The sequence below is a fragment of the Acipenser ruthenus genome, chromosome 5 (genome assembly GCF_902713425.1).
Source record: "Acipenser ruthenus chromosome 5, fAciRut3.2 maternal haplotype, whole genome shotgun sequence".
Taxonomy (NCBI): Eukaryota; Metazoa; Chordata; class Actinopteri; order Acipenseriformes; family Acipenseridae; genus Acipenser; species Acipenser ruthenus.
Genome location: NC_081193.1, coordinates 83,951,353 through 84,095,531, shown reverse-complemented (window position 1 = coordinate 84,095,531; position 144,179 = coordinate 83,951,353). Strand labels below are relative to the sequence as shown.

At 38.8% G+C, this 144,179-nt stretch overlaps 5 protein-coding genes across 13 annotated transcripts in view; 3 read left to right on the top strand and 2 right to left on the bottom strand.

Annotated features, from left to right (window-relative positions):
• Positions 1–19,382, top strand: part of tarbp1 (TAR (HIV-1) RNA binding protein 1) — a 26,736-nt gene extending 7,354 nt beyond the window's left edge. Inside the window, exons 15-31 of one of the 2 annotated variants that reach the window (XR_009328756.1) lie at positions 206–399; positions 520–790; positions 899–1,087; positions 1,574–1,773; positions 2,059–2,130; positions 3,555–3,675; positions 4,003–4,113; positions 4,270–4,419; positions 5,019–5,105; positions 5,287–5,489; positions 6,659–6,740; positions 7,647–7,818; positions 9,485–9,664; positions 12,050–12,174; positions 13,022–13,158; positions 16,760–17,033; positions 19,093–19,226. Coding sequence is in view for 1 of the 2 variants with exons in the window: in XM_059024666.1 (XP_058880649.1) it covers positions 206–399; positions 520–790; positions 899–1,087; positions 1,574–1,773; positions 2,059–2,130; positions 3,555–3,675; positions 4,003–4,113; positions 4,270–4,419; positions 5,019–5,105; positions 5,287–5,489; positions 6,659–6,740; positions 7,647–7,818; positions 9,485–9,664; positions 12,050–12,174; positions 13,022–13,158; positions 19,093–19,258 (2,460 nt within the window). In the remaining variant the exon portion in view is untranslated. Of the gene's footprint in view, positions 1–205; positions 400–519; positions 791–898; positions 1,088–1,573; positions 1,774–2,058; positions 2,131–3,554; positions 3,676–4,002; positions 4,114–4,269; positions 4,420–5,018; positions 5,106–5,286; positions 5,490–6,658; positions 6,741–7,646; positions 7,819–9,484; positions 9,665–12,049; positions 12,175–13,021; positions 13,159–16,759; positions 17,034–19,092 lie in introns of both variants that reach the window. The other variant, XM_059024666.1, reaches the window with a different exon arrangement.
• A 149-nt stretch (positions 19,383–19,531) lies between these two features.
• On the top strand, positions 19,532–27,298 carry LOC117402860 (octopamine receptor 1). Its single transcript, XM_034004440.3, has 3 exons — positions 19,532–21,602; positions 22,970–23,130; positions 24,993–27,298. The coding sequence occupies exons 1-3, from the start codon at positions 21,404–21,406 to the stop codon at positions 26,241–26,243; spliced, it is 1,611 nt and encodes a 536-aa protein (XP_033860331.2). The 5' UTR covers positions 19,532–21,403; the 3' UTR covers positions 26,244–27,298.
• A 1,914-nt stretch (positions 27,299–29,212) lies between these two features.
• LOC117402586 (solute carrier family 35 member F3) lies at positions 29,213–86,362 on the bottom strand. 3 transcript variants are annotated; one of them, XM_034003895.3, is made up of 8 exons: positions 86,169–86,362; positions 85,662–85,891; positions 45,357–45,684; positions 40,239–40,458; positions 32,298–32,423; positions 31,714–31,906; positions 31,214–31,303; positions 29,213–30,344 (listed from the first exon to the last, which is right to left on the bottom strand). In XM_034003895.3, the coding sequence occupies exons 1-8, from the start codon at positions 86,213–86,215 to the stop codon at positions 30,103–30,105; spliced, it is 1,476 nt and encodes a 491-aa protein (XP_033859786.1). In that variant the 5' UTR covers positions 86,216–86,362; the 3' UTR covers positions 29,213–30,102. The 3 variants fall into 3 exon arrangements, with proteins under 3 accessions (XP_033859786.1, XP_033859790.1, XP_033859788.1); XM_034003899.3 differs by lacking the exon at positions 86,169–86,362 and having other exon boundaries at positions 85,637–85,821; XM_034003897.3 differs by lacking the exons at positions 85,662–85,891; positions 86,169–86,362 and adding an exon at positions 58,915–59,230.
• Positions 86,363–96,191: 9,829 nt separating this feature from the next.
• kcnk1b (potassium channel, subfamily K, member 1b) lies at positions 96,192–104,013 on the bottom strand. Its single transcript, XM_034004041.3, has 3 exons — positions 103,435–104,013; positions 98,032–98,427; positions 96,192–97,806 (listed from the first exon to the last, which is right to left on the bottom strand). Exons 1-3 carry the CDS (start codon positions 103,787–103,789, stop codon positions 97,541–97,543), a joined length of 1,017 nt encoding a protein of 338 aa, XP_033859932.3. The 5' UTR covers positions 103,790–104,013; the 3' UTR covers positions 96,192–97,540.
• A 16,414-nt stretch (positions 104,014–120,427) lies between these two features.
• Positions 120,428–144,179, top strand: part of LOC117402821 (mitogen-activated protein kinase kinase kinase 4) — a 48,991-nt gene continuing 25,239 nt past the window's right edge. For 2 of the 6 annotated variants that reach the window (XM_059024662.1, XM_059024660.1), the window contains exons 1-3: positions 120,428–120,645; positions 125,998–126,090; positions 135,758–135,939. In XM_059024662.1, coding sequence (XP_058880645.1) covers positions 120,623–120,645; positions 125,998–126,090; positions 135,758–135,939 — 298 coding nt within the window. In that variant the 5' untranslated portion in view covers positions 120,428–120,622. Of the gene's footprint in view, positions 120,646–120,735; positions 120,796–120,842; positions 121,043–125,997; positions 126,091–135,757; positions 135,952–144,179 lie in introns of those variants that run through there. The other 4 variants (XM_034004323.3, XM_059024663.1, XM_034004324.3 and 1 more) reach the window with 4 other exon arrangements.

Below are 144,179 nucleotides of genomic sequence, written 5' to 3'. Positions count from 1 at the left end.
CTTCAATCCCTACTGCCGACAGGGATAATAATTATGAAATGAATGAAGAGGTTTAAGGATCACGCAAGTGTTTTCCCTCAAGTGATTGTATAGGTTTTTATTTTGTTCTTTTAAAAAAAGACATTTGCAAAACAGGTTTAGGAGTTATAGGGTGGTCTACAACAATTTCATTTTAACTCGCAAGACATTGTTTTATATTCTTCAGGACCCACAGCTAGTGACACAAATTCAGAAAGTCGTCAGCATGTCCTCTTTGGCCTGGGTGTGTGAGGTCGCCAGTCATAACACAGACCTTCAGATTGTCTCGACTGATGCTGTCAAAGCACTAATAAACTACATCTCATCTGCAAAGCTAAACCAAACATTAATGAAGCCTGCAGCCTGCGAAGAGAGTCAGGGGTGAGTCCAGTAACCATATCCGCTGTGAAGCTACTTCAGCTCAAGGCTCTCAATATACAGTATGAGGTTCAGAGGAGTCCATCCTTGTTAAGCAGCATTTATTTTCATGTCCTTTTGCAGTCCACAAGATGGCGCTACATTACAAGGCTGGGGCAGAGTGGCAGCACAGTGTGTGCACGATCAGTGGGCCTGTTTGCATTTTGTATTGAACAAATTTGCCAAACTCCTGCCTTCATCTTCAGACATCCAGGCAAACGGAGATCTTCAGAATTCCATGCCTGCTGTTTCCTGCCCCTCTATGACTCTGCAGTGTGCAGTGGAAGCCCTGGCTATCTTACCCTCTGACCAGGTCCTGCCTGTGTTGTCTTGCATGAAGATACTTGTTCCAAAGGTGGGTCCAGAGAAAAATCTGATTTGTTTAAAAAAAAAAAAAACATTCAAGTGCTGGTTTTGATTCCTGTTTTAACTGTATATTGATTCCTTCTGCTTTGTCTTGCAGATTTGGCGTTCAGACGCATCACTGTGTGTTGAATCTATGAACCTGGCTTGGAAAGTTGTCAAAGACCTTAACAGCAATCCACAGGACTTTTGGACAACCCTTGAAGCCTTCATCCAATTTGTCTTTGATGCCAACCTCCTTCGTATCACTGTTGAAGATGGATGCCTTATTACTACAAAAGTGAAGGAGGTAAAATTGAATCTTTTTGTCTGGATTTTGAAAGCTGATCACATGCTATTCTTTTACAATGTGTTTTAGTGTAATTATGTGCATGAGTGCTCAACTTAAACCAATCTGGCTTCAACAGAGCTCTTAGACACATGTGTGGTACACCAGAGTGTAACCATTAACCCTGCCCCCTGTGGATGTAAGAAATACAACATTGGTTCCTTTGTGGTATTTCTTACGGATGTATTTCTGGCATCCACTTCCAGGGGGATAGGTGAATGGTCACACTATGGAGTACCAGATGTACTTGAGACATGCTGGGGGCGCTATTGAAGTCACAGGGGTGCTTTTCAATCCGCAGGTTGGGAAGACTGAAACAGAAAATCATATACAAAGCAAATCCAAACAAGAAGACGAAGAATACATCATTCAGCATGTTCTATTTCACAACGGTATCTCCTTTTGAGACACATTCAAAGAGCATTTCCCATCGATTTTGTTTTACAGATGGCTTCAAAATTAATCGACATGTCTCACACAAAGACAGGAGTCTTTAACACACTGATGAAACACTGCTGTCAGACGTGGATGCCCTCTGTTTGTGATGTAGACGGTCCTGTAGATGATTCGTTCACAAGCGCTCTAAATCATATCGAGCTTTTCGCCGAGGCTTGTGTTTATGGACCTGTTTTCAGGAGAGACCAACGGTACTGCAAAATGTTTTATAAGAGCCAATTGCTGCTTGACAAAAGTACAGCAGTAGCTTAATACTCAGTTCAATACTATGTAAACAACGTACTTATGTTTAATTTCAATGGAGTTTTAACAACCAATAACATGAAAATCTAAATGCATTTGGTTAACTAACTGCTATCATTACTATTTCACTGACATGTTGAACTGTTGGAAGTTCTTCATATTTGTTTAAAGAAAATGTCTCACCTATATATTTTTATTTATTTATTTATTTATTTATTTATTTTCTCATTCAGGTTAATTCAAGATGTGCATGCTTTCATCCAGCAGCTTGGAGAAGACTGTGCTGCAAATTTAGCCATAACAAGGTTGGATATCTAGATTTTCTGTATATTTAGGTAATGCAACAGTTAACTCCATAGGAAGGATACATATTCTATGTACTTCTTGCATGTATGTATTTATGGTAATGTGTGTTACATATCCTACATATGCATCTCTTAACCCATTAATTGCCATTTTCCTCATTTGAAGACTTATTTTTTGGAGCATTTTTAACTGTCATCTACCTGTTATTTAAAATGTCCCTTTAATTATATAGTTATAACTTAATCTAATTTTGTTTAAATGTAATGTATCAAATTACATAAATGCAGCTTGTGTTCAGATTTTTTCAAAGAAAGATTAGTTTGATACTTAATGGGTTAATTACACAGAAAAGAACAGAAAATAGGAGCCACTTTTTTTTTTACATAGAGAATTGTGAGGGTCTGGAACCAACCCCCCAGTAATGTTGTTGAAGCTGACACCCTGGGATCCTTCAAGAAGCTGCTTGATGAGATTCTGGGATCAATAAGCTACTAACAACCAAACAAGCAAGATGGGCTGAATGACCTCCTTGTTTGTAAACTTTCTTATATTCTTAATATTGCAAACACTTTAATGTAGCAAGCTATATACTTCATTTTTTTTTTAACATTTAGCAGTCGCCAATTGATTTTAACCTGTTTTTCTCACAATTTGAAATATCCAGTTGTATTTTTTTAGGCTCAGCTCACCGCTACCACCCCTGCGCTGACTTGGGAGTGGCAAAGACGAACACACGCTGTCCTCCGAAGCGTGTACCGTCAGCTGACCACTTCTTTTCACTCTGCAGGCCCGCCATGCAGCCAACCCAGAGCTACAGCGTCGGAGGACAACGCAGCTCTGGGCAGCTTACAGGCAAGCCCGCAGGCGCCGGGCATCTACATGGGTCGCTGGTGCGCAGTGAGCCGAGGACACCCTGGCCGACCTAACACTCAACCCCGGGCGGCGCTCGGCCAATTGTGTGCCACCCCCTGGGAACTCCCGTCCACGGTCATCAGTGGAATAGCCTGGACTCGAACCGTCGACCTCCAGTCTATAATGCGCATCCTGCACTCCATGCGGAGCGCCTTTTACCAGATGTGCCACTCGGGAGCTACTTTATTTCACTTTGTTTTTAATATATGTATTAGTTTGTCAGATTGCTTGTATTTGAACTATATGAGGCTGTGTGGTCCAGTGGTTAAAGAAACTGGCTTGTAAGCAAGAGGTCCCCAGTTCAAATCCCACCTCAGCCACTGACTCATTGTGTGACCCTGAGCAAGTCACTTAACCTCCTTGTGCTCCGTCTTTCGGGTGAGACGCACTTGTAAGTGACTCTGCAGCTGATGCATAGTTCTCACTCCCTAGTCTCTGTAAGTCGCCTTGGATAAAGGTGTCTGCTAAATAAACAAATAATAATAATAATAATAATAATAATGTATTCCAGTGATAACAGAGATGACCAGTATCCACGGGTCTGTGCCATTAACTTCTTGTGCCACTTGGATCCGTTAAACCAGCTGCATAAAGCATTCATGGAACAGCTTGCTCTCAGACTGCTTAAAAAGGTACTTATAAAAAAAAAACCAGAAAGCTTAATATTTTATGATTTCCAGTAATATTAAGGTAGAATGGAGTTTTATGTAGTGTTGAACTATATAAAACTAACACTAAAGAGACTCGCACTGTTAGAGATAATTGTTTTTGTGGTTTACCCTTCTTTTAATGGTTTAAACAATGACAGTATTTAAATCCCATTATCTTTACACAACTCCCATATACAGAGCAGTAGACATAGCATCTACAGCATCTTTTTTTGTTCTATAAGAAGGTAAACCTAAATAAATGCAATCTGAGTGGACTGTGTACTGTACTGTGTTCTATTTCTCCCCTAGGATGAAGAGGTGGCCAAATCTAAAGTGCGATACTATACAAACTCTCTTCAACACAGAGTCAAGAACAGACTGTGGCAAACGCTCCTTGTTCTTCTTCCAAAACTCGAAGAGGTGGAGTGTGCAAATGACCTTATTGCATTATTATATAATCCACTTATAGATGTTTGTAAATAAGACGTTGCAGTGAGTCAATAGCGTAACAGCAAGTGACAGTCCAAGGAATGACCTGAAGGTTTTGTAATTGTACTGAATTATTTTTCTCTTCAGACGTTTGTTGTGGGAATCCTTGACAAGGTGTACCAGGCTGGGTTCTGTAACAATCAGGCTTCTGTGAAATACCTGATCGAGTGGTTTCTCATGCTGACTCTCTACTGCTACCCCGAGCAGCTTCACACTTTCTGGGACTGCTTCCGTTACGTACGTAGTCACTTTTTTTGTTGTTGTATTGATTAGATATAGGAGGCTGTGTGGACCAGTGGTTAAAGAAAAGGGCTTGTAATCTGGAGGTCCCCGGTTCAAATCCCACCTCAGCCAGTGACTCATTGTGTGACCCTGAGCAAGTCACTTAACCTCCTTGTGCTCCGTCTTTCGGGTGAGACGTAATTGTAAGTGGCTCTGCAGCTGATGCATAGTTCACACACCCTAGTCTCTGTAAGTCGCCTTGGTTAAAGGCGTCTGCTAAATAAACAAATATTAATAAATAGATGTGATTTAATAAACAGTTAAAGGTTTCTTGAATAGATCGAAATGTGAAACACTCTTTATCTAAATTACCCAATATTAGAAACTGAACAAATACACAAGGCCCCTTGGCAGCCTGTGCAGTAAAGTATTGACATTCAATTACTGATGCTTTTAAGACTTGGCATGAGAAATAGATAAAGCAAAATATGTTTTGTGCCCAGCTCCCTTACTTCAGCTACATGAGAAATAGCTCACAGGCAAGTGTGTGTGTGTTTATTTATTTGTTCATGTTTTATCCTGTAGATTGACCATATTTCTCTTTTTAAACGCAGGATCAAGAGAAATCTAAAACCAGCATCTGCACATTTCTTTCTGTTTTAACGCACTTTGATATCCTTCTTGAGAATGTCATTGACAAGGTATGACATTCACATCTTTGAAAGTAGTCAAGGGCTTATGTATATCATTGACTATAATAAAGAACATTTTGACTTGCTGTCATGATGAGAATATAATCCTTACAGACATTTGCCTTTTTAGTAATGCAGATGTTTCCAATGTTACTCTGCACCAGTTTGATGCCTATGTTTGATTCTGTAGAGGACACACCTGAAGAAGGCTCTGGATGTCATTCTGCTCTGGTGTTTCAATCACAATTTCGCGGTTCGGCTGTACGCCTTGTTGGCCCTGAAAAAGGTCTGGAATGTGTGCAGATCAGCCTGCTCTGAAGATGTGGAGTTTAAAGTTCTGGCACCAGTTATTGAGGCTTGTCTGCAGCAAGTGGAATACATGCAGGGCTCTGGGTTTGTATTTAATCGCTTTATTTTTTAGGATATATTTAACCTGTGAATACTACATTGAAAGGCCTTGCTTGCTTGTTTGTTTGTTTGTTTGTTTGTTTGTTTGTTTGTTTGTTTGTTTTGTTAATAATCATTTTATATATATACAGCTATGGCCAAACGTTTTGCATCGCCCTGTAGAATTAACTAATTTTGCATCATTAAGTCGAATGAAACCTGCTGAATAATGTTACATTAGCATATTGAATTACATACTGCTTTGTAGTTTTCCATATACTTAACGAAAAACTGACAAATTGAAAAATGCAACATTTTGGCTTCCAGCAGACTTTTGCGATATCATTTTCTAGTTTCTTTGATTACATGATGTTAAATCAGTATCTAAATTACTGTATTCCTTCGAATTTAAGATGCAGTTTTTGAACCATCTTTTGCTTCTCCAAAATAACCTACTGTTTATATTCAAGTACAGTAGTGATGCGTGTATTAAAATCACTAACAAAAGACATGACTAACAGAGTACACAAACAGCAATGTGACTGACTGCCGAGAAAAGACGAACCAAAACGTTACTGCCCGATCTCGAATCATCCATGACATACAGGCAGCCATTTTCAATGAAGCGTCATTAGCTTCCAGGGGAATTCCAAGAGAAGCTTTTACAGTTTCAGCGTTTCTAACAAAGAGTACCAGCTTGAACAGGTCGGAAATGCTGATCAGACCCCCGTAAGTTCACAAATTAGGAGAAAAACAGGTGTGAGTAATCACGACTGGAAATGAGAAGCAGCACATAACTAATGCTCTGTGTGACAGCAGATGGCTGCAAACTTCCTCCATATGTGTAATTGAGGTATCTTTGTAAATGCATATTTATTTTACACTTTATTTTTTCCACAAATTGAGAGTGTGAAATTTGGGCTGCATCTTAAATTCAGAGGAATACAGTAAGTTCATATAGTTTTCTATTTTTTATTTATTTTTTATTATGTCTCAGTCCTAAAATTCTAGGTGATGCAAAACTTTTGGCCATAGCGGTATATATAATGAAGAAAAGTAATTGATAAACTGAAAACTCACTATTTTAATAATTAGCTTCAATGCCGCCTTCAGGTAGCATGGTAGAAATACCTTGGTAGACTGATTATATATATTTTATGTATTTATCATTATAGAAATGCTATGAAGAATTGGCAGAGAATTCAAGAACATTTCTTTTTTGGGACATTTCATCCACTTAAGGACTACAGTATAGAGGTAAGTTTTTAAAGAGCAACTGGCTTTAAATTATTTTTTATTAAACTTTCCTTAGCACCTCTTGACGTTGTCGATTTATTTTGATTTCTGTTGGTCCAACACTGTATGTTTAACAACTGAGATCTAGCTGTAAAGAAGATGATTACCTCAGTAACAACCCAGCAACATTAAAATGACATTTAAACTATTAACTTGTTTTCCAGCTAAAATAATAACACGTCACTTTTACAGCGATATTCTGTTATAAATTTTAATGTCTGCTCAGTTTTTAAAATATGTATTATTTGTTGTGATTCCTCATGTGTAAAGTAAATATAATTCAAAATCATCGGTGCCAAATCAGATCGGATGTCACAAATACTTGATCGGAGATTCAGCCCAAAAAAACTCGACCTTTTGATTGTTTGTAAAAATCAATGAACAGATGGTTAAACTAGTGATTACAGAGAGGTTGTTTTTTTTAAGAGAACTCTGGATTGTTTCTCAATAAGGTTCCAATAATCCCGTTTTAAAAAGAACGCTGGTACGTTGTCTGCATCTCTCTTGACCAGAGTCCCACGCAGAAAGTACAGTACTGTTTTGACAGAAATCACTGCGATGCACAAGACACTTGCCTGCCATTCTTTCCTATTGTTTTCACACTGTACCCCTCTAAATCTTATACCAATCTTTATTAATGAGGTATCATTTGAAAGCAGGTACGATAATTAGCCGTAATCAAGATGTGCTGGTATTTCTAATGCTATAGAGAGAAACATGTAGTGTAATTGCATCTGGTATTTTGCTACAGATTTTTGTACTGGCAGGTTGCATCAGGTCAAGATATGCTAGTCCCTTCCACCATTATTATTTCTGCTGGAAACGTTGTTCACCTGCTTGAAATAATATCTTGCTGTTCAATTCCAGTCGATATTCTACACCTTTCCCAGCCTGTCGGATCTTGCGGACGATGAATGGATTCCATTGTGGAAGTTTTCAGAACTAGTGGAATTTCCCACTAATTCATCAGTTTCATTGAATAATCCTCGGAAAGAGCTTGGCGACCTGGAAACAGGAGATTGGGTTCAGCAGGACAAAGGTACACCTTGCTTGGTGACATTGAGAGCAGGTGGTGATTGGTTAAATAAGTACACTGCCAGAAATGAATACAAGTTCTCTAGATTCTTTTCTTAATGGAAAAACATGAAGAATTGTGGAGGGGGAAACGTACAGGGGTGGGAGTGTTCCGTCCTGTAGACGGTTTTCCGTCTTAAAAATATTTTGGGCACTGTGAAAAATGAGTGTGTGTTTGGAGTGTGTACTATAGCAATGGTGGACGTTGGCGAGCCAAGAGCTGATTTCGTAAACAAAAATGAAAAGTTGTTTTCAGCTTCTTTGCAATTTACCGTGAAAACTATGCATTTTATTTTCCTTACAGCATTTTACACTGTAAAGTCATACTTTTATCAGAGCCGTGCATTTGGTTACTGTGGCAACGGGGTCAAATAAATACCGACTTCATGATTGGTGTTTGACTTACACTTGTACTAGTCTGTACATTGACCTAGCGAGTCAGTGGCATATATGATGTTACAATTTACAATTTACTAAGTTTTAAAACTTCATAATTATTTCTACTTAGTATTAGAAATGTAAAGATAAACACAAAAACTTTGTCATTTAAGGTTTGCCTGCCATGTATATGATTTATTGATTTAAAGGCAGCAAAATATTAAAAAGTAACATGCAATTTCCATAGTATGTCAACATAATTTTAAAAGGTTTACAAAACTTGAAAATGTCGCTGAATTTGTCACACAAGGTTGTTTTAAAAAAATCTTTTTTTGTCTGCTTTATATGTTTTTTTGCAGCCAACACATTTATAGAACATTGATGCATTTTTAAAGATTATTTCAATAGCAACTCGAGTTTCAATGTTTGAATGCCGTTTGACCTTTGACGTAGCGCAAATACTTCCAAGGTTAGCTCAAAGATATTCTATTTAATAGAATAGAAATAAAAGAATATCTTTGGTTAGCTGTACCTGAGAAAATGCAGTGAAAACAAGCAGCCATATTTAGCTGGAAACGAGGTATTCTCAGCACAGTAATAAGCTTTTAGTTTTGGTTTGAAGGCAGCAGGACCATAGCCTGTGTTTTTTGGGTTTTATTTTTTGTATTTGCTTGACAGACGCCCTTATGCACGCAACTTAGAGTTTTTTTTAGTTTCTGTTTGCACTTTGTTTTGTAAAATGAAACAGTTTGTGCAATTGTTGTGCACAGTGTGTTTGTTTGTTTCTGTAAGTTGTATATGCATATTTGCTTTATATTTGTAGTGTATGACTACATGCAACGTGTTAAAATATAAAGTGCTAAAAATATTCGCCTTGCTTCACTCGGCACCACACCTGTTCCGTCTTGGCTACTTTGCTCTGCTCCCATCCCTGAATGTAACATAATACATAGGTACGTGTTTTGTGTATTTGATTCAATAAACTTGTAACACCCAAGTGTAAAGCTAAACTGTATACCCCCAGTGGTAGAATGGCTCTCGGTTTGAAGTTATGAAAGTTTAAATAAATTTGCTTTCTTTTAGCATTTCTAAATTCTTCTTCCTATATGTAAAGAGACAATTGGCTTGGTCATAGGATCTGTGGCTGCCCACTGACTGTTGCTGGGACTTTCTGCGTTGTAGGACTACATTATAAAGCTGGAGAGAACACACAGGGTTAATATCACTGAGAGGTTGTTTGTATCCTGACACAGGGGAGTGTGAGAATGATGCCCAGTGGATAGACGTGCAGAAGAAGATAATCCCCTGGAAGAACAGCATCCCTGATCAGGACCTGGAGCTCCTGTACCAGGAACGAGCTGCCAGGCTGGGGAAGTTCAGCAACGCTCTCATTGTAGTGGCTTCACTGATCGACAAACCAACTAACCTGGGAGGTAGGATCAAATACAAACACAAATAGGGCAGCAGTGTGGAGTAGTGGTTAGGGCTCTGGACTCTTGACCGGAGGGTTGTGGGTTCAATCCCAGGTGGGGGACACTGCTGCTGTACCCTTGAGCAAGGTACTTTACCTAGATTGTTCCATTAAAAAACCAAATGTATAAATGGGTAATTATATGTAAAAATAATGTGATATCTTGTAACAATTGTAAGTCACCCTGGATAAGGGTGTCTGCTAAGAAATAAATAATAATAATAACACTATGTAACACAATTTTTGTTCCTGGGTAGTAAGTGTTATTTCCTAATTGCTTATGCCTCAAAAGTATAGAAAATGGCTATTATTCCCCACAAACTTTGCTTTTGTGACCAGGACAGTGATATTTTGAAATTTACCTATTTCCAATGAGAAAACAGGCGAATTTGTGTCTCTTTGTTCACATAGTCAGAAAAAAACAACACATGAATCCAAATTAACATGTATTTATACTAAAGTAATACAAAAATGACTACAAAAGATTTAGAAGTGAGTAGTTTTTCGAGATTTACGATTATACTGTAAATCACTTTCACGAATCAGCCCCTAAATGTAGTCTCCCATCATGTTCTCGTTATACTGTCCTTGGTAGCGGCGTTCAAAGTCCAGTATATCCTGGTGGAAGCGCTTGCCTTGCTCCTCCCATGTTCTCCTTGAATTTATCAAGATGAGCATCAAGGATATGGACTTTGAGGGACATCCTACAGCCCATTGTGCCGTAGTTCTTCACCAGATTCTCAACCAGCTCCACATAGTTTTCGGCCTTGTGATTGCCCAGGAAGCCCCGAACTACTGCGACAAAGCTGTTCCAAGCCGCTTTCTTCTTACTAGTGAGCTTCTTGGGGAATTCATTGCACTCCAGGATCTTCTTTATCTGTGGTCCGACGAAGACACCGGCTTTGACCTTTTCCTCAGACAGCTTAGGGGAGAAGTCTTGAAGGTACTTGAAGGCTGCCGACTCCTTATCTAGAGCTCTGACAAATTGTTTCATAAGGCCCAATTTGATGTGCAGTGGTGGCATCAGCACCTTCCGGGGGTCCACCAGTGGCTCCCACTTGACGTTGTTCCTCCCCACAGAGAACTCGTCCGTTGTGGCCAGTCCCGCTGTGCTAGTGCGCCTTGGTGTCCCTGCTGTCCCAAAGGCAAAGATAGCAGGGAAACTTGGTAAAACCGCCTTGGAGACCCATCAGGAATGCCACCATTTTGAAGTCTCCTATGACCTTGATGCCATCTCAGAAAAATGCAGATATGTATCCACTTAGGCAGCTGGAACTAAACTGAACTGGTGTGCTTAAGGCCCCTGTATTTATACTACTATTTATATTACTGGAAAGTTCTAGAAAGTTCTAGAAGTTACTCCAAGTTTACTCAGCACTGAATCTATCTGGAATGTTCTGGAAAATAGGTAAATTTCAAAATATCACTGTCCTGGTCACAAAAGCAAAGTTTGTGGGGAATAATAGCCATTTTCTATACTTTTGAGGCATAAGCAATTAGGAAATAACACTTCATACCCAGGAACCCAAAAAAAAAAAAAAAAATTGTTACACGGTGTAATAATACTAATAATATTGGAAAAGTAGCCATGCCCAGACTAAATGTTCTCTTTCTTTCGAATACAGTTTAAAAAAAATCCTGGTGTGATTTGAGATCAAAAGCGCCTAATATATTATTCACAGTGAATTATTGAAGGGCCCTTGGACAATACTGTCAGCATGGCCTAACTGTGAATTACTGAATTGGGAAATTACAAGGGACCACTGTGTAAAACATTTGCCTATTTGTTTCCCCTCGCTTTATGTGCACTCTATGTGAAGGGAATGGGTAAATATATGTTTGCAAAAACGATGCTCTGTGTTTAAATGTTTACAATTGCTTAGCAGCAGAGTCACTGTAACCTGTCTTGTTTTATATATAATATATATACGTGTGTATGTGTTATTGGTTGCTAGCGACGTCGAGAGTGGCAGATAAGGTGAAAAGGGGTTATATTGTCGTGCTTTATCTGCACAAACGCACTTCCATTGATAAGAAAGTGTTCTCAGAATGAACCTGCAGTTGAACCAGCTAGGAGATGTTTTTGGGAACAATAGCGAGTGCCTCTGGATTATTATAGAACAGATTTATATTTATGAACAGATGCTGTGAGAATGTAAAATGGCAGGGAAAACAAGTGTAAAATAAAGACATTGAGAGTTTCTTTTAGTGTTACTACCGTAGTTATGAATTTGATTTATAGCATTCTTTGATTAGGTTGTTCCTTATCACAGTGCAGTGGGAAACAGAACCCAATGAATCCTGTTTGAAGTGCAAGAATAACTTTTATTGTGTAATTTATCATCAGGTTTATGTCGAACATGTGAAATCTTCGGGGCTTCTGCTTTGGTTGTCAGTGGCCTGCATTATATAAATGATAAGCAGTTCCAGTCTCTCAGTGTTTCGTCTGAACATTGGCTTCCCCTTGTGGAGGTGAGTGCTACAGCCGTTGTGCCTGCAGTTTGTACCAGTAATTAAATGTGGTAGGTGTCTTACTCACCTGACCTCTTCACACCAACGCTGAGACACTTTAAAACCCAATAGGACACCACCTGTATGTATAGCGTTTTTAAGTGAATTGGTGGTTAGAAATCCTGGCCTGTGATTGGTTCAAACCTCATTATCGGAACTATTGCCCTGACATCCTTACACCACCGGGCAATAGTCTCTGTCTGTCATGTGATTGGTTTACATCACTGTCAGTCCCGCCCCTTTCCCCTGCACAACAATGGCTGAACACCGATTCTGTGATTTAGCAGAAAATGAATTACAAAACATACTTCAAAAGAAAGATGCTCTATAAACTAAAATGGTGGTTAAAACGTTACTGTCACTGTTTTCTGACTCGACGATGTAAACAAGTATGATGGCCGGGATTTAAACTGGATTATGCAGCAGTCAGCAAGCGACACGGAGAGCTGGACACCAAAAAAACTTTTATAGCTACTGTACATTTTCTTTTACTTATTTGTTATTTTATTTATTATGCTGTATCAGCTATATTTAAACAAAATATATGTCAATATTTATTTACTTATGCTGTATCAGCTGTATTTAAACAAAATATATGAAGTCGTATTTACTATCCAACCTTGCCTCACTTATTTTCTTGACTGATTCATATATTAAATATGTACTGCAGACTCAGCCATAGTGGAAAATGAAATGCCTCTCTGGAAGACTATTGTTACCTTCAGGGTGCCTGCGGCTTCGGGCATCATAGACCCCTGTCGGCAACCATAGTCTTCCCTCTGGTCAGTGTGTGCTTTTGTCTTCACAGGTAAAACCACCTCAGCTGATTAACTATCTACAGCAGAAGACAGCAGAAGGCTACACTATCGTAGGTGTGGAACAGACAGCTAAGAGCCAGAGTCTCACGGAGTACACCTTTCCTGAGAAAACCTTACTGTTGCTCGGGTGAGTGTTAGAGGCTTGTATTAATTAACCACTAAATCAAGAACTCCTGTACGGAAGCTCACATGAAGCACACTTTATGATCATCAGTGTGCATTATGTGAATGCTTCTTTTTTTGTTTGTTTAGTTATTCATACACAGTATTAGAGATTGGGTAAAATAGGACTGGAAGTTACAATTTTAATACAGTAAATTTATTTAGAAACAGATAGGTTTAGGTACACCTAATTGATTCCCCCTTTTCTAATTGACTGAGAAATGAAAAGCACCATATGAAGATGAAAATTAAAATAATTTAATTGATCAAAAGATATGCCTCCTGGGCCAGCTACCGTAAAAAACGTTGTACGAGTCAATTTTCTAGGCATAGGTGTGACATATGCGCTGGTGTGTCTAATATTAAACTACTGTACCAGTGCCACAATGGGATTACTACAGCCACGGTTATTATGACTCACACAAGCTTAACTGTCAACAACCAGATTATTTTTTCAGGATCTACGGCATTCAGGTCATGTTGCTAGGTAGAAACACAAAACCACTGTTCTAATTAAGTTTTAATTTGTTACTCTTGAATGTTAAACGTAAGCTTTAGACTTGACTGACCTCTTCTCGACCCAGACTCGTACGTGGAGATAAAAATAAAGGTGAAAGTTACCTATCTTCGGAATATGAAAACCTCACAGTTAACACAATAGCTCTGAATGTTCTTATTTCCACGCTCCCGAGCCATTGACTTGTCAACATTCAGATTGAACCCGCCCCTGGGATCCGTAGCAAACAGCTGTTGGTTAGAAAGCTGAGTAAACTTCTCAAGTCTTCAGTTCGTTGTAACTGCAATGCTATAATATTGCAGGTGTCTGTCTTTGAGACTGGATAAAGTAGGACAGTCGGACAAAAAACGAAAATGCTATACAACAGGTTTGAAATTGAGCGTTGTTGAATTTGCCGAAATGCACGACAATCACAATGCTAAAAAAAACAGTAAGTGACTGGAGACGAAACAAACACAAACTTAAGGCCTGAGATAGAAAACATTTTGTTTGAATAGAGTACTTCAATACATACTGTAACTTGTTCTACATGTCAGTGCAATGCAGTGGTGCACTTGTAAAGTATGAATGTATTTGTATAGCTGGAAATTTAATGCGATTGTACTGCACCTTATGCAACACTAAAATGTTTTGTTTACTGATTATTAGATGGTGCACTGTTTAATTTGTTTTTTTGCTTTAATTGATTAAAGCAGTGCTGTTTAATACTTTTCTTTTTAAATTTGAATTAATACAATGGATTTGTAAAAGCCAATGCAGCGGGAACTATTGTCCTAAGTATGGTTTGGAAAGAAATGTTCAGAAAAGCAAAGAAGATATGATCTTGAAGTGTTTGGTACTTGATAAGCTAAAATAAAATAGGTTAATACAGATGTGATGTGATATGTATAACTTGACTTTACACTCTGTTAATTATTCCCTTTTAAATCCATTCAAGTACCATTGGTCAGTGGTTTACACTGTTACTACTGGAATTTACAGTACTGCAGTAGTATTATAACTATTTTGATGTATTTCGACATTGCATTTAAATTTACTTGAACCAATTATTTAGAAATTTTGAAAAACAGAATAGTTTGTAGCAGTTTAAAAATGAAAAACAACACTGTAAAATGATTAATGGAATACAATGTTGCAAATAAGGGTTATTTTGAAACTAAAACTGTGTATCTTTCTCTGTTTATCGGTGTTGAGCATGGAAGAAAAAAAAAAATTGTAAAAAAAAAAAAAAAAAAGTATTTTAAACCCCAAAAAAGGTGTTTTCCTAAAATTGATTTGTACGATAATTCACGGGGCGGCTGCCTGGACTAGTGTAGTACAGAGAAGGCAAAAAGGAGGTGTTAGTGCGACAGTAACGGGCGAAGGAACCCGACTTTAGAGAAGTGGACTGCGGCCCAAACTTCTGAACAGACTGCGGTCTGGATAGAAAAGAGATCCCCCACTAGAGAGCCGTCCTCTGCGGAGGAGAGGGCTTGGTCTTGAAGGCTGCGGCCCCGGGGATCTGAAAACATGAGAAAAAACTCTGCTGCGACAGAGCCGTCTCGCGAGGCGAGAATAGGTCTTGCGGAGACCTGAAAGGATGTAATAGTAAAAGGAGTTCCCTGATGTGGTGCTGCCCTCGGATGAGGCGAGACTACGGTCTCCGAAGCCGGGAGCGGAGGAGCGTCCCACAGGGAACCTGTAAAGAACAAGAATAGGTAGGTTAGTTGGGACTCGAGCACTGAGAGATTAAAGCGGGCCACGTCCCGAAATGTTAAATATAGGATAGAGCCTCACTGCGATAAGGTAAGAAAAGCGCATGAGCTGCGAAAGGATAGTGTGGCCGGGGGTCCCCTTTGACTCATGCGGTGAGAACCTCCCTTAAATAAGGTTGAGGAAGCACAGCTTGCCTAAGGTCCGGGAAGTGCGGCTCACTTACCCCCCAAAGAATGGACCCCTGGCTCACCGCAGAACCTCACCATGAAACACAACAGAGCACGTGCCAATGCATTACATAAATCCGAGGATAAAAAGACATACAAGACAAACAGAGAGGGGTTAGAAGGGTTAGTGTTTAATGGTTTATGTGTTCACCTGCCGCTCAGTGGAGAGGAAAACAACCCCTTCTAAAAGGGGAAAAACCTCTGGTAGCCCCGGTGGTCAGGTAGCCCCTACTCTGGGCATGCTAACAATTTTCTGATGAGCCATGGCAATGTCGGTGGGAGATGGCGAATGTATGTATCCACTGCTGATGAAGTCCAGCGCCCCATACTCTTGATTAGGTGGACATTGATGTTCACGCAGGCTGCTGAGGTTGCTGCTCCTATCTACAATGATGAGCCGATCTGAAAAGGGAGCCAAGATCTGCTGTAGTGAGAAGCAATTAACAGTAGAGGACAGGATCTGCAGAACGGTGCAGAGATCTGAGGAAGTAAGTGATGGAGTGCTGTCAGAGTGTGCAGTGGCCTGCTGTAGAGAGCCGAGATCTTCTGAAGTGGTGATCTGTAGTAGTGAACGGAGGACTGCCGTAGAGAGCAGAGATCTGCTGTATGTGGAGGATATTGGTCTTTAAGTGTTAAGGCGGTTTAGCTGGAGCCAGGGATGGGGCTGGCTTTGGGCAGAGATGAAGAATGCGTAGATCTGAGCAAGAAGCCAGAAGATTGCAGTACTGAGGCTCAGGTTCGCAGTGCCTGTTGAAGCTGCCTGGTCGCCATGGCAACTTACCACTCCCAGTAGTCACTCGATGAGGTGTTGCCGTGGTAACTATGGTGTGTGAGGCACCGGTGGAAAAGAGTTGCAGTAAGGCAGTGTCGTTGGAGCATGTTAAATGACCTGTCGCAATCACGAGCTGCCGCTTGTCGAAATAGAGTTTGTAATGGGCTGGATAGGTCTTTAAAACGTTGGACATACCTGATGGAGGTCCATGACAGAATATTCTGGTGGAACGGTAAATTGTGCTGGCTCTGTGGGAGCGGTGCTGAGCGGGGGAGGGGCGCCTGGTTGCAGACGAGGAGTGAAGACGAATTCAGCGGGCAGTCTGTTTTTAACAACCCGTTCCTTTCTAATACAGCCATACTGCTGCAGAACACTGGACACAGCTTCGTGGTAGATATGAATAGAGCGAAGGCCAGGCAATCGCTGACGACGGGGATGTCAATGTCTTGTTGACGGAGCTGTAAAAGTTTTAACGGAGGTCCAGTCTGTTTAATGGAGACGCGAATAAAGTTAATGGAGCTACGCTTTGAACAGTGCTGTTGCTGGGCTGGATACTGGACAGAGCAGGAAAGACTAACGTTGGAGCTCCTGCAGCAAAATAGAGAAACTGAATGATAAGCATCACCTGAGTAAGTAGGAAAATAGTTGATAATATTTTAGCAGCGCTGTGCGGAGAAGTGACATGCAGAGAAAGGAGCGAGAGTTTAGATATTAGCGAAAATGTTAAGCTGAAGCATGAATGACAGGGTCTGAGCGTTTGCTACAAAACAAAAAACGCTAGACAGGGAAGGTGTGTGTTATTAGGGTTTAAATATATTATTTTTTAGCCCTGGCTTCAGTAAACATTGTGTCAAGCTTTTATTTTTAAGCTGCCTCCAAACCATTGATTCCATTTTTAATTGAATCCACTTAATTGTCTAAACATTTTCCATTTAACAGTTGGTTTGTGGAAACCTGTCTAGGCTTGCTTGTTCTTTTAATATATGTTTGCCATCTGCCGCATTGGCACACACCAGTGCAGCAGCTAATCAACAGGATAACAAATGCCACAGTAGACACTTAGCACCTGGGCCTGTATGGTGTTACTCCAGGGTGCAATTTGAATCAATATATTTTTAAAGGCAAATACACTAGTAATTATTTTTTTTAAATACAAATTCCACAACATTTTGTGATTTTTAAATATGGTTTGACACCATGATTGTACCAAAAAAAAACTCAGCTCATCCAATTTGGGTTAAAATAAAAAAATAAATAATATGTAGTCTTCCGAGGATCTGCGGGTAGTGGGTGGTACCTCAATTATAATATGCAGAGGTGCACTATATAGTATTTGCAGAGATCAAACAAAGTGATCTTGTTATAATTGTATTACTAATTGTTATGTATTTGGTGACCATAATTAATATGTTTGTTCAACTACAATCAAAAGGAAATTGAAAAATGACAACCACTAGCAAATTTAAGGGAGTATTTGCAACTAATATATAATTATCTGGATGGGGCTCTTCGCATGTATTGGTAATCAATACATAATGTGTGTGGGTGTGTATCGTTCATACAATCTTCAGTAAAAACAGAAATCCTCTGCCAACTGGTGTGTGTAATTATACAAAAAGTAAGGAGGCAAGCTCGACTTTGTTATACCGGAGTTCTGTAAAAGTAAAAGCTAACAACTATGGTATGAATCCGCAGACTAGACATTAAAAGCTGGTGAGATAGAAACATATGGTGGCAAGAACAAATTGTCTGCTACAGTGCATTGAATAAATGGCACATTTGATTGTAGGACCATTTAAAGCAAATATTATTTCAGCTTGGCTTTACTGCCAGGGCCAGAATGGAACAATTATCTTGAAAATGTACGTCCCCTATCATTTCCCCTCTATTATACATTGCTATAAAGAGTGGCAGATAGCCTAAGTCATATGTGGTTTGGAAGTGATTGAGCTGCTCAACAATCATTTGGGAGTGGTTTACAGTGTTTCCTGCACAACAGTTAACCACTGTTATTATTTGATATGATACTAAGCAAAACAAAGCAGATAAAGTACACAGATAGCGTGCTGTGCCTGAGATGTACATGATAAAACTGCAAGTCCTCATGTACATATGCTTTTTAAAAACATATAAAACATAGTAACAGACATTTCAGCTATCCATTTAATTAAGCTAATTTTGTGTTTTATACAGTAGATTTTTTTCCCCTCTAACTTAATTGTCTGTTGCACACCATAAAAAAACAATACATTAAAAAACAGTTAGTCAATTAAAAAGATGATAAATTGTTTTTTTATAGCAGAAACTGAATATTTTGGATTCTACATTTTAAAGTATATAGATTTTTTGAGAAGCTTGCTGTTTGTTGGTGGTGTACAGCATATGATATCATGATCAAGTCAGGAGTCATGGAAACAGATCTCTGTCTTCTATGTTCTGTCCATAAGTGGCAGTTGGTGTGGGTAAGTTAGTAAACCTGAAACAGTTGTTATTTCTGCAAATGAGAAATGCTCTTTTAAATATTTGAATAAATTAAAAAAAAAAAAAAAAAAAAAAAAAACATTTCAAAGTAGCTGCATCCTGTACATATCTGCAGTGAAGCTGTATACCCTTAGCATTTCAGAACCAGTGTTTGATCTTTCATTTCTGAAACTGCAACAGAACAGATTTTTGTTTTTCTTTCCCCAGTAATGAGCGTGAAGGGATCCCGGCGAACCTGCTGCAGCACCTGGCCGTGTGCGTGGAAATCCCTCAGCACGGCGTCACGCGATCTCTCAACGTGCACGTGAGCGGCGCTCTGCTCATCTGGGAGTACACGCACCAGCAAATGAACAGGCGCAGGAAAACCATGTGATCCACGCAGTCCTGTGCCAAAGACATGTTGACTTTTAATTGTTTTTATACTGAAACATTTAAATAAAGGATGCATTCTATTTTCCATATTTATCTGAAATAAACAATGTTGCAAGTTTTGTGTACAGGTGCTTCTCTCAATATCCGAACCCTTCTGTCTTTTATTGGGTATGTTTGCATTGCTTTTGTGTAGCTAGAGATGCTATTGCAACTGAACATATAAACTTAAAACTTCGTATACAGGACAGTGAGAGCAGATTTAGTAAGGTTTGTTGCAAATGATGCAAATTGCATTTGGGTATAACTGCTTTGCTGTAGCTCTGTGCCTCCTATCGACATCGTACGTTCTACAGTATTTGTCCATCAATTGCAGTAGTATTTAAAACTGGGATACACACTTTTGGTTGAAATTGCAAGAGACAGTCCAATTTTTACAGTTTAATGCAACATTATATTCTTTATAAGAACATTAGGATCAGTAAGAACATGTGGTGTTATGATTCCACCTTCAAGATCATCTGTTTACTTCTGGAATAGTTATGCCTCCACAAGTGTTTAGCTATGAATGTTCTTGTGGTTATACTAAGAAATGCACAAACGCATTCTAGTTCAGGTGGACCTGCATCTGTGATCTTTTTATAATATTGCCTTGTAGTATATAGAGCTTTAAGGTTTACAGATATATTTATCCAACTAATTCAAATGCCAAGCCAGCCAATTCAGTGATTTGTAGACTAGGACACGTGAGTAGGCATGGTGTTGAGTCCACAAGATGTTAGGAGGTCTAGAAAGTCTTGACAGCTCTTATATCTGCTCAGTGGCATTCTGGTGGGCACTAGGATGGACAACTGGTGTACCGGACAACGTAAAAGCTGTTGGCATCTATCAGTAAATGTCAAACGGAACTTTACATTGATATCATTCTATTTATATCAACATGGTACTGTGGCACCGTTATTTGGTCAAATTTTAGCCATTGAGTTGGAATGGTGTGACATGTTTTTCATCACAATGATAAACATGTCTGCCTTGGAAATTGAACCTCAAAGAGCTGTAATTGGGCAGGTAATGGCATAACCAATGGCTTGAATTACATTGAATAACATCTCTACTAAACTACAAGGCACATTGATTTAAATTGAAATGATTGATAAACTGATCTGGTTTTAATCATGCTCAGATTCATCTTGCACACTCAAAGCATGGTGACACTGAAGCTAATTGTACAATGTCATGTGCTCTTAAGAGACAATGGGTCTGTTTGCATATGGGAGCAGACATCAGCAAAAAAAATAATTAAGCAAATTGTAGAGAAAATCCCAGGGGGATACTAAACAAATGGAGCATGAGATGAGATTTTGTATTTTATGTATTGTACTTACAAATAATAAATGATGCAGGCGCAATGCGTCGTTTTCCTGGTATAATGTCTTGGTTTATTTTCTGAGCAAATAAATACAATAAGATATATAATAAATGTCTATATAATTATTAGATAAGAAAGTTGTTAAAATCGTATTCATATTTGAGGTCAAATTTGTATTTTTAATAACGTTTTTTTTAAAATAAATGTTATACTGACAAAATAATCAAAATTCGTGTAAATGATTAATAAATATTAAACATGGTTAAGTTTCAACAAATAAGAATTCATAGCCATTTCTTTAGAACTCCAGATATTTTTATTATGAACGGTTTGCGACACAACATTTGAAAGCTGGGCGACCCCAACGTTTTCTTTCAAATGTAATGTGGATTTTGTCTTCACGGTACGGCGTGTCTTTCCGTTTCAGAAGGTGGTCCCTCCTTCTCAATCAGCCGCACTTGCATGAGAGTGGTGAGCGCGTGGACGGCAGGTGAGAGCTGCTTATGAAAGTGGACACACTGCACCAAGAAAAATTCCACCCCGGGGTGAAACTGGAAAGGACACGTCACTGGACTATTTAAAACTTGGGAATAATACTTTTTGCTGTTAGGCTTGATAAGTAACAGTTAACAAGAATGGTAAATAGAAATGTTATCCTATTAATGAGAAACAAGGGCGCATAACGTGATCTGTCAACTATCTGAGCACAAGTTAAAAATTAAGACGTCCTTGCGTTGCGGTAAATTTGTGCTATAGCCGGATAATAAAACATCAGTTAAGATGAACAGCACATTGGTGTCGCCACTCGTGGATTCATGTTATTCGTGGGACAACACCAGTAATAACAGTGAGCCTGTCGGATGCAATTCGATTACCATCTTCAATATCAATGGATCGTATACAGAGCTGAACATTTCCACCTGTGGTCGACTCCTATTAGAAATTCTTATTATCCTAATGTGTCTAGGAGCCGTAACAGGTATGTTATTTTCCTTTTCCGTGGTGGATTTTAAATAATATTATTGTTTTTATATATATAAAAAAAACATACTATTAATAATTAAATGGCATTAATTGAAAGTAGCTTTCTGTACATTTGTGTAACCATATATTTCTGAGACTAACAACATAATTTCTACAGTATTCATACGTACATCTATGCCCAGATTATTTAAAAACAAAATTATATATATATATATATATATAGAGAGAGAGAGAGAGAGAGAGAGAGAGAGAGAGAGAGAGAGAGAGAGAGAGAGAGAGAGAATCAAAAGAAACATTTGAGCATCAAAAGAAACTTATCACTTATATTTGGATAAAATTTACTAGGCTACATGTGATCGAAAGGTGCAGTGACTTTGTATTGTGCTGATTAACAATTGACATCACGAAGATGCTGCAAAATGATCTGCCGATCTTGGGCAGGTGTTGTGACTCTTGCTCTCCCAGTTCGTGGCCCACCGTTGACAGAGTGTATCTGGTTATACCGTCTCGCCAGGTTTGAAATTGCTGGCTGTGAGCACCCAAGACGACGAGCCACAGCACGTGTGGATCTGGGTCCATTCATTAATTTAATATGGGGGGGTTTCACATGGACCACGTGATGTATTTTATTTTTATTTATTTCATTTCATTTATATAGCATCTTATGTCATGGACCCCAAGGTGCTTTACAGAAAACACAATGCACACAGCATAATAAAACATACAGGACATGTTACTGGTAGATATACAGGGGCTGCTGGACATATCATTGCTGTAGCTATGAATAGTGTGTAAGATCACTATGGGGAGCCAGGAAGGCTTTGATTCGATGAGACTCGGAGTCTGGAATGTGTTTAAATCGCTCCGGGCGCTTACCGTACTGACCATTGGTCTGTGATTATTCTCCAGTTCCTTCAGGAAGCCGAGCTAATCACCACTGTTTACCGTTCATTGTAAAAACAGCTGTAGATTGTGCAGTCTATGACGCAGCCGGTCTGTCTAGGTCTGCTGTCTTACCCATCGCGACTGAAACTGAATTTCAACAGGGAGATGAAGCATGTATGTTGTATTCTGACTTAATCCTGATATCGTCCACAGCTTATCAAGTTTACTGCACTGTTTACTTTTCCTTTTACACAGCAGAAGGGATTTTGTCTGAAACGACCTGCAATAAATCATTTTTGTGTACATGCAAAAAAAAAAAAAAAGTTTTATATCAAGTATATCAGAACACTTAATCAGCCATGGGAGAGAAACAACTTCATGAAGTTCACAGGTGTTTCCATGTGAAGTTTAAGAACTTTTCTAGAGCGGTATTGTAGTTTCAATAATACTAATGCTGTGCGGGTCTTTGATCTACAGGTAATATTTTGGTGATTATCATTGTTGCAGTTACGAAGAATTTCCACTCGGTGAGCTCCGTGTTAATCATTAACCTGGCTGTAAGTGACTGCCTCATCGGGATCGGGGTCATGCCCTTTGTTGCTTTGACAGTGATGTACGACGGATGGGTCCATTCTACCGTAAGTATATATACATTTATAGATATATTTATTTTCCTCTTGGAGTTTCCCAAAACGATTGTCTCCTTCCGAAAACTAGAACAAATATACCCTCTGCGTGTAAAGTGGAGAGGATGATTAGGCACAGAGCAGTGCACATACAACAATGCGTTTGCTAGCACAGATTAAACTGACAGCAGGAAGTTACCAATCATATTATTAATCAAGTGTTTTGGCTTCGTGACGTACGACAGGTCTATTTTATTTTGCGTCCCCTGGCAACCAGGAAGAGCACGGCACAGAGAAGCGCCAAGGGAAGAGCGCAGGTGCGCGCATTAGACCCCCGTGCTCATATTGAGAACGCTGGGAAAGCATTTGCTAGATTTCTGTCTTCTAAAAGGCATTAGCATTTTTAACAGAGCGGTAGTTTAAAAATAATAATCCTAAAACACTGTAAAGGAGAGAAATGTCAAACTTTCACAGAATGGAAACATCTATAATGCCATATGTATTACAGCTGGAGAGTCTCTAAACAGGGAAATGTAATCAATTCCTTAAAATGTGGAACAAAAATACATATGATAGATATTACTGTCTTTACTACAGTGACTTTAAAAAAAATGTAACATACTATTCCTAATTTGTATGAGTTTAGATTTAGACATGTATGAATGTTAAGGTTATATATTTGAGACTATGTTTGTGTTAAAAATGTAATACAAGTATTTATTTAAAATAAAATGAACATATTAGGTTGTAAAATAAAACCTGTGTGTTTGTTACTGTGGATACAAACAAGCATATCATTCACTGGCTTGCATGTGCTGATGCCTCTCAGTTCTTGAGGTATAATTGGTTTGCTGGTATCAGCTTGGTCATTCATCCACCTCAGAAACAGCCACACGCTGAATTTAGACTTGAACAAGAGAAGTGTGGTGGTGGGGCTTGACTGAAGTCTTGATTAAAATCTATAAAGGAGTTGACAAAGTTAAAACACAACCAATACTTTATTAAGTGCAGCACAGAAACCAGGAGCAGAACACCCAACTGGAAATTATGATGTTTGTCAAAAACCAGCATAAAACCATCATTCATCAAGAATGTCATCGTACCCTTTAAGTTAGCTTAATAAATGTGTTTTAAAAGTAATAAAAACTTCAGATTCTGCTATTTCCAAAGTCGTTTATGGAGACACATTTTTATTATCTGTTTGTGCTTTTTTATTATCTGGTTTTTGAACTATTTACAATATCTTCCAACATCCTCTTTTTTTTTTTTTAGCAAGTTTGTGAGAATGTTTTCAATTAAAACTGTAATTCCTGACACTCTTATGTGCATAAGGTTTATACTGTGTGTACATTAATGGGTGTACTGCTAGGACAATGTGTTCATTTTTTACATCCAGTATGTACGTTATTTTGGGATCCACAGTGGGGACAATGTCTTGATGTACAGGGTACAACTTAGCAAGTAAAAAAAAATGAATGAAAAACATGATCTATGAATACATCTATTAAACACGGATAGAATCGTAGAAATGTTTAATTGCCTCAAAGGCACCGAGTATGGCTTCTCTGAAAAAAGTTCAGTTAATGCTGATGTTGTCGGGATTTTACACTTGCTTCAAAATTGATTCAATCTATTCATCAGTAAGGTAAGGGTAATTAATTAATTCTAGAAGTACATCAACACATCTTCCCATTTAAAGTAGTTTTATGGTAGCTCAGTTATTTATTTTCTGATCTCAGGTATCTGAAGCATTTATAACGTTCCCCAGAATTGTATCAGCCAGCTTATGAAACCTTCTAGAAAAAAAAGCCTGAATGCTTAGCATTGCTTTATGAGTTTTACAAGTAATTAGTTTTGGCTTTTTGATGTTGCAGGATTTATGCTACTATGTCGGCTACACATCTTCTGTGTACTGCACAGCCTCCATTCTTACTCTGGCTGCAATCGCCTTGGATCGCTACCACGCCATCATAGACTGCTTACATTATAGTTCTCAGAGCACTGTGTGGAGAAATGTTGCTGCTGTGGTCTGGATCTGGCTGCAAGCTGCCATCACCTGCTGCCCCCCACTACTGGGCTGGAGTAACCTGGGTTACATCCCACCCATGTACAGCTGTTCTGTGGAGTGGCCCACCAGCCTCAGCTACACAGGATTCGTGGCTGGGTTTTCATTTTTGCTTCCTGCCTGTGTGATGGTGTTCTGTTACGTTAAGATAGTCAAAGTCGCTAGAGGACACGCTAGAAGGATCCACGACATGGAACACCATCTACAAAGAAACGGCCCAAACGTGTCAGAAAGGGAGAAACCAACTTTCTTGAAGCTGATCTACTACGTGAATTCAAAAATGTTACCCGAGCTTCCCTCAGACAGCGCTCCGAGCAATTCGGACGCCTCTTTTCATTTGCATGGTGCCTCAAAACCTGGGAAGGCCCACCACGGCATATTCTCCAGGCACGGCTCCCACAGCAGGGAGCATCATGGGGTCTTCCGCCTCTTCCTTGTAATATTTGCTTTCTTCTGTTGCTGGATGCCCTTTATTGTCGTGTCATTGGTGCAGGCCATTGAAACTGCTACCACTCAGGAACCCACGCAAATCCCCTCAAACGTCATAACGCTTGTGTACTGGCTGGCTCTGCTCAACTCTGACATCAATCCTCTGCTCTACGCCTTGCTCAGCAAGCGCTTCCAAAAAGCCCTTAAAAACCTGCACCAGAAACTGAAAGCAAAGATGAGCAGGCACACAGGGGAGCACCAAGTGCAGGAAGTCCACCATTCTATGAAGCCGAGAGGCAGTTCTAATATCGCTGTGGTTTGCCGTGGCAGGTGCTGCAACTCTCCAGCGCTCTCCGTTGACTCCTTTGTACCGGCGGGGTGCAAAGATCACCTTCACAACTATCTACCAGGGAGTTTCTCCCAGCTCCCTCCAGGCACTTACCCACAAAACATACAAGAGGAAAGGACCAAAGACTGTGCTTGTTTAAACCCTGAGGCACTTTCCCAACTGCAAGTTCCTAAAAATCACTTGGAAAATGAAAGGCAGGTTTTGCCACTTGTAACAGTATGTGAAATACCGTCAACTTTTGTTTACGGAAAAATAACAGTTAAGGTGGAACATGAGAAATGACTGGCAGGAAACTTGACTATTATGGAGCATGCATTTATTTCTTCCACCTTAAAGAGCAACATGGTATGGGTATGAAATAGCACACAGTTGTGTTAAGTAATGTATTCTTGTTGCTTTGAATCTGTGTAGTCAAAAACACCACTGCGTCCTCTGTGAGCTCTCAAAAGCTCTCGTCTCTGTTCCCCCTGCAACACTGCTCTCCAGTGGATGAAATAAATACATTTGTTCTATATGGTATTTCTTGTGTCTTGTGATGCGTTTCTTACACATAGGGGCAGGGTGTTGCAGGGGGGTCGGGGTGGGGGGTTACACTTGTGATGTACTTGGAGCATAGGCATGATTTTGAGAACTTTTTTTTTTCTATCAGGTATTGACATTATTTACTGTAAATCTGTCATATGTAAAATAATAATATTGTATGTACTGCATAAACTCTAACTCATTTATCACCCTATATATATATATATATACACATATATATTTTTTTTTTTCTTAAGTAAAATGTATATAAGTGAAAAAAAACTGATGACAGACATTAATCTAACCTATAAAATACTGACAAGTATAAGAATTTGAATATTCTAAATAGTCTAAGAAAGAGAATATTCCAAGTTTCCCAATAGAACCAAGCATGGTAGTTAAACATCATTCTGCCATTATAAGGATGGGGGGCCCCATAATCATGTTCAATTTTATACTAAAATATAATTCTTAAATTTACATTAAAAAACAAGCAAGGAACAGAAATATCTCCCATCACAGTAATAATGCTGGTAATGGTGACAGGTTGGGTTATTCAATGGAACAATATCCTGGTCCTGGACAGCCATAGTCCTGCAGGTTTGCTGGGTATCTTTAAGTCATCAATGGTTAAAGACCTGGGAAAAAAATGAGTGTTGACCAATTAAGAAAATAATTGGTTCAATGAAGCAATTGAGAACTCAGGTGGAATGAAAACCAGAAGACACTAGTCTATGAGATACACATTATAAAATAGTATGATTTTGTTTCTCATAAAACTGTTGGCAAAAAAAAAAAAAAAAAAAAGCAGATGTTTGTTTCTCTGATTTATTTATCACTCTACATACAGTAATTTGATCAAATGTGTGGTGCAAATATATAAAAAATGAAATGTACAAAGTATATCTGTGATCACTTAGTAAGCTAACAAAGCTCAAAACAGTAAAATGGCACTTCCATAGTCACTTCACCATAAGCTTGTCTTCAGACTTAAAAATACAACTCACCTGTGTGTCTTATTCACCTTATTGATCAAAAACAATATAAGAATGTTTGAAGCTAATTCTAAAGCATACAATCCCTTTTAGCATTCCATTGTTCCATGCTCACAGCAGCCTCTGCTGGCTTTACATTGCCTTGCTCTGTCGGCATAGCTTTAACTTCCTTATCTCAGGTTCAGGTCTCCCAGTGTAAAAGTGTCTATTTGAGGCCAGCTCAAAAAATAACAAGGATAATAAAAAATACGTTTCAGTGCAAATCTAAGAAAAAAAAGAACATTCTACTAAACCCTTTGACCCTTAGTAATTCTTACACAGGGTGGAGGAAATCGATGTGTAATGGCTCTTGATGTCCGCTGGCATTCGCCAGTCAACATGTGCCATGTGCTTAATTCAAGCATAAATGTTATTCCCCCCTATTCTAAAAGTAGAGTTTAGCTAATCTGAAAACAGCACCCCAGCCTCACTTCTACATCACAGCCCACTCAAGTTAAGTCAGCAGGGGCCCTTGTCTTTGACTTCAAATGTTCTGTGTTTGCGGGCAGTTTTCCCCACCCTGTTTATTTTGTAAGCCTGCGCTATAAGGATCTATGAACTGATTTAGTTCTTAATCGCTTTTTATTGGTCACTTGTAGCACCTAAGTAAGCCCCTGATTTGTTATTGGTTCTTGACATAGTCTGTGTCTTTTTTCAGCATGGACAACGGAACAACCCTCTCCTTGATTACTGTCAACCTAGAATAGACGATAATAATTAAAAAGCAGGCCGACTCACAAGAATGTAATTGAGTTCTAGGATTGAAAAGGGTTCTGAATTTATAAAGCTTTCCCTAATACTGGAAAAATCCTGCTTTGCCAGGACGATGGTCCAAATGTGTTCATAAGTGTAAAAGGGTTATAATTTATTTATAACCCATATTTATGGCATTTTGAAAGATCAGCTTTGACAGATCTTCGATGATATTTGTAATAAAACATTAAATAAAAAAAGATAAATCAAAATCCTCCCTAAAATTGAAAAATGTGTAGTGCTGTAATGTTGTTACAAAAACAACTGATATATTTATTTAGCTGATTTTCCTTTGCATTACAAAGTGTAATAGTAAGCAGTTGCTGGAGCAAATGGAATCTAAGTTTGTACTTTATAAACTTTTTTTAAATAGTTCCTTACAAAGGTTTACTCTCATATTTACAATAATTCCAGAGGAATACGTTCGTATATTTGCTATTGCCATTGTAAAATGACAATGGGAAACAGTGTTGGATGTTTACTTTATCTGGAAGGCAGTGACTAAACTGTTATCTAGTGTTTAGTTTCTTTATGCTGTAGTTACAAGTACACCCAGGTGCGTTCTCATCAAACTAACATGTTCTTGATAAATTATTAAAATGCTAAATAACTGTGGGTGCTGTGAGTAGACTTGGCTGTTTGTATTTCTCAGTAAAAATGACACATTCAAGACAATGCAAACAAATATTTTTAAAAAAACATGTTCCCTAGATGAAGATGCAGGGACTAATCCAAAGGAGTTTAGCTTTCAATCCTGGCTCTCATCAGCTTTGCTCCACAGCCCACTTTTAAAACTAAACCAAGGCAGAAAAGGAAGCGGTAACAACAACACATATTCTGTAATCACAGTGTAAAATGCACGGGCACATGCACATATATATATATATATATATATATATATATATATATATATATATATATATATATATATATAAATCCAACAGCAACATCGTTTATATAGCTGGAATCCCACAATCATTTTTCTTTAAATTGGGATGTAACTGCAAGATGTACAAATACTGCACATTTCTGTTTCCACCATTAGGTGGAGCTGTATTGCTTTAGAAACACTTCTAGTTTGTGACGCCCATATTCATGAAAGCTTTTTTACTCCAGTGAGCAGGTGACCATTCTTTTTTGTCTGTGTGGGTTGCAAACATTACCATTTTTTCTTTCAAAAGAAATGGTGCAAATTCCATCTTGAAGTAATCAGTTCTGACAATCAGCATCGGGATCAATACAGGGAATCTAAATAGTGCCGGCGTTTAAATAATTACAATATGATCGACCCTGGTATTGCACAAAGGGTCCTTCCTTCCAAGGACTCAAATGAAAGCAGTATTTACATATTTCATAACCCTTGTATTTCATAAGTCACTAGCTTATCATGTTTGCAAAGACTCAGCAGGCTAACCCATGCCAATTTCCCAACATTTGGCAGATCCCGAGTATCAGAAACCCTTTTCCGACCACATCAGAAGAAACTATGGTAACAGCTCATAATGTGTGAGTGCCTCCTGGTGGTTACAAATAAAATAATAATAATAATATAAAAAAAGTATTTAAATTTGCTATTCCAATCGAAGTCACCAGAAATGACCGTCCTTTTTACAAATGCATTCCAATTTCTTAAAAAAAAAAAAAAAAGCACAACATTAGTCCCAGTGATAGTCAGTGAAATTTCGGGCAATACGACAACATGCACAGAGCTGTACACAATAAACAATGCATGTGCTTTTTTCCTTCGTTTGGTAAGAAGAAATGTAAAATCACGCCATTTTTGTTGTTGTTGTTGGACAGTAGCATTTGGAGACGTTCACGATAGATTGACATCAATGAGTAAAGTTCGACATTGAAGATCGGGCCCGTCTACTCCAGCTGAGTCCTGGTCCTGCTTCCCCATTCCCCTCGGCTGCTTCCTCCTTTTTCCGCACTTTGAGCCGAGCCAGAATTTTAATGATCCACTGGTCCCATTCCTCTGGTAAGAGCAGCAACAGAAATCCTAGGCTGATGGTGAGCACCGCAATCACGCGGACGGTGTTGAAGCTTATTTCACTGGTGCAGTGATCCACAACTGAAAAATAAAATAGAGGTTTTTAACAAATGGGTACACACCTCAGTGGCTGTGCTGAGCGTCTTGTTGCATGACAATGCTGCATGGACCTTTATGATGAATTTGTCAGAATAAAATCAATTTTGAAGTGCAGGCAAAGGAAACAACACTTTTGAAGCTTATGCTACAATTCAATAAGGAAACTTCAGCTCTTATACAACACTATGCCAGCAGAGAATGACTCGGGTGTGTTTAAGGCAGCCTTTGACAAGCAAGAGAAATATAAAAATAACCTTAACTGGATCCCTGTGGAACATTGCTATCCACACAGCAGATAGATGGTTAGGGAAAAGAATACCAAAAAAATTAAATTAAACAGCCAGTTTGTGACCGGGAGATATGACTCAAAGCAGCCACCAAATATCTTTATTCAAAACTAGTGGAAAGTTTTGATTGGCAGTTTCAGAGCCCTGGTCTGTAGATCTAAAACCTGCACATAGGCAAGCAAACACCATTTTGTAAACACTGTGCAGTATTTCTGTGTTTGTTCGCAATGCCTGTAGTTGTCAAAAATGTAATAACACTGCATACTAGTTGCTGTTTTTGTATAGCTAGAATAAGCCTTGTCCACTGTAGTCAAATCGCTAATTTAATTTTTACTGGTGTCACCTGTCCTGAGATTCCTTCATGACGGCTTCTATGGGCTGAATAGTCCAGTAATAAAGATCACATGGTCAGCAACTGATGACTTCACTCCAGCGTGGGACAGACAGTGTTGCAGATTCCCAAAGGGATCCCACCCTCTGTCACCTTTTACAAACTGCAAGTAAGCTATTGATTTAAACAGCCCCTTAGTTCAACTAAGATTAAGAGTTAAAATGGTTACTCACCAGCATTTACAGGTACACTTAAGACAATGCCAAGGGAAATTAGTGTGGGGTAGGTGACAGCTATGCCAAAGTTTACCAGGATGTTAAAGGCTGGAAAAAAAAAGGCATGAGCAAAAACAAAACATTTAACACAAAAATCTAATTTTTATTTTAAAATAATTAAGCGTTAACTGTAGAGAGCACAGAGGAAATAACAGTTTGAGAGGATAACATCTGAGACGAAGTGGTCAAATGTGCGTGAGGACTTGCTACAGATTGAAAGGACTGGGTAAGGAGCACTGGAAAGCTAAAGGTGTAAAAAACAATACATATTGAAATAGGTTATTTATTGCTGGGCTATAGTATACATCAGGGACTAGTACTGACTAGCGTAACCCTGTACATGATCACTTTGTTGAACTGCAGTTAGAGTAAGTAAACAGGACGGTGGAAAATCAAAATATCCTGTCACCAATTATTCTAACTGGACACTCACAATGAAAGAAGCCTGGTTTACTTACTCAGCAACAAGACGGAGACCCCACAGAGATACCCCCAGGGAACAGCGTCAGTCGAGTCAAAGTATTCCACTTTGGTGAAGTACAGTATGACAGGGATGAAGCTGAAGAACACAAAGTTAACTCCTCCCAGTATTGTAAGGAACAGGGCTGCTTCTCCAAACTTGGCACTGCCCAGGATGAGTTTAAACAACACCTGCAGCAAAGTCAGAGGATCCATTTACAAGCACATCGTACAAAACATAACAGACCAACTTAATGAGCCTTTGGGAACAGCCAAGCACGCTGGGACAGATTTTCAAAACCGGGCTGACTTTTAAAGCCAGCATTGTATTGTGCTGGGTCAATATTTAAAAAGTTTTTTTTTTCTTCTTCTTGTTTAAATCCACGGGAAAACATCAGGCTTCTGACAATCTGACAGTCTAATCACTGACTACAGTAATTGAGCAATTACAGGACAATTATAATTGTGCATACAGATAAACCATAGCATTTGCAAACTGTATATTTGCTGCTCTGATGCAAAAGTGGTTGCAAGTGTATTAAAAGACAGCAATCATCTCATTGATTGTTAAAAATGCATGTACCTTGTACAGAGCTGACATTGATGCAGATCCAACAACTAGTGCAATGCCAATAACTGAATGGCTATGAAATCCATCAGCGTAGGTCATCATCACTATACCTGCAATAGCAAGTATTGCTGCAACAATCTGGTGGGGGAAGTAAAAGAGATGGTAACTATGAGCTTTAATGTAAAGGGTGCAGATTTTAGTCAGTAAATGCAAAATAATATACAGGGAATGGGAAAAACATTTAAACAACTGCCCTAACAATGCAATTCCTCAATGACCACTGTAATTCCTTGAGGGGTATTCAGGGTGGAGAACATTATTGTACGTCATTACTTTTGAGATTCGTGACTTTCATGGCTCACTGTATTTCAATGTATCCTGGTGTTCTTTCTTTCTTTCAGAGACCGAAGAGAGAGGCAGGGAGTGGGGGCAGTCTTCATTGAGATTTGTCCCATTTGATTTGCAAAAAAACCCCCCAAAAAACAAAGGTCTTGCTACCACAGATTACACTGCTTTCAATACATACTGTACAGATGTCACACTAAGGAATAAGGAGGCACAATTTTCTTTATTTTACCCGGAATCCCCTATTGATATCACACTTGATTTTAACCCGGAGTGTAGGGAAAATGATAACTGCACACTGCATGCCAGTTTGGTCTGTGCTCCAATAACATGCATAAAAAGTAAGGTGATTGCAAACTGTAGTACTAAAAAGAAACAAATACCTTTCAGCAGACTTACAATGCATCAATTGCACAATCACGTTTTGCATTGCTGCACATAAACAAATGTGTTGCTTGTTTACTCTCTAGTGTTAGAAAACATAACTACAGTCGAAGAGGTCAAAATAAAAAGACCTTTCAAAGAGTAATAATAATCCTCCAGTTAAATGAATCACTTTAATTGCATTCATTAGGGAATTCTAACCAAAACGATCAGATAAATGTGAATATAAAGCGCTACATTAATTATAGATCAGTGTGAATTAACACAAATCCAAGTGGCTGCCATGTGTACTACCCCATGTAACGAGCAATCCACCTAATATGTGAAGCTCAGCAAATTACCAGACAGCCAGTTTACTCAAGTGTTTAATTAACTCTTTTTTTAAAGGAGAAAAATACCAGTTAATTTTACAAAACTAGAACAAAACACATAATAGAATTCAAGGTCTCTAATTTGCTTCTCGTTTTGTAACATTTGCATGGATTATTAAAAAAAAAAAAAAAAAGTAAAGACTAGAGTAAACGCTTTGGAAAAAAATGGCCCTGAATCCTGTCCTTCAGTATGTGATTTAATGTGCAAATGAAGACCGGGTATGATTCTTGATATAATTGTTTTTTTGTTCTCTTGTAGTAAATACATCCTCAGATATATGGACTATATAGCTATTAGATCAGCAACAACAACACAGACGATGCATAGAAAGAGACACAAGAAAGGGCACTGCCCCGACACATGTCACCTGTTATTTGAACAGGGGTGTGCCGTCACTGGAATTGCTTTTAGTCAGTATTTAGTCAGTTTACGGCCTCGGGACACCAGTAATGTCATGAGAGGAATACAATCTTCCAATTGTAAACTGATGGAAGGCCAGCTTTTCTTATTTTGAAATCAAGACTCTAGTGAATGGATTTATTGAATACCTGCCGATAAATGCTTCTTAAATGCAATTCCAAGCACAAGTACGTACCTACACACTAACAAAATATATATAAGCAAGTAATTTGCCAATTTTAGCTTCTGGTCTAATCTAACATGGTGGGTTTAAAGCCTCATCCAGTAAAAACATAAAAATTCTAATTTCAAGTTGAACGGTTTGTACAGTGAAAATCCCATTCCATTACTAATACAATAGCACTGCTGTCAGACATGAAGAAATTCAATTTGCACATGAAAACTAGTTTTCTTTTCAAATATATCCCACTCTCGTGGAGAGGTTACACAACTGATTTTCTGATTATGTTCTTCTAAGCAGTGTCTTAGGTCTTGGTTGGATGAACATAATGATTTACACATTACGAAGTGCAATGCTGCACAGGCTAAAACAGTTAAGTGAATTTACACATGGGCCTTGTCAATAAATTGATCAGGCCCCATGATTCAATTTCAATTTCTGCTCATCCCACCCTCAGCATACTCCCTCAGAAAGATCATTGACAGTAAATAACTATAATATATTCCTCTTAAATGTCATATTTGTGTGCATTTATTTTCTTTGTTTAAACAGGTAATATACAAGTCATGTCTTAAGGTAGATTTAAGTGTTTCAAGCTTAGCGAAAACACAAATGTACAGCTAGTCTGTGTAAGCGATGTAATGCAAATACCAAACCATGTTACAAAAGCTATGAAACTGTTTTTGTTTCAAGCAAAAAAATAAGTGAATAATTAGCACATCAAAAGGCAATAATAATAAGTGCTCTAAATACACACAGGAATACTGTTATAAAAGTGTGACACTGTGACACCAGACACCTCTTTTTCTAAAGAACGGGTGCCTCTTTTATTTAGTGCCACTTCACAGAACAAACAGGTCACTGACACATTTGGCAGGAAAAAACTGAGCAACGTTCCTCTCAGTATTGCAGCACTACCCTCCTCAGCACCTTCCATTCCTGTTAGCCATTGAAGATGTGCTGCTTGTCGGTTTGATACTGTCAAAGGCTTCTCTGCTTCTTAATTGAAGCACACCAACGCACAAGAGGTGTCCTGCATCCCTGAGTAAAACCTGATTTTTTTTTTTATCTCAATAGTGCAACTCCTATAAGATAAGAATGGAGGCCATATTAAAGAAGCTAATGCCACAGCACATGAAGGTGTGAGTAACAGCGCCTCCTGTGACCAGAGCTGGTAATGTAAATGTGTTGCTCATTGTTTGGAGCCACCACCTGTCTGCAGAGGAACGGTACATTCAGTCAAAAAGTACAGCTCAGCTTCATGGCCCGCATTATGTTTTATGATGCAGTTCAGTCCAACGTCCAGGCATAGAAAAACACCACTGCATTAATAAAAGCGTCAAAAACTCATGTTAACTGTCTACAGGGTCCTCATATCAGGCAGCATGTCCATACATGTTAAAATTGGTGTCTCTATTTCTGTCAGCTGTGAAATGTCTTTAAGCAAACATAAAAAACAATTCAGATCATTCTGATGGGCGGTCACCCTTTATCAAGATTTAGGGGCAGCAGTGTGGAGTAGTGGTTAGGGCTCTGGACTCTTGACCGGTGGGTTGTGGGTTCAATCCCCGGTGGGGACACTGCTGTTGTACCCTTGAGCAAGGTACTTTACCTAGATTGCTCCAGTAAAAACCCAACTGTATAAATGGGGAATTGTATATAAAAATAATGTGATATCTTGTAACAATTGTAAGTCGCCCTGGATAAGGGCGTCTGCTAAGAAATAATAAATAATAATGTAAAACAAAATTAAAAATCAAATGGCTGAATAAAAACAGTTACTAAACAGGGAGTCCAGTTTCGATCACTTATCAGCAGGAGCTGTGCATGTGAGATGGGTCTGCATACAGGCTGACAGATAATCCTGTTGACAATGAATCACAACTCGTTGCAGTCAGCATGACATTATAGCTTCAATTAGCCATGAAGTTTAAAACCCGTTTTCATGTAATGGAAACAATCCATAAAGCAGGAAGATGTTAATTATTTTGTTTTATTTAGCCCTAGTGACGAGTGCTTTGCGCTTTTGAGGAGAAGATATTTAATGTTTCAGAGCCAGTACTTCATGTGTAGACAGTGGAAAGGGGCACAGAGTGTTGTTCTTGTACTGAACAACAAAGCAATACTATTTTTATATGCCTCGTTTGATCCTTGATTTCACTGTGTAACACATTTTTTATTTTTTTTGGTTCCTGGGTAGTAAGTGTTATTTCCTATTTGCTTATGCCTCAAAAGTATAGAAAATGGCTATTATTCCCCACAAACTTTGCTTTTGTGACCAGGACAGTGATATTTTGAAATGTACCTATTTTCCAGAACATTCCAGATAGATTCAGTGCTGAGTAAACTTGGAGTAACTTCTAGAATTTTCTAGAACTTTCCAGTAATATAAATAGTAGTATAAATACAGGGGCCTTAAGCCCACCAGTTCAGTTTAGTTCCAGCTGCCTAAGTGGATACATATCTGCATTTTTCTGACATGGCATCAAGAGGCTGCAAGCATCCGGCAGACGCATTTTACTATGTCTGCGGCCAATTTATCAAGACAAGAGCGAAAAAGTACTCTGTGGAAGCATCTGCTAAGATGTGTGAGGCCTACAAGGCATATTTCGGCATGCCTGTCGGGGATCAAGACAAACCCTCATTTCACCTGCGAGCACTGCAAAAAAACTCTGGAAGGTAAGATGAACAATTGTTGCTCGGAATTTTATGTTATAAAATTTGTTAAAATTTTTAAAATTGTAAAAGTTTTTAATTTTAAAATGTTTTACAATTTTCAATGTTATTGAAAAAATATATCATATATGAAAAATGTTGCAAGAATCTCTTACACATTAGTCATGGGTGGAATAAATGTATTTTTGTAGGATGGTACAGAGGGGAAAAAAGAGCCATGAAGTTCGCTATCCCAAGAATTTGGCAGGAACCCACTGACCACTCAAGCAACTGCTATTTCTGCATGGTGGATCCTTCCAAACGTCGGACTGGCAAGAATGCACCTGCTATCACGTATCCGGACCTTCCTTCATCCATCGTCCCGGTGCCACACTGCCATGAGCTCCCCGTACCCACTCCTCCGGAGAGAGAGCAGCCGTCTTTAGAAGAGAGCAGCAAGTCAGAGAGCGAGGAAGACGTTGTGATCCAGATGACAATTTCAGAAGTGGACCTGAGGAGAGAAACCCATACTACCCCAACCAAAAAGACCTCAACGACTTGATTAGAGATCTTGGTCTCACCAAGTCCAATGCCGAGCTTTTGACATCTAGGCTCAAGCAGTGGAACTTGTTGGATGAAAGTGTGCAAGTCGCAGATCAGAGGAAGCGTCACCAACCTTTTTCCAGCTTCTTCACCCGTCAAGATGGGCTCTGCTTCTGCCACAATGTGACCAGTCTGTTCGAGGCAATCGGAATCGCCTGTAACCAGAAATCTCGAAAAACTACTCACTTCTAAATCTTTTGTAGTCATTTTTGTATTACTTTAGTATAAATACATGTTAATTTGGATTCATATGTTGTTTTTTTCTGACTTTATGTGAACGAAAAGACATAAATTCGCCAGTTTTCTCATTGGAAATAGGTAAATTTCAAAATATCACTGTCCTGGTCACAAAAGCAAAGTTTGTGGGGAATAATAGCTGTTGGAAAACATGGAACAAGTATTGAATAGCAGTTTGCTACGCATGAGGAATGACGGCTGTATTCATGTTATTTTTCTGAAAAGTGATTTAACATTGGATAGAAAAAACTGTTAGTTCCAAAAATGCAAGCACTGCTGTGATAGATGAAGGCTGCAATATGGTAGAGAAGTTAAGATTATTTTGTGTCAAAGCAAATGGCTGGCCAGCAGCACACGGCTGTACAAACAAGTCCTTTGATCTCCAGCCCTGACATGAAAGAAGCTTGCCCTTCGGGGAATCCACTGGGGTATAAAACTAGTTAACAGGTTTTTGCTTAGAAAATACAGCTGGTTTATGACGGGGTCATAAAGCTAGTTTTCAAGGGGGACCGAAGAGCCAAAAAGAGATAATGAAACTGGGATCAAAGGGTCTTAGGCAAATCGGAGAGATAGGAACAAGGAAGACGACAAAAACCAGATGTATGGACCTTTGTGACACCAGGGCCTGAAGAAAGCACTGAGTTCAGAGATCTTCACACTAGATCACACACACACACACACACACACACACACACACACACACACACACACACACACACACACATAATGATAATGAGTTGTACCTTTTCTATTGGTTAAGTGTCAGAGAAAGAGGAGGAGAGAGACACCTATGCAGAAGGGTATTTAATGTCATGCAACAATTGTAAGAACGAGTATTCTGTGTCCTGTACCTGGGACCAGGCTCCCTGCATATTTCAATAAACCTAACAACTGACTGAAGAAAAGGACTCTGTGCAGTTTCTTGAATCTACTTACTCACCATCCTCTTTTTTAAGTTACATCAATAGCCATTTTCTATACTTTTGAGGCATAAGCAATTAGGAAATAACACTTACTACCCAGGAACAAAAATTGTGTTACATAGTGTTTTCTTTTGAAAGTCCACTGATGCGAGATGCTGTACCTAACTGTTTAACTGTAGATATGAGATGCTGTACCTAACTGTTTAACTGTAGATATGAGATGCTGTACCTAACTGTTTAACTGTAGATATGAGATGCTGTACCTGTTTAACTGTAGATATGAGATGCTGTACCTAACTGTTTAACTGTAGATATGAGATGCTGTACCTAACTGTTTAACTGTAGATATGAGATGCCGTACCTAACTGTTTAACTGTAGATATGACATGCTGTACCTAACTGTTTAACTGTAGATATGAGATGCTGTACCTAACTGTTTAACTGTAGATATGAGATGCTGTACCTGTTTAACTGTAGCTATGACATGCTGTACCTAACTGTTTAACTGTAGATATGAGATGCTGTACCTGTTTAACTGTAGCTATGACATGCTGTACCTAACTGTTTAACTGTAGATATGAGATGCTGTACCTGTTTAACTGTAGCTATGAGATGCTGTACTTAACTGTTTAACTGTAGATATGAGATGCTGTACCTGTTTAACTGTAGCTATGACATGCTGTACTTAACTGTTTAACTGTAGATACATTGGTGTTGATTCAATTTAGACTGTAGTCTACATTCTTTATGCGCACTGCGTCTCAGGAAGCATTCAGTCATCTTCCTGCCGCATCAATATTAACTTTAGCACAGTTTGGCATCTTGCAACTGTTTCATTTTACATAAGCTGCAATATAGTATGCACATATGGATTTATGCATTTATATCACTAGTGAATGTATGTGTAATCCACAGCGTTTATGGTTTCAACCTTGTTACAGATTTGTATCTATATATTTTCAATCTGTTCTACAAGTACAATATAAAAGAGCCATGCAGTTGTAATATCAGCATACGGCCAGCAAAATAAGCACACAATATATTTATATAAATAATAAAGTAATATCTTTATAGGACAAACAAACCAGTACTCAATTTCAAGCTAACATTTTTGAGATTACGGTGAAGTCACGGCCACTACTCATCCCAGAAATGTTCAACTGGGGTTCATGTGAGACGTGGACGTGGATGTGGATGTGAGGGCAGCACATCGTACCCTACCAGGTTTATATCATAGCAGGAAAATGACATGGCTATGATCAATATAACTATATAATATATATCAATATAATATATATCAATATAACCTTTTAGAATAAGTAGCTTTAGGGTTCCCGAATGGCTCATCCAGTTAAAGCGATGTTGCTGGGATGAGTTACACAGGATGAGTCACACAGCTTGGACGGCGCCAGTTCGCGTCCAGGCTGTGCAAAGAGGCTGAACTGTGCTGGGGACCCTGAGGGGGCATCACATTGGATCTGATGATCCCGAGGTGGGGGATGGGAAACCGTCAGGGATTGCTCCTTCTCATCTCACAGCAGCAACCCCTACTGGCCAGACACCGAGCACATTCAGAGTGGATAAGAGGCAGGGCTGATCTCTGTTCTCCAGGATCGGTAGCCCCGCCCACCTCTGCTCTGTATTGCTCAGCGTAAAAGCGATTTCTGGCTTTAGGCTTGTGAGACAGGAGGACGCTCACCCGCCCTCAGAACGTCTGTGCTGTGTGGGGACTCGATGCGGTGAGGAGAGAAAACATAATTGGACATTCCAAATTGAACAAGTAGCTTCGATCATGTGAAAGTAAGTGCTGTGCTGTAACATGTGACCGTGATGATCTTAACTGAATTAACTTACCCTTACTCCCATGAATCTGTCCCGTAGAACAATCCAGGAAAGCAAGAACACGAAGGCTTTGTTGCAGCAGAACAGTGCAGACACGTCTGTTGTGTTTATTTTCCTCAGTGCGTGTAAATACAGATAGTTGGTCAATGTCCATAAAACACCAAAAGGGGCCACCTTTGTAAAGAACACCTTCACAGTCAATCCATCGTCACCAAAAAACCTGCAGCATTCTCTAGGAACATAAAAGACAAAGGGGGAAGTGTCAAACATCAGGAACAATCCAACTTCAACTTCCAAAAACATTAGTACATTTTTACCCTATGTGCACTACCCATATAATATGCAATAATCATGTTTTGGAAAGAAGTGAATGACACATGGTTTCAAAGCGTGTTGATTATAATATTAAACACACTGTTTTATAAGTTATTAATCCATTTCCTTATTTTATTTATCTGTATGACTTTATATTGAAGTTTTATTAGGCGGTGTGGTCCAGTGGTAAAAGAAAAGGACTTGTATGGGTCCCCGAGTGGCGCATCCAGTAAAGGCATGCAGGATGTGCCCTATAGTCTGGACGTTGCGAGTTCGAGTCCATGCTATTCCTTTGCCGACCGAGGACGGGAGCTTCCAGGGGGCAGCACTCAATTGGCGGAGGGAGGGGAGGGAGGGTTAGGGTTAGGGTTAGGGAGGGTTAGGTCGGCCAGGGTGTCCTCGGCTCACTGCGCACCAGTGACCCCTGTAGTCTGGCCGGGCGCCTGCGGGCTTGCCTGTAAGCTGTCTGACAGCTGCGTTGTCCTCCGACGCTGTAGCTCTTGGGTGGCTGCATGGTGAGTCCGTAGTGTGAAAAAAAGCGGTCGGCTGACGGCACACGCTTCGGAGGACAAAATTATTTTCAAATTGGGAGAAAATAATAAAAACATAATTGGCAACGACTAAATTTAAAAAAAAAAAAAAAAAAAAAAAGGGCTTGTAACTAAGTGTCACAGGCAGTCTTGGCATGTCCCTTTCGTGCTATAAGAAATGATTTCCTTTTGCAAGGAAGGCCTCTGTTGCGAGGATGTGCAGTTCTTCAATGGAGCCAGATTCAGTTACAATGTTTTTGCCCACTGATGACGTACAGGAGAAAAGAGGTTGTACAAGTGATATGAAAAATAGTGGGTTTTGGCCCACACCTGTAAAATGTGACAAGTGCCGGAGCAGATTACCAATGACAAAGACAAAACCTTGCCCGGCCTGTAGTCATATGGTCCGGTCAAATTCTATTTGAATGTAGTAGCCCTGAAGGAATATCAATCTCGCACTTGAACGTTGACCCAGATAGTGTGAAAAGGGTTGAATGTGTGGCCTGTGAAAATGATCACCTGGTAAAGTGGGCTCATTTGGGTAGGCTTGAGTGTAAGGAGGGTGTCCCTACTAAATGTATACAAGTGTCTTGCAGGTATCACGTGAACACTGTGCTCGCTCACACCTGTGATGTAAAAAAGTGGATGCATAGGCCTGTCGTGGTCTTTACAGAACTAGTCAAAGCTAAGCCATAAATGGAATTTGAATCCTGTTGGAGCAGAGCTGACTTATTGGATATGAACTGGATGCTTTAAGATGAAATGCTGAAATACATTGCTTAAAAATGATATTGTACACCTTTATAGTAATATCGTAAGGATTCTGTATTCTGTTTGAATAAGTCTTTGTAGCCAGTAGAAAAATATTATTAGTGAATCTGGGTAAGGTCTGAAAAGAGAGCTCCTTGTATCAAAAGGTCAGGCTGACCTGCTGAAAGTTCCAAACCTCTCTTATCAGAGCCTCAAACATTCTAATCCACTGAGAATAGAATGGCAAACTCAATGGAGCAGAATTAATATTCCAGAAGCAATCGAACTAGGATAGGTGTGTGGCTCTATTATAGTAAGAAAAAACAAAAGTATTTAAATAAATAAGAAGACTGTGAGATTTTAAAATAAGAAACCTAATATAATAACCTTAGTAAATGCATGAGGATGTTAGTCTGTATCAAAATAACGCAGTCCTAAGTTGTAATATTCAAGGTTGCTTTTGCTGCCAAGCAGCTGCCTAATTAAAATGAATCTCTTGCATTTTGTGTATACCAATGGAGTAAAAAAAAAAAAAACAATTTCTAAAATATGCTAGAAGAAATATGTGTTATAGAATCACTGTTATACAAATAAAATAAATTATTATTGAAAGAACATATTACACGAGGCTTCCACGAGGGAGAACAACACAGCAAGTCTGAAAGGCTGTATAACCAAACTACAGTTAGAAAGCAGGTAGTTGCAAAATGCATAGCTGATTGCGGAATGCATATTGTTGTGACGGGGATTTCCTTTACTGTGTTAATTTGCCATAATGGAAGATTTACTGCAAAGCCACCATTGCACAGATGTTATCTTAGGTAAGGTACTGTAGTACAAGATTAGTTATAATTGGACCAGCCTTATAAGATTACATATTCTATCATATATGATTACTATATATTCTGCACACAACACTAGTCTGAGGAATAACAATCTGGATCCACACCAGACAGCTTCTAAATCAGGCAAGCAACCTAGCAACCCAAGCTACCAGCAATACTAATGGCAATTTATCTTTCATTCAATATGCCCAGGATGCAGGCATTCAGAGTGTTCCAATTACCCACAATGTGCACAGAAATGTCCAGGAAATACAGCATTGGATTTTTATTTTCAGGCTTTTACACTGGTTGGTAGAAATAAATGCGCGTCTGTATTATTCATTGCCTTGTGCCAATATAGAAATCGTTCATTTGCATGGTTAAATCCAGATGGGCAGTGGTGCCCAAAAGTATCGCCACCCTGCTATTTCTTTTCAATGCAGAAATGCTCTAACATTGCTGGTAATACAGGACAGAAAGGCACAAGCTGGGTATAGGTTGATCAAATCATCCCCTAAGAACACTTAACGAGTGTGAGAAACACAATAAAGCAAACATATTAATAGATTATTCAATAACATAATATTATATTGAAAGAAGATGAAGAAGATTTTAATGCAAGGAGTACTGTGTAACAAACTTGAGCAAAACACTGCCTTCATTAAACACATATTAGTCATGTTCCTATTAATTTTAGCACCACAATGAAGTTTTCTTGTGCTGCAGGGCTAGCGTTGGACAGTCAAGCCAGCATTCAATGCACATAACTGCATAGTCCTCACTTTCACACACACAGTAAGCTCTTCTATTCCACTTGAGACACATTTAAGGATTTCACACCTGAAGTACAAGTGTTTAAACTAGCTCCTGGGTAAGGACAACTCGTTTCACTTCAAATGCCTCTCAGCTCCATTCAAGATCCTGCATGAAGCGTGCTACTAAAGAAAGGGATTTGGAGATTATAGAAGAAAAAAGATTCAAACCAGCAGCTGAATGTCAGGGAGGAAAACAAGGTGCTAGTTTGGGTTAGTTAACAGATCAACATGAACTAAATCCACTGTATGCACAAGTACAAATTTAAGACATAAAAGTCCATATTCATAAAACAAACCATCTCCTTTACCGTGCCCGTAATAGTGTTTAACATGACAGTATTTCATCGGGTGATGCATAAATGCCATTTACCATCAAAAAACATCACTCATCGCAGCGTTAGAATAACGTGCCCTTAGAGACTAATTTTCTCATTAACATATTATTCGCCTGAATCATAATTGCTGCATTTAGGAACATATATTTCAACTCTGTCGCAGCTCTCAACTCCCTAAATTACTGGTGGCGCATGCACTAAACACGTCACTCAGCTGAATGGAAACATATCAGCGTATGCAACAGCACATCACATCACACTTTTCATGGAATAAAGTTATGCAGTAAACCTGTAATATATACTAACGGCAAACTGTTGTAGACTTTTGTGCTTTGTTGCTTTGTCTGTCAAACGTGTTCTTGAGATCATACTGAGATTAAAAAAAAAAAAAAAAATCAGTGCACAGAAATATATATTTTTTATAACTTTACAACTGTCAGATGTGCAAGACTTTGTTGAACAATATGCTTTAGCCAATTAAATTACGTTATTGTAATGTGCCAATGCAAGTTTAACCATTTGGGAACTGCTGTGTTTTATTAAAATATTTTTAAAACTATTTCGTAGTCTATTTTAAACTATTTTGTAGCCTATTTGATGTGTGTTTCACACATGGTGCATTTAAATCAACGTGGGTTTTATTTCGCAGGGAGACTCAGGTCACTCACCACGGTCATTTTTTCCTCATAGCTTACAGATCAGATCATATTTGCAAACTGAGGGACTACAGTAACAAATAAAAACTTTTTTTTTTTGACATTTAACAATGCATTGTAGACAATTTTAATGTAACTGTGTGGTGCTCTTGCTGTGCCATTTGTCACTCAAATGAAAGTTTTAAACAAATAACCGGAGCTTGCTGAAGCTCCAGTGCCTTCTACTTTCTTGTGCGCTGGAAAGGAAATGTGTGCAAACATTAGAGGATCCTTTTTATACAACCAAAAGTCAAACAGCATGAATTGTGGCAAAAAAAATCATTTCTGGTGGTTACAGTTCTTTTTCAAAAAGGCGTGTGCATATATAAGCTATATAAAAATATAATCATTTCTTTAAATCAAAAAGCGGTCACCTCTCACTCGCGCCCATCTCTATATTCCATGACAGCACATCCCATCTAAACCCATTACTGGCCAGTAAAATAACCAGGCAGTAGTTTTATAGTGTTAAATAATGCCCGGTAAAATTTTTTTAATGGCCAGAAATTACCGGCATCTTTTATGCATATGGGCCAAAGACAGATAGATAGGGTGCACACAAATGTTGATACTCTTAATAACTTGTGCTAAAAAACATCGTTTAACCAGATAAGCGGTTCTGTAAATATATGCAAAATACACGTGTAACAAATTGACATTGGACAATCAGACAACCTCCACATACCCCCCAACTATGACGAACATGTGCTAAAGAATGTCATTAGAAAGTTTCACTAGAATTTCACAAGTATAAGCTGCAACCTAGACACATCAAAAGCATGACGATTAATAATAACTGCAGACAAGAGCAGACCTAAATAAAACACAACATAGCTGTTCATCAATTGAAACCGGTGAAGCCTCACCTGTATCTTTGCTTTGGAGACTGCTTCTCTGTGGATGTGTACAGATGACCGATGTAGTAGAGTGGGAAAAATAAGAAGTTCCAGTTCGTTGCAAACCAAGTCAGGGTGAAAGGGGCGTCGAATTTCCTGAACGCGAGTTTGGCGAGCTGTGTGGAGCCAGTCCAGGACAAGCACACACCCAGAAGCACCGCTACCCCCCAGCAGATCTTCCTGGCTTGACTGGCGGTCAGCTTGAGGCAGCAGCGGGTAACTCTCTGCCCTCCGGTGTCTGGCGCAGCCGGGGCCTGCGCTTCTGCTGGCGTCAGGTTTTCACGAGGGCGCTCATCTCCTGCAAGGGACAACAGCAAATTATACAAAAAGGCATAAAAGAAACATTTGCTCATGTTACATTTTCAAAATTAAAAACCAAAAAAGCGTTAGCACCCAGTTACAATAATTTTATATATATATATATATATATATATATATATATATACAACCAGACGTGCTCAAATTTGTTGGTACCCCTCCACAAAAAACGAAGAATGCACAATTTTCTCTGAAATAACTTGAAACTGACAAAAGTAATTGGCATCCACCATTGTTTATTCCATATTTAATAGCAATCAGACTTTGCTTTTGATTTTTTATTCAACATAATATTGTAAATAATAAAACAAATGAAAATGGCATGGACAAAAATGATGGGACCGCTAACCTAATATTTTGTTGCACAACCTTTAGAGGCAATCACTGCAATCAAACGTTTTCTGTAGCTCTCAATGAGACTTCTGCACCTGTTAACAGGTAGTTTGGCCCACTCTTCCTGAGCAAACTGCTCCAGCTGTCTCAGGTTTGATGGCTGCCTTCTCCAGACTGCAAGTTTCAGCTCTTTCCATAGATGTTCGATAGGATTCAGATCAGGACTCATAGAAGGCCACTTCAGAATAGTCCAATGTTTTGTTCTTATCCATTCTTGGGTGCTTTTAGCTGTGTGTTTTGGGTCATTATCCTGTTGGAGGACCCATGACCTGCGACTGAGACAGAGCTTTCTGACACTGGGCAGTACGTTTCGCTCCAGAATGCCTTGATAGTCTTGAGATTTCATTGTGCCCTGCACAGATTCAAGGCACCCTGTGCCAGGCGCAGCAAAGCAGCCCCAAAACATAACCGAGCCTCCTCCATGTTTCACTGTAGGTATGGTGTTCTTTTCTTTGAAAGCTTCATTTTCTCGTCTGTGAACATAGAGCTAATGTGACTTGCCAAAAAGCTCCAGTTTTGACTCATCTGTCCAAAGGACATTCTCCCAGAAGGATTGTGGCTTGTCAATATGCATTTTAGCAAATTCCAGTCTGGCTTTTTTATGTTTTTCTTTCAAAAGTGGAGTCCTCCTGGGTCTTCTTCCATGGAGCCCACTTTCGCTCAAAAAGCGACGGATGGTGCAATCAGAAACTGACATACCTTCACCTTGGAGTTCAGCTTGTATCTCTTTGGCAGTTATCCTTGGTTCTTTTTCTACCATTCGCCCTATCTTTCTGTTCAATCTGGGGTCGATTTTCCACTTGCGGCCGCGCCCAGGGAGGTTGGCTACAGTTCCATGGACCTTAAACTTCTTAATAATATTTGCAACTGTTGTCACAGGAACATCAAGCTGCTTGGAGATGGTCTTGTAGCCTTTACCTTTACCATGCTTGTCTATTATTTTCTTTCTGATCCCCTCTCTCCTTTGCTTTCTCTGGTCCATGTTCAGTGTGGTGCACACAATGATACCAAACAGCACAGTGACTACTTTTCTCCATTTAAATAGGCTGAATGACTGATTACAAGATTGGAGACATGTGTGATACTAATTAAAGAAACTAATTAGTTTGAAATATCACTATAATCCAATTATTTATTATCTTTTCTAAGGGGTACCAACAAATGTGTCCAGGCCATTTTAGAATATCTTTGTAGAATAAGCAATAATTAATCTCTTTACACATCTTCTTTGCTTTACTCTATGACATACCAAAGGCATGCAAGTATACATGATAAAATAGCTTTCAATTTCATCACTTTTCAGGAGGAATGAAGCATTATTTCAATGAGCTGTAAGGGTACCAACAAATTTGAGGACGTCTGTATATGTATTTTTAATTATGATTATCTTTTCACATCTTTAACCCTTTGCGGTCCTATATTACAATTTTCCCTTTCCGGTCCGTACAGGTCTCTAGTCGTTTTTTCTCCAGAAAAAGCAGAGAAAACCTTTCAATGGCCGAGTGAGACCGATAGGAGCGGAGAGAAGCCGGAAAAAAAGAGGTGGATCTGAGCAATACGCATAGTCCCTTCACCACAGACATAACACGGACATAAACAAACAAGATAGCTGCTTCCACATCCAGCGCTCAAAGAATACCACGAACATTTGACAAGCTTTTAGAGATGTTATAGTAATAAAATAATGATTTGCATCGCATTATTGAGGAGTTTGGTGATAAAACGAGTGATCAAGAGATGATTTATCAGTAAGCACGACTATGAAGAGGTATGTGATAAATACAGCGAACAAAGGGTGGGGCGGGGCTGGAGATGCAGTACTGAGGGTCCTGTTGATATGCAGTGCCTTTTAAACCTGTTTTACTTTGGACAAAATTACTTTTAAACACCGCGTGTAAAATAAACAGCTAGTGTGAAAATAAATAAGTGTATATCCAGGTATATTATTTATATATGAAACTGTACAACCGAAACGATGTAAATAGGCTAAGTAACAAAAATTGTTGTTATCGGACCATGACACACTGGTCCATTTAAACCCATTGTAACTAATGTTATTCCTCTGCACAGAATGATAGACATGGGAGGCATTTGGTTGTGGATCAACAAGCGTACACCAAAATGGTTGAAGGTTAAATGGAATAATTGCCAATTGCCTGTGTCCTGCTGTGTACAAAGCGTCATGAATATTTCTTTTTATCACAGACTCTTTGTACCCTTGCTTTGCACACCCCTGCTACACAGTTCAATTCAATTATGATTTAGCATTTATTTATTGTCTTCAATCCAGTTCCCTTGAAGTTGTACTTACAGTGACACTGACAAATGCCTTTCATAAGCCACCTACTGTACAATGACACAATATCATTATTTTATTTATTTATTTATTGCATAGCGTTTATACAAAAGCATCACAAAGCACTGTACAGTACACAGCAGAAAAAAAGAACAAACCACAATACATTTGTATAGCATGTCACACATACAATTGCACAATCAGACCATTTAAATTAGGCATTTAATTAGGCATCTTAAACAACTTCTAAAAAGTCTCATGCATTTTACCACTTGTGGCTATGTTCCTTTTCTCTTACTATTTACTTTGCAATTGCATGTGTAGCCTATTAAAGTCATCAATTAAATTAGACAATCACTAACTTGCCTATTTGACCATTTTCCATTTCCGATTTTCAGTTTCAGTGGTTTGATTTCATATGCTGCACAACAAATCAAAACTACAGAAGCAATGGGGGGTTCTCATAAATTTGCACACTTTGCGAACTGTATAATTGATACAAGATGTATTTTTTATATCTCAATTGACATCCGACTGTTGAAGAAACTTTCAGATGCTGACCTTTCTCTCTATGTAGAGTAGGTTGGGCTGACAGAGTTGAAAGGTCATGCTGTCACGTGATTTGAATGGCATGAGGAAGGCTGTTCATTGCCAGCACTTCTCCAGACTCAAAGTAGCTGAAAGTCAGGTCAAGGCAGATTGACAGAAAAATGATAATATCTCAAGACTGCGTTACCAAGAACCATCGAGAATGACTGAAAACACCGTACAATAGAAAAAGATAATATCTCAATACTGCAGCAGCATTACCAAGAACTCTCGAGAATGATTTCAAACATCATACAATAGAAAAAGATAATATCTCAATACTGCAGCAGCATTACCAAGAACTCTCGAGAATGATTTCAAACATCATACAATAGAAAAAGATAATATCTCAATACTGCATTACCAAGAACTCTCGAGAATGATTTCAAACACCATACAATAGAAAAAGATAATATCTCAATACTGCATTACCAAGAACTCTCAAGAATGATTTCAAACACCATACAATAGAAAAAGATAATATCTCAATACTGCAGCAGCATTACCAAGAACCCTCGAGAATGATTTCAAACACCATACAATAGAAAAAGATAATATCTCAATACTGCAGCAGCATTACCAAGAACCCTCGAGAATGATTTCAAACACCATACAATAGAAAAAGATAATATCTCAATACTGCATTACCAAGAACCCTCGAGAATGATTTCAAACACCATACAATAGAAAAAGATAATATCTCAATACTGCAGCAGCATTACCAAGAACCCTCGAGAATGATTTCAAACACCATACAATAGAAAAAGATAATATCTCAATACTGCATTACCAAGAACCCTCGAGAATGATTTCAAACACCATACAATAGAAAATGATAATATCTCAATACTGCATTACCAAGAACCCTCGAGAATGATTTCAAACACCATACAATAGAAAAAGATAATATCTCAATACTGCATTACCAAGAACTCTCGAGAATGATTTCAAACACCATACAATAGAAAAAGATAATATCTCAATACTGCAGCAGCATTACCAAGAACCCTCGAGAATGATTTCAAACACCATACAATAGAAAAGGAAATGGAAAGAAAACAACATGAAATGACTTTTGAAGCTAGTTGTTTTTTTCAGTCTTGTCCGTCACTGTTGCAGGGATGAAGAAGAAATAGCAGATAATTATCTATTCAGAGCTGCCAAGCCATTACTTGAGCAGTAATGCACTTGCAACAAACAAGCGCAGGTATATGCAAGATCATGCAGATTAAATATACTATCTTGTAAATGCTTACCATGGTTATTACCCAGCTTTACCAGCTTCAATATGTGCTTTCCCATTCTTCCAGGGTACTTTCCTTGAGATCTAAACAGCATTACAATCCACTTAGTTCCAGTTCCACTCATAAATCTTCTTTTGATTAAACTGTATTGTCTTCCACTTTGTTGATACAAGTCAAATGTTAAGTCAATTGTATTGCTTACATTTCTCAAACACTACTGACCCACATTGGCTGGGATCTGTGATCTAATCCAAACACTTTTTTTGTTTGTTACATATTTAACTATTTTTATCCTGAATACAGTTGAAGTTAGTCTTTATAGAAAACTGTGTTATATTCAGATAGAAAAAACAAACCTCATCTTTTGTTGGTGCAGAACAGCAGAAGGAGAACTGGAAAACTAACCAAAAAAGTCCTACTGAGTCTCGTTATGAATGCTGTTTCTACATGTTTTCATACTATCATACTGAGTCTTGTTATGAATGCTGTTTCTACATGTTTTCCTACTGTCATACTGAGTCTCGTTATGAATGCTGTTTCTACATGTTTTCATACTGTCATACTGAGTCTCCTTATGAATGCTGTTTCTACATGTTTTCATACTGTCATACTGAGTCTCCTTATGAATGCTGTTTCTACATGTTTTCCTACTGTCATACTGAGTCTCCTTATGAATGCTGTTTCTACATGTTTTCCTACTGTCATACTGAGTCTCCTTATGAATGCTGTTTCTACACGTTTTCATATTGTCATACTGAGTCTCCTTATGAATGCTGTTTCTACATGTTTTCATACTGTCATACTGAGTCTCGTTATGAATGCTGTTTCTACATGTTTGCTTGTTTGATGTTAGTTTCTATGAAAGCTTGTGATGTTAATAACTTCTGAATGCCTTATTGAATTAAACTGATGATTTGTATACAGTTTTATAATAGTGGTGGTGGTGGGGGGGGGGGGGGGGGGGGGGGTTATAACAAAACATTCCCCCAAAATGTTCCCCTCAAAACGTACATTTTCTTAAGTGTCGGACGTGCATAATCATAAAACTACTTAAGCTTCAATGGAAGTGTTACATTTGAAGAATATTTCAATTGATTAATTCTATATATCAAACCTTTTGTGCAGCTACAGTTGATACTGTATTAATAAGTGCCAGTAATACAGTAATAGGCCTTAGTTACTTAATCTTCATATTTTTAAATGAGGTGTAACAACTAGACAGTATCAGTACCAGTATCAGTTTCAGTTTCAGTTTCAGTATTGGTATCAGTATCAGTTTTAGTTTCAGTATCAATATCAATTTCACAGCAGGCCCCGAGCCAGTATTATCAACTTGCTACGACCAGGATTCAAAATAACACGCACTTGATGACATGACTCACCCTTGCACTACACCAGTTTGTGCTTTTACTAGGCGAGACACTAGGGACCCCTGTATCATAACACTTGAATTTCACACTGCAATATAGCAGTTATTTGACAGATGTTACTTTTGAATTCTCCACACCACAATGTCTTGATACATATTGTGCAAGCAAAGCTCCATGAATGCATCGCACACAGTTGTGGCTTCTAAGTTTGGGAAATAAATGCATCCTTATCATGGTGAGTGCATATCCCAATTACAACTTCCCACAGGAGGCAGCCTCCCTTCCCTTGGAAAACAAACCCATAATCCTCCTCCTCCACTCCAGCTTTCTGCTCTCACGTAGGAATGAACGAGTGGCACTGGAGCATACAGTGCCGCTGCACTGGATGAAGAAAAACTATCCAAAGACAGCATTGGATAAGACTCAGATCATATATAAAGGCTTCATAGACACACTCAACTGATTGAAAAGGCCAGCAGAAATGCAGCGTTATTTTTCTAATAACCTGTGCACACACATGCATGCACTTCAGCAGAGGGCTAATCCACTGACCTTGAAAACAAAAACCATTCCCCTACACACTATTGATGAAATAATACAAATACAATAGCAAACACACAGCTTGCACCAAAAAAAAACAAAAAAAAAACCCTCCATCTTCCATCTTCCTAAACAGACAATATCTGGTGTTCTGGCACTGTAGGCTACTTAGAATTTCACGTCTGTCTTTTTCTCTTAATTCTGATTGCCTGCCAGCTATGACAGCATACTTGTGCACAATGTGCATATCAAGCAGGCATAAAGTTTATGTTAGCAGAACTACAGTTTGCAGACAACACTGCAGGGGTGTCTGGAAAAAAAATGATATATATATATATACACATATACATATACACACTGCTGAAAACTGCAGGGTAAATATGAACCTGAGTCTGACACGGTATAAGCCTGTCGATTAATAGTATTCATGATTGAAAGCCATTTTAGCACACATAAATGCATCAAATGAGTGAAACACATTGCAAGGTACTGACAATAACTAACAAACCCCCTTCAAAATCAAATATCAAGTACATTATTGTCTAGAGTAGTTTTAAAATCAGGAGCTGGCCTAATCACTGAATGAATAGATACAGTTTTAAATGGAACCTATAAACTATGTAGCTGTTACAAACCTGTAAATACAATCTCAAGCTTTAATTTTATAATATAAATAAATCTATGGACCTGTGACAGAGTGCCCTCTCTTTGTGCACATTTATGTATTATTACAACTTGTATAGTATTATTATTATTATTATATGTTGTATGTATGCGGACGAAGCCGCCTGTCCATATTGTTATTGGAGACAGCGAAAAAGCTGATCTCAAAGCGTAGCGAGCATGGATGGAGTTAAATTTCTCATCCATATAAAACCAGTGGGAATGTGGCTGGAGCCTTCAGGTAATTATTGTTTAATAAGGTAATTATGGCTCCAGCCACAGATTATAAAAGACCCACTACAGGCTCATTAAAGGGAGAGAAGAGTTTAGAGGAGTTTGTGAACGAGAGCGAATGCGACCCAAAACAGCAAACAAAAAGGTACTTGTTATTCAGAAAGACCATGCTTATTTGAGTTTGTTTTGTTGTGGCCCAAATGCCCTTTCTTTTGTGTATTTTGTGTTTTGTTCAAACTGTTTATTTTGTTTAATTAATACATATACTGCACCAGCAGTTTCAGCCCCGTACTTCTCAGTCTGTTTGTGCTGCTTCCTGGACGCTGACGTCCCCACCCACACCACCAGCCATCACTGTGACAAGACCACATGAGCATTGGAGAACATAAATCCAAAGAACATAAAAATAATACAAATTGCTGTGCTGTCTTTTTTTTCTTTTAATCCAAAGACAGCATTGGATAGTTGTCCATCCAATGCTTATTGGTCCCAGAGTAAACTGCAGTTTATATGTGTTTATATGTATGTTTTATTGAAAGATATTTATATGTATGTTCTATTGAAAGAGGTTGTGTGGTCCAGTGGTTAAAGAAAAGGGCTTGTAACCAAGAGGTCCCCGGTTCAAATCCCAGCGCAGCCACTGACTCATTGTGTGACCCTGAGCAAGTCACTTAACCTCCTTGTGCTCCGTCTTTCGGGTGAGACGTAGTTGTAAGTGACTCTGCAGCTGATGCATAGTTCACACACTCTAGTCTCTGTAAGTCGCCTTGGATAAAGGCGTCTGCTAAATAAACAAATAATAATAATAATAAAGTATTACATAACATGCATAAATGAAAAACATGCAAAAACTAACTTCATTCTTTGAAAGAAGTATTTGGGCACCTTTACATTAGTATTCTCTGTGCCCACCCTTTGCTTCCTTTACAGCAGGCTGTTTTTTGTTTTTTTGTTTTTTTTTTAAACCAGTTCCTGGCATCTTTCCGGAGATATTTTTGCCCATTCTTCAACACATACAGCTTTGAGTTCTGCAATCGACTTTGGTTTCCTTTTTGCAACAGCAGCCTTCAAGTCAATCCACAACATCTCGATGGGATTCAAGTCTGGGGACGGAGATGGTCAATCCATAACTGTAATCTTCCTTTTTATCAGAAATTCCTCTGTAGACTTTGCAGAATGCTTATAGTCATTATCCTGCTGAATACAAAACTTCCATCCAATAAGTCTTCTAGCACTGGGTAACAAATGAGAGTGCAATATTTTGCAGCATTCATTGATCTTTCTACAATACAAAGGTCGCTAGTGCCTGAGGAAGAAAAACAAGCCCATACCATCACACAACCTCCACCATGTTTAACACTAGGCATGATGAACTTTTCTTTACATTCTTCTCCTCTCTTCCTCCAAACATAATGTTGCTTTCTTTGTGAAAAAAGTTATATTTTGGGTTTGGCTGATCATAAAATTTGGTTGGAGAACTCATCAGGCTTCAAGTATTCAATGAAAAACTCCAATCGCTTTTTTTTGTGTATTTGCTTTTTTTTGTGTATATGGCAGCAGTGTGGAGTAGTGGTTAGGGCTCTGGACTCTTGACCAGAGGGTTATGGGTTCAATCCCCAGTGGGGGACACTGCTGTTGTACCCTTGAGCAAGGTACTTTACCTAGATTGCTCCAATAAAAACCCAACTGTATAAATGGGTAATTGTATGTAAAAATAATGTGATATGTGAAATAATGTATAATGTGATATCTTGTAACAATTGTAAGTCGCCCTGGATAAGGGCGTCTGCTAAGAAATTAATAATAATAATAATAATAATAATATTTCTAACAAAGGTTTGCATCTTGGTTTTCACCCATGGACATTCACCTTGTTAAGGTATAGTTGAATTATTCGCTCATGAATTACTTGACCATCTTCTCTCGATTCTTGTGTCAAATCTTTTGCAGTAATCCAAGGATTTTGCCGGGCTGCTCAAATGATTCTTCTTCCAGATTTTGCAGAAATCTTTCTTGGTCTTCCACACCTGGAGCTAGCTACAGTAGTTCCTGTTCTCCTGTGTTTGTCAATAATAGCCCACACAGTACTTTTTGGTAAACCGAGTCTTTCTGCTATTTTTCTGGTAGTTTCTCCTTTTTCGTTTAGTTGTATCAGTGCCATTTTGAGATTGCTGCTGTAGTCTACAGTTGTTTTTTTTTAAATGTAGTCGTTGCCAATTAGTTTTTATTATTTTCTCCCCAATTTGAAATGCCCAATTATTTTTAGGCTCAGCTCACTGCTACCACCCCTGCGCTGACTCGGGAGGGGCGAAGATGAACACACGCTGTCCTCCGAAGCGTGTGCCGTCAGCCGCCCACTTCTTTACACTCTGCAGACTCACCGTGCAGCCGCCTCAGAGCTACAGCGTCGGAGGACAACGCAGATCTGGGCAGCCTACAGGCAAGCCCACAGGCACCCGGCCAGACTACAGGGGTAGCTGGTGCGCGGTGAGCTGAGGACACCCTGGCCGACCTAACCCTCCACCCCCCGGACGACGCTTGGCCAATTGAGCGTCGCCCCCTGGGAGCTCCCGTCCACGGTCGGCTGTGGAATAGCCTGGACTCGAACCGGCGACGTCCAGGCTATAGAGCGCATCCTGCACTCTAGTGAGTGCTTTTACTGGATGCGCCACTCGGGAGCCCCGTAGTCTTCAGTTTTTACCATTTTTGTTGCTTTTTTTAATCACAGATTTCCAATTTTTCAGCACTTAATCATTTATTTATATATTTATTTATTTTACAATTATCAGTAGGTGTTGGTTATGATAATTGTCAATAATTAGCAACAAATGAGATTGAAATAAGGAATATTCAGTTCATGGTCCGTCTGTTACATAAACTGAACACTAACATGAAAGTACAGGGAGTGTTAATTTCACTCTTGAGGATGGCAATCCACCTTCTTATTTAAACTTCTTTATATCAATACAAATAGCATAATAAACCCAGAACTTAAATAATGAATCACAACGTGTGAGCTGTATTAAAGAATGTTTTCCTTTTTACACCGACTGTTTTAGATATATTGTTTGTGCATAACCTAAAGCTATCTACAGATAAAACCTTACTATTTCCATCACTATATCAAGACCATCTGCTTCCAGTAGTGTCTCTTTTCTAAACACATGTACACCCAAGTCCCTCCCCCCTCCTCACTCATTGGTTCAACACTGCCTGTCTCTGACTGGTTGTGTCAGACCTGCTCCCACCCCCCTCACTGACTCACTCACACAGTAAGTATTTCAGCTCTAGTCACACAAGCACCAAAACACACAGAGAACGCTAACAGATCTGAACAAGAATAGCACACATTATTTACAGAGTACTTCCATCTCCTTCCCCAGTCCATAATCAGGCCCATTCCCACATTGTCCCCAGCTTTTTGAAGAAACGTTGCATTGTTTGCTGACTGACGGTTCCATGCATGCTTTAGCAAGTGCACAGCATCTAACAGAGACATTTTATTTACACTGAATTTCCGTGTTGATGTGCATCACTTTTCCCTTTCCAGCCATGCTTGCTTACTGTTGCACTCAGTGCTGTTTTTTCAAACTGTAAATAAATATGACACTGCATACAGGGATAAAATAGCCAAGGTACAGTACAGTGGTACTCGCTCAGTAACGAGGTGCAAACAGCTGACTGATCAATCTGTCAAGCTTTTACTACAGTAAAGTGCTGCCTTTTGTATTGAAATCCATGTGAATGGCAAGGTAACGAGGTGAACACAGCTGACTGGTGGATTAGTAAGAGCGATTACTACAGTAATAAGCAGTGTGTTTGTTATTTAAATCTATGTGAATGGCACATAACAACATCCAAACAGCTGAGTTTGCCCGAAATACACACCATGCTTAACATGGTATAAACTATGCCTTTGTTATTGAAATCAATGGGAATGGCAAACAGCAAACACTATTTGTCCGATATAAACGGTTGCCTGAAATAACCCTGTACGGTGCAAGTGGTGGCGACTGTATTATTTCTTAAGTGCTTAAGGCCAGGGGCTGGATACATTTGGGTGACACATAATTCTTCTTGGTTAATGCTTATGGCTTGAGTTTGGACTTCTTGGCTATTTCTGTGACTGCTTTGTCAGGGTGAGATTACAGATGTGTTGCCAGATACACGAGGAGCATGAAAGACAGATTCTTCCATTCTCAATTTCTATCCCCTGTTCGTGGCTGTCAGATACATCAGCTCATTTCTAATGCAGTAGACTGGCCTGATTAGTGTTATTGATTTAGCCCAGCTCTACAGAGACAACACAGGCATTCGGAATAAGGTGCTCTCCTTCACAGTCAATCATAGAAGAAAGGGGGTATGTAGGGTGTCACTTGTGCTTCTTATAAATACAGGCCTTCTTTATTTTTAATCTGAAACCTAGTACTCCTGAAAGGTGAGTAGCAATAGCACTAGCTAAAGAGTCTTGGTGTTGGGAAAAAAAGTTTCCCTCAGAATTCTAGCCTGAACAGCTTCTCTCTCAGTCCAATTGTGCTGAAGAGTGTGGTGGCTTTGTGATGTGGACTAATGCCAACTGCGGCCTAAGTTTACCATCACTTATGAGCTGAGACAGACTCAAACCAAGGTTCTAGAGGAAAGGTAAATGAATTAGCCTGCTTCACTACAAAGCCCTTTATTCCTAACTTGCCTGGAATGTGTACAGAAAAAAGTATTGTACATTACACAGTATTAGAAAAACAAAACAACTATCGACATGGTCTTATGAGGAAATGACAGATAAGTATCCAAGTCCTAACCAAGCCATTTCAGGAGGCGATTTCTATCTTCCATCATGATAAAACTATCAGCACAAATTCTACTGCCAGTAAGAAACTCCAAAAAGACTGTTGCCAGTATTTTAACATCAGGGCTGAAGAAAGAGATATGCTTTAAGTTTAGAGAAAGTGAAATAGGTGGTTATATTAAGAATCTGTTTTGTGCAGCTACAGGCAGCAGTGGAATCAGCTGCCTGAGTGCCAGTAAAATCCTACTAGTAAAAACTGCCCTTTATATGTAGGCTACATTAATTATTTAAATAAAAAAAGCCCAATAAATGTCAATGAAATGTTTGAAATGAAAAATATAACAAACATATGAAAATATAAATTCTATTGCAGCAGGGTTTTTTATGGGTTTTTTTTCTTCTTCCAAACCAGAAAACACTGAACACAAAAATAAACCTGCTACTTTGTTTAACGCTTTCCTGTTCAGTTAGAAGAGCTATCACATCAACATCAACATAGAACACAAACTAATTCACTAATGTGGGGGGACATACTGTTGAAGCTAATATAACTACGATACCATCTGCTCATTAAATTTATATTTATGTTTTTTTTAAACATATACAATATATATACTGAGAATCCCTTAAACGAGTCTAATAACTAATATAGCCGTGCAGAATGCTGTCGTACTGTTAAAAATGACCTTCATGTTTTGTTCTAGAACAGCGACGATATCAACTCAAGGTTTTTACTTGTCCTTACAGTGGTCGCAACCCATGAATTCTGGTAAGCAACATTTAGACCCCAAAAGGAAGGTTTTTTTCCTGAAAAATAAAAGTTGACTGCCACTTGTAGCATAAATAAACGTGCCACATGCGTCTGACTGCTTAAAAAAAAAAAACACCCAGTAAAGATTTTTTTTTTTTTTTTTTTTTTTTTCATCACATCAATGCATCATTTTTGAAATACTTCAGCAACACCGGTCCCATTTGGTATTAGACCATGAATACAGGTGACAGAAAGATGGAAAATAAAAAACGTTAAGAAAAAAAAAACTTAAATACAGAGGCATCTTTAGCAGTGGTTTTCTGAGTTGATATAGAAAACAATTACCTTCTACTTTGGTGATGGTGAGGACTGGGCTATTGCAGGCTGACAGTGGAGCCACGCGGGCGGAGTGTTTCTTCATATTGACGAGCTCGATTTAAAGGAGCTCTTCCCGGCCGCCTACATAGCTGAAGCCTGTGCCGCTGCAGATGCTGCTGCGTCCTTTTTTTCCTCCTCTTCTTCCCTTCCTGCCGCTCGCTTGTTCTGCAGTAGCCTCGCTCGGATTGCTGAGCTGTCACACTCACAACATCAGAATCTGCTGCAATTCGATAACGTCACGGGCAATCGATACGCCCTCCTCCCTACTAACTCTCCAAACGCCTACAATTTAACACGCAACTGGTAGGTATTCCCCTAGATTTGTTAAGATTGATATAGTCAATTTAACACTTAATATATGCTTTGCCCATGATGCTTGACTTCTGGGACACGCTGCGTTGTATCTGTGGTCATACTGTATTAACCCATCATGTCTTGCCATTCCTTGTCAACACAAGGGATTTATTTGCTACAGGACCCTAGTGGAAATACACTGAAAAATATTGGTCTTAGACTTAAGACAAACTTAGCCCACTTTAACTGAGTGTTTTAATGTTTAATTATAACTTAAGCCCATTTGATTAGTAAAAACAAGCACACTTGACAAAATCCTGTTTTCACGGTTTTAGGGAAGGTTAGAAGTTAGTCACAGTTAAGATAGTATTTATAAAGTGTTTATATTTATATATAATCCTTAAAAACATTCCTTATACAGTCCGTTTTTGTGAATGGGGAACACAGCATGTGAGCGCAGTGGAGCGCTCATAAACGCCGCTCCTCGCTCTCTTCCTCTTATTTCCTCTTAAGCTTATTTCCCCAGTCCGCTCCACTCCGCTCCGGTACTTTTAATTCTGCAGCTAGCTCCACTCACCTCCGCTCCACTGCTAATGTAAATCACTTCCAAAGTGTAGAGATGTGCGAACCGGTTCCTTTGAAATCGGGTACCCGGTTCCTGCTTTGGTACCGACGAACCGGTGTTCTGACAATCTGAGCCTCCACCTCCAAATAGGCCCCCCGTAGCACAGGTTTTCAGAGCAGTCTGAAAATAGCGCACTTGGAGAGGTACAAATGACTGCTCTAAATGGGCTACCCTGTGTTTTGACTGAAATGTGCAGGTTTTAACCCACTAAAACTGTTACAGTTATAGTTAGACATTTTCATTAAATAATTCTTCCCGATTTAAAAAAAAAAAAAAGAAAGATTTGAATTTTTTTTTTTTAGGTTTTCAGAACAACGGATACAAATATCAGGGATGCGTTTCCAGTGAGTACTGTTATGTTTTTAGTAAAACTGATTATTAAAACAATAATTTCTGTCAAAAATGCATATGATAACTATAATTGACACGTTCACACTGCAAAATATTTATTACATAATAATTCAATCTCACTTTTGCATGAAGTGATGAAAACGCTTTGGGTAAAGTGAATCTTTTGCACCTGGACACGATTTCAGCTATCTAAAAAAGTAATTTAACCCCAAGGCGATGGGGTCGTATTTCGGCTTGGGATCCTAACATGCACTGACCCTTTTACACATACTATGTGGTTAAAGTTTTTTTTTTTAATTGTATAAGTTTTGTGAAATTTGTAATTAACATGTTTCATATACAAGCACACAATGGCTTTCGCTGTCGTATTAAAACTCTTACTGTGCAAATTGGATATTATTTTGATTATTTTGTTAACTTTAATTATACAAGGCGAGTTCATAGATTGTCAAACATTTTTTCTTTTGCAAAACATCTTTTGGAGCTGGCGTTGGAGTGAGAGCGGTGCCACAGGCTTTTCGCGTTCAGGCACTTTACCCACTCCACACCTCGCTCCGCTTCGCTAACATGGTCTGATAGGGAACTTGGTCTCAGAAAAATATGGCGAGACAATAGGCTCCATTGTGGTAATATAAATCCATAAATCACAAAAATTCACATTGATCTAGCAATAGCCTTTAACAATGAAATATGGAAGGATAATGTAAACCATCAAAATAAAACATTGAACAACAAATAATGGATCAATGGAAAGCACTGGCACACTATCCAATTCTCTCTGGGGCATTGCTCCGTGTGAACACAATTATCTCTGTATTGCCTCTCTTAGAAATGAAGGAAAAAAACATAATAAGAACATTCGCAAGGGCTGCTTGGCAGTGAGATAATAGTATCACATTTTACACTGTATTTGCTAAGCAATCACTAAACCCTCTCTGCAGTAATAATATCCCAAAAAGCACTGCCATAGAAATACTAGGGTTTACAGTATTTTTACTAAAATGATATACTACTCAATTATCATTTAGAGATGCAGAACATATGCTAATATGTATTTCTTTATATTTTCCACCTTAACACAATGGTTTGTAATATATTAAAAGTGTGATTTTAAAATTGTATTTCCTTTATGTTGTTATTATTATTATTATTATTTATTTCTTAGCAGACGCCCTTATCCAGGGCGACTTACAATCGTAAGCAAATACATTTCAAGTATCACAGTACAAGTAATAATACAATTAAGAGCAAGTGCCTTGCATGTTCTATGTATTGCAGCAATTTCCTTTTAAACATATTTGCAGTGGTTTCAAATTTGTTTATCACATTTTGTGGGTCATTAATCAACTGGGGCATTCATACTGGCTATGATGATAAACAGGGAGATCATGCGGTCAAACATTATAGAACTATCCAAGCGTTTTTGTGTAATCCATTTATCCTGTCTTAACACTACAATATACAGTACTACGCTTCATTAAAACCACCCTACCTGTACTCGGCCCTATTTGAGCGACATGTAAGAAAAACAATAAGGGACAATATTATTATTTGTTTATTTAGCAGACGCCTTTATCCAAGGCGACTTACAGAGACTAGTGTGTGTGAACTATGCATCAGCTGCAGAGTCACTTACAATTACGTTTCACCCGAAAGACGGAGCACAAGGAGGTTAAGTGACTTGCTCAGGGTCACACAATGAGTCAGTGGCTGAGGTGGGATTTGAACGGGGGACCTCCTGGTTACAAGCCCTTTTCTTTAACCACTGGACCACACAGCCTCCTAATATGGCACTCTAACAAAGCATCAAGGGCAGCAGTACAGACTAGGGTTCCTGGCAGCTCATTTATCCCAGAATGTCTAGTCGGTTCTTAAAAAATCCCAATGACTCAGCACCAGCAACGTAGTTTGGTAACCCATTCTATACATTCACCACCCTCTCCCCAACCTGTCTGACTCTAAGTCTGTCTCCATCTAATATCCACTGGTGTCCTCTGGTCTTGGAGTCTGTGCTGCATTTAAAACATTTACTGGGGTTTGCTAATATTTTAAGCAAAGCACAGATACCAGGGCCAGAGGGGATGGATCAGCTGAATTAAGCACATGGAAATGAAAAGTGAGGCGGATGAATGTAACAAAAGGCTGGAGCAGAAGTGCGTGTGAGGAGTCTGTGGACTGGAGCACAGAGAGTGGAAACAAAGCCTTTTAATTTCTATTGTAGGGAGGCTGTACTGTATAAAGCTTTTTCTGCATGGCTAGTTTCCATTAAAGAAAGTTCAAGTGTGTTTGAAGAGCAGGAGAAATGGAGCGGGGGGATTGAAGACCAGGCATGCAGGTAGTATGTTAGTTTAGTGTTGGAGATGCAGATCTTTTGAAATATTATCTTGACTGCACTGCTCAAAGCCAGCCTGTTGTTAATTGAAATGATTTACTAATTCATTGATCTGCCGGCTGATTGGTTGGCCAGTATGGATTATGTGCTTGTTTACAGGCCCTTGAAATACATCATCTCATTCCTGAGAGTATTCCACAGACAACAAACCAGAAACAAAATAAAGAATGATCTGTACACACCTCCCAAACTGAATCGGTATAGACTGTACCACAAGCCCTAATGACCTGTCATCAACCACGGTAAAAGAATCATAAATGGCCACCCTTTGTTTTGCACCAACACATGGCCTTTTACAGCAGGGCACATCTGTGTACATTCCCACTATTAATATAACGTATTACTTATGCAAAATGAATAGGTGTGGTTTTTAATTCACAAAAATGTGTTACTGCCAAGGCTGCCACACTGAATGTCCAACCAGTCCTATAGAACGTGGATACAATTAACAAATATACAGCCTTTTGGGATTCGACAGACAAATGCTTATGTTCTTAAGCATTATAGTGGTGCATTATTCTAAATTGTTTTTAGGTCAAGAATGAGTGCTGCTGTTGCTGAACATTCTGCCCATTCTTAATATATTGTATTATACTGCATGCTTTAGAATAGAGGACTGCTTGAGAGATAAGTTCAACAGTTGAAACCAAGGTCAAAAAACAGTTAATGACATCATCTGAGGGTATGGAAACTGTCTGTTAACTTAAGACAGTTTGGATTCCTCCTGCATAATCAGTGATGAGAGTAGGTAGATAAACACAGGAGAACACAAAGCTGACAAGCAAAGAAGATCTCAAACCTCCAAGAGGTTAGTCGGCTTGCTGTGCAATGAACACACGCAGTTCAGGGTTTAGCAGTGATCTAGTGGGGTTTAAGGTTAATGCAATGTTTAGGTTTTGTTTGCTCCTTCATAGTTTATCTTTAAAGCTGCTACTGTGTATATACATTATGCCCAATAGTTTTGTCTTTTCAATGCTAAATGCTCTAATTCACATTGATGTTATTACCACTTTGGAAATGTGGATATGCATCTACTATAACATTCTTCTCACTGGTAGCGATGAAATTATAAAGTGAAATACCTTGTAATTATTTTTTTACTATTCTTATTACTCTTTAAGGGTACCCTAAGCATACTGCAGTCCACGCTTGTATGTGACATGCTATCTTTAGACCTCTGACATGCACTGGCTAGCCTATTTTTTTTTCTTCTGAAGAAAAGATCAATTTAACTAAACATGGTGGACCTTCCCAACCTCATATAAAGGTTAATATCACAGACACCAGAATCTGTAGCATGGATGCTTTGAAGCACTGTGTAGTTTGTACTGTGTGTTTTTGTTCTAAGACCAAGGGAATTATCTAGGCACAGCTGCTGTTAATAGATACAGAATCAACATTGAGGATTTTTATTTTTATTTTACAAAGTTTAAATGATATATTGTGGCAAAGTGGTTTGTAGTGCACAGGTGTAGCGGTGATGCAGTGATTAGAAACAACAGTCCAACAACAATTCAAAACTAAGCTTTATTAATTGCTTTAAATAATAATACTGACCATACACAACTATGTGTAAAGTCAGTAAAACCACAGGGTTCAGTCCCAAAATAATAATAAACACACACTTTAAAACACACACACGATCACAAGTCCAATAGGGAGTGCTCCTTGGTGCAAGTGGTGAATTATACAGTGACAGTGAAACAGTAGTGCAGTGCAGTCCGGGTTAGATACTGGCTGATTAGCGACAGGTCCCGGATTTCAGTCTTCTATTAATTACAAAGGTGACAATGATTAGACAGACAGATACAATGCAAAACACTCATGGTTTCCTTTTTACTCCTCCAGGTCGTTTCCGTAACCATAACAGAGGAACAGATCGCTCGGCCACACACCCTGATATACATTCAGTCACGCCCCCTTTGGTAGCGAGTGCAATCACGCCTCCTCCAATCCGTGACTGACACATCGCCTACCACAGTAAGTGGTAAAGCAACCAGAGGTTTAATAAATCAGGCAGATCCATCATCCTGTAATAGACACATGCGAAGGAGTGTGCTTGTTAGCATCTCCTTAAGGAAAACAAGATTGTAGGATGATTTCAGATGATAAAACAGAAATGCTATGAACCAATCAGGCATTTTATAGCTAATGTCCAGTCCTTCACACTGGATACATCCCCAAATCCAATTTATAGACCGAAGGCCCCGTCCTGTAGGTATTTGACAGAGGTGGCTTGTGAGAGGTTATGAATTTATGAAGGTCGATACATTTCCCCGGAGATGTTGAGACGCTGGAGGATCGCCTGCTTCACTTGAGTGTAATCCAGGGCTGCGCTGTCTTCCATCGCCCGGTATGCAGCCTGGGCCTCTCCGACTAAGCAGGGGGCAAGGTGGGTAGCCCACCAATCCTGAGGCCACCTGGCTGCTACAGCCACCCATTCAAAAGTCACTAAGTAGGCCTAGGGATCATCCTCCAGCATCATCTTCTGCAGTTTGGGGTTGGGTGGTACCACCAATGGTGCCACCGCCCTGTCTCCGCCAGAAGACTGGGTTGGCGTCGGTCCCCTCTCCCGAACCAGCACTGACAATTGATCCAGGATCGCTGTCTTCGATACTGGAGTTCCCGAGCAGTCGTCCTTCACTCCTCTTCTTCACGATGATGTTCCTGGTCTGCCAGAAACGCAGCAAACTGTTGGGCATCCATTTTCTGACACCAACTTGTCAGCATGTGGTGAGTGTTTTTTTTTTTTTTTTTAAAACCTTTATTTTACTAGGTAAGCACATTGAGATTGAAAACTCTTTTACAAGTGCAACCTAGCCAAGAAAGGCAGCAGCAACACAATAAAACATGGTACAAAAACACAGATACAAAAATAAAATACTTAAGACACAAACAAATCATAATAATACAGTCAACAATCAGTGAAACAGTCAACAATCAAATAGTAACAGACAGTAACAAGTCTACTCAACTACTTAAAACAAGCACAACTCTCAAGCAGATAATCGTGCAGCTTACTCTTAAATTGTACTAAAGTTATTCGGGACTGCAACTTAAGTTTAGATTGTAAATCACTCCGAGACCAAGGAGCAGAATAGGCAAATTATCTTTTAGCAGCCTCTGTACGCACTTTAGGAACCGTGAAATTAAAAAATGTATGCGATCTAATACTGTAGTTACAAACAGCGACTATGAAAGTATTCATTTATATATGGAGGTAATTTACAAAGAACAGTGCTTCAACCTTCACAAAGCAAAGGAGGTCCAGCCAAGCAAACTGTATAACACACAGTGATGAGTACAGTGACCTGAAGTCGTAATATATCTCAAGGCTGCATGATATATAGGATCCAGTTTGATTAATGTTAAGGGCGATGCAAACCTATAGACTGTGTCCCCATAATTAATTTGTAGTAAGACTATACAAGCAATTAGCCTTTTTTTTGTAGATTATCAATATGGACCTTAAAATCAAGATTACTATCCAACCAGATACCCAGATACTTATAGTTATCAACTATCTCAATAACTTTGTTAGCTAAAGTAACTAAACATAATTCTTTAGTAGCATTTGTCCTTGTAGAAGAAAATACCATAGCTTTTGTTTATATTAAGCTAAAAGCCAGTCAAATGTATTGTAATCTCTGCTTTATGAATACTATTATACCCAATGCAAAATACCATTATTGAAAATAACAATATTGCAATTTCTTTATTTCTTACACATGTATCCGTGCGCATGAATGACGTCAACAGCAAGAGATGCAGAATAACGCACCACGTGGATACCTTTTATTACAGGCAAACAAAAATAGCACACCTGAACAGAGCCAGCGATGGATAAGGTCAGGCTAAAAAATAAAAATAACAAGCAAGCAAGTTCTGAACACTTTTACACGATCCAAATAAAGAATCTTTCACACAGCTGGTGCAACAGGGTCAGGCAGCATGGCAAAGGGGTCCTCACTCAGCAGCTTCTCTACAGAGCGTGTATCTGTGCTGCTCCTTCAAGTCACTCCATAGTCTGCAACGATGTAAGCACAAAGCTGATCGCAAAAACACAGGCAACAAATCGCGGCCCAACACTCGAGAACGAGCTCCCCAAAACTGCTCCCCTATATACTGCCAGGCTCCTCCTCACAATCAGCTCTGCACCAAAATCTAGCCAATCACTGTACACTGCACCAAAATCTAGCCAATCAGTGCACACTGCAGTACTGACCGCTTCAGGTCCTACCTGCCCTTGAGCGCAGCGTCCTCACAGGTCGGTCGGAAGATTTACAGCTCAGATTCATTCTCTCCCTGTCACATTAACACACAAGAAGAGACTTATAAATCGCAAGATCTACACAAGTGCTGTAGTTGACAACCTTTTTCTACAGCTGACCACTTAGTTTTCGTCACTAAGGAACTGGTAGTAGGCCAGTGAATCATTTTACTTGGCTAAATAAGTGTACAAATAAGTACAAAATGTTTAAATAAGTTGCAAACCATAAAAACAGCCGGATGCCTCAATTGTTTCTGATAACCTGAGCCAAAAATGTTCTTGGCATGTTTCGTCACAATTTAAAACAAGTGAAATGTGCTTGTATGGGTTCACACTTCGGGTGAAAATAGTTTTTTTTTATCAGTCTACGTTCAACAGGATGTTGACTTCATTAGGAAAAGTAGATCATTGATTTAACCATCTTCTTCATTGATTGTGTGTTAATGAAAATTGATTTTCATTGGGTTCCGCTTCTGGTTGCTTTAAGAGGTTAAGAGGTTAAGCAGTTAAATAGACCTGGCACAAATATATACACTTACAATAATACACTTGGATCCCTGAGTGGCTAACCTGGTAAAGGCATAACCGTGTGGTGTGCAGGATGTCATGCAGTTAGGAGAGCACAGGTTTGCATCCTAGCTGTGCCAAGCTGTCGATCTCAGCTGGTGATCCAACTATGAGTATTGCATCTACCATGGCGTGCCAGTGGGCCCTACTGGTCAGGTGCTTGGAACGGCTTTAAAGAAATATCAAGCAAGAAAGCAAAAAAACTGTGAGACTGTATTGAAATAGCTGCAGTCTGTAGGATCAGTCCTGATCGCTGCCGCTGTATGCTCCCTTGATAAGCCACACAGTCTTTTCTGAGTTGGCTGCGTTTGACATAGGGAATTTAGCTGTATGGACCAGCCTTAAAAATCTCCTTAGCAACCAGGAAAAAACAGCACTGAAATACTGGATTTCATTTTGAATATAGCACATTGTTGAATAGAACAAAAAGCATAAGGAACTCAGGTGAAGATTTTTAAGCCCATGTTAGAATTCTGACTTTAAATAATATCTTTACATATGAAAGGTGCTGCATTAGTCCAATTTGTATTTTATTGTATAGCTTTTCACTAATAGTCAAACATTGTGGAAACATGCATTTGTCATATGCACCTCATTATCACTGAATCCCTTTGATTTCAATCAGACTTGTAATTACCAAGGAACAAAGACCATTTAAAAACATGTCAAAGAAGCTTTTCATTATCACACCATGAACCATATACTTTCACGCACAGCAGTTAAAGATAATGGAATTTTAAATAATGCTATCATTCACTCCATCACATTTTATGGCAATTTTCTCAACATATTTCTAGCTGATGCTGTACAGATCAGCTGGACATTCTGTAACATACTTTTCGTTTTAAAGATGTATCTCATTTTATTTAAATCTGTATTAAAGATTAGTTTAAAAAATAGATTAGCAATTAAGCAAGGTGAAACACAAACATTCAAGTACAATGTATTTATTATTCAAATAAAATCCATTTGTTTAATCACTACATAAATATCTTTCTAACAACACTGGTATTGCATAATTATATATACACACAGGTAGTATGCCATGGTCCTGCTCCAAATATTCAATTTACTTCACAAGTTAGCCATGTCTTATGACTTCATGAGTGGTGGGACCACAAGTGATGTCACAGAGGTGAGGTCATAACTGATGTCACAAAGGCCAAATGTCACAAGAGAAGTCATAATGGCCTAACGAGTAAAGAAATCCAATATTTCCAGTTGGGCATTGGTGGATTAGATTTATACAATGTTAACAATAATTATATGAGGACAGAAGATAATTTAGCAAAAATGTATTTCTTTCACAGCGTACTACATCACTTAGACTGCACTTGGAAAAAAAAGAGGAACTAGGAACTTGGTAGCCAAGCAGCCACCACAGTGGTCACAGCATGTGTGCGTTTCAATAACTGATACCCTGTTCCAGTAACGCTCCCATAGATTGAATTATATTACCATCATACATTCAGAACAGTCTTATCTTTTCAGAACCAGGCAGGCTAATTATATCACCACTGGTTAATGCAGCAATTTAATTCTGCAATGCATTTGCACATGACAACTTTAAAATGATGCTTCCAAGGATTTTATTGTTCTCACTCAACTTGCTGTAAAATATAACCTTAAGAGGGGATGATTCTTCTGCTGCCTGGGTACATGTAAAAAAAAGACTTCAGGCAGGTTTATTGCAGAGATTAAACGTTTGCTCTGAGAAATATTTCATTTTTGACACCAATCTCTGCATATTTCTCTGCATATATCTTGCAAAATACACATCCTTTGTAAAATTGCTATTTCATCCTGGTTACTTTTTATATTAGCTTGTGCTCTGGCCTGAGGCAGTAATACACCTGGTTTCAACTCCTGTTACACAGTGGTATATGTATGTGTGTGTTTCCTTAAACCTTTTTACTGGCTAAAAAACATATTTTGAGTATTATTCTGTACTGAAGAAATGCCCACCCCAGTTCAATACAGGTAAAACATTTGTTGTGTACATTTCACTATGGTGTTCAATCTTGCTGAATGGTTCTTGGGTTCTGTTCCTCCAATACTTATTATAGTTATTCTCTGTCTTTAGCTGGCTTTGACTTGCTTGGATACTAGTTGCCTAGTTACCTACATGTTGAATCTACTTCAATTCCATTAAAATCGAGTGACTTCTCAACTCTGGTTGCTCGCCTCCTTTGTACAGTACTTTACTATGGAGTAGTGTGGGAGGGTGCGGGTATTCACTGACACGGGAGACAGAAATTGTATTTGACAACACCACACAGGTGCTCGGTTTTATTATTTTCTTTTGTATTCTGGTGAGGTGCACTGATTTCTTTGAGCCCGTAGAGGGCGCTTGTGGTCCGTGGTCTGGCTACCAGCTATGGTATCCAGAACCAACGGGGAATACCACGGCAGGGTACTCAGGTACAGTCCGGCACTCGCAGGTGCTCACAAATTAGAAAAAACGAAAAAGGCAAAAAGAAACAGGGAAAATAAAACACAGTAAGGAAAAACTACAAAATAAACGTGCTGCACTTCGCAGCGTGAATCTCCCCAGTCGCCGCTACCCGTACGACCCGGGACTCCGTCCTACACTCTGCTGTCTCCAACTCACTGCACAACAATACTGGGGCTGCCCAACGATCCCCCACTTTTCCCTCTCTTTCTTTAAAATTATTTTCTTTGATTTTTCTTTCCGGACATTTGTTATCCTCCCGTCCCTCGGTAGTCAAAACGAGACCGCCTTGCTCGCTGTTCCAGTCTAAAGGGGCAGATCTGAGGAAACAACAGAGTGTTACTTTATAGGTTAACAATCCCATTAAAGTCCGCCTCCCAGCCACTCAGAGAGGGGAAAAGCACACACACCCCCACCTCTCCGTGTCACCGCCATGACTGGCAGGCAGACCCCACGGGACTGCCGCCCCCTTCCTGCAGCATCGTGCATGCGTCAGACGGCCAGAAGGATTATCAAAGCCAGGTGAATATGCTGTATATTCACATGAGTAGAAAGGACTTAATCTGTGGGGCTGGTTAATAGCCCTGCAAGAGCATGTTTTCCATGCAGCTCGTTCCATGTAACTGGTCTAGTAATTGTAAATATGCCCTACCTTTAATGCAGCAAAACTTCTTGAAAGAAAATAGTAGAATCAAGTGAAGTACAGTATATAAGCTCATCAGTACCCCTCTGCTGTTGTGTCTCTAACACCCAATCGTTTGGGTTCAGATTTCCTTCACTTACAGCCCTAGTGATATTAATTAGTAGCAGGACAGAGAACCCTGCTAAACTCTCATTTGTTAAACTGCCACTGGCTGACTCTACACTTCAGTTTTAACAGAGATAATAGAGTTCTGCAGGGCATAAATGGATGTCATGCAATGCACTGATAGTGAAGCCCCTGGAGGCATGGTAACTCATAGATGAAACCCTTCAGTTAAGGGAACAGCTAAGAGTCTGTGTGTGAAAGAAAGACACAGGTGCAAAAGACACAGTAGAATATTCATGTTAGTTTACAGTTCTTGGGATTTTGTGATACGTGCATGTAATAAGTAGTGTAATAAACATGTAACTACAGTGTAGCTACACGCACAGTAGTTAATGTACCTGTATTTTAAAGTGTACTCAGTAAGAACAAGGTCCCTGAGTTAGTGCTGGGAGAACCGCTAAATATTCTGTTATTCAGAAATGTGAAATCCCATATGGATTTTATACAGTATTTATTCACAAAGCTTCAACTCATGAGCTATTAAGGAATGTGTGTTCAAAGTAAAATAAAGGTTGACATTTCCTGTTTAGGTTAGTTTCCTTATAAACAGCCTAGTTTCATCAAACTTTGTGTATAAAAAAGAATGAAATGAATGTAGCCCATAATCAAATACATTTTATTTTGATATGAGATCGTAACTTTGTGAATAGGCATACACTTTTTTTATGTTTTTTAACGTTATCTGAGTCATATAAGCAGTAAAAAATTAGTACTAAAACATCGTTTGGATAATAAATGTGGAGAAATGTGTGTGTGTGTGTGTGTGTGTGTGTGTGTGTGTGTCTGTGTGTGTGGTTTTGAACAGAGGTGCATGTGAAAAAAACACATTGCATTACCTTGAGTTCCACCTAGTGGTGATACGAAGTAAAACATACCGTGCATTTAGGACGAGGAAAGGAGTTTCTCATGTAGGTTAAACACACATCTCCCTGTGCCTTCATTTCCCTCTTACAGCTGATAGATCAGAATCTGTAATCTTTTCATTGGCTGCTACACTGTTCTAGATAAACTAGAAACTGTGTCAAAGTCAAACAAACGCTTGTTTTGCAGTGACAGTCTAGCGTAATCAACAATCTAACCTTACTGGTGTGAGACAAATTGAAATGATCATTTAGCAAGAAAATCTTAGAAAGCTCAAGAAAGCCTAATACTGGAGAAACAAAAATGCTGTAAAATAAAATGATGCACTCCTTTATTTTTAAGTGTCGTGCACAAGCTGTTAAACTAATTCATGACTAGGCTTGGTCAGACATTTTAGAATGGAAAGTATATGGATATGCAAGTGGAAGGTGCTGCATGCAAGGCAATAAAAATGTGCATTATAAATATCATATGGGAGATACTGAAACTGAAGAAGGAATCTATGAAAAAGACCTAGGAGTTTATGTTGACTTAGAAATGTCTTCATCTTGACAATGTGGGGAAGCTATAAAAAAGGCCAACAGAATGCTCACATATATAGTGAAAAGTGTTGAATTTATATCAAGGGAAGTAATGTTAAAAATTTACAATGCATTAGTAAGACCTCATCTAGAATACTGTGTTCAGTTCTGGTCACCTCGTTACAAAAAGGATATTGCTGCTCCAGAAAGAGTGCAAAGAAGAGCGACCAGAATTATCCCAGGTTTAAAAGGCATGTCGTATGCAGACAGGCTAAAAGAATTGAATCTATTCAGTCTTGAACAAAGAAGACTACGCGGTGATCTGATTCAAGCATTCAAAATTCGAAAAGTTATTGACAATGTTGACCCAGGGGACTTTTTCGACTTGAAAAAAGAAACAAGGACTAGAGGTCACAAGTGGAGATTAGATAAAGGGGCATTCAGAACAGAAAATAGGAGGCACTTTTTTACACAAAGAATTGTGAGGGTCTGGAACCAACTCCCCAGTAATGTTGTTGAAGCTGACACCCTGGGATCCTTCAAGAAGCTGCTTGATGAGATTCTGGGATCAATAAGCTACTAACAACCAAATGATCAAGATGATAACAATTTAGCACCCTCAGGCATGACAGAGTTGTAATTTGAACTTAAATGACAACACCTTAAACCGACAGTGCTATACAAAACATATAGTAAATAAAAAAACAGAACTAGACGCAGTTGGAAAATGGGTGGAGGCATATTTAGACCAGGGCAGCTATGGCCAAAAGTCGAATTAAACCTGCTGAATATTATGAATGACAGCTGGGTGCATTTGGTAGATGTTGTCTAACATCCATTTTTGATGTGCTTGACAAGAAAAACAAACAAGGCACACAATATAATATACTTTATAAGCATCTGGTTCCTGTGATAAATATGACCTAGAAATGGGAAATCAAATTAGATTGATTTATTATAATGTTGTCTTCCAACAGTGTATATGTAAGCACAAGCTACACCCAGTGTGCTTGTCTGTATAAAGACGCAAATACAGAATAATGAACCCACTTGCCAAACAAGCTGATATAGTGTTAGCAAACATCAACATGTCTGATGTGCTGAGGTGAGAGCAGCAATGAAAATGGGCTACATTCATTTTCAGCTCTACCTGTATGTCTAACAGCAGATGGCACTATTTACTTGTACAGTAACACGGTTTGATAATTGAGTGCTTTTTTCACAGCATGATCCTTTTAATTAAGCTATTACTACAGCTAATAGCTTAATTAACAGCTACTGTTTCATATTGAGTGTGTATCATTACCTTACGAAAACGGTGGTTACACAACTATTTAAGTACAGTCAATCAATGTCCAGACCCAGGGGTGTAGTGCTGCGGGGTAGGCAGGGAGCGACGACACCAGACTTGGGGCAGGGAGTGCACAACTTCACGTGTAGACTATTTGACTGTTTTGCACCTACTAATATATGGAGATATCCATGTGTATAACCCATACAAATAAGCAAACAACACAATAGCCGTAAGAAACCCTTGACAGATAAATAATGAAAAGGTTTGAATACAGCGTGCCTCTGGTCTGGAACAACAGGTGTGAATAATGTAGTGATCCCTGTAATTGTGTTTTTGTACTGTAATCCTACTGTTTCTACTGTGGTTGTGTACTGTAATTCCCGCTGTATTGTGTGTCCATCCCGCTCTGTATTTCCCGCCGTTTGCTTGTATAACCCTGTCTCCGTGTCTGTGTAATTGTAATCTGCACGTGTTTGTCTGTGTCTCCCCTGTAATTGGCTGTTGTTTGTCTGTGCCCATTGGTCCTGGTGTGCGGCTGAGGACCAATGGGATGTGCGTAAGCTCTGGTACCTGATTAGAATAGAGGCAGAGTTACGTTATAAAAGGGCGCTGCGCCGCAAATTTGTGGTTGATGTTCTGAAAGCTGGGTGATGTATTTAAATTCTGTATTGTTTCCTATGTTGCTGACCGAGTTGTAGACTCGGGATTGGGTGCTGTAACAGAGCGGTTTACTAATGAGAGGAGAACATTCAGCCCATCTTGCTCGTTTGGTTGTTAGTAGCTTATTGATCCCAGAATCTCATCAAGCAGCTTCTTGAAGGATCCCAGGGTGTCAGCTTCAACAACATTACTGGGGAGTTGGTTCCAGACCCTCACAATTCTCTGTGTAAAAAAGTGCCTCCTATTTTCTGTTCCGCATGCCCCTTTATCTAATCTCCATTTGTGACCCATTCTTATTTTTAGACCCACATGTAAGAAATCATGTAGATAAAATAAGCTAAACATTTATTTAAAAAATAAAACTCAATTGTAACAAACAAATAAAAGGTACACCTGTGTGTGGCCTTACACAACTTTTTTTTTTTGGAAATGGATGCACTTCTGTTTCAAAACCTCAGTCTCATTCGCGGCTGCAATAGGACAGTGAGACGAGCTGATTCTGATAATAGCAACCCCTCACTTCTAAATATAGCACTACACCACTGTCCAGACATACAGAGTCAGCAATTAAACAAAACAGAAAACATATGAGCTGAATCATACCAGTGAATCACCTCGGAATCACCAACATTAAATTACCTGAATGTTGAGCCCTGAAAGCTACAATATCACATTCAAATTCTGAAGGAAGAAGAACACAAACAGAAAACAGCGTGCATAACATTCTGCGCTAGCATTAATCATATTTTAAAAAGACAAAGGGGTTGATGGAATACATTTTGAGTGTCAGGGTGTGCATCTGGCAACAAGGGTGAATGCATAAGCATACATTAAAAATCCAGGGAATTCACAAGGGAATGCCTAAACAAAGTGCACACAGCTTTACTTAAAATACAAAACATTGTTATCTTATAACACAATGTTATTGCTGTGTGTGTTGTTGAGCTAAGTGAATGGCTGGATCTCAGTTTCAGTTCTGGATAAACCTGAAGCTGTATCCACAATGACCTGCCTGATGTCCCTTTTTCATTTACTTTCTCGTGCCTCTCCTACATCAATCTTTTTGTTATCTTTTTCTAGCCTTCAGGCTTCAGACTGTGTGTATTTCCTTGTCAACAAAACAACATCCATTTCTAATGCACCCACGCAGTATGTCACCTTTCATTCCGCACTGTGTGTACCTCAATCTTTCTCTCTAATGGGAAATACGAGGAGAAGGTTGGTTCAATTCCCTGCTATTACAGTTACCTACAAGATACATCAAAAGACTGATTTCATTGTGGCACAGTAGGGTATTTTTTTCATTCAGTCAGCGTGTTTCTAAATAAAACCTACTTAATGCCCAGGGACTCCAAAATCTACAAAGAAATAATTCTGTTCCCTCCAAGCACCCAGTAATCTCAAACATTACCATTTTCATTCCCGCCAGTTTGTTTTGTTCTTTCATACAGTATAAAAATACAAATGTTCTGCCAGCAAAATCCAGCATCATTTACATAAAAGCCGTCATTACAGTTGTTACAATTTTGACAGCAGTGACAATGGCATGGTTGTGAGTGGTGATCAATGTACTGGTCTGCATTGATAAGTTATTGATAAGACCGTACAGTATGTGACACTCCAGTATCCAGACCTATGTGGCTACAGCCACTGGAAGCCATCACGTTCCCTCATTATTAAAACTCTAATGTGCTGTTTAACTCAAGACTACACTGGCTTACCACCATATAATGTGCAAGCTATATACTCTCAGATAGTCAATTGTGGCAGAGCAGAGCACGTAAATGTGTAAAATGAAACTGTAAATATTGTGTGTGGTTTTGGCCGGGATGGGTTTGGAACCCACCCCAGCAACACTTACCATTGTGAATTAATTCCAGTAGGATACATAATTATGAATCCACCTTTTACAAGCCCAAAGCAATATGTGCCACACTGCCAATACCATTTGTGAGGTAGATTTCATGAAGCAGTATTTCAGGTAGTATTATCAGAATCAGATTCTAAACTGCATCTTGACAATATCTAAAGTATATTTTCTTGGCAAGTCCTTCACCCGTTATGCAAACAAGGCAATGCTGTATTGGTGCAGTGCTGTGTATGGTCCTTATGTATGCACTGCCAAAGCTATGACAATTATAGATCACTAACAGGAGACCAAAATCCTGAATATGCTCTTCTGTTGTTGATTTTTGTGACTTGAACACAGAAGCGTCACACTGCCCAAAATAGTTTTCTCATTAATGAAAAGTTTCTACTGCAGTAAGCTCAAGAAGAATGATCTCATAAATCAGATTGATTAGCACTAAATTATATATTATAAATGAATGCCTCTCCTTCTTCAAACCTTTGAAGCAAGGAAATTACATTAAAAGAACATTCAAGAAAAGACAGCTAAGACATCAGTCAATGTTGTAATGCTGGTGAACATAGTTTTTAAGAAAAGTATTCTTGAATATGCTCTGTTAACAAAACAGTTTGAATGGGATAATAGCTCAGTTTTTGTGGTTAAATGCAGTTGACATTCAGCTCTGGAGACGGGAATCAAACATTGAATCAACTCACAAAAACCCCACAACTAGAAAACTGTCTGTCTACCCTTTCCTCTGTGCTTCTTATTGTCTGGGAAGCACTTTCCTTTCTAGTTACAAGAAACACCCCAGGAGGGGAGTGGTAGGGTACCACGTGTGCCAGTGTATTTGTAAGATTTATAATTCATTTCGTGATTATTTTATTATTATTATTATTATTATTATTATTTCTTAGCAGATTATCCTTTTCTGTAAGGCAATTGCCCCTAAAATCAATAAACATCTAGACACCAAACCCTATACTCACTTGCATTTTATTACATCAACTTGGTTATGAGTTATCACATACAAGAAAGAAAAAAGAAGAAGATGCTGGCAAAAATGTCTATCCTTTGACATGGTAACCAAGTGTAATGCAACAAGGCTGGCCTGGGGCACCTTTTGCAGGCAGTCTAAAAGAAAAAAAATCTAAAAACGTGAAGTCTAACTCAAACGGTTTTGTGATATGACACTTTGACACTGTGGCCTTCACAAGAAGGGGTTCATTTTTCGTGTACAATGCCAGCGGTCAAACTTGACCTAGACAATCGCTGAACAAAACTGTTTACCAAGTATGAAGCCAATATCACAATGCATAAGGTCTTTAGAACCAAGTTCTTAAAATCCTTTTCAGGGTTAGGACACTGAAAATATAAAAAAGCGGGCATATGAAATGGTTTAGACATTAGCTTTTGAAATAACAGTGGCAGCAGCAACTTTACAAAAACATATAAACTCTTATCACAAGAAAGCTTAACTAATAAAATTACTTTTTATTTTCCTTTTCTTTTGGAGCATGAAAGTAAATAAAATAAAATATAAAAGATACCATACAATATTTTACTGTACATAAAAAAAATATTTACTCTTATAAACTGGTGTCGTCCCTTATTCCACTTCGTATGATGTACCGGTAGTTTAGAATTCTAAGTTTTATATATTACAAAGTTGAATGGTTCCATTTAAACACTAAACTCGAGACATTTACAAAGCATTTAGTGCAGTGGCAGCCTGCGGTGACATTAATATTGCTAGAGCCACAATAGCTCATTATTATTAATAGTTCATCAGGCTTACTGGCCTGGAACTCAGCTGTTTGAAAACAAATAGTACACAAAAGAAAATGTACTTGAATTGCCATTGAAAGGGATACAGCTGTTATCAATCAATCAATCAATCTTTATGTTATATAGAGCCTTTCATAGTGGACCACCGTCACCTCTTATTAGTGTGTGTACTGCAGGGGTCTCCAACCCTGGTCCTGGAGAGCCCCAGTCCTGCAGGTGTTCTAGGTCTCTTTACATCACCACTGGCTAAAGATCTGGAACACCTGTTAATCTTGAATAATTAAGCCAATAACTGGTTTAATTAAATAACCGAGAGCTCGGTTGAAATGTAAACCAGAAGACCCTGTAGCTCTCCAGGACCGGGATTGGACACCCCAGCTGTACTGTATGTATCAAACACATATGTTTTAGAGCAGTGGTTTTCAACCCTGGTCCTCGGGACCCCTGTGTCTTCTGGTTTTCATTCCAACTGAGTTCTCAATTACTTAACTAAACCCTTAACTGAATGAATGATAAGCATAATTAAGCCTTTTTAATTGTTCTCAACTTCTAAAAAGTTGCAGATTTCAAGTTATTTATTACATTTATAGTTAAGTTGAAATCTCCAACTATTTAAAAGCTGAAAGTAATTAAAAAGGCATAATTAAGCTAATTATTAGTTCAATTAAGGGTTTAGTTAAATAACTGAAAGCTCAGTTGGAATGAAAACCAGAAGACGTAGGGGTCCCCGAGGATCGGGGTTGAAAACCACTGTTTTAGAGGACAACTATTGCTTCAAGAGGTATCAAATGGCAGGGTTCCTGGTTTTTTCTTACACAGCAGGACAACATATACCAGAATGCACTGGGGTATGAGTTGAAAAGCCTGAACTGTCCTAAACTGTCCTAGTGCACATGGATTCATATGGGAACCCTATTCTTTGTAAGTACCAAGAAGTAATGGAACTGATTCTAACTGGTATTTAATCACTTTCTGTGTGGTAAGTCACATGATCTGATTGCAGCTAGACCATTGGAGTGAAACTGTCAACACAAGAATAAGTGACTTTGAAACAGAAGTTAGGAAAAAACTTCAATTTCTCCCATCAGCATATTTCAAATTTAAATATAAAACAAGCAAATAAGCAACATATCTCCAACAGAAGAGACCCGAACTGGTTAGCACTCATGAGGACTGTCTAAAAGTTTTAATAGACAGGTGACCTTTATAACCTGCCAGTAGAACAATATATAAACAGACATTCATCAGAAGAGCCACAGCCGATACTGTAGGACAAGGATGGGCAACTCCTCTCATAGTGGGCCCTTCTACACCAGGTTTACAAGTTAAATTACATAATAAACAGCTTCAGGCTGTAGATTTAATTGGTTCAATTATACAATTAGGAACATGATTGGAACGTTCATTTGTGTTTTCAATACATACATTAATCTTCTGTATACGTATCTAATCACATATGACTATATATATATATATATATATATATATATATATATATATATATATATATATATATATATTTCTGCACTCCCTGTCTGATCCTATTGGGATTTTATGCTTCACTAATTGAGTTAATACTAAACTGTTCTTTTGAAAAGCATCAATGTGACATGTATTCTGATGTGGGCTGGCTCTCACTTGGCAGAGTGAGGAAATTACAGTGATACTCTATTGCCAATTGATGTGTATATGAAAAAAAGGGAGGCCTTACTTGAACCAGAAATCTTTTTTTGACTGTATTCAGGTGAGACTTCTTCACATTGTTTTTTTTTTTGTTTTTTTTTAATTGCCTCCAATTTTTATACCACGTAAACATATTTTTTAATACATTTACTTTAAGCTACATGCTAAGCATTTTCCCTCTCTATATTCTTACCTAAAACTGATATTTGAATCGCATTGCACAACACAAAGTAGTTCCTCCGATGAGGCTACACAGAGGACAATCCAAGAAGGTTCATGGTGTGGTTATTCCAGAGATGAGGATGGTCAAATAACCAAAGAACTTCTGAAGGGGGGGTCGGGTTGATTTTTAACAGCCATCTTCATTTCATCCTCGTCCAAAGAGCACTCTGTTTATATAACCAGCATGGAAAAGAAACGTATGGAAACTGAATTCATGGACTTTCTTATGTCAGGCTCTACGTCTGCTTAGGAGCACAATATAATCTGCAGCAATGCAATCCCCCCAGTTGTACTGTCACTGGATTTGACTCGGTGCAAGACAGATTCCAAAATGACATCCGGTAAAAGAAGTGAAGGGGGTAATGCCGGCAGCTGTGGAGGGATCAGGTCATCCCTGTCATATCACTCACCCCCTTGGTGGCAGGCTTGCCTGCTTAATAGGCCTAATGGGGCCCTTAGCTGTGTGAAATTCTCCAAGTGTTTATTCCATTCTTTAATTATCTCCTATTTAGAAATCTGGAACAACTAAGTAATATAATTTAAGGTCTTGTAAGCACCCTCAAGAAATTACTTTCTCTTCTTGTAACAGTAATGTATAATTTTTCTCTTTTAAAAAAATAGGCGCTAATTAAAGACTAATCACTTTATAATAAAGGTTACATGTTGCATATCATTCAAAAAGTGGGTATTTGTGCATTAATTGCCCCCCTTTTTTGTGTTGAAGGTCATTTGTTTCTTGAAGGTGGATTTAGCACTCTTTCAAATCAGGAAAGTTTACCTTCAGAGTTGGCTATGGGGAATATGTTCTCTAGGGTTTAGTCTAGTTTTTTTTAAATCTGTGTTAATGTTCCAAAACAGAGAAACAAACAACTTGAGAGTGCTTGTGTTGTTTCATTCTATTTTGTAAAATGAACCATGTTTTGCACCTTTTAAAAAAAATAGAATTTAACTGAAGACTGACTACAACACTTTGAAAATATATCCCTCGGCGTGACGTTTGAGCCCCCCACATTCATGTGAATGAATGATGCTCCGGGGGCATAATACCTCAGCTGCCTTAAACTAATGAAATCATTCCTGTCATAACCTTCCATTTCTAGAATCTCAAAACTTGTCCCTATCTATGTGAGGAATGTTATTGACTGACCTTACAGAGCCCATCTCTGTGACCTTCATGGTAATTTATAACGGTCTGAGTAACTGGGTTTTCTATTTTCTGACCTTCGTGTGAAAGTGTAAATCAATGCAGAACTTCCTCGGTATCTTGTTGCACTGAGGTCAAGCTTGGTCTCAATGTGAATAGCGCTGTTGCTTAGAGGATTCTCAAGATTAGGAAGTCAGCCATGGGACAAACCTCCTTTGAACCAGTTGGCATTCTTTTTTTTTTTTTTTTAACAATTATTTTTATTCATTTTCCAATTTTCTCCCAATTTGGAATGTCCAATTATTATTTCAACCTGGCTCACCGCTGCAACCACTGAACTAACTCGGGAGAGACGAAGACGAGCACTCGTGTCCTCCAAAACGAGCGCTGTCAGCCGCCCGCTTTTTTTTTTCACTCTGCAGCCATATCCAGAACTTACAGTGTTGGAGGACCACGCAGTTCTGAACTGTATACAGGCCAGCCCGCAGGCATCCGGCCAGCCACAGGAGTCGCTGGTGTGCGGTGAGCCAAGGACTCCCTAGCCGACCTAACCCCTACCTTGCCCGGGCAGCGCTTGGCCAATTGTGCGCCGCCCCCTGGGAAGTCCACAGTCGGCAGTGGCATAGCTTGGATTCCAGGCGGAATGCCTTTATCGGACGCGCCACTTGGGAGCCCCAACCAGGCGGCATTCTAAAATGCTCTTCGGTTGTTTTTTTTTTCTGTGGATGATGTTGTCATTACAACCTCATTTCAAGACATTTCTGTACAGTATTCACATTTATTTTGACTGCCTGTGATGATTACTAGCTTGTAACAATGATGCTTGGGTGTATATTTTACTATGCTCGTTTGATTGCATACAACTGAGGTGCACATAGTCATTGTCTTGCCAGGACACCCTACCGTAAATAGTCTTTGATCTCAATACATTATCCAGGTTTAAAAAAAAGAAAACTAAAGTGAAACTAAATAATGGCCAAAAAAAGGGGAAAATACATTGAAATCTAAGACCACACGGGGAGAGTAAGGAATACAAGTCATGTTAGATGCAAAATAAATACAGAAAAAAAACTTATACTAGAACGAGAAATCTCTAATGGGGAGCTACTCTAAAACAGAAAGCTTTGGCTTGAGGCAAATTTTTTTCTTCATATTTCATTATTTTTCCTTAAAGGGTGTCTGTGAAAAAAATTGTTTTCACTTTCATATTAGCAGCATATGGTGCTGACTGCATTACCAGGGATGTGTGGGTGAGAGTGCGTGGAGAGTGGAGGGGGAGGAGGTATTAAAGGTGTAGTGTCCCATTAGCATCATTAGTGTCAAATAACATTTAAATAAGGGCAGATTTATAGAAAAATAGCAAGGGGATTGTGATAGAAATAGAATGATTCTTAGTGGTAAATTTCCCTCCCAGCCTGTGAGGGTGCTAAGTAACGGGAACAGAGTACCCTGGACTGGTTGGCCTGACAATTCATTCCCAGGGTTAAAAGGAAGTCGGTCATCAAGAAAGGGGGCGGAGCTTCTGTGCACTAACTCATCGACCCGGAATGGAAACGATGTGGCAGCCGTGGATTGGAAGTGCGGCTGCAATTGTTTACCAAGGGGTCATGTGTTACTGTACAAATAGGGGTCGAAGCAACATAATCTGTTCCTTCATTTTGGTTAAGAAACAACCCAGAAGGACCTGTGTTTTCTTTTTGTGAAATATAGCGTGAGTGTTTAAAAATATTGATTGTTATTGTTTAGACGGCTAACACGATCCGGAGCTGTCGCCAAAGGCCAGCACCAACCTGGATCAACATCACAGCACTTTGTTTCACTCAGGACTGTATATTCACTACGAGCACTCAAGCACGCCTGTGGACTTGTGTTTGTTACGTGTGGGTGAATAAGAACGAGACTGTTTATTATTTGGGAACCAACCATGGATTTAAACACAGCAATACATGCCGCTGTATTGCCTGTTAACATTGTTTATTATTTACTGTTATGCCATCAGGCAAATGGATTACAAACCATTAAACAACATTGCACCTGGATTATAACTGTCGGTCTGTTTATTGGTCACCTGCACCTGCACACTGCAAACCACTTTGCCACAGGGATGTAAAAAAAAGATTCATGGATTTGAAGCAACTATGCCCTTAAAATATCCTCTCTCAGTGTTTCCAGTAAAATATTATCACAAGAAACATGTTAAGCGAAGATTAATTTACTCCTTCAAGTATGAACAAGAGTATTTATTTGGTTCACAGAGTGATACAGAGGCAAGTGAGTTTCACCACAAAATGCTTTGCTGTAAAGTCTCTTCACCTGAAATAGCTTGACAACTTCAGTCTGTGTTCGGATCAAATATTGGGCTTAGAAAACTAAACTAAACTAAACTACAGAGGACTGTGGTAATTGTACAGTTTAGTTCATCCAATCACTATGATATGCTGTTGAATGCTAATGCAATACAACTGCATTATTAAAGTCTTTCATTTATTTATTTAATTTCTTGTTTGGGTTTTTATGTCAAACCCATATTATTATTTTGGGCATGAGGTGAACGGGTTCCAATGAAAGCCCTGAAGGTAATCCTTTCCAGTGGTGTGCCTTTTCAAAGCCAAAGTTTAATCATTTAAAATCCCTAACCAGATTTGCCTATTACCACAATCCAACAACAGAAATGTGTTTGTCTTGGATCCAGAACAGGTCAATAAAAACAGACTGGAATACCCAAAGACCCCCCTTGGAATAATGAACAAGAAAATAACGTGGTTAACGTTGAATTAATGTAGACAATTACATAGAAGATTAAATCAACACAATCTTAGTTAAGGATTCTGATTGAAACATTTTCAGTAAGAAATTGTATTTTCATTTGTATTGCAAAGCACCTGTTTTCCTCGCACTGTATAAAAATATGCATGATAACAAGAGAACTGACGATCGCTGCATTTTTAGGGAGAGAAATTGAAGAAGCTTTTGGGACCTTGTTAACTTTACTAGTAGAAACAGATCCCAACAGTTCATATGGATAAAACCTGCTTTGTTCTTGCACCCAAGGGGATTGCAAATGAGCCCAAAGTTTTGATTCCATGCTTTGCTGACCAGCTCAAAGTGCAGGCATGACACTCTGTTTGTGGCAGTGAGGTTTTTGGCACAGAATCAGTATGAACAATATAACAGAAAAAAAACAGATTTTGAGTAACAGTACAAACCTTAAGAAAAGCTTTTTGCAGATGTTTGAGCAATCAAAGAGGTTCAAGTGTGTTTAACCTTTGCTCTCCTGTGTTTAGTATTATATTAGCAGTAGGAACATAGATACAAGCTCCACTAAGAGACATAACAAGCTGCTTTCACAGATCCCAGTTAGCACTAACCTTGGACTATCCAATGGTACTTTAGATAAGGTGGTCTAAGATTAGTGCTAATCAGGATCTGTGAAACCAACTGAAAGAGTTTGGACAAAGAAATAGGAACCCCTTCCATAGCCTACCACTGCCAGTACTGTAGGGCTAATAAGGGCAATCAGGTTAATATAGATTTCAAGTGCTGAGTTATTACTGCTGAAACCCCCTGCAAAACGACTGCCTGTACTATTAAACCTCAGCCTACTGTTAAGGAAACTGACTTGCAACAGACAGACAAAGGATATTTTGATTACAGTAATGATGTGGTTCAATTAAGCAGTGATTTCATTAATCATGTTTTCTTCCCATCGCATATGCATTGATTCAAGTTGCACTTATAAAGGTTCCCCCACAGCTTTTCGGTTCACAGCTATTTGGTCCTGCTCCACAGGTACTGGGGGCCCCACTATGCTCTGTGCTGCAGGTGACCTGGGTGACCTCAAGGGTGGTCTGAAAAGGCATGTTGAGCGAGACTGTCAAGGAAATGTTAGAAGCTTCCCTTAATTAACATATAGGTCTCAAGTCACACTGTAATAACATATAAAATCTTCCCCCCAAAAAAGTACACCATGAAGAGATAAACATCTAATCTGACTTTTTACAGTCTTGTCTTGGAAGGCATATGTATTTATGTGACTTTTGACAAAACACATAAAATAACAGAATGACAAGTATGAAACACTTGAACAAGGCAAAACTTCCACTCAAAACTTTAAGCCTACAAGAAAAGTCAAGCAGATAAACGTTGTGCCTCCTGCCTTGATCAGTGCATTGCACACGCGCACATGAGAGTGAAGAAGACATATCCCTGAAACTCCAAAGAGCTCTTTTTCTCACTGCAATTAAAAATATTTCAAAATCTATTTAAATATTATGAAACTTTACGCAAACACGTACTGTACACAGGTTGGTAATAAATACAGCTGGCAGTTTACTGCGTGGATTTATTTGATAGCTGCCATTTATCAACAGATTATATTTGTCCCTGTGAAAATGCTGAATTCTACTGTCTTAGAAACCTATTGAAAGCATTGTTGGTGTTTCCGCCTGTCAGGTTTCACTGCTCTGCAGCGAAAGACTTATGCACAGCAGCATAATCGCACTTCTGAATGTCAATAGTCCAATGGTTTACTAACCTTTTATAATCAATATACATATGCAATAAATCAATAGACACACGCTCTTCCCACTCTACAGCGCCAATACTGCACACATTCGCTTGATTTGTGACTCTAATCTATACAGCCATAGGGAATATCTCTTAAATTTTATCATCGTTTTGATGCGTCATTGGTAACCTAACGGCTCAAGTAATTTCTGGTAGAAAGAAACAGTGAACCAGATACATATTTAATTAGAGTCTGCCCGCCTTTGTTCAGTAAAGCAAGTATTATATTACCCAGCCGGGCTGAGGATACGTTAATAATAGCCTAGTCTATTATACCCAGGCAACAGCGCGCATTGATTGTTTTGGACATTCCCTGTAAAATTAGTATCAAAACAAACCTACTGTAGCAAATGAAATCGGAGCTTACTGGTGTAAATTGCAGTCCACGGCTGATACCCATAGTACCCTGTGATCCTTAAAATCCTCTCCTCGATGGAAGTTAGTCCGATGGACGCGCTGTTTATGTCTTCCACAGACCTGGAAGATTTTAAATCCTCTTTGATCGATTCGTCCACATCCAGGTATTTCAGCTGCCGTAGCTGAGGGCTGATATCTGACAGCCTTCTGGGGCTCACATTAGGAGATCTCCGCATCCCTCTAAAAACAAGACCAAGAGTGTTACCGAACAGATTCCCAACATTATCATAGCATAACCCACCCTGGGTGTTAGTAACTGTCTAGGATATGAATGTGCAGCACCATATCAGTGCACAGACTACAAATAACATAATTAAAATAATACTATGCTGTTTCTATTTCAATTATTAACATGTATTTGGATACAGTTACCGAGCAGCGCTAGTTTGCAAAACTCTGCCTTCGCAGTACTAGTAGTAGTAGGCTGCTAATTCAATGTAATTACAGTAATACTTACAAGAAAGTTGAACGGTTCCTTTTATTACGAAACTCTCTGATCCCCATAAAAAACGAGATACCAGAAACAAATGTACTAAAGGTGGTTTGTAAACGAGTAAAATGTGTCAAAGTATACGGAGAAACGGGTAATCCATTACACTAAGAAACTGGGTAAGCGCTCTCATTCCCGACAAGAGAAGGCAACTGATGGTGTGTCAGAATACATAGCTTTCACCACAGCAGCATCTACTGGGAGGCACAATATATCCCAATATATCCCTCTGCTGATTCTGAGGCTATTGTGACAGAAAGTGGACAGGCACATTACACATTCCGTTTCAACAAAGAGAAACATTTTGTGTATCAATGCCAAACAACATGCAATAAAGAATAACAATCTGATATATACACCATATCACTGCAGTAGAAACAGCATTAAAGTGACATTTAGAAGAATGAATAAATAAAGAGAAACATGACTTTCAGAAAGGAAATATCTACAAAGATTTGAAATGAACAATTCTTTATTGCATTTGACAGATCGCCCATGATGAAACGTAATATACTTTGGCCCATGGCCTTGTCCATTGGAGCGCGATAGCCGCCCTACGCTGGCCGAACTATGAATATTGATTGATGACAGCTAATGCCAGCAGGCAGTACAAGTGGCACGCTAAGCCACCTTCCATAGACAAAGCACACTGCAGGGAAGGAGGGGGCGAAACAAGACACCGAGGCGCAGAGAATAGTGCTTTTTATGACAACAGTTTCATTACGCATGTGATTAGAGGATCTTTCAGAAACACAACACAGTTTCCAAGGAAAAACATCATTTTATTTTGTTAAAAACAGACACAAACAATATTTTAATCATTTCAGATGGATTGTAAATTATGAACGTTAACTGCAGCTGGGCTGGATTTATTAGGTTTCCAGATGACCAAAATGACCCATATTGCATAACACAGTATGCGGTTCATACTGTAGGCCTATACATTACTTGCTTTGATGTAATTTACAAACACATGTTTGGGGCAGCAGGAACTATATTCTATAAGAGTACAGTGTATGTAATTCATATCATTTTTATGAACTCAGGCGTTAACATTTGTGACGGGTCGCCACTAGGCTTGTTTATTTTTTTGTAATTTATTTTTTTGTTTTAGGACGGCCCTCCCTGATGTCCTTCCTTTCCCAACATGTGGATTCTCGTCACCTGCATCTTTTTAAAGGCTGGGTTCCTATGCCGCAGGGGAACGGAATGCAGAGAGAACGAGAGGTTGTCGGGGCGGCGGTGTCTGTGTTGCATGCGTCATGTCACCAGCACTAATGTGGTGTAACATTCTTCACAAAAGAATCAGACGGCTGTTATATTTTTGCGAGTGTACGATTGTGTAAACCGGCCTTTGTGAGATCTACGAGTAGCGGGCAAAGTATTCTCACAATTATGAGAGCGCGTGAGTAAACCAATTTGGATATATCTAGGATTTGGTTATTGAGCTACAGCCGTAGCTGGCTGTTGGGAGTAAATCCCTAAGGGCAGTGACGAGTGAAATGTACTGTTCAAAACTAAACACGTTTACATTTGTGGCCGGCTGCTTGTAAAGTGACACACAGGCTTGGTATAAATCGTAATCCCGGACAGCCTGTCGTTCAGTAGATTAGAGGTTTGTTTGTTTGTTTATTTGAGTTTCCGTTCCTCATTGTATAGAAACGCCCCTGATTTTAGTCTATGATGTATTGTCTAAAGTGGGACTGGTTTTTAAGTAATATTCTGGGAAGCACTCGGCTTGGAATGCAATTGTTACCAATATAATTACAACGGGTTTGGCAATTAAATACACATGTACTGTGTTGGCGGGTGATAATTCACACAGTAAACTACTTGTGTTTTTTTTAGGTAAAACTAGTTGTATGTATGCGCTTTGAGGAGATCGCTATATATGGTTAAATACTGGCAAGGTTTGCACCTTGCACATTAGTGGTTTCGTTGGTTTGATACTGTAGCGTGCACGGGGATAGGCAGCAGCAGGGCTGCTAAGTGACGTAATCGCATACCGAGACCTGATCCACATATACGTTCCTTGCAAAGGAGCCGGATCTTTTGTACAGCGGAGTCGGCGCTAAAGGTCCCGGGTTCGCGCCCGCCCTCCGCAATACGTTTTGATTTGCTATTATGAGTTTTGTTCTTTTCTTTTGTATTTAAGTAATATTTGTACTTGTTGTTTTATATTGCTAATATCCAAGTATAGCTCAAAACTGCTGTATTTTTTGAAGCTGCTGGCTTGTTTTTATTAATTAGCCGATGTTATATTAAATAAATAAATGAAAACTTTACTATCTTGCTTGGGGATTGACTCTCCTACGTTTAAACGACTCTTCCCAAATAAATTTAATACTAATCATTTGTATTAATTTATTTCTACATTTTTCATTTTGGCATCAAATAAATATCATAACAAGGTACACGAAACACAATTTAATTAATACAGAACGTACATTTACAAAATTAGGCTACATTGAAATGACTTCTCTAACTTTATTTTTTGTCCTCTGTCCTGATGTACTTGCTTTATTATTGTGTTCTATTAAATGTATCTTCTCTTGTTTCTCCGTATCTCCTGAAACTCACGCCTGTTTTGTTTTTCTCCGCCTTTTACTACGTTTCGGTCCCGCCTGTCCATTGATGAAATCCTGAAATTACCTATAAGCTGTCATTTGCATTATTAACATATAGGCTTCTCATTTTAAATACTGAAAAGTTATTTCACCACCTTTATGTAAATTGCACCCATTCCACCTGTCAGAAAACGGCAGAAAGGTGTTTCATTTTTTGATGGAAACAATGTTCAAGATATGAGTCGGGTTAAAACAGACAGAGACAGCGAGTTTCGGACTGTTGGAAGACACTTTTTTGATATTCAGGGACAGTGTTTCGCCAGCGGATGCCACACGCTAAAGCTTGGCATACCAAAAGCGTAAAGCTTACATTGAGTTAAAGTAGGCCTATATGTTATACTGCACTGCGTTTTACGGAAGTTGAACAACAATCGATTCGGCTAAATGTTGCCTAATGGTAAACAAAAAAAAAAACATTTTAAAATGTGTCTGCACACGACAGTAGAGCAAATAAATAAATACCGCGCTCTCATCCAATGTTTCATTTTGTGTGTATGCAATCTGCAGTAGCTTAGTAAAAACACGTTCATCATTTATTTTCACTCGCTGTGCAGCTGAGTGCAGTAATTCGTTATATGTTATGTTTTATTTTGTTGATCTAGTTTAACTATTGTATGAAATTAATTTTGCTGGTTACACAAAACTACCATTGACCCCGCCACCCTAAAAAAAAGCATGAAATGTTACTGCATTGTTCCTCGAATTTACTTTTGTACCATACTGAATCAGATGTAGAAATAGGTGAAACTGTCACCATTATTTTCTTTCACAAAGTACCTCCTACCAAATGCTTTGTGAAACCCTTTTTCAGCCGGATGTTTATGGCAGTGGTTCTTTCGATCTTCGAGTCCTCCCATTTAATCCATGCTAGAGGCGAAGGGTTTATTCTCCTTCCTTAATTCACCTTTTTTGCCTCTGTTCTCAGTTTGTCACATATGTCATTACCTGAGCCAGTGATTTAAGGTACAGAAATGGAAACCTTCATTTAGTATATTCTGGAGTACAATTTAAATAAAAACATAGCAAATGCATAAGTTCAGAAATTGAGCAGAGCTGATTAACTGAAGTTTAATTCACGCAAGACACTCTTGGAAACCACTGGCCCCTCTCCTGACATTTAGTTCTTTAGGCATTAGCACCTCAGAATTCAGAGAGGAGAGTGGATGAACTTATTTAGTGTGCTTTTTATTCCTGAGAGAAAAACAGAAACCTTCCATATTTACTTTGGAAGTCCTAATTACAATAGGGATTTATTACCTTTGAATGTGGTCTAGAGACCTCACTTCTGCTCTTCACTTCATTATGTCAAAAGCACTGCTTCAGTGATTTATCTGGTAATGTGCTGTCTGTATGCCTGTCATGCCTCATTTGCAGTTTTAAAAATGCTTTTGTGCTTTCAGAATGCAGGCTCACACTTAAATTCATATTTTGAATTCCTGATGAATGGACCATCACAGTGATGCCTGTGCAGTCACAGTTTGCTGCTAATGATGTGGCGTGAGTGAGCTTCATACTGTAAAACAGCGTTATTAAAATGATGTGTGCATGCAAGAGAATGGAGCACATTGAACCATGTAGATAGGTCCTTTAATTTGCCTTTATTCGGTTTGATTTGTTAAATAGGTCAAGCTGACTTTCTAATTAATATCTGGGTTTTTAGCAAGCTGCTCCACAGAAGAATACAGCTGTGTGATTCTAAATTAGACTGACTGTAGGAGGTACATTTCCGTTTGCGGTGAAGGTGAAATTGCTTTGTTATTGCTGTGCTTATTGCTGCGTCTCTGCATGTGCTTGTTTTGTAATATCCAGGGGGTTTGCATTCCAAAGAAATATTGGGGTCAACAATGGACAGTAGCTTCATCAATTTAACAAGTATAGAGTCGAATCACACACACCCTGAAAATGTACAAAATGTACTGGTTTACTACTAGATTTTAAGCATGTATATAAAAATGAAAGGTAACACTTTACATTAAAGGGTAGATGTAAGTATAGGCACAGTGCAAATAACTGCGGATGCAAAATTCAAATTGCATTGCGACCAGGCAATTATTTTGCACTGCGCCCTATGTAAGCTTAAGAGCAATGCAAATTACTCAACACGCACAAATAATGATCCGCAATTATGATAATGAGGCTTTCGTGGAGCATGAAAATACAAACCAAAAAAAAATGTCAGAGGAAGGGCAGCAAAGTCCTCTTGGTGCACAAAAAAGAAAATAACAGTTTACTGAGAAGGAACAGAGAGTCCTTGCGGGCTGAGGCCACTCAGCATGAAGCGGAGTTGTTTGGGGAAAAGCCTCAGACAACATCAGTTATGCTAGTATCCTTAGGAAATGATATGCACTGGCCTGCCCTTTTCAGCATGACATCCAGAAATGTGCCTAGCACTCTGGAAAAGGTGGATTGGGCTATCCCTCCAGACATTCCAACTGTGGTCTGAAAGAACACAGCACTTTCACATGTGCAGGGATAGCGACCCCTAAATTGACGCGGGGGTCTGGCTCATTCCTTAATTCAGCTATTAGGTCTAGGATGATCTGCAGAGTGAGACGATAACGCTTTAGCACTGCATCCTCCAACATCCCAAACAAAGTGACCTTGAGATTGAATATGCAGGGTCTTCTTCGTCTTGCCCTTCTCCTCCGAACGTGTTCCTGCCTCTCCTCATCAAGAGCCAAATGTCGCCACATCAGGAAGTGTACCACAGCAGCCACCCTGAAGCCAATGACAGGTCTCTGAAGGAGTGTGCTTTTATACAGCTCTTAGTTACTCGCTTCTACAATGGTTTGCACCTTGTAAGAAGAGGTGTAAAGTTTTTGGAGGGTCAGCAATTGCCTAAATGCAAGACAAAATCCTTACATCACATTATAATGTTTGCACCCACTTAGTATCCAGATCCTGCCCAATTCCATGCTCTTTTCTTCATCTGAATGCATTTCAATATCATTTTAATGGATTAATGATGGTAAGGTGCAAATTTGATAGCGGGTGCAGAACGCCAGGTGAACACCATTCTTTACATACGCCGCATTTTTAGCTTCCACTAAAATCAGACTTTCAACTGCTAAACACGATTTACGACAGCATTGTGGGGTTTTGCACCCACAAATCACTTTGCGCATATCCTCAAATCTACCGCTCTGTGTCTCTAATAACTGTATATTTACTTAGTGGTTATTTAGTAAATGCATGTGTTCTTATACATAATTACAATGTTACAATGTACTTATTGTGTAAATCTTTTTGTACGATATAACCCTCACCCTTTTCTGATACAATTGTGTACTTGCATATAGCGTGCAAAAAGATTTACACATAAGTAAATTGCAACTATGCATAATAGCATTGTAATTGTGTAAGTACATATGTATTTACTAAGAAGCTACCATGTAATTACACATTAATTAGAGACACTTAAAGTAAAGTGTTACTAAATGAGATTCATTTAGCACTATAAACAAGCATGTATTGACTCGCCAGGGTTATGTCACTTCTTGTGTGAGATGTAAATCCATCTGAATCAGCTAGCACAGCTCTTCCACTGTCTTGGACCAGTATGATCACCTGAAAACTAGCAAACTACCAGCTCTGACCAGGATGCGCCTTTGCTGGAATATCCAGCAAGTAAGCAAGCAAATCCATATTGCCTTCTTTTACCTAATAGGTAAAACAAGCCACGAATATGAATTAGCTTGCTTTCTTAGTAAACTGCACCTTCCCTTTTCAGGCATTTTTTTTTTGTAGTTTGACTCTGCAGTTCAGCAAAATGTAAAAAGCAGTTTTAAAAAATGTAACCATGTGCTCTTTCCAGCAGTACCATTACCATTCAATATACTCCAGTGGCTCCACTGCAAACCTTTTGTTAGGTTAAAGGTGATCAGTCTTCTGAGCTCTTTCTCACCAGAGCTTGTTCTCTTGCTGCCTGTCTTGTTAATGTTCCCTGGTCATTCCTCCGTAGGCTTGGAAAGCTTGTTCCATCAGCGTTACCTAGCAACACCACTCGCATGTAATGACTGGTCTGATTTGTCATTTGAGATTGTGGGGCCTTGTCAGAAAGTGAATAACAGAAGCCTCCATAAAATAATAAAAAAAAAAAGTGTTGAAATTCAACCCATAGATTTTTTTTTTGTTAATGTATTTAGAAATCAAATGGTGCAGAATAATGTTTCATGAACGGGGAATTCTAGAGTATTTTTCTACAGTGTTCTGTCCTGAATATTTTTCTAGTACACAAATTGTTGCACCATGCTGGCATAATGATGTGATAATTGATGAGGATGCATTATTTACTCCTGTCTCGCTGAACTAACTTCAATTAACATGAACAGGGTGATCATATGTATGTGTATATATATATATATGTTTTTTTATCTGTAATCATTTAGAATTTTGTATATTATATATATATATATATATATATATATATATATGTATGTATGTATGTATATGTCATTTATAATTTTGGATTCTAATTAGTGAAGTTATTTCAGTGCTTAAAGTTGCCTCAAAAACGTTAGTGCCAGCACTAATGGAAGTGCTGAATAATAGCAAGTTAGCATAGCACTGTGGAGGACCTTTAACTCTGTATTGATCCAAAAAAAAAAAAAACACACAGTGAAATGAGGCCAAAAGAATCAGGTTTAGAAATATTAGGACGGCAGTATTAAGATCTGTCACTGTTAAAATCATTAAAATAGTAGTTATACGTGTATATTGTTGTTGTTTCAATCAAACTGTTCCTTTTTATTGTTTTTGAGATGACTGCTGAATATAAAGAGACTCGTTGTTTTAATGAAATGAACCCAATGCAAAGAAGCTGGTGTAAATGTGACAGAAAAGGAACTGACACAGAGAGATAACTTCCTATTTTGATTCATACACTAAAACTGTTTTCCAACCTAGCTTGTCCTTTTCACTGCCCAATTATAAATACAATGCCATTTTTAACGTGTATTGTATTTTTATTTTGGGAAGTAGGAGAAACCATACAGAAATAAGCTGATATACCCTATAAAGCAGTGTTTTAAATGACATTTCATCCGACAGGCTTCTATGCTTTTTGCCATCTTTTGCTCGAAAACGAATGGTCTGAATTTAAAAATAAAAATTCCTGACTAGAGATGTGGCTGACCACTCATTGCGGTACAGTAAGTGAAATAAGCTGCCTCCTCAGGTTTCACCACTAGAGGGCTGTACCTGGGGTAACACTATGTAGCAATCAAATCTAATCGGATAGGTTTCCAGGTATAGCAGCGTCCACTACACTCTGCATAATTACGCTACAGCATTCAGAAAACTGTTCAAACTATTGCAATTAATACAGGCGATAAATGTATGTTGTAATAAATGTGCCGTTTCGTAACAGATTCTTTAAAATACAGAAATTAAGAGCTTGGCATTTTCTGTAATAAATTGCTTTTTGTTTCAGAACTAAATACAATTATATTAATGCTCAACCAATTTCCTTTGGGTAACAAGCATAAACAGCCGTTGCTTTGGAGCAATACAATAAATGGTTAAGTGGATTTGTTTTTTTTAAATACAAGCTGTGGTTTCCTTGGTAATAATGTGCTTCATTTCATTAAAAAAAAAAAAAAAAAAAAAAAATCAGCCAAGAGCAGTGAGAGACCCCTACTGACAAGACTGCGTATAGCTGTCTTTCATGTACTGACATGACAATATAATGGTTTTGCACCCTGAAGAGAAATGAGTTCCTCAAAAAAAGAAGGAACACGTTAGGAGGAAGGCAAATGGTAAAGAACTATATTTTTCTGGACACTAAGGGAACAAATGCTTTTAGTCCCGTTTTATGCATGCAATACAGTAATATTCCTCTAACATAACCTCGAGTATTTATATTCCTCACCTTGCTGTTTTGTTGTCACATTCCTCCTACTTCCCTCTTCCCCCTGGGAAATGTCGTTTGGCATCCCACTTTTATGTATTTTTTGCTCAAGGTAATGGGTAGCACTGAAACCATGCATCAAAAATGTGTAAGCAGTTCACAATTATAACTGTATCTCGTTTGACAGTGTTTCTTGCAAAACTTTCGATTAACACACTTCAATCTGTGTGCTGTTAACTTTACATACCGTAGTGTGTAACATTCGCAAATAATGTCTAGAAGCAGATGCCTTAAGAAAAATGCTGGCACTGCATGAACAAACAGGCCTACATTTACAACTCGGCAGAATCGATACATGCACCTGCTGAACTTTGTAAATTCAATACAAAAAAGCAATATCTGCTGTTGATTTGTTTTTTATAGCACAATGCCTTTCGTTTCTGATACGCACTCGAGAGCTAGGCAGCATGAATAAATGATCCCTTTGTGTTTTTCCTCTTGATGAAGTGCAGTGTGACAGGTCTGTCCAATAGACATACTCTATGCACCGGTTATGCACACAAGCGGCCTCCTGCCAGTGCCTTGCACTACAAATGTGATTTAGGGTTGCTCTGTGAGGAATGCGTGCTTAGTATTAAAATTATGTATCTATCATGGTTTTATGTCATGCTTTTGAAATCAATATATTTAATATAGGGAGGTTAAAATTAAATTAAAGACATTTGGAGCTTTTTAATATTTACTGCAAATGTTTTAACTAAACAGATCTACAAGTAAGTAGCCTGCTAGCATTACCCTCAAGACAGATGTTTCTATACTATATAGAAATTGTTAGTATTTAATAATTAGGACAGATTGATACCGTTTCTTCTGCTGTTGCTGTTTATTGTAACCCTAAGTGGATGCAGTGTCTATCTTCCAAGATCCCAAGGAGCCCTTGTTAAAACCTGCAAAACAAAATGGCAGTCCTCACAACAATAGCAAAGGATCATTTACAGGAATTGCCATTGAAGGGGTGGGGATAATTTCACCCTCTAGGTGAAGTGACCGAGCAAGGGCGACACTAACTGAAAGCACAGCTTTCAAACAGATTTTGTACCCGATCATATAAAAGTGTATTTAGGCATGGTAAAGCATAGGTAAGCATTGTAAAGCCTAGAGGTATAAAGTATATTAAAAACATGGCATTGACAAACCATGGAGAACTAAGGTAAATGCATAGTATGTAAACGCATGGGAAAACTGCAAAATTACTGTGGTATACTTTTATAAGGGCAAGTAAGGCAAAATATTTTGATAAAGTATACAGCCAAAAAAAAAAAAAAAAAAAACCAGTGATTTTTAAGAAACAAGAAACTCCAAATCTGTCATGCGCTATTAAAAATAAACAAGTCATAAATAAACAAGACTTTATTTTTACTTTGTTTTCATTTATATAATTTACCTTCAATACAATGTGTTTAAGTGCCTTTGTTTGTGTGTCTTTAATAAATACAGACTCTTGATGTCAACGCATTTTTACAGCAATGCTTATTTATTATTATTTGTATTTTTTTATTTCGAAGATCTGTGGTAACATTCTTGTGCTAGGTCACTCCCAAGAGAGAAATGTTTAAAAGCGATGAAGTAGTTCCAGCTTGACAGAGAAAACGGATTCAGAGCTTGCAACAGAACTTGACCCTAAGAATCGGGACAGCTTTACAACAGATATGTCCAGAAACAGCTACAGAAATTTCACTTAATTATCCAATGATATGATCATCGTGCATTTTTTAACATAACTGCAGATATAGGTATTTGATCTAGTACTAATATGAACTGTTCTTATTAAAAAATACTTCTTATTTTTGTTAAGGTAAAATCACAACAGCGCATGCACTGCTTTGTAATATAGCCATAAATGCAACGTGCATTGTGACGTTGTGCTTAAATTCCCCTTTAAAGACTTAACAAGTCGTATTCGAAAAGCATTAGACACTAGTATTTATATAAGCCCACAGTGTACATACCAGGACCCCAATGCTTTATGTCTATAACTCTAACATTCTAGGTTTTGAGGATAAATGTTTTCCCTTTATTTATATATTTACAGTATGTATTTCATTTTACAGTGAATACTGGTGCAATTCAGTAACATGCTGTAAGATTTCGCTAACCTTGTGCTACTGTACTTCTTGATAACCCTTTACTTCTGTCCGTTGAATCAGCAAAAATAAACTCTTGGCAAAGTCTGTCTTTAGTGATGCAGGACCAGGGGCCAGCCCTTAAACTCTTCAGCTGATTTAACAGTGGGGGATCTAACACCACCATGGAGATAGTAGAAAAGTGTGTACCTCGGTTATGAAAATCAGTCCTCTAACAGTGCATGCATGTCTCTTTAGTGCAGTTCTGCTAAAATATTGAAAACGGCAAGGACGGTCCTTTCTCTAGCAACATTCAGATCTGCCCTCATTTGGATCAATTGAATGTTTACATAGGTAGGTGAATGAAGACTATACCAGGCATGTTATAAACAAAATACTAATTACAGTTATTTCAAATATCACTCTGTAAATAAAAACGATCCCCTTCATATCATACACATAGAACGGAGCTCTAATTACTAAAATGTTACATAATTCTCCCTTAAATCCCTTACATATCCCAAAGCTAGAATTTCAAGTATGCAATTAAAATATAAATGTGCAGGATATTAAGCTTTTCACATGAGATATTAGGTAAACAGTCATATTCGTACATTCCCTCTCCCTTAAGAGTACGGACACTGTTATTATCATCTGTTCACAGACTTTTTTTTTTTTCAAAGAGGCATTAAAAGAACAACTACTATGCAGCAGGATGAACATTAATGCTACAGAGGAATGCTATCTGTTCAGTGAAGAGAAGTCAGAGGCACTGTAAGTTAATGGTGGTACATCCATAAAGGGCTCGTTTAATTTGTCCTCCCTCAAGGAAGCGGCTTGATCGGAGACGGAGGAGAATGAAAGGTGTTCGTGATCGATGATGTGGACGCGGTCTTCTGCTTTTTCCTTCTTCACGTAGAACATCTTCCGAAACTGCTTCAACTCCTGCAGTTCACAGAATGTCTCCAGAACTACCAACATTGCGATTAGACCCAGCATTAGATAAACTAGCAAAAGGGGGAAATAAAAATGAGTATATAAATTCAGTATTGGGACATATACAAAAATGTATACTGTACAAGCAACCTCTTAATGGACTTTAATTGCATTTTTGTGTTAGAACCGTGTCAAATAAATCTCATGCAAATCTTTCAAACATGCAAATAGGGAAGAGAACAGCATTAAAAATGCCAGTCCTCCAAACAACATCCCCACTTTATTTTGTTACTTACATGTAATCCCGATTTTATAAAGCTGTCTGAACTTCTGATTGTAACCTTCCCCTGGCACGTAGTCTCCCAGACCGATTGTGCTGAGAGAGATAAAGCAGAAGTAGAAAGACTCTAAGAAATTCCAGTTATCTTCGAGAGAAGAGAACGCTGCTGCTGGGATGAAAAAAAAGCATGATGCAGTAACGAGTCCCAGTACCAAAGCATGGACCAGGGCGACCAGCTGCTTTGAAAAACCCCAGCGGGTATGAATGTACGTAACCGGACCTCTGGTGACGTACACCATGATACGCTGTACCACAGCCGTGAGAAACAGTAGAGTGAAAGGGATCCCGATCACAGAGTAAATTATACAGAAGGCTTTTCCTCCGTCTGAGAGGGGGACTGTGTGGCCATAACCTGAAATGAAGGGGGAAAAAAGCACAGTATTACTGAGGCAGTCAAAAATCAGCATGACTAAATATTAATTGTGGCCCTTAATAATCTTGTGAGTGGTCCTACAGCACAACCAAAATTATTTCAAACCGCTAGTGGGTTATTGAGCCTACTGCTTGAATCTATGTTTTAATCAAAAACGGTAGTTCCTGGCAGTTCCTGACTCCTTAAGTATGAGACAAGATGTTCACGCCACCTCTTGTGCAATACCTAAAGGAGAGAAATCGAATTGAGTATCATTGTTGTAAAACAGGTTTTATTGACCAGAGCTGGGTTTGGCTTATACATCTTGAGCCCCTTTCACACTGGCGCTCCTACTCGGGTCACGACCCGGGTTCTTGTTACCCGGGTCACAATCCCACGTAGTGTGAAACCACGTACCCTCAGAATGTGGGTTTTGACACGCTTTGACCTGGGTCGAGCAAGACACAATGCACTATGGGCGTTTGCAAGCGGACAAAGTAACAAACAGCCACGTCTGAGTGAAGGTTTCACTTCCGCAAGGAACTTGTGAGCCATTTCTGTTTATTCTGTTTAGCTATATTTCTGTTGATTGAGACGCACCATGAGCCAGATTGCTGCAGGGATGGCCTGGAGCGATGAAGAAACATTTGCTCTAATCAACATTTGGGCCGACAATTCAATCCAGAAAAGCTTGGATGGAAGCGTCTGTAAGCCATCTTGAAAGCCTGAACCGATGAAAGGGTGGTCATGTGAATGTTGCTGCTACCGGGGCACTGCATACGCGCATTGTGTACTTGCTTCTGTCACCCAGGTTGACCTGGTGAAATCGCATAGCCGACCCGCATGACACCAGGTCGTGACCCAGGTAGAGCATGCCAGTGTGGAAGGGGCTTTATATTAGCACTCCTTAACAATTATCTTACACTTTTTACTTTTTCTCCCTCTCTCTCACCAAATAGATTTCTGCATTTCGTAAACCTTTGTGTCGAGTGACGCACATGCTATATATATATGGGTAACACTGTATTTATGATCAGAAGAGACTCAATCCCAAGATATGTAGCAATGCTAAAAGAAGTCAAACAATATGACTAGTCTTCAAATGTGAAATTAGTTTTTATGAGTCTCCAGGGTTCAGCCTTGGCTCCACCTCCATGTGATAAGGGGTAAAGAAGTCTTAACAGCCCTGTTTAGATAAAGTGAATGTGTACAGCTGGTGTGCACATAGCGACCAGATGGAGGCTGGCAAGCAAAAGCCTGTTTGCTGACTTCTTTGGAGCAACTGTCCCCTATAACCGTCTGTTTACCTTCTGGAAACCCTATCCCTGTTTTGACCCTGACCGCATCCTCCACATTATTTATGTTAAACTACCACTACCAAACTGGCTAGGTTTTTTTTTTCTTTCTGTAAAGCAGATTTTCTATACAACCAGCATACAATATTTAAAAAAAAAAACAAGAAGTGCTGTACAAAAATCCTGTATTACTAGAATGTAATGCAATGACCTGAAATGTCTTTGGCTGATTGTTTTTCGCCAGATTCAGTTGGTAAGATTTCACTTCATGTCATTTTAAGCTTCAGATATGGTTTCAGGAAATGTAACCTAATTTGAAAGTGCCTTTGATTCAGAGGGTAGGTTCTGAACATGGCATTCTTTTAAACAGATTACAAGCTGAGGCATATACACTGTTTATATAGGACATTCAAATATGAATGAACCCTGCCTGTCAACAAAATGGTTAATCTTTTATCTGTTGTCATTAGTTTTGGCTAAATTTCCACAATCAAACACATTTGTGCGCTAACCTACTGTCCTAGTTAACCTGAGACAGTAAATGTAGCTTGACAGTGCAACGAAGTAGAAAATATATAAAGAAACTTCAGTAACAATCCATAACATTTATGGGTTGTACTGTTATGATTAGGATAGAATTTTATAAATCATTGAAGTTACTGAACATAAAAGTTTAATGGTTTGCTAACAAGCCATTATGTTTGTATCATAACAGCATACCTATAAACAAATAAGTGTTGGTTTGCATGTGATGCATGATACAAGCCTCTGTATGTTTTGCTAGTTGTTAAAAGTGATTTGTTTGGTTTGACCACTATGGAGTCATAAAGTGGAATTTGAATCTTGGAATTACAATGAAAATATTATTAAACAAAAAAAAAATCTGTGTGTTACAATTAATACATAGTAAATGATACAATATTGTTCCTAGAACATTTTAGTTTTAAAATGAAAGTTTCTTTCCAGACACAAACGACCCGGGGTTATGATTACTCTGGATTACTTTCCTGTAGCAGCTGCAAAGACGTTTACCCCTAATAATCAATTTGCTTTGTTATAAAGTCCTTGTACCAGCTGAGTGGAAAGAAGCATGCAAAAATAGCAACAGTGCATTGCTCCTGATTAATTATATCCCTCAAGTTAGTGACCTACACCTGTCCTTTCACTGGTCCCCAAGGTCCTCAGCAGCTTTTACATAACACACTGCCGACAGCTGATTGACTCGATATGTTCTGTTCTCTAGGGGTGTGGAAAAATACATCTCAGGATATTGTGTTTAACTTTAACTTTAGAAGTAAAATCCTCTTCTCATACGCAGCAACAATTCTATACCTGCCCCAAAGCTAAAGCTCCCTCTTGAACTTGATTTTAATAAAACGATGTATAATTGCTTTGATGCCTCATTTCCTGCTTTATGCCTGATTGCTTTTGCCAAACCCTCACAAATTGTATCTGCTGCGTATAAATGTCCTTACTTTACTGTTTACATGTAATAAAAGGACATTGGTTCAAATGAAATGCACTAGCAAAAATGAAAACTTATACTGTATTTAGAGAACAGCAGCACAGTTGTTCATTTAATGTATGCTTTTTAATTGTTTGCCTTTCAGCCTATTTAAATATGAACACTCAATGGAAGACAACTGAACCGCTCGTCGTCAACCTTCACCTTCCTAACCTCAGTCTAAAGATTTGTTTTCATATGTAGCCAGTTTAGCATCTATGTACAGTAGAGGTGATGTCAAGGGGGAAGGTCAGGGTGGGGGTCACACAGTTACTCAATTTAATACAAAATATTATGGAACACAGCTGTCTGATTGCTGCGACTCCAGAACAAACCTGGAAGCTTGTTAGAAGTAGGGTGACATTTTGAAAATCCACCAAAATGAATGCAGAAGTGGTGAACAGTATTCCTTTCAAATAGATCCTCGGTCGGGTATTGAGAGCAGCGTGGCTGGGGGAAACCTCTCTAGAGAACAATCATGAATGAAACTGATTTAGGGGAAGAGCGTTACTAATATTAAGAGGATGTCTTTCAATTTTATTTGTTTCAGTTTGGCTGCTGAAAGTGCAAATGGACACAATGGAGGTGGAAATGTAACCCTGTATATCAGTTTTTTTGTTTCTCTCTGGCAAGCAGACTTTTTTTGCTGATCTGATATGAAAGATTAGCCTTTGGGGCAACTGCACCAGTATTGACCACTGAATTGACTGAAGTCTTGTTCTGTTGTTGCATATACTTATACCACCTGCACCTAAATAACATTCATATCTGCAGTTTTAGAAATATAAGGTCCTGATCCATTTGAAGTAATGGATTAATGGTGCATGCTAAGTAAAGTATTTAGCCAGAACTGTATTTTTCAGTGTGTTAAAGCCTGCGTCTAGAACATGTAGAATCAGTTCACTGTCACTTTTCCTTGTTGCAACGGAAAATAAAAAACTTCTCCCTTAAATCAGATTGTATTTTTTTTCTTAACCAAAGTAATAAGAGTGGCACGCAATACAGATTCAGAGTCGCAATATGATATAAATGCACCTAAATTATTGGGCTTTAAAGAAAAAACGTAATCAATCTCTGGGTTTTACAATGCTTGCCTGTGCTTTAGCACACCTTCAGTGTCCTTTATTATACTTTGCAATGCTTTTACTAGGTAAACTCAGAGTGACCCTTTATTCTGCAACTCCTTTGGCCTCAATACTGTAACCAACGGCTCTATGGACTGTGGCGTTCCAACTTTCAGACAACACGATGGAATTTAACCATGACGCGTGAGAAAGACAATGACTGTGAAACACGGTCGACCCAACTGAGCTCAGGGTTTAACACTGGGAGAGCATTCCAGTAAAACAGAGGTGGGGAAGTTTAAAACAAAATGTCAGGATGGAATCAGCATGCCACACTTAGCAGGCGTCAAATGAGCCAAGCAAAAAAAGTAGAACGAATGGCAGTCTGGTATTCTATTTCACACGTACCTAGAAACCGGTAACATTTTCGAAAAACATAGAATGAACAGTAATTTTAAGTGAAACATATTTACTTCACGCATGTGTTTTATCGTGGCAATATTACAAAATAAATGCAAAGTCATGTGGCTTGGTTTAAGTTCGCCTGATTTATATTGATAACATACATTATTCATTTCTTTAACTAGAGCATGTGATCGAAATATAAGTTGCAGCTCAGAAGAATTGTTACAATTAAAGACAAGTCACACGTTCAGTGCAGCATTTCTTACTTTGTTTCAGTACAAGAACCCATTAAATAGAGGTGGCAAACACATGTCAGCACACAAATGTGCACCTATAAAAGGTTTGACACTTCTTCAAACAGTATACTGATGTGCACCAGCAGGCCTGTGAGCCGTGCGCGTTCTCTATAAAGACAGGTACGACTTATTCACGTGTCAAACATTCCATGATGCAGTCGCTATGGCATCCACGATGAAATGAAATACTATACTGCATCAAAACACTAGGCATAAAAAAAGCTTCTAATGTCAATAGCAGAACAACAACCCTGGCGACTGAAAAAGACGTTTCCCTCGGCAGAATTGTCAAAGCTAAGTAAACTGCTCTATAAATACCGGTAACTGTACTGTATGTGCATTTAACTCAACGGGAATAGACAAAGGGTTTATCAAGCAAACATATTTATCTAACAGTGATGGTGGGTGATCACATTACCGTGTTTGAATACAAGATCGCATACCTGTAGTGGACAGGACAGTGCTAGCAAAGAACAAAGCCGAGGTGAAGTCCCAGTTCCAGTTCGCTGTCGCGTTGTTCAGCACCGAAACCCCGTAATTGCTGGCCTCCAGTGCCTTCTCCAAGAACTCCTCGAGTCTCTCTTCTGACAGGCATTCGTTCTCCTGCAAAAACTGCCTCTTCACGTTCCTCAGGTCCTGCCTGAGCAGGTCCTCATAAGGCAGCTCGACCGAGGAGAAAACCACGGCCCCGAAGATTAAATACAGTACATAGCCGAGGACCAGAAAAAAGAAATACCATGTCGATTTATTGCTTTGTATCAGCCGTACACACGAGTTACTGGATAGAGACTGTAACATCTTCCAGTGCTTAATTAAAAAAAAAAGTATAAGTGTTTCCCCTTAATAATAATCTGCTTTGTCCTGACTGTCTACCGTGCTGTGTTATTAAATACTGTAAGCCCGCCAAGATTCGTTTCTATGACTGGCTTTGTTTTTGCTTCTCTCTCCCTCTACCTTTTCTCTGTCACTGAACATGCACTGAGTTTTCAGAAGCTGATGTGGCAATGACTTCCCGTGTAGTGTGTGACGTTAATACTTTCACATACACCCCAGGTAACCGCTCCACCAGGAAGCATGTAATAAACCTCCCTAGCAACCAATGCAAAGAAGCAGTAGATCGCTGTTGTGATGTCATGCTGCTGTAAGAGATTCTTGCTGTTCAAATACTTAACCTTGTGTGTACATACCTACTGTATGTACTCCGATAATGTAAAGTTTACACACGGTTGATATGAGAGGCAGTTCAAAAACGTACGAGATACTGTATCAGTTTTTTTTTGTATTTGTTTAAACTACTGTAAAACGGTAGTATTATAGCAATGCTAGGATACTGTAATGATTGAACTGAAAAATACTACATTATTTGCTGTTCTGTTCACACCAGTAACGAACAGTAATCACACAGCAAAGTATTTCAATTGATTTACTTTTTTATTTTTTAAAAACTAAAAACGTAAAGATTAAAAATAACAATAGGGCTGTGAATGGGAATGTTTATATTTGTATCCTGCTTAGGTTTAGAGAAAGGGAAAGTGGTAGTTAAATGAATATGTTCTAAAACTTAAACAGCTATTTATTTGGCTATGGGTTGGTTGGTACTCAGTATCATATACTTGGCTATGCCTATGGCTTACTCGGCCTGGGGTTGCAGACAACTCTATACACAGCTTTCCTGATGGAAATTCCAGCACTGCTAAGGGCTGGTGGTAGTGCTGGTATGATTGATTTTCAACCAGTCCTGCTGTAGATTGATGAGCTAGTTCAGGAAAACAAAACTATCAAGTCAATTGAATGTTTTCTACACTCCTAATTAAATGAATTGAATTACTGTAAACTTAACTGTGTTGAGGTTTTATATACTATAGGTTTCCTGTAACAACTAAATATGTGTCACAGTTCCTAAAGTGGTCCCCTGACCACTAGCAGTTAGTGTCAGTTATTTACTGATTCATTTTAGTGTCAGTTATTTACTGATTCATTTAAATCACTAAAAACTATAAAAACACAAAAATGAGATCACCACTATTATACCCTTCTTCCACCCTTTACATAATGTACAATCCCAGATGTGTAGATCGCCATTATTTCCTGTCTACAATTGTAATTGAATTAAGCTCATGAAGGTAATGTGGTTCTTAAGTAGCTTTAAATATTTTTGTTTTAATTGAATCCACAGCTGAAGCTGAAAAAAAAAAAGATGCTTTAATAGCACTCAAATCCAACAGCTGTCATGTTCTTTTTTTTGGTCACCATGCAGGTTTATGAGTTGTATTATGAAATTAAAATTAACTGGCAAACATTCCACTGCACACACACACACACACACACACACACACACACACACACACACAGAGGAAGATTCAATACTAGATTATTGGTTTATGTGGTTTATAATCGTGGAAAACCTTCAACAGATAGAATAAAACTGGAACAGCAGGCACTTAGTGGAAGCTAAAAATAACTCCACTGCCAAATGTAATTACCTGTAATTGCATTTTTAAAACAATCCATGAACTGAACGGTGGTATTATTAAACTGTTATATAACCATTATCTGACCATTTGTATTTTACATGGAAATACTGTATTTTAATGGCGAGAACTACATTCTGAAACGGAACTCTATTACCAGGTAGAAAGGTAGTCACAGGCACAGATGGTTGATTGTTTAGCGTGTTCTGGCACTTCCTTATTTCAACAGCTGCTCCTCTGGTGTCGGGACGCTAAAAACACATGAATCTGGTTGATATGGAGGTTCTAACCCATTCTCGATAATTTAGACTGGCCCTTTGACATAGTCCAGTTTTCAATCACTCGACAACACCCACAGTACAGAAATGTTCATTAATGATCAACAAAATGAGAATACATTAAAAAAAAGATGTAAAGCTGGTACATTTGTATCTCAGAGAAACTGCAACGGGATATTAAAACAAGGTAACGGCTATCATCCAAATAAAGCAGAAGCACTAACGGATAACGACACAGAACGTCTGTACAGCACTGAAACACTACGTTTAAAAAAACCCAACTGTACTGCTGAACCTCATCTTCTTTAATATTAGCATCACACGGGTATCCATGCATTATAAAAAATAATAAATGGGCATCTTCAGTGAGTTACAGGAAAACAATTCCATCTCGGGTTTCTGTGAGTTTATAAATTACTCAAACTTCTGTCTCGTAATTTATGATGTCACAGACACCCTAGATAGAATTACTTTTCTGTAACTCACTGAAGCCCATCTATTATTATTATTTAAACTCCACCTGTTTTTTAGGTCTTTTTTCCAGTATTACATAAATATGTTATTATATTTTTGAACACAATATTGATACTGAAGTCTAGTATATGAGTAAATACAATCAAACATGTAGGCTTATGTCAAGTCATAGAATGCACAGATAGTACCAGACAACATTGTGAATAATTATTTACAAATATAAATTATGAATCTCATATAAAGCATGCAGAGACAAGGAAAAAGACTGAAGATGAAAAGAAAATGAAATAGAAGCCTGAGAACAGGAATCCTATTACTTAAAGGTTTTCAAAGAAGTCTTAGATCTTAGTTCAATTGTTTTGAAGAATACACACACACACACAAACATGAATAAAATATGAGCCTTCTTTCAGGGATTAATAAGGGAAATCGTTTGGATCACAGAATATATAAACAAATAAATGCAAATTCTATTTTTCACATAGTCTGTAACTTTTGTTCCTTTGAGGAGCAAGACTTTGGATGAAAATAAGTCACTGAAGACTCAATCGAGTGCTGAATCATTGCATATATAACATCCCTTTTAAGAAGTACTGGAGCAGAGGAATACATTCAGAATGACTGGGTGTCTGCTGTCCATCATTCACACTCACCCAGATTACTAAATATACTGATAATCCTAAAGATAACCGTGCACATTGCATTGCAATAACAGATTCAAACCCTACTGCTGCTTTTATAATGTGATAAATCCAGCAGCTATCCCACAACCAACCAAACACACCACTAAGTCATATTAAAAACAATTATGAGAAAATGTCTCAAGGCTATCAGGAATAGAATATTGAAGGACAGAGCTTCTATATACATTGCTTTGAAAATCAAGCTGCTGTTGCCACTTTGAAGAATATCGGTAAAGCTGTATATATCAAACACATGATGAGATCCATTTGTGTTGACTCACTGTAATTATATATTCCCAATCGCTTGCATCGCTGTTTTTAGCCCATCTAGAAAAAGTTATTTTTACTCCTTATTTCATCCGTCTTTCTCCTTTCCATGCTGTTACCTAAAATAGCGGCTGCCTCAGTCTCCTACAATTTTGTTACATTAAATTGGGAATTTGAGATTCCTAAGAGCATTACTTGAACATCAGAACGCAGTCAAGGTCACACCGAAAACTTCACTTCACTTCACAAAGTCTGGAATAGTATAAGATCAGTTTTAGCAATACCTAACCCGATCCTTAACCCTATCCCTATCCCTATCCCTAACTCTATCCCTATCCCTAACCCTATCTCTAACCCTAACCCTGGCCCGGTGTGCTCGTCTGCTCATAGCTAAATACAGCTATTCTGTTAGAAGCCTGTTAGGCAACTTTTGTTCTTGTATCGTTAAAAGTATTTTGTTTTTGATTTCATTCAATAAAAGTGTGCAGCCCTGCGCTTACAGCCTCTGACTCCTGCTCCAGTGTTTCGGCACTGGATACCACTCTCTTGTCCAGCGCGGTCAGACCTTGAACCACAGCCTCTGACTCCTGCTCTACTGTTTCAGCACTGGATACCACTCTCTTGTCCAGCGCGGTCAGACCTTGAACCACAGCCTCTGACTCCTGCTCTACTGTTTCAGCACTGGATACCACTCTCTTGTCCAGTGCGGTCAGACCCGCACTATACCTAGATTGAGAGTATGGGAGAGCAGTGCTATTCCTAAGCACAGAACAAGCGTGTTTGTTCAGTAACAAGGTTGAGGTTGCCTGGGGCTAGCAGAACCAAACCAGCACCCAGAAGCTTTGTCAGCGCTTGAGTTAGTAAATCATTGAATTATGAAAACACACATTTGCCTCTGGTTTTTTCTTATTCATATGTGGAAATGTAACACTGTTTCCACTCATGTGATAATGTTAGTAGGAAGTGATTATTAAATATGTTAGCTAGGCTCTTCCAAAGTGCTGTACATGACATGCCCATGTCCAAGGAGATAATCAATATAACTGCTATATTATTATTTAGCACTTTAGTGTTGTTGGGTTTTATATGGTTACTGAAATATGCCTTTGGTAACAAAACAAGGTATATTTCAGTGACCAAATAATTTTTGAGACAACAGCATAGCCTTTTAAAATGTTTTTTATAACCTTTATCCAAAAACTGTGAAATCTGCTTAAATAACCGAGCAAATTCAAATAAATCCACTCACAATAAAATAATTTTGTTTAAAACAACAACAGTATCTACATTTACTTTCAAAGGTTTTAATATTACTGCTGCCCCACTTGTAAATGTAGGCCAGGGACTTAATATTCCAATTGCATGCCTTTACCAGTAGATCATTTGCATTTAACATTCAAGATTGGCAACAAAAATGAAAAGCTATTCTAAAACACATTCGTAATTAATTGGTCATGTGTGGGTTCCCATCCTTGGTTCACATCTGGATATAAAGAACTGGAGGATCCTTCTTCTCCCTCAGCACATGGTCCTAACCCATCAAAAGGTAGGTCCATCTCATTTGCATAATGGTCTTTTTTTAAAGGAAGGTTTTTGGGGCATAAAAGCAACTTTGACATATTTAAAGTAATCAGATAGGCCGCAGGCAATCTAATTTAAAAACAAATCATTATACAACCCCCTGGTAAGAAAAACAAATAGCTTAGCAACAACAAGTTTGTTATCACACTGAAGTGATGTATAGCTGATGGACAGTATATTTGAGTGTTTCTATTTTTTTATTGATTTAGATTCTTAACCAATCAGATGTTCAATTCTTTCTTTGACCACCTTTTCCTCTTATTGTTCACTTCTCTCTCTCTCTCTCTCTCTCTCTGGAAGCATGGCTGGGAGAGTAAGGGAAGAGAATTAAAACAATCACAAGCTCTGCAGGACTCCTCACTGGATTTCACAGCTCCGCATACACCGCGGTATGAAAGGGTTGCCATTTGTTATTGCACTAAATTTTTATCAGAAATAATTCCAACTACTCATTTTACAGTCAGTCATTAAAGAGTAAGTAGCGGGGTTCTGACAATCTAGTAGCACTCTAACCATACTCACCACCCGACTCCAGAGCTGACCCATAGACCAGGCTCGAGCAACTGGGGAAGTGGTCTCTTGGCCAAACACTCCTGTGGCCTCAACCACCACTCTCTTTTCCCACAGAGACCAGTCCCATGCACAGTCTTAGCCCACCGCTGCCACAGGGTTTATTCCTGGCTGCTCTCGAAAATCAAGGGAGGGGCGAAAGAATTATCGCCATATCAACTTCCAGGGCAGCTGTAGCCTACCTGAAAAAACACTAAAACCACACATTAACAAATCCACACACCACAATCATATATCAATCCCATGTTTCGGTTCCATTTTTTAATTTGAATTCTCAATGTAGCTATTTCTTCCAATCAAATTTGGCTTGCACTGTATTTCAGAAACATCTGTTCCTCTCCCGGCTGGAATAAAACTAATACCCTTAATATAAAAACCTGCATTTTAAACCATTTGCCTGTTCTCTCTTTTCCACGATTCCATTGCTAATTCATGTCCCAATCCTGCCGACACACGTCAAATGTAACGGCAGTATCAAACAAGTATAGGAGAGACCTGGCGTATTCGGATTACTGCATGGCATAGTGATGGTTTATCCTGAGCGTAGTTGCCCCTGCTGTCGCTGTGCTCTCCCCTATATTTGTTTGACCCCCCCGTTACACACAGTATTCTATAACCCTCTATACCACAGCTACACCTTCAGCTTCTTCACTTCACTGCTACAATACAGTTTCTATTAACAATAATGGCTCCAAGAGAAACTCCATGCAAAATATGCCTGTGTGTTATGATTTATTAAGTGGCATTTTATTCCTAAATACAAAATCTACTTGGTAAAACAAGCACCCATTAGCCAAATATTGTCAAAGGTGGATATGCAGTTAGTTAGAGAACGGTTGTATATTATATATTGTATATTATGCCCCTAAAGTAACCTAGCACTATCAGGTGTCTACTGTGTCTCCAAGGTAACTTGTAAGATCTCTCTGATGAACACGTATCAATGCATCAATGCATCAGACCATGCTGCTGCTAAAACCTGTGTGAAAGGTGTTTGAATATTCAGAAAAACAGGACACAGAGAATCACCAAATAAGCACTCTTTCAAACACATTTGGCCTCAGCTCCCCAAGGTAATTACTCAAGTGCTGTACTTTTGCATAGTATCTGTCACCTCGATCAAAGCAGGTTATATTCATTGCCTACTTTGATTATAAAGTTTTGTACCTCAAGACATCCAGTTTAGCATGTTACAAATATACAGCAGGAGTTCTCAAGCTTCCCTTCACTGAGACAATCTCACGGATACCCCCAACTTGTGTAGCGAATGGCTTGAACTTGGTGCAATTCCATGTGATACCTTTAGTAAACGCATATCAAAGTGTAAAAGCACAGTGAAAGCATAGTAAAGCATACCTAAGCATTGCAGATAATAGTAAGGTATGTCAAAGCATATTAATAAACCTGTCAAAGCAGGGTAAACTATAGTAAATGCACAGTATAACCATAGGAAAGCATGGCAAAAATGCAACAATATTGTGCAAAAATATCAGGGTAGTTCAGTTGCTGGCAGCTGAACTGAACCATGTACATATTCACTGTGTATAAAATGCGATAGATTATGCATGTTATTGTGAAGCTTTGACTTTAATAAGAGAATTTGAAGATACAAATCTAAACATCAATTTCAGGTGGTTTTGCTGTGCTAATCCAGGTCTTAAAAATCAAATATGTTCATTCATAATAGAACAGTGATGTCAACAGCATTATACTCATTCTTAGAATGGAAAGCCTTTGATGGGATTTGAATTTGGCACTCAACCCAGTAAAGGCCTTTTAACTGGAGCTGGTGTACAGGTAACTGCTGTAATTTGCACACATCTTTCCTCTTGTGTATTTTACATTTCACTTTACTGGAGTATTCAGTGAACGAACCCCCCCGTTTAAAGAACCAATGAATAAATATTCATTTTCTTGCTGTGGGATTGTGTGTCTCTAATTTCCAAGTTTCCCCCGAGCAATAGCAGGATAATGGAGACAAGCCACCCAAAGCTGATCATAATCGCAATAGAGACAGACGAAAACAATGGTCTTTCTGCTTTCTCCTCTTTTACTTCCCTTTACTATATTTGTTTTTCTGGTCCTCTTTTAAAATGTCTTTTATCATATCCAAACTTTTATCATAGACTCCTGTCATCCTGTAGAGCTTTTGGACATAATCTCACGCAGCGTTTATTTTATACAAATGTATTATAACATATGTGTGTGTACCGGGTTATTAGAAATTCTGGCAACCAAGTATACCTGACAAAGCTTTGTAGTCACAGCCCAGCCATAGACTATCCCTAAGTGATTGGAGCCCCACCTCATGTAGGTAAGTTATTGACAGTGGTGCCTTGGCAGTGCATTTTTTCGAACCCCCACACTTAACAATTGAAAATAAATCTAATTAGTATAAATAAATTATGTTTTTCATATTTATATGACACAGTCAGTGTCTCCTATGAGACGTAGCCATTGCAGTGCATGTCACTGAATCACACTGAATAAAAAACCCTGTTACCAAAACCTTGTATTGCAGTCTTACAAAAAAAATCTGATTCTGAACCACAAAATACATGGTACAGTATTTATAAATAGCAAAGCTCAACTACTATAAGGTTTTTAAAATGGTCCAACTACTGGTGAGATAGATGTACAGCACCTTGCGTACAGTTCACTGAAGATCAATAGTGACACCTTGTGGTTTATTTAGGCTCTGCAGATTTTTAATTCCAGTGCATGAAACTCCTTTGACAAATAAGGAACACCAGACACATAGCATCTGTTTAGCACACAGCCTGTCTTTACCTGGCACTGGTATTCTGCCTTATAGACATGAATATGAGCAAAGAAACAGAACCAGATATGAAATGCTATGTGATACCAGCAGTTCAAATAATGTGGGCGCTAATTGATGTTACAGCCATTGTAATATGAATGAATGAACTAAATTAGTTATAAGAGTGGTTATAGTTTTATGACTCTGAGGTTATTTTTCTGGATTTCTTCAAAGTCAACAGAAAAAAAACAATCTGAATATGTGTGGAATACTTTAGTTAATGGAAGTGCAAATCAGGTACGATTCATGAAATGATTTTGTTAGCTGCAATTGCATTAGTTTTTTGGGGTTTCTAATTGTACCTGGTGTTTACAGTACAAGTTTTTATAGACAGAAATAAATCAGAGACTCACATAACCATGGCCCCCTGGGAGATTGTCCATCCCTGCTTCAGACCAATCTCCTGCTCACTGTCTACTGCACTGAACACATTATAACGAGCAGTGGTACCATCACAGCATTGTGGCTTCATATCATGCCACAATGTGAAAGTGTTTTGCCTGCTGTGGTTAAATCTCTAACTTACTGTGCCATGTTTATAAGCAAGGAAGAGGCCAAAGTAAAGAGTAAAGAGGACAAGAACATTCGTTGTTGTGCCCAGAGTAATCTCTATATTCTACAAGTGAATACACATCTCACTAATATATTGATCTATCCTATAAAAATGATCCAATGTCAAAGGAGACACACAGGGTTGTAATTCATGTTTCTTTTATACAAAGGAAACCCACAATTTCTAGAAAGCAATTATAGTTGACAATATATCATTGGCTAGGCAAGTCTATAGGGAAAGCTGCATCCAAATAAACAGTGCCACTGATTGCCAGTAGGTGGCACAGTACAACACCTCCAGTCAGTCTTGTAATTTTATAGTGTAGAAAGTACTTTCACAAATAAGAACCACATTTATCAATTATTCACATTGTGTACCTACATTACCTTTTTCTTTTTCATTTTGCACAATATATATATATATATATATATATATATATATATATATATATATATATACATACAGTGCCTATAGAAAGCCTACACCCCCTTGAACTTTTTTCACATTTTGTTGTGTCAGTGTGTCATTTTGTTGTGTTGAGTTTCATTCATTTAAATGAGGATTTTTTTACACTTATCTACACGCCATACTCCACACTGTTAAGGGGAAAAAGTTTTTATTGAGAAAAAATATATATATTAAAAATACAAAACTGAAAGATCATAACTGGATAAGTCTCCACCCCTCCTGAGTTAATACTTGGTGGAAGCACCTTTTGCAGCAATTACAGCTGTGAGTCTGTTGGGATACCAACTTTGCACACCTAGATTTGGCAATATTTGACCATTCTTCTTTACAAAACTGTTCAAGTTCTGTCAAGTTCCTTGGGGAGCGTTGATGGACAGCAATCTTCAAGTCATGCCACAAATTTTCGATTGGATTTAGGTCAGGGCTCTGACTGGGCCACTCAAGGACATTTACCTTTTTGTTCCTTAGCCACTCCAGTGTAGCTTTGGCTGTGTGCTTTGGGTCATTGTCATGCTGAAAGGTGAACTTCCGTCCCAGTTTCAGTTTTCTTGCAGAGGGCAGCAGGTTTTCCTCAAGGACTTCTCTGTACTTTGCTCCATTCATTTTCCCTTCTATCCAGTCCCTGCCGATGAGAAACATCCCCATAACACGATGCTGCCAGTAGGGATGGTTTTCTTTGGGTTTGCGCCAAACATAACGCTTTGCATTTAGGCCAAAAAAGTTGCATTTTGGTTTCGTCAGACCACAAAACTTCTTGCCACATGGCTACAGAATCTCCTGAGTGTTTTTTTGCATACTTCAAACGGGATTCAAGGTGGGCTTTCCTGAGTAATGGCTTCCTTCTTACCATCCTACCATACAGGCCAGATTTGTGGAGTGCTTGGGATATTGTTGTCACATGCACACTTTGACCAGTCTTGGCCATAAAAGCCTGTAGCTCTAGCAAAGTTGCCATTGGCCTCTTGGTAGTCTCTCTGATCAGTCTCCTTCTTGCTCAGTCATCCAGTTTGGAGGGTCGGCCTGATCTAGGCAGGGTCTTCGTGAGGGCATACACCTTCCACTTCTTAATAATCGTCTTGACCGAGCTCCAAGGGATATTCAAGGCATTTGATATTTTTTTATACCCATCCCCTGATCTGTGCCTTTCAACAACTTTGTGGTGGGGTCAATTTCTCTCTCCAGGTGAAATGACTAAGGAAGGGCAAGGCTATGTGGTTTATTTAATCTAGTGAGGTACCACATATCTTGGTTTAAATGAAAATACAAACACAAGCCGCTCATTTGAGACCTCTATAGTGAATTGGTGCTTCTTAAATGTATGTTTTTTAAATGTATTGCATAAACACATCTGTACAAACTCTGTTCCTGTTTGAAATGGTTACACAGACCTTGGGTGCGTGATTTAAAAGCATTTTGTCAGGCGCAGCATATTCTCACCAATCAAACAACAAAGTATTTCCCCTTCAGCTACCAGCTTTAGCATTATGTACACAGGGTGTTATATTTCCAACTCAGAGGAAAGATTGTTTGGAATGAACTGTCAGAATTCCCAGGCCGAAGACCACTTGAAATAGTCTAAACTTTGAATGCAGCATTTGTTTTTGTATTCGTGTGAAATCCTGCCAGATTTTTTTATTTCCCCTAATCATAGCTTGAAAGTGTTTTATTTTTTACGCCTCTGGTAGCTAATGTACTAATCAACCAATCAGAACCTGAGCAGTCACTCAGCCAGGAGAACATTTGCAGTGTTTATTGACCTTTGTAAATACTTTCTGTCATGAATACACTTGGTTTGGAATTACTTTTACATTTCATTCTATATACCAAGAGCGAAAAAACAGTAATGCGATGCAATTCACCCACTTTGTGAACCCTAAACAATTGTCTCTCTCTGCCCAATTTTGAATGCAAAGACAAATGCAAATTACCAGCACCATTTACTGGAAGGAAGCAATGTAGGTGCAGCTATGAGCAGGCCAGGTAAATCATTGTTCTGAGTAATTGCTGGCTTGTTTTAAACTGCTAACATTTTGAATGAGCTACCCGTGCAGGTCCACTGTCATAACTCAATAGCATGCCATGTTGTGTTATTGAACCAGCACAGTCATTAGGATGTAAACTGTTTTCTTTTTGGGCTGGAATCAAGGCAACATCTAGAGTGTTATCTGATGTTATAGCCAATAGCCTTTAGGGTCGTGTTTTGCTGTTGCTAAGATATTAAACCCATAAATAGGACTTCTCTAACAAAATTGATGCATTTTAGTTATAGTGTGGGTTAATGCTTTTGAGCACACAGAAACACACACCACTAATCAGAAACTATTTAGAAATTCTAGAAGGATAATGTCATTTAAAAAAATGGGAAACTGATGTTTCTTTTCCCCAAAACCTGCACTTTATAGTTGAGGAGTCTGTAAAAAGAAACAGACATGACTTTATAGTCTGTAATTCAAATTTTAACAGTGGTATAGTTGAAATGATGTGTACACAGATGTTATGGCCTCTGTTTGCTTTTAATTTTGAGAAGGCTAAAAAAAACTATTGTTTCAATTAAGCAGTGCCTTTTTAGTGAGTCTTGACTATACTCAATCAGTTAGGCCAACGAAACAACAACCATTTAGCAAACCGCTGAGAAAACAATGTGTAAAGAACACATTTACTGTAATTAACATTTATTTAATCAGAATCTCTACATAAAGCACACTAAAGCAGCTTTGTCAATCAAGTTTCATTGTACACAAATGTATAATTCTTGGATGATTGTTTCCTACATACCCCCACAGCTTCTCCTTTTGTGCACTTATTAGAAATGTTGTTGTGTGTCCAGTCTGTTTGCATTCACTAAAGGTAGTTTAAGTTGTAGGAACACAATCTCTGTCACTCACTGAACTAAATGGCTACATGCATTCCACTATATGCAGCAGCAAGAGAACATCAATGCTACCGCCAAGCTCTGCCGTATTGAAGCACAGGGAAACAAAATGAAAATCGAAACAAAGGGGAAAAAATACGATTTCTGCGATCTGCATACACAAGTATGTGCCACTGCTGCATATCAATAGTAATCCTGTCTGTATACTTCCTATGTCTTTGCTAACTGCATAAATACATTAGTTCCCAGCATTATCACTGGAGAAGGAAATACATCACTGTAAACAAATGTGTTTTCTTTGACTAGGTAAAACAATGTGTGTCAGTGTCCACTGCTTACCAGGGTAGCAGTTCTCACTGCGGTGATCTGCATGTTCCTTTTGTCTGATACGGAGATGGCTTATTATCTAGGCAGTCCTGCTATGCTACTGCAGGCATCTGATTAATTTAGCATTATAAGTGCAATGACCAGGAGGCGCCTCTTACATTGCTTTACTGTAGCATAGAATGGGAACGTACATTGCTCATGAGGAATGTGCATGGTCGGTAAATAATAAGTCTTATTTCAGAATCCTGCAGGCTGTTTTTCAGTCTGGAGGTAAGCTTGATTGTTACAAGCAGGGAAACTAAAGCACTTCCTCTGTTAATTTCATGGAATATCACAGACATTCGTGTTCAGTGCATTTCAGTGTGAATCTTTCACCACGCTTTTCAAAGCGCTGTCAGTCTGTGTTCCAACTGCCTAAAGTGACCACAGAGCCTTAGGAAAGACCTGAAAACAGAGATCAGTCAAACGGGTGAGGTCAGGAGCAACATAAGCTTTCTTCCAATAAGGAGCTGTTCCTTGCAGTGTGAAATGTATACAGGCACCCAGTGGTAGACATAGCAAAATCAATTTGGGGCCAGTTTACCGCTCTTTACTGACATGTAACTGCAGAATACTGAGTTAGTACGTATACTTACCAAACATTAGTTGATGCACGTCTTCAGCATTTCATGGCAGCAAAATCATCTGCAATCTTGTCCGCGCTCTTTTCTTGAGTGTTCGTGTTCTATGCCCGACAAGGCTAGTCCTGATAGTCTTTCTTGACACACGGTACTTCCGCCTGCATGTGTACAGAGCATTCAGAATATTCTAGTATTCATAATTTGATTTGGAATACTAGAATATTCCGAATGCTCTGTACACATGCAGGCGGAATTCTCTTATTCTTTTCATATTCCGCGTTTCCATGGTGAACAGAATATTGCCTTTACGCCATTAATGCATGCGCGCCTTGCTTCCCACTGCAAAACAAAAGAGTGCTGATTGTAGTAAAATAGTTTGTTGTTTATTGTGAAGAGCTGGTGGTGCGGACATATATTTCTGTTATTTGTTTTTGTTTTTTTCAGATATGGAATCTGATAGTTTGAGATTGTGTAGATGCTTGTGGGGTGGGTCTTCCCTTACCGGAAAAAAAAAAAAATTACATCTATTGAGAAATATAATGCAATATATTGATTAATGTATTTCAATATATTGAAGGCTACAAAACATATTCAACAATATATACCAATATATTATTCATTATATTGCACAATATATTAAACATTATGTTATATTACTTGTTTTTTTTATTTGAATATGTTTGGTAAGTGGTTGGTAGTCATACAAGTGCATGAAACAACAACACATAGGCATTTAAGAGAGGTATAAACCTCATGACTAAAATGACAATACATTGTATGCCAATAAATTTTGACATTTTCTTTTTCCATAAGGGCAGACATGAAAAATGACCGAGGCACTTGCCTGTGCTCCCCCCACCCACCCCAGTTTTTCTTTCTAACTGAATGAGGGTTGCAGCTCCAGCTTTTCAGCTGATCAGTCGATTTGATTGGCCGTTTGGCTCTGTTCTGATTTATTCTCATGAATATGCATTTGACTTCTACTAATGTGATTGGCCAGCTGCAAGGCTCCTTGCAAACAGCAGCCCTATGAACTCGACACAACCCTCAACTCAACTACCAGTGTCAGTCACGCACTGTCTGAAATAAACCTTCAAGTATCCCACTCACTTCAAATGCAAAAAGGGATGAAATGCATTTTTAATTGTGGCAAAGCAACGTGTAAAAGGGCCTAAATAAAGAATTATTAGTATGATTTTAACCGAGACACGTGCCTCGGGTGCCTCATAGCTGGCTACAGCCTTGTATTTAACTTACAAGAAACAGGCACACCATGGACGACCTAAAGTTTGTGGTTTTAGAAAAACTAAAATTAGATAATAAACAGTATAAAATAAATTAAATAGATAAATAGACTAGATACTGTGATGCCTGAATGTTTAAATAGAAAGGAACAGTAGATAATTTCATCATTAGCTATATAATGAATTACATCACAAAGACATTAGATTTAAAGAGAAATAAACGTGTGGTTACCATGGCATCAAAAGCCTATCAATACCTCCAATGTTTGTTTTCAAACACACTTTCCCTAGACAAAGGTATGTTAAACATACCAAAATGTTGGTAAGTTGGCTCTTTGAGCAAAACACATACACACACTATTAATTAATTAATTAATTAATTAATTATTACAAGTAGCATTCGAGTTAAGGTGAGTGAAAGCAATAAATTAAAAAACAAATGGGTTGTAGGGAGATATGCAAATAAATCATTACAAGAGCCAATCAAATCGCGTGAAAGTGGCAGATTCGATTGGCTCTTATAATGCTTTATTTGCATATGTCCCTACAACCCTTTTGCATATATATATATATATATATATATATATATATATATATATATATATATATACATATATATATATACATATATACATATATATTTACATATATATATATATACATATATATATATATATATACATATATATATATATATACATATATATATATATACATATATATATATATATATATATATATATATATATATATATATATTCTTACCTTACTCCTGGGCCCCATAGCTATGCTATGGCTGCTACGGTGGTATGTACGCCACTGCAAACAACCTAACGCTTGACACCTTGATTCTCAAAAATGCGTCAAAAGAGGGCTCCCGAGTGGAGTGCAGAATGCGCCTTACAGCTTGGACGTCGCCTGAGGTCGGCTGACTGCACACGCTTCGGAGGACAGCGTGTGTTTGTCTTCGCTGCTCCAGTCAGCGCAGGTGTTGTTGCGGTGGGCTGAGCCTAAATGCAATTGGGCATTTCAAACTGGGAGAAAAACGCGCTAAAAATTAATTGGCGATTACTAAAAAGAAAAAAAAAAAGTGTCAATAAATCAAGCTGATATTTTGTTTTGCTGAAGGTTCACCCGTCTACGTAAAGCAGTAGTTACTTTTTTATTGCAAACAATATTGCCAAGAGACACCGAAATAATACACACAGGCTCCACCAGCTGACTTTGCTTTATCCCATATATTGACCACCCCTAACAGGCCGAATATCCTACGATTTTTATGAGTGGCAGAGACAGCAGTTGGTCTGACAAAACTAGACATGCTGCTTATAAATGAGTATGCTTGATACCAGTTTATAGAAGTGCACTTCAGTGTTTTTTTTTTTTTGTAACCTACATCCTGGTACGGAATTTGCATTAAAGCAAGAATCAGTAGGCTTATTACTGTGTTTTAATGCATTCAAACTAACTTTATAAAATAATACATCTGAATAATACACCTCATTTTAGGCACTTTTTTTTGCTGTCAATTGTAGCAGTCACACTACAAAAAAGGAACTGGCATTGCATTTTAAAAGAGTGCACTCAACCCTCACTCATTAGGGTGCTCGGACCAGGGTACCTCTGATTATTATTTATTTCTTAGCAGACACCTTTATCCAGGGCAACTTACAATTGTTACAAGATATCACTTTTTTTTTTTTTTTTTACATACAATTACCCATTTATACAGTTGGGTTTTTACTGGAGCAATCTAGGTAAAGTACCTTGCTCAAGGGTACAGTAGCAGCGTCCCCTACCAGGGATTGAACCCACGACCCTCCGGTCAAGAGGCCAGAGCCCGAACCACTACTCCACACTGCTGCTCTATATATGATGTAGGCTACAAAGACAATAAATCATGAAAATATTTACAGCAGAATAATAATAATAATAATAATAATAATAATAATAATAATAATAATAATAATAATAATAATAATAATAATAATGCATTTGACAATTATAATATTTCTCTATCTGAATGAATGACTGTCCAGCAGAGCAGCTAGTTCATTTAGTATATTTAGTATATTCTAGTTATGGAGCTGCTAGTTCAGTTATCTGAACAGGGGTCTGCAGTGGAATTACGCCTACAGTATCACTAGTTCATGCAGTCGTGACTGCGGTTCTGTGATGTGTCGCGCGGGTTGCCGTAGCGATGATCTCTGTCACTCCTTCAGCGATTGCCAAGATGGACGCTGCGTATGCAGAGAGCTGCCTGGACTCTGCAGGCGGATAGCGACTTTGGGGAGCTCGAGAGACGAATTTAGCAACTTCTGAAAAAAGTGCAAGCGTCCAACTTCGACCAGCCATGGTGGGGCCCATGCACAGATAGAAAAACACCAACATTCACTCCCAACATGGAGCCTAGCGCGCTCAACAGGTAAGCAAATCCGAAGGCATTGCACCGGTTAAAAAACATTAAACTACACAACCAGACCGGTGAGGCGCCAAATAGTGATCTTACACTTTCAATTAGAGAGACCTGTAACAGCGCCTGCGTACCAGCGTGCAGCTGCCTTCCTGTCAAATAGTGAGTAGCTTGCAGCTGCATCCTTAGTGCCTGTTGTACAGGGTCTGGGAGTTGCAAAGTTTTTTTTTTTTTTCATGTTCTGCAAAAATGTGCTTGGATTTCTTGGTGGACAGTTAAAAACAAGAAGCTTTGTGAAAATGCTCTGGGTTTAAGCCTGAGGTAATTGCAAAGTACAGTTCGATTACAAACTGCATCTTGTAGGATGTGTGCGGACAACATTGCACAACTGGACAATTGTCTGCACATCGTAAGTGACTTTTCTTTAAATGTATCCAAAAGTTCTAAAAAGCATAAAATAAAAATAGAAGTGTGCAAAAACAAAATTTGTTTTTTATATTTTAAACCCGTGATATTCTTTATATATATATATATTTTAAAAATTGAATATAATATATTGCAGATGTGAAATTGTGATTTAGTTCATTTTGAAGTAATCTCGGGTGTTTTTGCTTAATCGCTTATGTTGTGATTGGTTCTACATAACGAGCAAGATATGTACAGCAGAAACATTGTTATGAATTCCATGGAGAGGTGATGTGGGTATAGCGACTACAGAAATCGCCTAGTTTATTTTTCAGCCTTGTGACCATTCCTTAAAATAGGCGAATGACCTGTTCTACTGCAAATGTGCGTTCTATATAATCTTTTAGATTTTTCAATTGTAAATGCATATTTACACACAGGCGTTTGGAGATATTTTCCCCATGCAGGTTTGCAAAAATTCGGTAAACAAGTGCAACAGTCCATGTTAAGATTCGACTCTGACTGACATGTCCTGTAATGTTCAGCAACAACAGATTTACAATTCACTCGACGGATCGTAGCACAAGCAGGCTTTTTGTTATCTGGTGCCAGATTAGGAAATACAGAAGTGTGCAAATGTGCGCAATTTGGGAGTTTTGCCAGGTGATTAAAAAAGCAAAAGACACAATCCTTGCATAATATTTGGTTTGAAAAGCAATGCTGTGATATTTGTAACGTTTTTGAATATGGCAAAATTGGGATTTAGCTTTGTGGATGCACGGCGTTTTTGTGGATGCATTTGGACGTCATTCTTAAATAATTATATCAGCAAACACATTTGAGAAACTTTTTTTTTTTCTTAACTGTTTATAAAAATAAAAACATGTCGAGGTTAGATTCCTGGAAGCTCTGGTCATAACATGTACGTCATTGTGCTTTTTTTTTTTTTTTTTTTTTTTTGACATGCAATCTGTTGTTTTGGAATGCTCATGCTACAGTATGTTGGCCAGTAACTGTAGTTAAGATAAGCAATCTGCAATAATTTTAGAATAATGAATTCTTAATTACACACATTTGAGATTTAACATTTGCTAAATATAAAGCTCCAAATGCAGGTTTGCACAACATAAAGGTCTGGTTTAGCGTGATATTCGAGTAAAACCCACACTACAATGCTGGTAAAATGCCATTATTTCAGAAGGATTTGCTGTGGTTGTTGGGATTAAAACATAGCCCTTTGTCTCCTGTTTTATGTGTCATTAAGGGTGTCTGGGTTGAGTTTGCTCAGTTCCTTACCGAGATAAATCAAGTTGAATTGTAACATTTTGTGGCCTCTGATTCTATTAAATTCACATGCCTGTCACATGCAGTTCATTTGTTCATTCAGGGGGTTCTAGCTTGTGAAATAGTGCCATGCATTTACCTGTAATGCACATTCAAGGGGTTCTAGTTTGTGAAATAGTGCCATGCATTTACCTGTAATGCACATTCAAGGGGTTCTAGCTTGTGAAATAGTGCCATGCATTTACCTGTAATGCACATTCAAGGGGATCTAGTTTGTGAAATAGTGCCATGCATTTACCTGTAATGCACATTCAAGGGGTTCTAGCTTGTGAAATAGTGCCATGCATTTACCTGTAATGCACATTCAAGGGGTTCTAGCTTGTGAAATAGTGCCATGCATTTACCTGTAGTGCACTTACAGTTTCAATGCATATATCAAATGTGGAGCTTTGAAAGAATCACGTTATAGGAGACATGTATTTTCATTTTAACCTGTCAACACTAAACAACCAGAAAGACAACTTTGACTTGACCAAATAAGTATTTTCAGTGTGTGTGTTTGTCTATCTATCTATCTATCTATTTATCTATCTATCTATCTATATGTCTGATTTTTATTAAAACATTTTTATCAGTTATAATTATTGTATTTTTCAGTGCTTATTTGTAGCTATTTTCGAGTTTTATTAAATTTTTTTTTTTTCGGGACTTTTGTTTTTCGTTTTTGATATACTGTATGAAATTACTGTTTTCAGCTACTTTCCAAAATGCTTGAGCTTTTTTTTCTGTCATAATATGTATAGTAGTAACTTGACCGTACTTGCACACTTAAGTTGTACCTTCTTTCCTTTGCTGTCTTACAATGAAATCCCTCTGGTCACGGGCACATTCTTCTGGGGTTTTTGTGTGTACACATTTTTGTGCATTTCGCCACAATTCTGTTTTAAATCCTCCGTATTTTAACTGTAATACATCTTTAAATCCCGCTAACAAGCCTCCAGCCTGATTGTAATCTCGTTTCAAATCTCGCAAGCGGAGTCTCCAATAGAAATGTAGGAATGTGCTGTCACTCAGTAGTTGGGGCGGGTTTAAAGTATTCAGAACGAATCAATGATGGATGTAAGTCAGGAAGGCGGGACATTTGCCCAGCAGCACTGGGAAATGTATTTATTATTATTTTTGTAGTAGGTTTTATTTTTTAATGGGAAAAGGGTAAAGTCAATGTGAATTGATTAACCATTTCCACAGTTGTTCCGGTGTTTATTGGCTATCCGCCAAATTCATTTTTTTTGTGTCGGGTGTTTTATCGGTTAAAACCGAAAATCAGAAGCCCAAGTTCTAATCAGTAATCATCACAAGTAGCTCTGTCTGGGTTTCATTTCCTTCTGTTGTGTTTTCCAAGTTATCTGCTTGACTCCTTTTTAAAAGTTTCAAATAGTAAAGGTGGTTGGACAAGAATTCAAGCATTTAAAAAAAAAAAAAATCCAGTATTATTTGCAGCATTAGCAAATGAGAGTTAATCTCAACACTGACAATGCCTAAATGTCTTAATCTGGATTTTCACCAAGTGTTTGCTGAATTTTGAATATGGGTCCTTAAAGCACGTACACTCAAGGTTGAGTAAATGCTCAGAATTATTTAACTTTTAAACATTCTATTTACTGCAGTTATAGATGCATCAAAGACACCATTTTAAACATTTCTTGTAAGCTGTTTGTTGTAACTCATCTCCCCTTGATTTTACATCGATTGAAAGACAGTTCCGTTTGCCAGAGGGTTTGTTTATGACTTTTTTTGTGTTTAATTTTTGTTTAATATACTCATGCATTTTGCAAGGCGGTAGCATCTGCAAGCAGCTCATTAACAAATCACCATTGTTGTGCAGCAGTTGGGTGGAGATGTGCCAGTCAGGGAAATTTTGGCAGGGCTGTTCAAGTGGATAGCAATGCAAGCTGTTTCACTGTGTTTCTTTCCGGTGCACTGTGTTACATTTTAACACCTTTAAGAAGGGGTGAAAGGGAGTCCTGGTGTAACCTTATTCTCCAATCCCTAGCAGTGTAGCCTTAACCATACGCTTGCTCCTCCTGGTTTCTGCAGCCTAGGAACCCATTGCTAGTTTACATGATTTTAGATATCTGGTGAATCAATTAAGTGTTTTCTGGTGCCTCTTCAAAGCAGTCAACAAAGACTTGTTTTGCTTCTACTACTGTATATCTAGTTGTAAACTATTTTTAACAACAGTGTAGTGGGTCAAGCTTATTGGCTCTCTCCGTACATTTTGAAGGGGATCTAAGAGCTCTATGTTATTGCTTAATTATCCCCATTGTATTAATGCATATGTCCCCAAATAATGAAACATTCAGAAATTAGACACCCACTAAAGAAAATAGTCATAAAGTCGAGCACCTCTGTCAGCTTCCCATTCAAATCAAAGAGCCAATAAATATAGTCAGACATTTGTCTGCTTTAGGTTTATCCCTATGACCCTATGAAAATCACTATTTTTTTGTAATGCGGTTGACAGTATGTAGGTAGGCCTTATTTAAGGACAGTTCTTTTCCTCCAGTTTCATATAAACTGCAGGGGTAATTGTAGTAAGCGGACTTCCAAAGTATTGAGCATATTGTAAGGGGAGCATTTTATTATGTGCCCTGTTTGTATCTTATTGTATTGTAGACCAGGGCCCCTCCAGTATGTCTGACATTGGGGCTAAGTTGAGTGGTGTATTCTCTTTGTGGGCAGAGTTCGGAAGTCGGGTACGCTTTGGTAAGTCATCTTGCGGGGCTGGTCAGAACAATCGGAGCCTGAGGAAGGAAGCAGCAACTCTGACTGAAAAGTGTCTCAGCATATCGTGTGGTTTTAGAATGGACTTGATACTTGGCCAGGCTTGCAGAGGAATAAACATAGAAATGAAAGCAGATCCTTTCCAGCTTGGCATTGTAAATCAAACTGCAGGATTTAAAATGTAAGTGTTTCTGGACCCCATGCTGTACCATACCAGGAGACATGACTCTGCAGTTTCAAAACGCCAGGCCTCCTGAATCTTTACAATAACAAGTTGCTGTGACCTGAAAGAACCAATAACAAGAAGTATTTGTCATTGACAAACTTTAATATTTTGTGTTGGCTATTTATCGTTGGTGAACTTGTATTGCTTAGGCTAAACTTGATAACCCCAGATCAGTTTCTCAAAGACATTATTTGATTTTTCAAATGTTTAAAGGTCTTGTAAATGCTTCTGACCATATTATTTCTCTGTACAAAGCATTGCATGTGAATTAGCCCTTTAGTAAGTACAGAGGCTTCGAAGTGTTTAATAAGTTATGAAAAATGATAGATAAATAATTCTGGAAAAAAGAAACTGAAGCTGTCAGATCCTGGTACTCGCAGGGATGCGCAAACAGTAAATGTATTTTTTATTATCTTTTTGCACAGAGCAGGCTAGTAATCGTATGGAATTTTCAGTTACTGTAAGTGAAGTGCTGGCTTATTTTACATGCAAATCAGGATGTCTCTCTGTTGATGTGTGTGGTTTGCACTAAGGCTGGATAAAAGAATGTACCTGTTAAAGTTGGGACTGCAGTTCTAATTTAACCTACACACGAGATTCAGGCTTGCCCGGTTCAATTTGGCTGACCGCTGGTTCTTCCTACACAGTGTGTTTCATTTTTTCAGGGTTGATTCAGGCACACTGGGCTTGATCTCCACCGAGACCATGGTCAAATCAGGACTGTTATCTGACGGGAATCTTAGAGTTGAAGCATTGAGGTACTGAAAGGGTTAACTTTTTATTTTTATTTATTTATTTATTTTTTAAAAAAAAAATTTTGAGAACCAAGTCGACACCCACAGAAATGCTTGTTACTACAAAACATTCCTAGCTGCTTTCAGTGTGTTTTGATGTTTTATTGATCCAGTGTGTTTCATGCAGTGTGAATGTGTGTTAGTTTCTAAAAGATTTGAGTCATTTAATGCTTTATACTAAACGCCTTTTTTATGCATTTTTATTATTTGTTTTCAAGTTTGTGGTACGAATTTTTTATGAGAAGTAATTTTAACCACAATATTTAGATTTTTGCACATTCCTGACATCAAAGTAAGCAAATTAGCCCGTGCATCTATCAACTTTATTGGCAAATTAATGACAACGATCTGAATAGGAGAATATATCTTAGTACTTCTAAGCAGATGGACTCTTTTGATGTCCACAGCACAGCTTAAATTGCCCTTAACTGTTGCACAATTCATAACAATGTGGTTATGGGTGTGCAGTTAATATAAAGGAGCCAATCACCTGTCAGAGCACAGAGAGTGTGGCATTCCTGTATCTTGATTGGTTGTTTCCAAGGCTGTCTGTGATTCTTATTTTCTTAGGAGCCTTTATATTATTATGTCTTCCTGTGGCTTTTGTTCAGTTCAGGGTTTTCATGATTAATTGCCAGGCTTGACAAAACAACGTCCTGAAAAAATGCTAAATGACACCCCTGAAAAAGGCTGTTGTTTATAAACCTGCATAAACACTGTTGTGCTGTTAGCCCTCTATGCAGCGCCATCAGAGGTGATTTGCAAGTTTATGCACATGCTGTAGGCCGCCAGCAATCGTCATGGTGGAGGTGGCTAATGCACATAAATACAGCTTTTTTTTTTGTTGTTGCTGATATTAATTTCACGAGTGAAATGTGTTCTCAATTAAGATGGAATATAGCACACTGCCAACAGGTGGTCCTGTTATTTTATTTCAAGATGGTCAACCTCCCCCCCCCACACACACACACACAAAAGGGAAGAGTATCAGCACCAGGCTAGCTTGCTATTGTAGTGTGAAATTGGATCCCTTATGTCTCCAGAAACGCAATTTGATTCTTACAGCCTTTCATTTTTCCCTCGTGTGAGTTCTAACTCACAAACCAGCTGTGACCTACACTTCAGAAAGTGCCAATCCTGAGTAAAAAGATTACTCACAAGTAGCAAAATAATAGCCACGCTTGCCACCTACTGACAATGGATGACCCCCCTCGCTGAACAGTGAAAGGACACATGCCTAGTCTCTGAATCCAAGATTACCTTTCTCTGACATTTGCAGAAATGCTTTGACTCGCACCAAGAAACCCCAACCCCCTTCTCTAAAACTGGTGTTCAGCAATGCTGCTATTAACATACCATCCTAAGTAAATTGTATAGCTGTAGTAAACCTAACCGGGACAACACCATAAACTGTAAAGCTTATGTATTTTTTTTTTTTTTTTTACCAAGTTGCAAGTTCTGTTTTTGGTTGCAGCTTTACACTGCTGTAGTATATCTGTGTCTTCAGAACTTTCCGGCTTGTGACTGGTTACGACAGGCTCATATCTAAAGAGAAAAAACAAATTGTGCTGTACTGTATTTAAATAAAATACTTGGGAGCCAATCTACTCATTTAGTTTTTTCTTATCTTCAGCCTTTGTAAGCACGCTAGGCTGTCCTGACTGTACAAAAAAAAAAAAAAAAAAAAAAAAAGCAGTGCATCGCGTAATAGGTTTTTTAGTTCTGCTGGAAACAAAACAAGTCTATCTGAAATGCAGTCTAAACCCATTGTATATGCACACGATTAACACTGTATGTATGCATGTAAATGAGTACACTTTTAGCCCCTTCATTGTCTATTTTTTCTGCAATTAATTCATAAGGTTGTTGTCAGACTTTCAGGTTATTTAATCTGTAATAAGTTTTATGTGTTTCTAGGTGACATAATCCTTTTTTTTTATTCATTCCAAGCTGATGTGTTAACTTTGTTTCCCACTGTTGAGAATATTTGCTAGTTTGCCAAGCCAATTAAGTACATATTTCGAAAGTTACTTTGTTGCTGCCTTCGTAGTGCATAAAACCAGCATTGAAATGGGGAACGGTCTGAGCACTAAAGGAAGTGTTGATAGAGGAAAAGCTGGGTCTGTGCGAGCAGGATATTCACGTGTGTATTGTCCTCTAACAGTGGTAATGACCGCTAGTAACTTCCATCTGACCAGAACAGTCTGTTACTTTTATCTTACTGTTACACTAAACACTTGCGGTGAAGTTCAGAATTATTTTCAGGATTAAAATGAATTGCACTCTGATTCATGAGATTTGGATCCTGGTACTGTAAACTTCAGGTAACCATCTGAATTACAACTTGACACTGATGTATAAACTACAGTATACCTAATACTGTTACTTCATTTTGAGATGCCAGTTGAATCAAATCTACAGTAACAGTATCCATTGCTTCGACGTATGGCTGCAATATTGTGCTATGTGACTTTTTTGGCACACCACCTGCACCTGGCATGGAACCAGTGTTTCTGAAAAGTAATGAACCGTATTGGAGATGAATACCTAAAAGCTGCTCAGGTGTTTTACAGTCGGTTTTCAGGTAAAATATTCTTTTGTCAGTCGTAAGGTGCCACTGCCACCTGTAGAGAGTGTTAGAAGATCTTTTGCAGATCAATCCATTGCAGATCACATTGTAGATCAACATGTGATCTGCAATGGATTGATCTGCAAAAGATCTTCTAACACTCTCTGCAGGTGGCAGTGGCACCTTACGACTAGAAAGAATGTTGCAAAATACTGCACTACTACTGTCAGGATTTTTTCCCCCATATATTGTACTGTGCATGTGGATATCATCCGGCATCAGTAACGCCGCAGTGTGTGTACACCAGTGGTTTTTAAACTAAAGTGGGGTGCAGAAAGCATTCAGGGGGTTCCTGAAACAGCCACATCACAAGCAGACTTAAGGGCTATTCACACTATAGCTTTTATTTGCTGCGTTTTCTAGGGTAATTGATGCAAAAAAAACAAAAAACATGGCAATCACCACCCTGTCCTGCTGAATTTGGATATAGAAAGCAATGTGGATCGGATGCAAGCTGCTGCATGGTTATTGCTGTCCTGTATAGCATATCCTACAAATTCTGTTGTATTTATTTGCATAGGTATGAAATTCAAGAGGTTATCATGTCATATATATGATATGTGTGTGGTGCGAATGGGCCCAGGGTGCCAATAAAAAGGAAGCATGACAGAACGACTAGGAGACTGTGGACCTTCACAACCACAGCATACAGCTATAGGATGGGTGTCTCATGGCATGCACTTTCTAGAAGCTACACCCAGACATTTAATGAAAAATTGTAGTCGTAACAGTGTTTATTTTAACATGCCAATAGTGCTTACGTTCCGATTTCCTCACATTTTCCCATAATTTCTGTTTGTATTCTTTATCAAGATATTTCTTGTGCTGCTTATCATAAAGAACAGGATATTCTGCACTGCTGTAATCAGGCGTTCCCCCATCTTGCCTGTGATTTTGAACGCGCAAGTCTGAAAAATAGCAACGGAATGTAGGACGTAAAAAACGCAGCGAATAAACGTTGAAGTGTGATTAGCCCTTTATGTACAGTAATGGCTACAGAGCAATGCAGCTCTTTTCTAGAAAGTAGCTCTTGGTGGAATTAAGAATATTACGTCCTGTTTTAAAAACTAATTATTTTATATAATCATTTTTTGTTTGCATTTTTCGTTTGCATTTTTCAATAGTTTAAGATCCAATGCTGTACCAGGGTTCTGCCCAGGCCTTTCAGCCTGGCTGAAAACACCCGATCCGTCTGTCTTGCAGATGCTACTGTGCCATTAACAATAAGGATTGATTGTGCTTCTAGCAGACTACATCAGTTGCGCGTTGCTGGGTGAAAAAAAAATTTTGGAACCACATGACAGCTGTGTTCACGTCTTGACCAGTGGCGTGCCGTGACAGAATGGACTGGGGTAGCAGAGTCATTGCAACCCCCACCCCCTGCCGACCCCCCTCCTTTTTTTAAGTGGCAGCTACCTGTAAGCCACAGATACCTTTCATAATTTAAATTCTGAAAGTGCCGAGTATATCCTTTCCCTTCCTGTGTCAGCTCGGGGATCTGTGGTATATATCTCCCTTTTTTAATAATCTCCAATTTTTCTGAGAGTCCTCCTTGAAAAAGGATTCATAACCAAATGATGTCTCTGTTTTCTCACATTTTTTTAATTTAGTGTAAAATAAAATTAAAAATAATTAGATGTTGTAAAGGTATTTGTATTTTTCAATGTATGTATAAGCTATATCGTGCAAAATCCAGCTATCCTCCTAACTGCAGTGCTAGCCAAGGAATAGTCATGTTTTGGGGTTGCTCACTAATGATTGGTCAGCTGTCAGAACTTTGACTTTCCCATTGGTTGCTAAAGCAGGGCCTTCAAGTGAGGCAGAGAATACCCTAGGAGATTTATGGCCCGCCTCTGCTCACTCCTGATTGGTTGCCTGTCTAAAAAAAAAAAAAGGACATTCTTCAACTCGCCTATTGGTTAAACTCACTCAAGACCAACTGTCAGCTTTCTGGGAAAAGTATTGCAATACCACTGACTAATTAGACTCACCAGTGGTCTGCAGAGTGCAAGGCATGCAGTACAGCAACAGATGTAATGGAGAGGTGTTCTGAAGCCTGCTACAGTATCCAGTGATTTTGTTAAAGGGGACAGTCCCCAGGACTCTAATCCTATTAAAAAGCCCTTGAGAAGAAAGATTTGAAAGTAATTTTACACTGCCTTTCACTGAAACTTAGCTCTAAGGTGGGTTTGAGAGTGTCTGAAAGAACCTATTAAAATCAAATGGAAGGAATAGGGCTCTACTGTGTATACAGCTTTATGGGAGACCGTTTAGTCGCATCTTAACTCCTTGATTTCTATGATTTGAATTTCATGCACTCTTGGTTCTACCTGTTTTTAAATGGTTGGTCTCCTGCTTGCCGTATTAGAAAAGGCTGTTGAGTACATAGAGCATTTGTAGTTTCAATTGCAGTTAATAAAGCACCGTTTTTGTTGTATGAACGATACAGAACTGAACTGGGATGCCAAATGCATCACGAAGAAAAATGCCAGTTCGACCTGCTTTCCCAAAGTTGAAACCCTTCTTTACAGGGACTTCTCTGTTGTTGGTGCTTAGTACACCGTTAAAATAACTGCATAGTGCTTTTGGTCATTGATTCAGGTATCATGGAAGATATTGGAACAGCTACTATTCAACAGTATTGATCTGTAATTGTGATTCGTCATCATCTGCTTTGTTCCAATACTAAAAGCAACGCAGCTTATAAAATGATTTTGAGCAGACACTGATCTTAAAGTGTTAACGTGCAAGTTGTGAAATGCAATTTATCAGTGCACAGTGGTGAAGTGATGTCCAGGTTGGTGCTGGCCTTAAGCGACAGCTCCCGGTACGTGTTAGCCGTCTAATAAGAACAAACAAGTACAATTAGACACAACAAAACAAACAAACACAAAACACTCATGGTTAATTTGTTATTCTCCTTCATGGGTTCACTCGCAACCATAACAAAGGAACAGATCGCTTAGCCACATCCCTTTTTGTACCGTCAGTCACGCCCCCTTGGTTAGCGAGTGCAACCATTTCTCCTCCAATCTGCGGTTGCCACATCACTTCCAATCTGGGGCGATGAGTTGGTGTACCGTAGCTCCGCCTCCTTTCTTGATGGCCGACTTCCACCTTTCCCTGGAATGAACTGTCAGATCATCCAGTCTGGGGCACTCTGTTCCCTTTACACAGCCCCCTCACAGGTCAGGATAACCATTTATAACCAAGATTCATTCTTTCATTCAGTTTTCAGTTCTGCTGATAGGGAACAGCTAGTACTGTACTGTTTGCTTTTACCAATGGCTTCTAGTAGACCTGTTTTTATTTGGGAATATGTGTGGGTGCACCATGCATTAAAGGAGAGAATAGGAGGCAGGGATTGTAATAGTCTGTGGATATTATCAGTCTGATAGCAGAGATGCTAATGTCAAAATGATCATTTCCTATCTCACTGTGGTGAAAGATACATGTGCTAAAAAGGCCATCTGTCTATAAACTCCACAAAAAAGCTGCTGTTGGAAAGCTGTAAATATTCAGTACTTGATGTACTGTAGCTGCATCTCTTCTCATTGATGCACTGCTCTTGGCTAGCGAAGTAAAGTGAATTACTGAGTATTAACAATTCCTCTTCGTTATTTTACTTCTGTCAAATATGCATGGAGCAATTGAGAAAAACAAAAGATGATTTGATAGTTTAATTGCTGTAGGAGTGGCACAAGATAAGCAAAGCGTTGTCAACTTGTACCCACTGACACATACGTATATTTTCTTTCCATGGAATGTTTTTATTGGTTAACTCCTCAGTGGGAAAGAGAGAGGAGAACAAACTGCCTTTTTAAGCTGTTTGTAAGTTCGCTCTGGCCCTGTCAATTACTTTCTTAATGGTACTGCAAGTAAGGAAATGTGCTAATGTTTTAGTGTTGCCAACATGACTGGAAATGTGTCCAGTGCAGTGTATTTCATTTACCTGTTGGGCTCAAATAATCTTACTTCTACTGTCAGTTTGTTTTAAGTTGAAATAACATTTTTTGATGAAGATTGGTGGGCATTGAAATGGTCTTTGGGGGAGGTACTCTAAGCATCCCACAAATCTTTGAGCTTGTTGTTTTACTATTGAATTTTTTTCCTCCCTGGATCTCTTGTGGATTCACATTCGTATGAGAACCAACACCCACCCAGCAAGGTTCATTTTCAGTCTAACCTCATGACTAATGAGTCTTCAGTTATGTAAATGAAGGCAGGAAGAATGACTGCACTGCACACCCTTTTTGGCATGATAGTGGCATGTGAGAACCTGTTACTCAATATTTCACAGTACACGTGGTGTTCCCTTCCATAAGGAAGTGCAGTTGCAGTTGCAGGTGCTGTTGCTGTGAAGTGAAGTGATAGTACTGTAGGGTCGGGGCATTGAGTTTCTTGTAGGTGTTTAAATGGCCAGCTGCCTGAAATTCAATCAGGACTCTAAAAAACATGTTTTTATAAAGTAATAGGTCTCACTTCTGTCCAGAGACGCAGGAACGAATTTCGAACTGGGGGTGCTGAAAATGAAAGGGAGGGGGAAGGCACCTTCGGGCAATATTTAAATATATACAAAATCATCATTTTTTTTGTGTATTTCGCCATCAAAATATGGAGAGACCATGTGAGTTTCATAAGGAATAAGACACAGCGGCACAAAGTGAAAAATCTGGTGATACAGAGCAATAACCCTTTTAGAGCGAGCTAGTTTGTCAGCAGGTTGCTTTTTTTCTATGAGTAATTCTTTAGAGTGAAAGAGAAATTGAAGTCAATGTTGCTGTAAATTGATTTGCCTTGATTTTGTTTTTATTTATATTATTTTATCTCTAGTAGTACAGTAATATACAGTAGTTGTGTGGTCTGTTACAGTGTTAATCAATAAAAAAAACACGTGTTTTGGAACTCCCCCATTCCCTTGCGGTCAATTACAGTACTTTCAAATAAAAATGTAATGCTCAACAATGGTCAATGGGAAAACTATTTACTACAGGAGGCTACAAATGAAAAGGGCATGAGGCTGTGTGGTCCAGTGGTTAAAGAAAAGGGCTTGTAACCAGGAGGTCCCCGGTTCGAATCCCACCTCAGCCCCTGACTCATTGTGTGACCCTGAGCAAGTCACTTAACCTCCTTGTCTTTCGGGTGAGACATAGTTGTAAGTAACTCTGCAGCTGATGCATAGTTCACACACCCTATTCTCTAAGTCGCCTTGGATAAAGGTGTCTGCTAAATAAACAAATAATAATAAAAAAACAGTTATATATCCATTAAAACAGACCTAAGCTTACCTTGTTAATCTGCCTTCATTAACGATGAACGTCATTTCTTGAGTTCTTACCGAAAACATCAAATGTCACTTCTACTTGAAGCCGTCAGTAAAAAAAAAAAAAAAATAATAATAAAAAAAATATATAAATATCGCAAATTCCAAATACAGTACTAACAGCCTACTAGTACTGGAAATGTTTGTGCCTCACTTGTTAGAGTACGATTTCTTTGGTTTAATTAAATACGGAATACGGAAAGTGGATTGGTCCTTACTATTAGTAAAAAGAAACGCAGGAAGGTTATGGTTTGTTTATTGAGAAATATATTGACACGTTAACAGTCAAATGTCCTTTTATTCTCAACTGTTTTAAATGGTTCTGGAAGTTAGAGATTTATTTTTAATGTTTTGTCGTGTGACATTATTAAGCACAGTTATCAATGCGAAGTCAGCTGCTAGGTCAGGACACGTAAAGTAACCGCTGTCTCTCGCATGACGCTGCTTAGTGCTGATACTATCCGTGATAGGCTGAAACAATGAATGCCCGCCCTCGCATAGCAATGCTTAGTGCTAATTGGTTGAAACACTAAATGCCAGCACTGACACGGCAATACTAATTGGTTGAAACAGTTGTTTCATGACGCTCTTGGAGGCAGTGCAAATGCTCATTCATAAACTACAGTGAATGAGAAAAGTTGCTGCTACGGCGAGAGGGGTATCGCTGCAGACCACAGACTAACATAGACTGGCACAGAGTAGCTCTCACAGGGTAGTGCAGCGTGCGCAATTGTTGTTACTGTGTTAAGCTCTTACCAGGGCATGTTTATATAGCCCATCCAACGTTAATAATTCTAATAAAAATTATGAATGGATTAATACATAATTAGGCCCTCTCAGTGCAAGGTTATGTGCATTTAAAAGCGCTGTATGCCCCCTGTAACAACTAACTCCCTTAATAAAGTGACGGAAAGATTAAAAAACAAAATATAAATTACAAATCATTTACTCAGTCAACTAGCTAAACCGTGCAAAGACCAACCCCAGACTTAAAACCTTACCCTAACTCAAAACCTAATCCTAAATTAAGAGCTGCGCATGCAGCACTACACTATGTGAGCTCCCTGCGAGAGCTGCTCTGTGCCAGCCTTTGTTCTGAGCGATATACTCTTGGGTACAGCCACACCACCACCTCACCCCTCCTTCCCGAGTCCCTTCTTTTGTTTTTGTCATCAAGTGGTAACCTGGGTATTTCAGAAACCCGGCCAGCGCCTAACCCTGCTACTGTAGGCAAAAGACCTTACCTGTCATTCTCTGTTGTCATTTATTATACTTATTATAACTTGTGTTTTTATATGTCATAAGTAGACCCTAGCACATTTACTGTAATACCACAATTTCCCTTTCCTCATATCACCCCCCTCCCCCCTACACTGCTGACTAACCACAGGAAGGTTGGGTGTTTACAAATCAGCAGAGAGCTGACTGGGGGGATTACTCTTACATCTGATGATTTTTGTACATTATTTATTATTTATTTATTTATTTAGTTATTTATTTATTTATTTATTTAATGAAGTATTTAATTATTGTTCTGAAGAACTCTTTTTCATCTAGTCTGGTGGAATTTCCCTAGCTTTGAAGTGTGAGTGAGTGAGAGTGAGAGTGAGAGTGAGTGAGTGAGTGAGTGAGTGAGTGAGAGAGAGAGAGAATAAATTATTTATTTATTTTTTTCCCAGGCAGGACAGCCTATCAGAAGACGCAGATCCAGGGAGTTCGGAAGTGGAAGAGGTTTCAGACGACCCCAGTGCGGAAGCATTCAACTCCTCCTCACCATGCACACCCTGCCAGATGAAACGCATGTCCGGAAAACACCAGTGGAATAGTGTGGGGAAAGTGGTCAGCCAAGCACCGAACAGAGGTTGGAAATGATGTATGAAGTCTGGTGCACTAGTTTATACAAAGCAGTACAAGCCTTTCAAGGTCAAGCAACACAGAGCGCTTTCGATATTAATACAACAAGATGAAAACATCAGTAACTTGCACAGACATAAATTGGGATTTCTCTTGCTAGGGTACTGGTATTGATCAGCTGCACACTTCTAGTCGTAAGACGAGGCTAGGCTTGCAGTTCTGTGTTTTCCATCCTTTTTAGGTGCCGTATTTAGTTTTAAATAACTTCAGTTGCAACTTTGAATGTGTGTATTTTCAACCAAGTTGAAAGGCAAGACTTGAAGGAATGAGGACAATGAGGAGCTAGTTAAGAAAAAAATAAATAAATAAAATAATAATAATAATAATAAAGCAAGCTTTGCAAAATGGCATTTAAAGCTGGCACATTAATCTCCTCAGAAATTGCATGGTACACTGACGATTCTCACACAGACATTCATTGGAAAATGGCAGGCTTGGAGTTATACACTTTGAATGGAGTAGATGTGTTACTGACCAGTGTGACATCACAGTGTATTCAGCCATTCAATGAACTTACTGTTAATGTTAATATTAGCAAAAACTACTGTGCTGTGCTTAAATACTGTCGACACCTACAGTATGTAATGTTTGTAATGATTTAGTCTAAAAAGTAGAAATTAAAATACAAGTACTGCTGTTGTTTAATTATTCATCCACAATTTATTTGCATTTATTAAAATACATATTTTGATAAGCATCAGCAGAGCATTAAGTAATTAAAGGTGTGTCAGGCTGCTCATCTAACATACTCTTAGGACACACTTAAGAAGAGGTGGCATGCTTCTGTAGGTCTTTGATCTTTCTTTTTCTTTTGCTAAAATAAATGTCAATTTAGATTGCAAGTGTGCAATCGGCTTACCTAGAAAAAGGAATAAGTAGAGAAATTATGTCATGTAGACAGACATTTTGGCTCCAGCACTGTAATACCACAATTTCTCTGTCTCCATTAAAAAAAAAAAAAATATATATATATATATATATATATATATATATATATATATATATATATATATATATATATATATATAAATATATATATATATAAATATATATATATATATAATAGATAGATATATAATATAGAAAGATAGATAGGTAGGTAGATAGATAGATATATATATATATATATATATATATATATATATATATATATATACCGTATTCCTTTGAATTTAAGACACCCTCGAATTTAAGACGCAGCCCAAATTTCCCACCCTCAATTAGAGGAAAAAATAAAACCTCAAATATGCATTTACAGACACAACCTCAATTACACATATGGAGGCAGTTTGCAGCCGTCTGCTGTCACACAGAGCATTACAGTTATGTGCTGCTTCTCTTTTCCAGCTGTGATTACTCACACTAGTTTTTCTCCCAATTTGTGAACTGTGGTATTGCTTGGTCTGGTCAGCATTTCCAATCTGTCCAAGCTGGTACTGTTTGTGAGAACAGAGCCTAATAACGAAACTCTCAAATTGTAAAAGCTTCTTTTCGAATTCCTCAGGAAGCTAATGATGCTTCTTGGAAAACATTTTGGTTGTTTTTTTCTTGGCAGTCAGTCATGTTACTGTTTGTGTACTTGGGTAGTCACGTCTTTTTCTTGGCGATTTTAATACATGCATCACAGACTACTCAAATTTAAGACACAGGCTATTTGAGAAGAAGAACTGGTTTAACCCTTTGCAGTCCATTTATTAACTGCGCGTCAGGCACGCCAGGTCTAATTAATTTTCACACGCGCAGTTAATTTTATACGCGCTGTTTAAAAGTATATTTTTTCACAGTCAAACGGGTTTAAATGGCCCTGCATATCAACAAAGCACTCACTAGGCATCTCCAGCCCCGCCCCACCCTTTCGTTTGCTATAGCGTTCACCTATGTAAGAAATAAATAATAATAATAATAATAGTCGTACATACCGATCGATCATCTCCGGATCACTCGTTTTATCACCAAACTCCTCAATAATGCGATCCAAGTCATTATTTTATTACTATAACATCTGAAAAAAGCTCTGCAAATGTCCATGATAGTCTCTGTGCGCTGACGCACTCAGCCAGCTTGTTTACTATGAACGCCCCGTTATCTGATACCTGATACCATGTATGACTATTCATGAGATACGCCTTTTTTTTTTTTGACTTGTCTCGGCTCCTGTCGCTCCCACTCGGCAATTGAATGGATTTCTCGGCTTTTTCCGGAGAAAAAACGACTAAACACCTGTTTATTGCGTTGCTATAATGATGTCGGACCCAGTCCGACAAAGGACCTGTGAGGAATAATTGCAATGTCGGACCCAGTCCGACAATGGACCGCAAAGGGTTAAAAAGTGTGTCTTAAATTTGAAGGAATATGGTATATCGGGTTTAGAAACTCACGCTCGCCCGAGGTGAATTAAATCTGATGAGGACTAGTTGATGTCTGTGTCTCAGTAGTCCTCTGGGCGAGTACTTAAAACAAATCTACACATATACTCTCATGTTCACAGGCTTGCGTTTAAAAAAAATGCAGTCCATTTTCTAACTGGGGGTAGCAGTGGTGAATAATCATAATGCTTACAAAACAGTCACTTAGAACAGATCTGAACCCTCTCTTCATCTACCCTGCTGTGCCAACCCCACTTAATATGACGTTTACGTTTGTGTTCTCCCTGTGTGCGGGATGCAGAGTTTATTGGGCATTTGATTTTACTGAAACACATCTTTGAAGTAAGTGTAAAGTCATTTTACAAAAATGTGGAGCTTTATACCAAGTTGTGACCCCCCCCCCCCCACCACAGAAGAAAAAAAAGACTGAAGATGTGATTAGCAAAGAGGACCGGTTGTACTAACGAGTTTAAAAAATAGACCATGTTTTACTAAACATTTTAAAACTAATAAATAAACAATTACCATAATATATTCATAATAAAGTTGAGTTCTTGCCTATAAACAACAGTAACAGGTTTAAAGTTTGTAGCTTGGTGGTGTTTACATTATCATCAGCATATTTAAAGTGACTGGAAGCTGAAATTACGTTTTTAAAACACCCTTTTCTTCTACCAATACAGTACTATAGTACCATTTTAATAGCAAAACCGCTCTGACAAACCGGATATACAAATGATACATTGATACAAACTACCGTGAAACTTTAAATTGGGACTTTAGTGAAGGCCGCGTGTCTATGTGAGTACATTAATTATTGTAGGTAGTAATTCATAGTTATTTAATCACTCACAGGCTGTAACCCCCAACTCCACAAACCAGCCAGCAATTTTGTAAATATTAACATGTAATGAACAATAAAATAAACATTTTATTTGTGTCATCGGTGTCAGCTTCAGGTGGAGATTTTTGGGCTGCAAGGTACAGGGCTGAGAGAATTTATTTCCTCTGTCATCCCATCTGGTGCTGCCAGTGTCAGTTTCTCAGAACACAGTACAGTAATGGCTCAGTAACGAGGTGCAAACAGATGATTGATCGATCTGTAGGAGTGTTTACAAAGGTACCTTTGGAAAATAAAATCCAAGCCTATTTTAGGGACCCCAACTGTTGTTGATTCCAACTTAGGCGCTTTACGTAAGGACTAGTAAGTTTACATCAATTCAGGACTAGCAGGTTTCAAAAGGTACTAGATATTTGGACTAGTACCACAATGTTGTTAGTTTCTAACCCTGTTTATATCCTACACTGCTGAATAACAAGTTCGTCACAAAATTGGATGTTAACATTAAACATGCATTTAAAAACATTGAAAACGAATTGCTCGGCAAAATCCCTGGTTAGCTCAGTTGTTTTATTTCTTCAACAAAGGTTTGCAGCTTTAAATGGTCATTTTAAAAAAAAAAAGAAAAAAAAAAGGATCTCTGTATCCTTAAGATTTCTAGTCCGTTGATTGCAGTAAACAATTTCTACCTTGTTTGGCATAAGTGTATCCACAACAGTAGCTTAAATGCAGAACAAGAGCAAAGTGTGCAGCAGGGCACTGAGATCATTTTGAGGAATATGTCAGGTGTAGAAACATTTGCTGTGTATTTAAAAAAAAAAAAAACAGTTGCATTTAACACTTTACTCCGGTGATTTTACACCGCAGTTTTTGTGCCGACGCCTTACCAAAAAGAGATCACTTTTGACATTACATGAACCCTACTGGCTTTTTGCTTTCTCAAGCTGAAGCCCCAGGGTGGGCTGTGATGCTATCAGGCAGCTCTCCTGTTTGTTTTAGCTGACTTCACCGATGGGGCTGGATTAAATCAACACACGTGCACTCTCATTTTAAATCTTGTTTCCCTTTCCTTTTAGATATAGTGATTCCTTTGTTTCTTTATGCAGTTTGTAGCTAGTCGCTGGTGTGTGAACTTGGAAGGAAGTTTGTCTTAATTGTTTGGATTCAGTCTAAGTATAGCCACTAAACAAAAGATGGTGTCTACTGTCCCATAGCTTCCTGGCTGCAAGGAATGGCCTGTGGTTTCATTCATGCATGGATGCATGCACGCAAAGTAAAATGTGTGCCAGTCTGTAGCAGAGGAAGTATGGCACTGTTTCATCAGAGAAACAGAAGGATTGAAGTTTCTTAATGACAGAGAAAGTCATCTCAGTCGAATAACATTTTGAAATGGTCGCTGGCAAATTTCTAATCAATTTTATAGTAGAAAAACTTTGCACACTCCTGGGTTCAATAGCTGTTTCCAGCCAGCATTACCAGAGCCGTGGAGCATTACTGACAAGATTGCATGTATCACTATTATAATTTCACAACCTGCTATTTGTAGTGCTGTCATGGCTTTAGTTTAACACTATTCACATTGCTCAATCCAGCACTTCCTGTGCCCCAGCTCCCTGTGCTGCAGGCAGTTTGATCCACCAAGCCTGGCCCACTTTGGCTTCAATGCACTCCTATACTGTTAGGGATGAGCTTTGGACAACTATTTTCTGCATGAAAGAACAAAAGGAAAACAAAAAAGTGTGTTATTTTAGGACTCAGGCAGGTAAGCATTTGGAGATTTGCAGTATCCTTTCAAGTATGATATGTAACCATTACCGAATAGGTATTTATTATTATTTATTTCTTAGCAGATAAAGACCCCGAAACCTGAATAAGCTATATCAAAGCTGCTTGACGAGCCTGTGACGCAGTCATGGCCTGCCCCTGAGGACATACATTTGCTCAGACCTCAATGACATTATTCCTGAAGCAGGAGAGCCTAGTTCAGATAAGCAGTGGTTACTTTTTCTGCCTTATATTCACATTTATTGTGTTTTGCACAAAATATGTGATATTGAGAATAATCGCTGTATTAGTTTTACTAATTGCACATATTTGTGCACTACAGCCTGTTTGTTACGCCCCACTACGGCCTTATGCCCCGTGTGAAGCCAGTGGCTTGAGTCGCTCTTTCCCAGGGATCAAGCAACATAAGTCGACTGACGTCGTGCTCTCCCCACAGGCAGCAATAGCTCCAGCTGGAGTTATTTTATTCTCATTTTTACTTTGGCTAAAATTACAAGATGGTTTGTATATTTTAAATAGTTGTTATTACTGTATTTTGTTGAGAATTTCTTGAGACTAAGCGCAGGCCTGTCGGCAATGTGTTGCTACGGCACACGTGTAGCAACAGCAGCGCTGCGCAGGACCAAGATACTTGCTTCGGTTGTGGTTGCTTGCAATCTGTCCCACAGTAACTTGATGCCGTTTTGGTGACAGCTTTTGCATCACCATTACGAATGCTGTTAGTTCATTCTAACAAGCAGGCTTCCCTCAGTCTCGCGTGAGTACTGACTGAGTGGTTTTGTCAGTGGCTCGTACAGGTGGGCATCCCTGTACATTGCTAGTCGCAGTAATTGCGAACCGGTAATTGCGATTGAGGCAGCACCTGTACATCTGTTACTATACACTCCATTGCTTGCTTCTTGCATCATGCCTGGGTTCTATCTCTGCGAGACATGCAAGGTCAGTCTGCCTGTGAGGACAAGCACGGCAGATGCTCTTCCTGCTTGGGGTCAGACCACGCCAAGGAGGCACTGAAGAAATCGCTTTTTCTGTTTTTGTGCATGCTGGAGAAAACGTCTCTCCCGCAGCTCTACAGAGCACGCTGCATCCCTCACTCCTGCACAGCGCTCTTCCCCATCACCCTCTGGTAGAGAGGTGGCTGCATCCTCACCCCATGGCTCTGTGCCAGTGGAGAACAGATGATGCACCCGGGAAAGTAGCCCACGCAATTGTTAATTTGTTTCAATATACAGAGGGCAACACAGAGATGAGGAAAATGTCCAGATGTATAAAGGGAATGTAGTTCAAAACATGACTGGGCAGCAGTGTGGATTAGTGGTTAGGGCTCTGGACTCTTGACCGGAGGGTCGTGGGTTCAATCCCAGATGGGGGACACTGCTGCTGTACCCTTGAGCAAGGTACTTTACCTAGATTGCTCCAGTAAAAACCCAACTGTGTAAACGGGTAATTGTATGTAAAAATAATGTATGTAAAAATAATGTGATATCTTGTAACAATTGCAGACGCCCTAGACAAAGGCGTCTGCTAAGAAATAAATAATAATACTAATAACAACAGTTGGGCCTTGCATGCGAAGAGCCAGCTCACACCTTCCTAGACAGCCGCCTATCTCGGAGTGTGCTTGGACTCCAGGTCCATGCTGTCCACTTTGTTGGGAGTTACGTCCCACTGTGCAGGGAATAGTCCCCTGTTTAGTGCTCTTTCAGAATTCTGGCAGCAGCTTCCCAGACCCTTACATTTGGTCTTCTGCGCATGCGTCCACTGCAGGCCTGGTTCAACAGCAGGGCTTTTCGACCTGCATTGAACTGCGACTGCCTATTGACAGTGTCTCATCATCACTGTCTGAAGGCGCTGTCTTGGTGGAAACAGCCTGCCCATCTACGTCTTGGCGTAGTGCTGGGCAGTGTCACCAGAAGGGAGGTCGTCACCATGGACGCGTCCAGTCCGGGCTGGGATGCTGTGTAGAATGGCGGGTACGCAAGGTGTGTGGGGAACCCCCCTTGGCAGGGTCTCCGCCTCAGGTCGCCCAGTCTCCATTGTGTGGCCCGCAAGCTTTTTGCTCTGGGCGCACAAGAACCTCCTCTCACTACAGGCAGTACACCTGCCAGAGGTGACAAACTGGGAGGTGGAACTCCTCTCAAGGAGAGTTCCCAGCGCCTCAGAGTGGAGCTTTCACCCTGAGTTGGGGTAGCTCATTTGGGAGAGGTTCGGGAGAGCAGAGATAGCTCTCTTTGCCATCCAGTAATCAACCCACTGTCCCCTCTGGTTCTCCATAATAGGAGACTGGGACCCGCAGGAAGTAGATGCCTTGGCATACCAGTGGCTGAGTCAACTGTTATATGCCTTCCCACCACTCACCCTGCTCCCACTATGTCTGTAGCAAATCAGGTAGGACCAGGCCAAGGTGCTCCTAGTAGCCCCTTGTTGGCCCAGGAGACTCTGGTTTTTTAACCCTGATGCAGCTCCTGAGTGGCCAGCCGTGGAGCCTGACCAATCGCATCGATCTACTCAGTCAAGCACGGGGGACCCTATGGCATCCCGACCCATCGAGCCTGCAGCTCTGGGTCTGTCCCCTGAGCATCTGCATTTGAGCCGTCTGGGTCTGTCCAGTAGGGTCATTGACACCTTACAAACTGCCAGAGCAGCGACCCCATGACTTGTCCCATGGCAGTTATACTGTATTTTATGCAGGACCTGTTTAAAGGTCTATCTAGCAGCTTGATGACGGCCACCTTGCCGAAACGTTGCTCTGTTTTAAACTTTGTTCTTTTTAAATAATAAAGAATGGAAATTTGATCTATGATCTGTTATTATGGTGTTGCACCTCTACTTGCATTAATCGTGAACAATATTGGGATATTTGGGAGGGGGCCGGGCCATATCTGTCGAGCAGCTTTGATATAAATTATTCAGGTTTCTGGGTCTTTAGGAGGTAAATACCCATGCAGTAATGGTTACATTTGTATTTCATGAAACCAGGGTTAAGATAATAACCTATTTCATTTTTTATTTTCTATCAGTGTGTAATTTCTGGCGGACACGGACATGGATGTTTGCTTTAGAATTCATATGGAGTTTGTTCGAATGTTTGGGTGTTCAGAACGAATTTAGTATCTCCCTTTGTTGCTTTAAGAATGTTTTGAGTGGGTGTACATTGGGGAGCACTATACATTTTCAGACGTTCTGGCTATTTTG

Bases quoted from the DNA above. Each gene is read 5' to 3' on its own strand.
- LOC117402860 (XM_034004440.3), top strand. From the start codon at position 21,404: ATGAACAGCACATTGGTGTCGCCACTCGTGGATTCATGTTATTCGTGG. The intron at 21,603-22,969 runs GTATGTTATTTT...TTTGATCTACAG, and splicing joins GTGTCTAGGAGCCGTAACAG to GTAATATTTTGGTGATTATC. The intron at 23,131-24,992 runs GTAAGTATATAT...TTGATGTTGCAG, and splicing joins ACGGATGGGTCCATTCTACC to GATTTATGCTACTATGTCGG.
- LOC117402586 (XM_034003895.3), bottom strand. From the start codon at position 86,215: ATGGGGATCAGAGAGTTTCGTAATAAAAGGAACCGTTCAACTTTCTT. The intron at 85,892-86,168 runs GTAAGTATTACT...TCTTGTTTTTAG, and splicing joins AGGAACCGTTCAACTTTCTT to AGGGATGCGGAGATCTCCTA. The intron at 30,345-31,213 runs GTGAGTAACCAT...TTTATTTTTCAG, and splicing joins AAGTGTACCTGTAAATGCTG to TTGTGGATCACTGCACCAGT.
- kcnk1b (XM_034004041.3), bottom strand. From the start codon at position 103,789: ATGTTACAGTCTCTATCCAGTAACTCGTGTGTACGGCTGATACAAAGC. The intron at 98,428-103,434 runs GTATGCGATCTT...CCTTCATTTCAG, and splicing joins CACTGTCCTGTCCACTACAG to GTTATGGCCACACAGTCCCC. The intron at 97,807-98,031 runs GTAAGTAACAAA...CCCTTTTGCTAG, and splicing joins TTATAAAATCGGGATTACAT to TTTATCTAATGCTGGGTCTA.